General features: G+C 37.4%; 5 protein-coding genes across 6 annotated transcripts; all 5 read left to right on the forward strand.

Moving 5' to 3' along the window:
• The first annotated feature begins 11,402 nt into the window (after nt 1-11,402).
• Nucleotides 11,403-21,505, forward strand: LOC145777963 (sodium-dependent phosphate transporter 2-like). Its single transcript, XM_082589335.1, has 15 exons — nt 11,403-11,495; nt 12,030-12,184; nt 12,604-12,760; nt 13,384-13,524; nt 14,651-14,736; nt 15,209-15,305; nt 15,883-15,999; nt 16,191-16,285; nt 16,747-16,798; nt 17,804-17,865; nt 18,397-18,516; nt 18,870-19,042; nt 19,554-19,739; nt 20,002-20,086; nt 20,289-21,505. The coding sequence occupies exons 1-15, from the start codon at nt 11,456-11,458 to the stop codon at nt 20,439-20,441; spliced, it is 1,719 nt and encodes a 572-aa protein (XP_082445461.1). The 5' UTR covers nt 11,403-11,455; the 3' UTR covers nt 20,442-21,505.
• Nucleotides 21,506-36,279: 14,774 nt separating this feature from the next.
• Nucleotides 36,280-61,911, forward strand: LOC145778088 (serine/threonine-protein kinase 10-like). 2 transcript variants are annotated; one of them, XM_082589498.1, is made up of 18 exons: nt 36,280-36,427; nt 37,647-37,811; nt 40,928-40,976; nt 41,997-42,146; nt 43,390-43,499; nt 43,811-43,968; nt 44,129-44,321; nt 44,534-45,799; nt 49,396-49,529; nt 50,338-50,461; nt 50,798-50,937; nt 51,885-52,017; nt 52,355-52,484; nt 52,862-52,986; nt 53,244-53,426; nt 54,763-55,002; nt 56,849-57,181; nt 58,654-61,911. In XM_082589498.1, exons 1-18 carry the CDS (start codon nt 36,281-36,283, stop codon nt 58,825-58,827), a joined length of 3,954 nt encoding a protein of 1,317 aa, XP_082445624.1. In that variant the 5' UTR covers nt 36,280; the 3' UTR covers nt 58,828-61,911. The 2 variants fall into 2 exon arrangements, with proteins under 2 accessions (XP_082445624.1, XP_082445625.1); XM_082589499.1 differs by lacking the exon at nt 56,849-57,181.
• Nucleotides 61,912-62,394: 483 nt separating this feature from the next.
• Nucleotides 62,395-64,568, forward strand: LOC145778477 (uncharacterized). The gene is made up of 2 exons (XM_082589959.1): nt 62,395-62,468; nt 63,634-64,568. Exon 2 carries the CDS (start codon nt 63,716-63,718, stop codon nt 64,226-64,228), a length of 513 nt encoding a protein of 170 aa, XP_082446085.1. The 5' UTR covers nt 62,395-62,468; nt 63,634-63,715; the 3' UTR covers nt 64,229-64,568.
• Nucleotides 64,569-69,400: 4,832 nt separating this feature from the next.
• LOC145778444 (uncharacterized) lies at nt 69,401-105,017 on the forward strand. The gene is made up of 14 exons (XM_082589922.1): nt 69,401-69,444; nt 75,096-75,246; nt 75,520-75,690; nt 76,369-76,515; nt 77,409-78,032; nt 78,945-79,045; nt 87,967-88,114; nt 89,220-89,340; nt 99,212-99,376; nt 100,130-100,294; nt 100,771-100,908; nt 101,997-102,134; nt 103,155-103,257; nt 104,340-105,017. The coding sequence occupies exons 1-14, from the start codon at nt 69,401-69,403 to the stop codon at nt 104,380-104,382; spliced, it is 2,259 nt and encodes a 752-aa protein (XP_082446048.1). The 3' UTR covers nt 104,383-105,017.
• Nucleotides 90,694-98,575, forward strand: LOC145778357 (uncharacterized). The gene is made up of 2 exons (XM_082589828.1): nt 90,694-91,093; nt 98,476-98,575. Exons 1-2 carry the CDS (start codon nt 90,817-90,819, stop codon nt 98,505-98,507), a joined length of 309 nt encoding a protein of 102 aa, XP_082445954.1. The 5' UTR covers nt 90,694-90,816; the 3' UTR covers nt 98,508-98,575.
• Nucleotides 105,018-114,879: the final 9,862 nt, after the last annotated feature.

The following is a 114,879-nucleotide window of genomic DNA, read 5'->3' on the forward strand; positions in this document are numbered from 1 at the left end:
CAATGCAATGCAAGAAATGTGGAAAGTGGGTACATGCAAGATGTGCTAATGTCAAGAGAGCCGCAACAAGATTGGCGAAGTGTTTTGTTTGTGGGAAATGCAGTAAAGGAAGGAATGAAGTGGAAGGCCATGATGATGAGTTCTTCCATGGCATCGAAACAGTGACAGACTTCTGTTATCTGGGTGATCGGATAAATGGAAGTGGTGGATGTGAAGCAGCGGTGACAACAAGGGCGAGATTGGGCTGGGCAAAGTTCAGGGAATGTGGGGAAATGTTGCATGGCAGAAAATTTTCACTAAGGATGAAAGGAAAAGTATATCGGAGCTGTGTGCGGCCTGCAATGCTATATGGTAGCGAGACATGGGTATTGAGAGAGAGTGAACTGGCAATCCTGAGAAGAACGGAAAGGTCAATGGTGAGAGCAATGTGTGGGGTGAAAACGAGAAGGGAAAAAAGGACTGAAGAATTGTTGGATATGCTAGAGATGAGAGAGACCATAGACCAACTGGCAAGGGCAAATGGAGTAAGATGGTATGGACATGTGATAAGGAGGGAGGAAGGAAGTTTTCTTAGAAAGGCACTAGATCTAAAGGTGGATGGGAAGAGGAAACGCGGTCGTCCAAGAAGAACGTGGAAACAACAAGTGAAGGATGAGTTTAAAAAAGTCGGACTGAAGGAGGAAGATGCAAGGGACAGGGTGAAATGGAGAAAAGGGATTAAGACAATTGCTGCGCGGAAACAATCGGCCACCCCCACTAGTGGGGAACAAACCGACGATGGATTATGATGATGATGAATGTTGGTAACCCATCCGTAACGTCAGTGCAACCCATGGCGAGATTTATACAGACAGCAATGATACAACCATTGTTTGGGTCGCTACTTCCAGAAAGAATCTGAGGTTAAGAGAATGAACTTACTCTGAGAAATTGTGTAAGGAAAAACTTTGCAAGTAAGCCTAATGCCACAGCATGGGCTAGGAAACCATCTATTCAAGCATTATTATAACTTCTAAACGATAAATGAAGTTTTACAACGTAAACTAAATCACTCTTTGAAGTGCTGTATCAATACGTTTTGTCGCTAAAACTTGATGTCTAGAAGTGTCTCTGATGGCCAACCAGACAACAGACATGTACATTCACATCCATAAATCACTTTCACACGTTAGCTACAGCTGTTTCTTATCTACCTGTATTCAGCGAGAATTTATCCAACATCTCAACTTCAAAGGCAATGATCGCATAATCGTTGCTGCATTGTACCAAGACACAGTTTTCGGGCAACAATGAAGATGGTGAACACGTTGGATAAAAAATTTTGTTTGGAAGACTTGACGAGGCTTTACTTGGCCCAGTTGAAGTGATAGCCAAGCAAAATATGAATAATTGGATAAACATTATTGAAAAGTATTATTATCTGTTGTACAACTCAATAATTAAATCGTTCAGAAATGATACAGGTTATACTGATTTTTTTGCTTATTTTAATCTTTGATTTCTTACCTATTAACGTAAAATGTAAAAGTTACATCTTTTGCAATGTTGGAGTTAAGAAAACTTTTAAGGAGTGGATACGGTGGGAAGAAAACAAACACAAACCAATGCGTTGTGTAAAAAAAAGTCAAAAAACTCTTCACGCAACTGACAAATGTTTTAATTACTATTTTGATTCACTTGCATCATCTGTGAAAACGAAAATGTAAGTAGCCTGGATCATTTGCTAAACGTGCTCTTTTTCATCGGAGACCTGCTTTGCCGGTGATTTTGTCAAAAGAAATAAAAATAGAAAAACCGCTGTTTGTAAAAAAGCCATAGTCACGACTTCTAGGAAATTTCATCAGCTTTCCCGCTTTGTAATTTATTCCTGTCACACTCGCCAACTAAGCAAATGCTCACAAATTACTTTAACTATTTAGTAACAAATTAACTTTACGCAAAACTATTACAAAATAAACAGATGAGTCCAATACTTCATACATAAGACGAATGTACCGAAGATCACAACCGGGCAAGAGATAAAAATGTAAAAAAATATCTCAACCAAATCTTTCCAAATCATCAGTTATAGGTCATGTCGGTTATTGGCAAGCTAGGGCTAATTGTTAGCAGTAGCTTATATGTATATGCAACCTTCTGCAGCTGAGCGAGTTGATCTTAATAGATGGCGAGGAGATATAGGCACATGTGAAGCGTTCGAGACTCCCGCAATAAAACGTGAAAGCACTAAGAAGTATAGGTTGTGTGGTCTACTCTAAAAACTAAATTATAAAAAAATGTCACGATCGGTTCTTTAAAGTTAGCCAGACTAGTGTAACTGGCTTCATGGTGATATGTATCAGTGATTACCAAGTAGGCTACCCAAGTGGTAACTGTTTCCAAAATCTAAGCTTTGGAGTTTTGAAATAAAAACGACCTAAAAATTAAATGAATTGACATTTCGCTATGCACAACACAAAATCAAAGGATCCTGAATTCACTTTGTTTATTCTACGTCTGTTCCTGAAACCGCTTGGACTTTACCTTTGGTATGTTCACTCTGATGTCCAATGACTATTTTTAGAGTGATGTGAGTGCTTCACTACTTTTTTTTTTCAGCAAAACAGACCGACTAAAACCGCCAGTTCTCTAAGAGCGGGAGTCAGCTTTCAGCTACTCACTTTTTTGTAAAAAAAATAGCGTGAGTGTCATTGTTACCGAAAACAAGTAGCCTATCTGCCCCTGTTATTGGGAACATGCTAACAAAAGTTTCAAATTGCCCATTGCTTTTTAAGAAATTGAAAATAGTAGGCTACTTCATCTACAGCAGAAGATCCAGGCATCTCACCAAATTTATTCCTTGCTTGTAGTTCTCTATGAAACCATATTTACTCATGCTTTTGATTCTAGTCCACTGTGACGTACAAATCCTAGTGCTAGTTACTTTCTTGATATGATACAACTTCTCTGCTTTCAACAGTAGCCTATTAACTTTTAAGGGATTCCTCACATTCATTGAACTCTTTCAATTACTTTTAAATGCAATCGAAATACATTGCAAACAGCCACAAGAATTCTGGTAGACGACCACCGTACCCTGCTAACAAAACTTACAAGCCAAAAAATCACGCCACAGCTGAATATCAAAAATGGAGACTTCTGTTTTTGTATTGGTGCATTTTTCTCACAAGTTTAAGTTACGCTAAATATTTTGATTGTATTGAAACAAACTTTGCTGGAAGGATTGTGCCTTTATACACCTGATGCATTCCTAACTAGCAATTTCATTTTTACGTCGTTTCAACATCTAGAAATGTTAAAACAATGTAGAACTAGCACATTTTTTCTGACTAGGAATTCCTTCCTCATGTGAAATGAGACACAAAACCCGCATTGCTTGAAAGTTTACCAGATTGTTGGTAATAAGTGCCTTCACCTCTAGTTTTGGTAGACCAAATTCCATTCCAGCCACGGCCTCAATTTCCAAACTTTTGTGGAGTACGAACTGACGCAGTGTCAAGTGACCCTGGTATAGGCTACTCCTTTTTTTTTGTTAACTGCGATGCGACCGTGTTGGCAGGGACGTGACATTGTCGGGGTGATTGTCTGGAATCGAGATTGTCCAGTGAGATTATTGATAGTGCACCATGCTGTGCGTCTTGAATGCGATAAATCGATAGATTGGAAGATCTGTTCTAGAGTATTTTTTGTATTGACTCTCTTCGTCTTCGTTTGAACCTTCTTTGCCTCTCCAGGGGTCGAGGGACTCTGCCTTTTACCACCCTTGTTCAGCGACACCCTTGTCTAGATGTTTGGGCAGGTGTCGAGCAGCCATTGAATTGATTCGTTATCCAGTTCACGCAGACAACGCACACCATTTAGCGCATAGTAGATGGCGCAGTTACAGATGGTGTGGTCTGCGGTTGATTTTCTCTAGGAGTAGGCTACCATAAAAGCTGAAGAATGAAGATGTTATATTTGACCATCTGGAAAGCCAACAAAACTTTGATGAAACGCTCGCTTTCTGCATCCATTTTAACCACCTGGAGATGCCTTGATGTGTCCTTCAAGTTCTGTCTGTGAGTGAACTGAAGAGCAGACGACAGACGATGTAATCAACGCCTACCCTCTGCACAGACCAACTCCATTGCTTTGGAACGATGTCGAACCGACGTAGGCGCTCTCACACGCTTTGCTCAACCTGGAAATTTCAAGCATTTTGACACAATGTACCCGTTGAAGATACTATGGCTGCAGCAAGTGTGGAAAATATATTCGAAAAATCGTTGAAAGTACAATATTATTAAGACAATCAAACGAGACAAAACTTTTCCCTTATTCATAGGTTTGGCAGTTTTGCGGCAGAAGGGTTAAAGTTATTCTTCCTGGATAACTGGCACGTGTTTTCAGTCCAATATGAAGAATTGTGGAAAATCCCACCCCCGTCACAAGAAAGAAAATACAATCTTTTTTGAATCTTTTTTTTGGTTCAAGCGTTATTTGACATGATTATTTACACAACCCAGGCTAGATTAATTCAAGAAAGAAGAAAGAAAGTTCGTGGGAGATGAAAGGACGAAGTGCTTTATGTAAACTTGACGACCATGTTTTAACACCAAATATCAGTTTTATGTATTAATAAAGACATAAAATTGAAGAAAATCAACACAGGACACTGCAAACCTACTTTGCCTTGAATCAAAAAATTCTTGTAATTTTTCTGTTTGCGTTTTGTTGAACTCGTTTGCGCCATCTAACGTCGTGGGATTGTTAAGACTTTACGTTGTGTTCGTTGTTGGTCGTTACGTCGTTGCGAGTGACCATTTTGTAGAATTGCGTCATCATCCGTGTCACGTGTCTATAAGTGTTAAGGTGGTTACGGTGCTTAAACTTGATGTAAAAATATTTACCAGGAGTAAGTTGTCCTTCCTGAAGAAAAACATGAAACTATAACTGTTTTAAACGTGTGAGAAATGGCAAATGACACAAAGACACAAAACATAATTTGCATCCTACTATGAATCAATTGAAATTGCATTTTTTTCGTTTTTCTGAAAAGACATTTAATTTTTTTTTCTAAAACCAATTTTTTTATTTTTTATTTTTTTATTTTACAAGACTAAGCTTCATCTCCAACAAATAACTATTAACTTTGGATGTTTATTGGAGCTGAATGGCCTCATTAAATCAAATGCATATCATTGTGATGAGTATAAGGCAGAGAAAATCGAAATGGTTGTTATTGATGTGATCCTACATTTCGACTGTCAACTTTTTAAGGAATGGCGGAGACAACTAGTTCCCAAACTCCATGTTGTAATTACAAGCAACACTAATGTTTTCAATCCAAGATTTCCACGTCGTCGTCGTGTGAGCCTCTGGGGCCGAGGGTCTATCCTTTTACCATCCCAGCTTCACAAAATCTTGTCCATTGCTGCAAGGGGCAATGGACCAGATTTCCACAATGTTCATGAAAGAAAGTTTATTTAGACGTAATACTCTCTCATCGTCTCGCAAACAAGTTAGGAAGAGTTGATTCACAGTGATAAAAATAACAACTATACGAAAATATTTGTTGAGTTTCTTCTTAGACCAGTTTTGCCCCGTAAAATCTTCAGTGATGATGCTTTTTCTACTCGTGGATTGTTATTCATACACAGATTGCATAGCCTACGTGTAAGCATGCTCATAATTTTGTTTTTGCCATAGCTACGGCTGAAAATAAGCATACTTTCCTTGTCGTATTTTTGCGCTTATAGGAGAATGGAATACGCAAAGAACGTGTCTTATAAAAAAGATACCTAAGCAAAACGAACAAATATTTTTGGTTATTTTGTTTGAAAACAACATTATTTATTTCAAAGTTAGTTTCATGGCCAATATTTAATTTAGAATTGACGCTACTGTTTGAAGTTTCATAAAGTTTCAACTATTTTTGGGATGCTCAAACAATCGCTTGTACTCAAAGCAAACTAATAAAACCTTATTACGAGTAAACTTGCTTACAAAGGTGGAGCTCAACTGAAGACTTCTGTTTTTATTTTATTTTTGTATTGCGTGCAACATGCACAAAAATGTGTAGCCTCTGTTACCCAGACATCAAAATCCGTCGTTATTACGTTGATTCTACATCTGCAAACGTTGAGTCAATGTAAAAATGGCAGATTTTGCTGTCTAAGTAAGCTTTTCGGATTTTAGAATGATTAATCGCATTCTTTATCCGTTACCAATACCTCACAAGGTCAAGGATTGCTTTTTTTAACTGTCAAAACACCGAATACTGAAAAGTTTGGGTGTCAAAACACCGCAAAAGTAGAACACGGATTTTCTATTTTAATTTATTTCCTAAATAAAGTCTTTTTTTGCATTGATTCAACTTCTACAAACGATGAATCAATGTAAAAAGCACCAAGTTTACTAGCGTCGATGTAATCAGGGCCGTGTGAGCATAATTTGGATCCTGCACCAATGAGACCCCCAGGTTCTTAGATTAATAAATTTCCAAAAAAAGACCTTTTGAAGAAAAAATTGAAGAATGGAAACATTACGAAAATCATCGAGAGAAGAGGGAATGTGTGGGTAACAACTCTTATCTCTTGCCGAGCGGCTCTCACAAGCAATTATGTTTGATTTTGACCACAAAATGATGATGTTTGCACCAGTCTAATACGCTCAGAAGCTTTATCGCTCCTCGACCCAGACGTTAATGATTTGTTTTCAGTAAAAAATTATATTTAACACACAATATTATCATTTTCAAACTTTAATAGTCAATTAGGATATCAAAACTTGGAGAAGTTTTTTTGTTTTTTTATCTGCATGTGCGTCATAGCCACTTGAAAACTGTTTGCCAATTACAAGCTTGATGCTAAGTACACTGAGATTCCGTGACAACTGACACTGGTAATGAGAATGAACAATGATATTTATTTAACAAATCGCTTTCGAAATTTAATTTGTTAAGGTGCGCCTTTGAAGCGATGGAATGCTTCGAGCGTTTGCTCTGCAGATCGTAGATGTCGCAACCTTTAAAGCTGCAAAACTTTTACAAACAATTTCCAGCGTATCGACTCAGAAATAGCTGCGGACAACAAAATTCAAATGTCTCCCATTAATTTGTGTAATAATTGATTGATCCAGAAGGATTAACATTGAAATTAGGTCTATGTTAAAAGCTAGATTAAACATTTTCATCGACAACTAAAACTGTCTTAAGAAAACAGTTTTCGTGCTTCTTGCTGTTTGTCAGTTATTAGAGCATTTGGACATGAATTAATTTGACACATATGCAGGAAACCAAGTTTACTTCTTTAACCTCAAGTAACTAAGCATCTGTGCAGGACTTTACCGCGTGCCTGCTGAGCGGTGTCGAGGCGATGTCCATCTGAGATGTTCGTATGCGTCCATACGTTTTTGCCACTTGGCCACCCAGCCTATAATAAAGCATCTACATTCTACACTATAGGCTACTGCGGTAATAAAAAATTAAAAGCTGCAATTTAATTTAAAAGCATCATCAATTTAGGAAGTACTTGTCACATCTTTTAAAGAAAAATACACTTAGTTTTGACGTAGCTTCATTCAAATGTTTTCTAACTAACTTTTTATTTATTGAATAAATAAAGCAGTTGGATAGGTTTTCTAAAGTGGACATATTATAAGTTTGTTGTTTGTTAGATATTTGGAAGAGCTTAGAGTCCGCTTCGGGAGCCTAGCATCGTAAAGTGTTTAGAAGACACAGATGTGTTCATTAAACACAAAATGTTGGATCCCAGCTTTCTGAAATTTTCAAATTTGTTTCAAGCACATCATAAACTAATGTTGAGTTTTCTTTTTGTACCGATGATAAGTCAGCCTAATTCTTTGGCTATAAGACAATGACCTTAGCCTACATTGGGGTGTGTCAGGTGTTGTTCGTATAAAACTTTTTTAAAGTAATATGACAAACAAAATTTCTTAAAATAAATCCTGGTCATTAGTTTTTGATGATTCTTGTCCTACACTCCTTTCGTGAAGAACGTTCAATTAAAGTTTTGTCATCTTTTTTATGTAATCTATTTTTGGTGTGAAAATAAATCGAATCCTGATCATTGCGCTGTTTGGTCGATAAATATTCTGGAACATAACATATTATATAAGTTGAACAAAAAAACAAAAGCTTTTTGCGAAGGTCGTGCAAAGCAGAAATAGAAGTAACCAGAACTAATGTGTTTTGCGTTTTATTGCATCGTCTACGTGCTTCACTTCTTTCAAATTAGAACAAAATCATGTCTTGTTTTATCAATATCCAAACATTTGTGGATCCATCTTAGTTGAAATGTAGCACGTATGTTTATGGTCTGAAATGCAACTACAAGTGCTATTGAGTAACATTGCTTATAAATAGAAACGATCCTTGTTTAAAATTTATTGACGTACAATGTAAGCCCTTTCCATGCGCACGTTTGCGGCCAGGAAATGTGGCGATACGTGATGACTTCCAAAACATGAAAGTACGGCAATCAAGCCGCATGCCACCCCCTTTGCAGTCAAAACATCTAAAAGCTTTCAATGAAATAGTGAACCCCAACTTCATAAAAATGTTGTTAGTTTGCAAGTAATTTAGAATTCATGTAATTTGCCATTTTGGTTTGAGCAAAGAGAAAGCCAAAACTTTTGCTTAAGAGTTCATTTAGGTATTTAAATTGATTGATTGATTGAATGTTTATCCTAGGACTGAAAAAGCTTCTTTGAGAGCTTAATTCTGGCAGTTTTGCATACTTGTAGAGGCTTTGAATCACTGATGCAGGCTCAGTAACCGAGATTTGTCGAGAAGTTTCCGGTTGTTGAATGCTGTTGTCTGCAAATTAATCAATCCACTTGGTGTCGCTGAATGGAGAGCAGCCCTTGAAATGCGTTGCTCAAGCGCACACTCCGAGATGCGAACCAGCGCCGCTTAATTTTGCAGCTTCTTCGTTCGTAAAGTCAAGCCCTTAACTAACGTTATCTGGGCAACAGCACTGAGTTTTAAACACAGGTCGATTGAGTGAGATACCACTCCACTGAATCACATTTAACGAACGTAACTTCTTAAAAAAAATTCCAAAAAGCTTTAATTGTTTTAACGTAAAAAAGCAAAAAATCTGTTAGACCAAACAAAAGTGTTAGTTTAGTAATAACAATTGTGATAGGCTTTTTATATTGCTCACTTAAAAACTTGTGATTTAAACGCTTGACCACCTCAATCATGCTCACTCGATAATTTATAAAAATCGAATAATTTTTCAATAGTTTAGTTAATGAGAAGGGGTGGAAAAATTAAAAACGTAATTTTTCTCGTTTTGCAAAGTGTTGTTGCTTGCAAATTTTTTAACCTAAATTAGATTATGCTGATTTTTGTTACTGAGACAAAATATTTCTCCAAAAGAAAATCTTTGCAGAAAGTCACCAAGTGGTCTAACTGCATTGTTTTCACAATAACGACCGCAAATATTCAATTCATCAATATCATTCTAAAAACTTTAACAATAACAGTGTGAGAAGATGACGCCGCAAAACATTTCTTTCAGACCAAAAAACGCATTTAATCAATAAATTTTTGATAAACCGCACTTAAATTTTGCTTTTTTTAGCTCATAGTTTTTCCTTTATAAGAAGGTGACAAGTTCGTTTGAACATAAATTATATTAGCTTTGTTTAGGTAGCAGATGTCACTAAACCATAGCCGGTTACACTTAGTCACTTACACAAGATTCAGTATGTGCTGCAAAAAAACTTATACCACACTTAACTTGCGAATATGCATAAAAAAATAAATAATTCTTTTAAATTTTCTGTCTATTTATATACATTTTTCAACCAGTGGTGATCAACCACGTTAAAATCATTTCTTGAGTCTTGGTTTGGGTTTATGGATATTCTGGACATTAAAGTACCGGCAGCCTGTTTGTTTGTAACATAACCTTAGAATTTGACTAACCGAACTGATTTTTTGTTACTTTTCGATTATTGTTGACACATTTTTACTTTGAAAATCATTATTGAATACTTTGGCTCTTCCAACTGACGTACAGCACTGTCAACGCACTGTCAATGTTTAAAGATATCAAAGAAAAAGAAAGATTTTATTTTACAGCATTTTGCGAAGTGAAATAGAAATTTAATTTAAAACAGATTGATCGCATTTGTCCAAGTTTGTTATACCAGCCAACATACTGTGTGTCGGCCAAACAAAGCAACGAACGTTGTGGAGACTGACAACTTTACTCTTTATTTTATCCATGAAAGCGTCCACACGGAGATTGCTCAAGGACAGTTTATCAAAAACAAGTTTACCAAAGTGACTTTTATTGGCCTTACCTGGCAACCACAAAAAAAAACAGTTAAATGTTTAACTCATTGCTCACCGGGCGGTTGCAAAATTGACATTTAGAAGACCCAGTAACAGTACCAAAGCAAAGTGCAAAGATAAACCATAAGCAGCGGCTACATCAGATTTAGAATTTTCATTGAATGAAATACTTCATGAGCTGGAAGGTATTTTGTATGTTTGCATAATAATGCTACTATATAAACCACTTGGTGCAATTGCACGTGGTCTGTTCTGAAAAGTTAGTGCAGAACATGATAAAGGTATTTAGCTCTATCAACGTCTACTGCCGATTTGCAGTTTTGAAACATTTTGAAATGCATTTTTTGAAAGTAATTATTCAGTTGACGGCGTTGAAATAGCAACAAAAATAAAAACGTTATTGGCATAGAAAGCTACGTCGTTATTCCAATGCCAACTCACTCAAGACAAAGTCCATCAGCGGAGCTAGTAAACGGGCATTCATTCAGTTATCAATGGTGATAGTAAAGGCGTTGGTCACCGTAAAAAGCTTGAGTACATAGCTATGGTCAACATCTGGTGTTTCAAGCATTTGTAGTAAGTAAATGTTAACTTTTGATGAGAGCAAAATCAATTTTGATAAATGAAAGATTTTAATAAGTTTAATGAACATCTCAGCTGATAAAAAATTATATTTTGGTTGATTTTGATCTATAGTGTCTTAAGTTAATAAATCAACAAAAGCTGCAAAATGTAGGATACTTTATTCGAGTAGGATACAAAACATAATAATGAAGTAGACGCTAATTTACAGACGTAGAATATTGAATTCTTAAACGTTTGCAAACTTGCAATGCTTCTGAGAGCCGTAGTGATTGAGAAATTAGTGTCATTTTGCTTTCACAAATGAAAAAGTTCAACAATATTCAGAGTCATGCAGCCATCCCAGAAAGTTTTTATATCCCATGATGTGATGATATTTATGCTGATCGGCACTTGATTAAATGCTTACAATGTACAAGAAGGCGATGTATATGTTGTTAAGTTTTTTTGCTTATTTTTAGGTTAGAAAACTATTATATCAAGGTGTTATACCTTTGCATTGTATTTAAAGTAAACTCTGATAGGCTGATAAACATTGTTTGTGGTATTCTCAAAGATTCGAAAATGTCTACAAGCGTGGCAACAGCAATGGGTGTCTTGACAGGTAAAACTTAAAGTTGCATTATCATGACGTAGAAGAGCTAAGTTGGTCGGCTGACTGATGAATTCTATCGGCCAGATGATCCAAGTGTTACATTGCATGGTGCGCTTTCGTAACTTTCCAAGTTTGTTCTTTAGTTTCACGTTTCTATTAGTAGTTGGTCTCTCAGATCTATCTCCATTTTTGAGTTTCCTGAGCGACTTGGTTTACCTTCTAGTAGCATTCGTTTGCTTTGTCGTATCCCGGTTCTTTTTCTGTAGGCCTAGGGAATGATTTAATTAAAGTAGGCGGATTATCAAAAAAAGAAATCCTTGTGATTACCTTAGAGCATATTACCAAATATCTTTCCCATACGAAGCTGCGGCTCTTGGTGGATGAACTAATGTATCCGACCAGCGTTCTTATTTTTCAGTCTTACAATTGACTTAGTTTCTAATAAAGGCTGTGAGAATTTGTTCGAGAAATGTCAAGTACCTTTGACTTTAAACACTTAATTGTAGATAAACAGAAATCTAACATCTGGTTATTACGTTTCAGGAGCTACCACTACGTCATGGCTTCCAGAAGATGTGCTTTGGTTGCTGATTGTCGGCTTCATCGCTGCTTTTATTCTTTCGTTTTCTGTCGGCGCCAATGACGTTGCTAACAGCTTCGGTACAGCGATCGGTGCAAAAGTTCTCACTTTGAAGCAGGTAACAAATGTACATCTGGCAGTACTTCAAAACAAAGATTGTAAATTTATCGGAGCTACAGTACTGTAGCATGTGGTATATCATCAGACCCAGTACAAATAAAGTTTAAAAACTCATCTATTACCTTTTCAATAAACTTATTCTAGACAATTTCTCGGGGTTATTAGGTTATAAATGACTTAGGCATTGGGACTTATAAAAATGTAATTTACTTTTGATAACTTATTGACCTTTCTAAGGCATTTGAACAATGTTGCTTTTGAAACACTCCAAGACAGCTACTTTATCTAATCCAGATCTTTACCAGATCGGGTACGGACCTGACCAGATCTGGGTCAGATAAAGTGACTGTCGTGGACATGCAACAATGCAAAATCATAAAACAAGCAGTTTAATGGTTCTTTTGTTTACATTTTCAGGCTTGTATACTAGCTACGATATTTGAAATTGCGGGTGCCATTTTACTGGGAGCGAAAGTTGGAGAAATGATCAGAAAGGGCATTATCGATGTCGCTGTGTATCAAACAGAGGATGGAGTTGAATTGCTGATGAAGGGAGAAGTGGCAGCAATGATTGGTAAGCAGTCTAAAGCAGAGACATATTGAAAGTTACTTTGCCTTGTTGTATTAGCTTTATATGTCGACTAAAAAATTTTCTGATCCCACGATTATGTTCATGCGGTGACTAATGCAGCAGCGAAGCACCCCGATAGACAATATTTGGTCGAAAAATAGTTTTAAGAGTCGAAAAAAAAATCCAACAAAAGTTATATTAATGTTAAAATCCTTTGTTTGGGGGCAAAATATCACTTTTTGGGAACTGCAATTCTCTTCCTGCTTCCTGTAAGACGACGATGTGATTACTCTACTGTCACACATTGACACAAAGTGTTCACCAAGAGTATAAGGAGCTCCCACGGAAAGATTGAACATCTTTTTAAGTTAGAGAAGAATGTGCTCGATGCATCACTTTGTCTCTTTGATCCAGAATATGCAAAAATGAACCAAATAAATTTAATTTTTGAAAAATTCAGCAATTTCAATTTTAAAGACGGTAAGGTTTTCCAAATGAATTCATGTGCACAAAATACGTTAATAGTTCCACCCAACATGGCAACACTTAAATAGTACAACGTTAAAATTAATTACCTTACAAAACTCCTGCTTTATAAAACCTTTGCAACTATTGATTTATTGCAGGTTCCGGAGTGTGGCAGCTAATTGCAACGATATTTAAAGTACCTGTTTCTGGAACACACAGCATAGTTGGGGCGTGTATTGGCTTTTCATTGGTTGCCGTGGGAGCGCAGGGCGTTACCTGGTCCAATTTGGGACTTATTGGTACGATTAAATCAATATTTATACTCAAATATTGAGTTTAGATTGCAGTAGTCTAAAACTGTTTGAACACTGTGAGTGGTGAATGAATGCCGCTAAATTTCGGTATCAATCGGCATCAACAAGTCTGCTTAAAGTTAACGATGTTCTTTCTACATAAATTGGCATAATATATACATTGATTTTGGGCTGCAGCATGAATAACATGCCTGTTCTCATGTATGCTCCAGCTAGTTCTCGTTTTGATTATTGATGGCCCCAGATAGACATATTCTTCTTTTTTACAACGATTCAACGTCTGTAGACGTTGAAACAATGTTGAAAGGACGTTTTTTAGCTGGGCTTCTCTTCACACATAAGGAGTAATTCTTCCTAACATCAACAAACAAAATATTTCTTGGGAACAACGTTTGTCTGAAAGTCACAATCAACAGTGAAGAGCTCATATCAGAAAATCTTTTGTTTATTCGCCAAGCTTGCTTAACTCCTGCAAACATGTCGAGTGGCATCAAACACTTGACTTTAATTGTAGTCATCATTTTTTTAGTTTAATTTTTGGAAATTAAGTCAATACAAAAACATTGCTTTGTGTTGATCTTACCTGCAGATATTGAATCAATGTAAAAATGACGATTTTTTTTATCTGGATAATTGCCAATGCCTGTCACAAATAAAATTTTAATCAACACGCGTTATCAAACATAGTTATTCGTTTACTTGCTGTGCATGTTTGCAAAGCCACACCAACGTATTGCAATGATCTTATTGGCCGAAAAAATTGATTCAGCAAGGCAAATTTATAGCCCATGAGTTAAGAAAAGTTAAATGAACCTAACAGTTTTAATTTGGTCTATCAGAAAGAGAAATATCTATTTTTAAACCCTCAGATTGACATTTTATTGTTTGCAAGTGATTATGTTTTGTCTAACAACTTAACAAAGTGTTTTGATTCTTTTACAGTTTTTTTTTGCAATGTAGGCTATGTCTAAATACAATAACGTTAAGTCTAACTGGTTTATCCTGCTTAGCTTTGTATTTTTGTAATAAAGCAAAGTCAACTCTCAACTAAAGCTTTTTCAAATTATTTCGAAATAATTACTCAAGTGAGCCAACCTCCATTTTGTTTTAGTGGCCAGCTGGTTCATATCGCCTGTGCTGGCTGGGTTCATGGCGGTGGCATTGTTCTACTTTGTCCAACGGTTTATTCTTGATGCGGTAAGTAACGCCTTGCTTCACTGAAGATTAATTTGATTATTATTTTTTTAAATACATTCTACAATAAAACACCAACAACATCATTAAACACTTTAAAACATATCCATTTTATATCACTGACGATGAGAACAGTATAGTTTACGAAAAGTTTGCTGAACATGAGTTCAGTATCTACATTTTGCTGGGCTCTTCATTTTTTCAATAATTTATATCATGTTTTATCAAATAGGCCTAGAAGTAATTGACTTTTTAATTTTGAGTTTAACATTTTTGAAAGCAAAAACACTTATTTTTCTCAAAGGTTTCAAGCTGGTGTATTTAAGATCTATTATTGTGACAACTTTTTAACCTTAACAAAGCAGTTCATGCAGAAAATTAATTTTAACTCAATCTTTACTGTCGTGTTGCATAAGTCTTGGCTTAATGATTTTTAAAATTTTGAAAAATTGTTTTTACAACAACTTGTTTATAGAAAAACTCTCTCGAAGCTGGGTTGAAAATGCTCCCCCTGTTCTATGCGATCACCATTGGAGTGAACATATTCTCGATTTTACACTCTGGAGCTCCTCGTAAGTTGAACAACAATAAACCGTTTTTAAAATATTCATTATTCTTATTCCGTACAAACAAAATGCAAGTTCAAAGTCAAATTAGATGATACCTTTTAAGCATAAACAATAGTGTTTACTCAAAACGTATTTATTGTGGAGCCGACATACAGTTATTAGCATTTTAGTGGGATCTTAAAAAGTTCTTAAATACAAATCTTCTGGCAATTTCACAGAGTAAAACAGGCTGGTACGGTTACTTTAATAAAATTGATTTTGTTTATTAGGGTTTGTTCTACAGAGAACTGCGCTTGGCATTTAGATCCTTTTATATGGCAATTATTGCCATTGTATTCGCTTATCCCATGGAGATAAAATAGTTCAGAAAGTTTAATAACAGTGTTTATAGTAACACCTTTAAAAAATAATTAGATTTTAAAGGGTATATTTAAGCAGTAATATTATTAATAGAGTCTTCAAAGGCATGAGAAAATGATACAAGTATTAATACAGTAGTATTTCATTCTACTTTAGCAACATTGCTTCAGTCTTCAAAAGCATATAGCCTACGTAACTGATGAGATTCATTCGATTTCAGTTCTTGGATTTGACACATTGCCAGTCTGGGGGACGTTGTTGATTTCCGTTGGCGGAATGGTGATAGTGGCCATTGTAGTACAATGTTATGCTGTCCCTAGAGTGCGCGCCAAAGCAGGTGAGCAAGCTGTCATGATGAAGCATTGTATAAAAAATCGCAATCAATCAGCAAAAATTGAATGTTGAGAATGTTTTACAAAAAAATCATTTTAAGCGAATATAATTGAACGGTCTTTTCAGTAGGTCCTACTAAGAAGAAAAGTTCATTTTTTTCACTTTGTAAATACAGTTTATGTTTTCTATCTGCAGAAAAATCAGAACAAGATAAACGACAACCCGACGAAGATAAAGATATAGAAACCGCATCTGAATCAATCTGCAGAAAAAGTTCCATCACATCAGAGGTGCATACCAATTATGGCTTGTTGTTTTCTTGAATATAAAACTACTTCCAGCCACAATAAATTTGTTTAATTTTGATTAGAAAATTTGGTTTCCACTGAATTCTATTCAATCAATCGTGCTTATATGTTACAATAAGTAGTATTAAATAGTTAATGAATGCAATAAAAGAGTGCTCAATGCCAAGCGTAATGCTAAGCAGAGCCAAATAAAGCATCGCTTAACTTAAACTAGTATTGTACAGAACAAGAAAAGGTTAAAGTTTCAGAACAGGGTTTCTTGTATAAGTTGCGTTGCTCACATTTTTATAGGAACTAAAGTTACGTAGGCTACCTCTACACAAACCACAAATCACTTGTGTGAAATGCCGTAAAATCATTTAGCATTTTCTGGTTTAGGCTACTTATCTTTTTTGCAAATAAAGAGTTTTTGCTAACGTACTAAGAATTACTTTTCACTGCAGCTACTGCAATCTTCATCTCGCTGGGAAGGTTCTCTCAAGAAACAAGGATTTGGTCAGTTTATAAAATTAAAATTTCACATTTTTATTTATTTTAATTGAGTCTTATTTCCCGCTTGCACACGGTATTAGATAAGAGTTAGCCTGTTGTTATCAATATAATTCAAATGAGGAAAGCAAGAGCTGTACACAACCAATGTAGAGCTGTACACAACCAATGTTGAGCTGTACACAACCAATGTTGAGCTGTACACAACCAATGTTGAGCTGTACACAACCAATGTTGAGCTGTACACAACCAATGTTGAGCTGTACACAACCAATGTTGAGCTGTACACAACCAATGTTGAGCTGTACACAACCAATGTTGAGCTGTACACAACCAATGTTGAGCTGTACACAACCAATGTTGAGCTGTGCACAACCATTGTTGAGCTGTACACAACCAATGTTGAGCTGTGCACAACCAATGTTGAGCTGTGCACAACCAATGTTGAGCTGTACACAACCAATGTTGAGCTGTACACAACCAATGTTGAGCTGTACACAACCAATGTTGAGCTGTGCACACCAATGTTGAGCTGTGCACAACCAATGTTGAGCTGTACACAACCAATGTTGAGCTGTACACAACCAATGTTGAGCTGTACACAACCAATGTAGAGCTGTACACAGCCAATGTTGAGCTGTACACAACCAATGTTGAGCTGTACACAACCAATGTTGAGCTGTGCACAACCAAACTGAAAATGTTGGACAGGAATCTGCCAAGAAAACTATTTCTATAAACATTGTGTAATGTGTAGGCCTACAGTAAGGTTATGATTGATTTATTATTGCATTATTTTTGTAAACATAGATTACACGCAACCCATTAAAATATTCTGTATCAAAGAAAACACTTTTGTGAATATGACAATGGTTAAACTTCTAATAAATAGGGTTGTCAGATTTTTGGAATATTGGCAAAATCAAACAATGCCAGCAATCATCTTTGTATGTTGTAAAATGGAATGTTTAAAATAGATCACAAAATCATCATACGACATATTTTTCATAGGCAATTTGGAAAACGCTTCCCTTGTTACAGATCAACGAAAGTTTGTTCGGTTTAACGAAGAGGTATGTTGATAATCAGGGTTTCCCACTGTCTATTTGATTATTTATTTCGCCTTCTTGGCTTAATGTGCTGTATGTAAAGTTGGACCATTGTTTTTTAATTTTGGGAGTTAATACGTGTGCAGAACGCAGTAACCGATCTAAAATTTTTATTCTGGAAAATATGACCAAGTTTTCCCCCAGGATCCGCTACTGATAAAACCGCTTGTTCATCCACAAATCTAACAGAGGACAAAGGCGAAAGTTTACGTCATACAAATCATAAATAAATGCTGCATGCTCAACACAAGAACAATAGTATTGCGCAATATTTTTGCATCGTTGCATTTTTGGAGTTGGATGCCAAAGCAAAAAATAGCTCATAGCTCAGCTCTGAAATAGTCATACTACAAATCCTTTTCCTGTTGCAAACAGTGCACCATAAATTAAAAATATCTAATAACTAATTACTGTACAAAATCTGCAACATACAATTCCAACTTTATTTCATTATATTGAAAAAAAACTACCATTCTTGTCTATATTCCATTACAGACAAGCCAAGATGAATCCACGACCGAGCTGATGAGCGAGAGCTGCACAAGCTTCGCTGTTCAGCTGACGTCATCAGATAGTTCAAACTCGTTCAACCGGCTCGAAATGTATGACGTCACGGTAAGCTATCTAGGTCTGAAGAAGAGGAAAATTCGTCAGTGGAAAACAATAATAAAGCAACACAATATAATAATGTTATGGTTTATTCATTGTCGCTATACAACTGCTAAAGTCTTTTAGCGACAGGGCTCACTTTTAGTTTTGTATCATATTTGGGATGTCATCCCATTATAACCCGAATTATTCTCACTGCGTTATGTAAAAAACAACACAATCGGTAACGTTTCTAAAATCTTCGATTTGACCCGACTTGGAATCGATCTCAGATTTACCAGCATCAGAGCCTTAAGTGATAACAACTTGGCCACTGAGCTGATCGAAAAACAACGTGATTATCATGGTTCGCTTTTTAGGTTGGTGCTCCTGAGAAATCAATGGGCCTGCCAAATGAATGCAAGAAAGAAGATCCAAAAGTTTACCTCGACGACGAAGAAGAAGACCCCCCAGTAGCTCGCCACCTCTTTTCCACCATTCAAATTCTCACAGCTTGTTTAACAAGCTTCGCTCATGGCGGCAACGATGTTAGGTGAGAAAAAGCATAAAAAATGTAGGATGTGTGAAAATGTTTGTAATCAAATACCTTATTGGCTGATGCAACTGCATAAATCATTGTAAAACCAAAAAACACTCAGAAAATTTGTCAGCTTTCAGCGCAGTGGAAACTTTTGGTGGCTTCTACACAGTTTATTGAAGGCATCATTATCGCCAGTTTTTCATGAAAAATAAATAAATTGCAAGAAGCAAAAATAATTGAAGATTTTACATTAATGGATCATCACAACTATGTGTTTCGCTAATAAAAGTATCATCAAATGTTATCGTCAGATGTAATTGAAGTATCATCAGATACTGTTAGTGATAGTTTACAATTATCACTCATCTTACATCTTGTGCTAGTTTGGCAAAGTTTTAGAAGAAAAACGTATCGCGCCTTTAAATTAAATGCCTGGGAAACAGCTTGTTTACTCTTATTGTATTTTACGTTTACACGTGATAATTGATGGGATACAAACAATTCCAATCTCTATTTCTTACAGCAATGCCATCGGGCCACTTATTGCACTGTGGATTGTGTTTTGGTCGGGGAGTGTCGTTCAGAAAGCTTTTACACCATGGTATCTTCTGTTGTATGGAGGAATTGGTATCAGTGTTGGCTTGTGGCTATTAGGAAGACGAGTTATGGAAACCATTGGAAATGACTTAACGAAAATAACTCCTTCCAGGTTAAATTACTATTTTAAATAAACCAGAATAAACTTTTCTTCAAATATTTATTTTGCTCGACCAAATTGTTGTTACTTTAGCTTTCATTCAAGCTTACTCCTGTACAGTAGTTTTGTATAGCCTACATGTAATCTATAGGTTTTGAATGCTGTTGCTTGTAAATAATTACATTCACTATGAAGCACTTTGCTGGCACCGTATCTGAAAATCAATATTTGCATGTATGCATGTATGTGAACCTGAAATTTTTTCGATTTTCAGAGGTTTTTGTGTGGAGTTGATGACAGCAGTTACAGTTTTACTTGCTTCAAATCTCGGCATTCCAGTTTCGACAACACATTGCAAGGTAAGTTAGATTACAAATAGTCCATTTTGTTTACTGGCATACTTGCTGCTTAACATCACCTTATGGTAATAAGATAGAAGTGTTCATCAATACAAGCATGAAGAAGTCTTGCATCTTATCGCATCATTTAAAAACTGTTTTAAAACATTTAAAAAATCAACTGTGCATTTTCATGGATGTCACCATTTATGTTCGTCTTCAGGTCGGAGCCGTGGTTTCTATTGGGTGGTTCCGGTCACGTGCTGCTGTTCATTGGAGCGTGGTTCGCAATATTGCATTTGCCTGGTTTGTCACCCTCCCTGCATCCGGTCTGTTCAGTGCTGGCGCTATGTTTATCCTCATGCAAATTCAATAAGCGGAGTGATTGGCTTTGCTTCCATTGTTGCTGAGCATTTACAAGAAATTCCAACACCGCTACGAATATTAACCGATCACGCAACATCGAAATTAAAGTTCTGAAAAAAGAAGAAGTTTAAGTTGAAATCTAATTGGAAAACTTCCTAGTTTTCAAGACGGATTCGGAAGGCATTTCATTTTGTTGAATACAAAGTTTTAAAAAAATGGAGAATCACTGAACTTGGACTTAAATGACAATCGGTCAAGCTTGTGGCCTTGAATTCTCGTACATCAGCAGCAGACTGATGTACAACACATAAACATTGGCAATTTTGTGATGCAAATTGCTTGAAACTGACGCCATGTTTCCTCTAACTTATTATACTCTAGTTGCTGCCGTCCTTGTTGCATGCGCTTGCTCAAATATCTTGATGGCGAAATTGGTCAAACAGAGATTACGTTTCGTTTTTGAGCAGAAATGTAAAATTGATGTTTTACTTTTTTTTATTTTTTATTTTTACACGGCTCTTACTGCTTAGATACACTTACAAATTTTTGTGAAATATAGGCCTACTGTATTCTTATATTTCTGAAAAAGTAAATGCAAAAAAAGCGTAACAAATCTCTAGAACTATTGCTTTTACCTTAACGTTTGTCAAAAAGTTTCTGTTCAAATGTTTGTTTTGTAGCCTATTGAAAAGAAAAGTTTGTGCAGGTTATATTGTAAAAGGTGTGACTCAAGAATTCATTCTGCTGAACATTTGTCTAATGATCGGTGAGTGAACGATGCTTTGAAATGTGCTGTAGTACGCTACCTAAAAAAACAATTTGGTCACTTCTGCGTGGCTTGGCATAATTACAATGCCAGCAGCATTGCCACTGTTGGGTCTATTGGCAATTATTTTTTATGGAAAATCAATGCAATTCAGGACCGTAGCCAGACCGCAGAGCAAGGGGGGCCAACTTTTTGTTAGGGGGAGCCGAAAAAATTTAAATGATTTTGGCATTTTAGCCTCTTAAATACCGGTATCCACAAAAATTGCAATGTATCAGATTAGTGTTAAGACCAACACTTATTTTATCCGCTAGTTAAATTACGGCAACCATATTACAATGACCAACATAACACAGCAATTGTTGACTTGTTGTATAAATAGCGGTACTTGTTATGAGCAAAAACTTTAACTGCCTCGAAGAAGCTAGTGCCGAGGTTTTTGATATCTATGATTACATTCCGCCTATACGTGAGCTAGTCTATTGCAATTGCAGTCGCGGATGTTTGGATGCAAACCGTCTCACAAACAAGTCTAAATCGATAGAATTCGATACCGTACAGAATGTTCAAAGGCCATAAGCACCAAGTTTGCCTGTCTTGGTTGTAACATGCTCCGTCTAGTGGGAGCGTCAACCCTTGTTAACACTGAGAATCCACACTCACAAATGGCAGTGCTAGATCCAAATGTAGCAATATCTGCTGCAAGGTTGAACACTTCACAGATCAGAAAACTAGAAACAAAATTTATTTACACTGATTGGATTGAAGAGAAAAAATAAACACTGCTTAAAAGATTACGGGTTTATATTTTGTATGCGTTGTCTTCAAAAACCACTTGCTTTACCACTGCATATTTTGCGATTTATCACTGCACAAATTTGGTTTATCACTGCACAAATTGGTTATCACTGACCCTTAGAATTAGGTATGGTACCGAGAATCAACGCCTATAGGAGGGGGGTACGGAGGGTACGGCGTACCCTTGAGTGCCCAGGCCTGTGTTTGTTAGGGGGCCCAAAATTGTGGTTTTATAATTTACGTGCAAAAATGTTTGGTTAAAACCATCCTAAACGACTGATTTCAAGCATAAAAGTTGTTATTATTTAGTCCTGGGGGGCCCGTAATGTAGCAAAAGGGCCCAGAAAGGTAATCGAGTGCTTTGTGAGAAAATTAGGGGCCCAAAGTGGTAATTTAATGCTTTAAGTGTGGTCACAGCGGTAACCCATAATCTCTTCGTGGGAAAATTGTAACATAAGATTCCCGAATCCGTTCGTCTGCATGTAATGACCGAAAAAGAAACACTCCTTTGAAACGTCTATTCAAATTTGTATTTCTGTAAAATTAGCCACCTGGCTGTCGAAAATGGGATGCAACGCCGTACACCACTAAAACTTGTCACTACAGAACAGATTACTTGGATAAAAGACGGAAATTTTCGTCCAGCTGACAAGCACTAAGAAAACCAGTTAAACATGCGACCAACCTCTTCAAGCAACAATTTTAAAATGAATGACCAGAATAGATATCAATATCTCAAACTCACGTACGCAGTACTGTGACGTAATAGTGAAAGACATTGTCACGCAATTAAAACAGGTGTTCAAAGGTGGTGATGCCATGTTTCATGTTTAAACAGGTTTGATACAAGTCTTACGAACGATGGTGCAATTTTGGCTCATTTTTAGGAAAAATTTAATGACGTAATACGCTAAGATTCAGTAGACCTGAACGGTTTTTATATGACGTTTGATTTGTATAGAGATTGGCCGTAACAAAGTGCAAAAATGTTCTGTTTAAAGCACCCTAAATTAAATCATAAAAGTTAATTATTCTCCTGTCCGGGGAGGGGGGCATAGTGATTGATTGATTGATTGATTTTATTTCGTTGTAGGTAAATATAATACAATAAATACAGCAATAAAAAAGGAATTTCCAGCAACGGGAATCTGCGAAGAGACCATGGGTCTTCGAGTCAAGCAGATACCCCAGATTCTAATAGAAGTTCTAAAATTGCGATAAGTATAATTCAATAACGAAAATTGAGACAAGGTGTTAGAAGATGGTCACAGAGAAATATATTTAGTAGTCTATCGGTGGCATAAAGGTTATACAAAATTAATCGTGCTAATATTTGGCGATGAGTGAATATTTGTGTTGTTTTTTAAAAGAATAAAATGACAATTTACGCAAGCTCGTTGGTAAGGAGTTCCAGACTTTCACTCCGGCATATTTAATTCTGCGCTGGAGTCGGGATGAGGCGTAACGTTAGTAGCAAAAGCGTAGCAAAAGCAGGTTTGAAAAAAAAACCGGATAAAAAGCCCGGGTGTTATTTTTTGTGTGTTTTTTAAAAACTATTTGACAAAGGTAGTTTCACGATTATTTCACTTCAATACGAATTTCGAAGTCAGAGCAGGAGCCAGAGAATACTTTCGGAGCAGGACCGGAGCCGGAGTCAAAAAAGTGTCTTCTCTCGTTCACCTCTGCTAGTGCTGGGCATGTGGTGAATGCAAAAGTTAATGAAGAAAGGTTAGGATTGGTCAGATGATTAACTTGTTTATGTTTTAACAAGATGTTATGTTTGAGCCTTCGTAGAGAACTTGGCTTGTACCAGATACATATAAAACTCAGTAACGTTAACGGATTTAACACAGTTTAACATTATAAACACACAAAAAAAAAACATGAAAAAAATACTAAATCCAACGTTTTTAACACCACATAGGGAAGGTCTAGTTAGTTGAGCCAGAAATCGATTTTTCTGCAATAAAAATTTAACGACAAACTTTACCAAAAATCCGAATCCATCATGATAAATTTCAGTCTTATGCGGTTCTTGTGAACATGTTTGTGTTTGCGACTGACCCCGATTTATATCATTTATCGGCATTTTAAAATTGAAATTTAGCCGGCTCAAATGATACCCTAAATTTCACGGTTGAGCCACCCGTTGTTCACGGTTGATCCACCATTATTTCACTTCCAAAAGATATCCCAAAACAGAGCTCAATCTGCATCAAACACAATAAACTCTTCTCTTGAACATCTTGCAAATAAACAATAAAAAAAAAGTTTAAACTGTGTATTGTGTCTTAAAATGAAAGAACAGTGAACACTGAACGAACAGAAATTTATATTTCTGAAAACACTGAGAATCATTGAATAGGAAACTTTGCACGAAGGTGCTTTTATCTTTCTGAAACGATTTCGCGAGGTTTGTGAAGAAAACGAACATTAGCAACAAGTGGCGTTGCTATCGAGAAAAATATAAGGGGGGGAGTGCTAAAAAAATTAGGCTACCCTCAAACTGGCGCATTACAGAAAAAAATACTCTTATGGAAGTTTAAGGGGGGCAGTGGACCGCCCCCGGCTAGGACACCAGTTCTACGCATCAATTACAGTACGGTACAACAAAATTAGGGCAGTACGTAAGGACCATCGGCTCATAAACTACATTCCTTATGATAAAGGCATGGCTCAACCGTGAACATTGCAAGTGGCTCAACTGTTAACATCGCCGCCATTTTCAAAATTCATGAAAAATTGCCAAGAACCAACTGGCTAATCAAGCAACGAGAACTACTAAAACAAAGAGTAAGTTACCCTCACCTATCCCAGTATTTCCATTAAGACAACGATGAAACATCGTAGGAAAAAATAACACATTTCTTATTTTTCTCAAAACTACTTTTACCTACCATTTTACTTTTAACTGCTTCACAATTTTTCTGCTTGTAGAAAATCCCTAAAACTACATGTGCTGATGGACTTCAAGTTTTTCCATATTTTCGTTATGAAATGGTTGACTAATCATGCACGACGTTGCGATAAAACCGGATGGATCAACCGTTACCCGGCTCAACTAACCAAACCTTCCCCTAGTGTCCTCTTCAGAAATAATTATAAGCTAGGCTACATCTAAGAGATATAAAAAAATGAATTTAAAAATTTTACATTAAATATGCAGGCTACAAGCGACACCTCTCAACAGCACCATCAACAACTGACACACGAATTCAATGCAGGATACACAAATTGGCGAGGGACAGATCACATGATATGCACAACACAAAATAATAGTTTTATTGCAGCCTGATATGCTACTGTTATTGCGCACAGATGTCCAATTCTGCAGTAAAATGTTGCGTGGTGTGCAATAGCCTATGCCTAAGCAAACATCACACTTTTTGCCCAAAACAAAGGGGCCCGGAATGAGAGGGGGGCCTGGAAGGACTCTTCGTACCCTTAGTGAAAACTTTTCTCAGAGGCCCTGCCGAGAATAGCGACAGCTGATATCAAATAGCCTAATTTGTACCGGTTTGTAGGCCTGCTGGAGAACCATTCCCTCTTTGTTAGGTTATCATTCTTTCCCAAAAAATTTTCATTTTGCACAGTTTCTGACAATTTTTCTACCAACCTAACACGTGTTGGCCTTGGTTGAATTGAACATGTTGAGGTTGCCAAAGGAGGGGGTAGGGGGGGCGAAATTGTTTAATCATCTTAGTTGTTAACTAAACAAAAACAATTGTAGTTAATTGGGCCTAGGTTGGAGCTCTGCAACGGGAAAGATGGGTAAAATCATTATAATTGTAGCTGTTGCTCGAGAATGTTTGGATTTTGCCAGGGGGCAATATTTTTTTCAGGGGGGGCGAGGCCCCCCTAGCCTCCGGCTGGCTACGGGCTTGATGCAATTGTTTGTGTGCTTCCTTTTACGCTCATGCTTAATTATTTATAAAACACAGTGAAAAAATGGATGTATGAATACTAGCGGAGATAATTACAGCTTACAGGCAAAGAAAAATGAGCTAATTGTTAAAAATCAATGTCATATGATATAGGCTACACTGGTTCTTCTTCTCCCTACTTGCGTTAACATGGAGTTCAAGCAGTTTCATGTCAATATCGGTTTGGTGCTTTGCTAACGTCAATGTGAAATGGCAAGGAAAATGGACTACCGGTACCAACATTTCAAATAGGCTAAATGTTCGTGAAATTTGAAGCATTTAAAAAATTCATTCAACAAATCAAGATACTCTCTTTGTATGTAACCATTAACCAAAGTCATCAAATTAAAATTGGATCAGGGTAAAAGTTTTATTTAAAATTTAAGTTAGCCTACCATTTCAAATTTTTTTTATTCACAGCCACAGAAAAATTTTAACAATTTAATTTTTGAAAGTTTGTACAGCGTAGTGCAGGGTTTCCTAAACTTTTTTGGGCCACGAACCACTATTTGTGAAATTTTTTGGGCCACGGACCACTAATTTTTCATAAACAACTTTTTAACTACAACGAAGTTGTTTAAGATCTCACCGAACTCGGAATGAGATTTGCTGAAGTTGATGTCAAGTAGAAACAAAGGATTGAAATCGAATGTCATTTAAACGAAGGTGCTGAGTGGTTACATAATGATACATAAAAATTAGTGAAGTTTAATGGCAAAAATTTACAGCCTAAAGAAGATGAACAATAAACTAGATTTCGAAAAAGATAGGCTACTTAGTGATCTCTGCAAAGTTTAAAAAAGCACGAAATTTGAGTCCCCTTTCACTTACGAAAAACAATAAAACTATGATAGTATTTTTAGGTTCATTGTGCGAACTGCAAATCGTCATTTTGTGGATCAAATCAAAGGCGAATTGTCAATGCTTCAAGTTCAAGAGTTTTCATTGAGGGATTGAGGTTGTCAAGCTCTGAAGTACAAGAAAAATAACGTAAGATTTGAGTAACGTGAGTTGTGCATTGAAGAGAAAGTTTGGGTAAATTGAAGCATAGTCACATGAGCGCTTAGGTAAATGTGTGTAGGCTAGACCGCTTAAAAAAAACGACTTTTGAAATTTTTAAGTCTTACTCCCCCAAAAGTTTCTATTTGCTACAAAAACACCTTGTGTGAAATAATTTTTAAAAATATTAAAGTTTAGGGGTTCCCCTGCCCCCCCGAAATTTTGGCTTTTTTAACAAAAAATGTCAAATTTCAGATAGCTGTATCTCAAAAACTTTTCATGCAAACATATTGTTGGAGTCCATTTTCATCAGCATGGTGAGAACTGTTGGTTGGAACAGAGTAACAGTTCAAAATATCTACTTTTTCAATATTCGATTTTATAAATTTTATCACAATTTTTTAAGAAATGGTCAGCGCTTCCACTTTGGTGGTAATTACCACAATTGTGGAATTTTCATCATGCTTGTGGAAAAATGTGGTAATGAAAAATTTGTGGTAATTTAGTGGTAATATGGAAATTTTGTGTGGAAATGTTGCCAAAATGTGGAAATTATAAATTTTGAAAATTTAACATAAAATACTATCAATAAATAAGAGCATTTAAACTGTTGTCTTCCGAAATCGAACAGATATGCAAAAAAACTACGTATAATAGCATGTTCTGCTGTTTTCGGTTTGATTTTGGAATGCGTCCTAACTTTTAACTTTGAACGTAGGGTGACCATGTGATCATATTCATAGTCAAGATGTCTTTCAGATTCTAGCTGCGGTGTCAAGTACAGTACGGTACTTTGCTTACTTATTTCGGACGTTTTAATAACTGTTAATAACCGATTAACCGGTACTGTTAATAAATTGAGTAGTTGTTTTAGACCTTATTTTACACTGTATAGTGTAAATATAGCCAAATAATAGCGTTGCCAGATAAGGAATTCTGTCTTAATTTGAGAAAAGTTTAAAGCTGTTGAAAACAAAAACTTGCATTTTGGAATTTTTTTTAGTTCTGGGTAAAGATCAAAACCCTAACCTTATTCCTAAGTCTAACCCTTACCTTAACCCTTCCTAACTTTAATCCTAACTCTGGCAACACCTGATTGTAACCATGGTAACAAGTGGGTAAAAATAGCCACTTTGTTAATGTAAAAATAAGTCAAAATACGGTTAAAATCGGGAAGAAAATCACAGTAAAAAATGTGGCAATCTGAGGACAAATGTGGTAATACAAGTGGTAATCTAGTTTTGTAAAAGTGGAAGCACTGGAAATGGTTACGGTATTTTTGATAATTTCTTAATTATTATTAGTCTATATTTTGTGGCCACTGTCACTAACACAGAAATAGGCTATTAAATAACTCTATAAAAGTCCAATAGTCCATATGATGCAGCTAATTATGCATGATCATAGATAGAAGCTACAAAGCTAGAAAAACTGTTTCGCAGGTGGCAAGGTTTGCAGAAACACAAAAAGAGGGATGCAGTTACTCAAGTAAGACTTGAGGAAGAATTTAAAGAATCTTTCAAGGACTTTTTTGATAATGCTCATGCTAATGCTTTAAGCATGATGACAATTGAAGAAGATACAGCTTTTTTCTTGGCCCAGCGGTAAAAGGGACGTCGTGGATGTATGGGCAAACTTGATGCAACTATTCTGCAAAAGCAAAGAAGATGTTTCTCTGCGTTTCAAAATGAAAGCAAGCGGCGTCGAATAGCGCATGAAGTAGCTGATGAATCTCAGGCAGTGGCTATTCTAGAGGACGCTCAGTTCAACTGCTGAAGAATCAGCCTCCGATGATGAAGCTGGTCCATCTTCTTGGGTACCGGTACCCTATAAAAGAAGGAAGAAAGAAGAACAAACAAAAGAGATAATATCAGCGAATCTGAACGTAATCAGAACGTAATCAAATACCTAACCAGCTTGTTGCGTGTTCCTCAAAGAGAAAGGAATTGGAAAGATTTTTTATATCGACTGTGAGGTTTTGACTAAATGTTTAATGACTTTCAATTCCAATTTTATGAAATAATTTAAATTTAAAATAATTTAAATTAATTTAAACAAAAACCGGCAAATCCCCAACCAAGCGGATGAAAACGTTTGCAGAGTTTGTAAAGGACGTGAGGGAGGAGGCAAAGATTACATGCTACCTTATGTCATCGTAAAATTACAACAAACATAGCGCAGCATTTGACAAAATCACATAATATTGCTGACCCTCATAAGAGGAGGCGCCTGTGTCCGATATGTGGCAAACCGTTCGGGTGGGTTTCCCAACACCTGCAGCGGTATCACAAACTGGTTAACAAATCGGCCGAGTACAGACAAGTAACAGGGAAAGCTTCATTCGACCAAAATATCCTGAATGACTTTAAAATATTCATGGAGGGTTCAAGTTGTGGCAGCAATAAGGGCACCTCCATCATGAAGGTATTGCATGATGTCACCAATACCTTCAGGAGTGCCCATGGCATCACGTTTGATGTCGGCACCCTGGAACCTATCGTCACCCTGGAACTTATCGTCATAGACAAGGACATGTGGGAAAATACGATTTATAATCGCATTAATAGCATGAAACATTTCTTGAGATTTGCGGAGTAAAATGAAGAGCTCTTTCCACAAGAAGCCTCAAACTTAGCCTAATTGAAAATAGTCATACAAAATTGGGCTAAGACCTATAAAAAAGCAGAGGCACGTTCAATGCACATCAATTCCTCATCTCATGAAATCCTTTTAAAGTCAAAGTATCTCCGTTCACCCTTTGCAATGTCCTGCGAAAGAACTTTAACCCAGCAAAAAGAGTTCTATATTACGAAATAAATTTAATAATCGAAAATATTTTAATACAAATTTTGTCTTGTTTGACTTTCTCTACTTATAGTGCTCACCATTAGGGGTGTTCAATTTCGGTTAAGGTGATATTCGAAATTCGTTTTCGTATCAGACATATTCGAAATTATAGCCGCCCTTTCGGCTGAACGCAGTTGAAAGTAACGCGAGTGACATGAAATCTGTCTTGTCGCATTTTGCAAGCGAAAAAAAACTTCGATGCATGCGCATCGTCGATCACGTGACTATCACACGCTCTCGCGGGTCTAACGGCCAGTCATGCACGCGTACATTGAGGAAAGTCGTACGCAACGTCGTTGTCTTCCACGCGCGTGCAGCCAACGGGAGGTGTCAGTTCTTCCGATTCCGATAGCCCCGACATTGAGCCAACACAGGCGACACCATCAGGCGATGAGCGAAGACGCCAGACCACTTTGACGGAACTCTTTTCCATGGGCAGGGTCCAGACGAAAGACTCCAACAACAGTGATCACTGGCGTAGAGTAAGGGGGTGCAGGGGTGCGGCGCACCCCCTGCTGTTATCGGTATTGACATACGTTGAGGAAATTTTAAAGAAGAGCGTAGAGTAACTTAATCCAAACGCGCTATTTTCAACGAGGTCTTCCCGGTGTGAGATCAAGTATGATTTAACAGAACGCATTGTTTTGTTATCAGAGGCACAAAAATCGAAATCCTCTCATTAACACATGAACATTCAACACTGGCAGACATTAAATCAAAGTAAAAATGAGCTAATGTCCGCCAGCGCCAGCAATTATTCATCTCGGGCGAAAAAGACTCAATAGTCAAACTAGTGCAAAGGAAAAACTGTTACTTCTGACTAGAGATGTACCGATACATCGGTATCGGTGATATCGGCCATTTTTTGAGTATCGGCATCGATATCGGCAAAATTTGGCCGATACTGTGGCCGATACTAAACGTGTAAAAAAAGGCGTTTCTGCGGATTTTCTGCAAAAGCAAAGATATAGATTTTTTAAAGTAGTAACTAACGTCATCACATTGAAGTAGAAAAATAACAACCTGATCAAATTTTTGATACCTCACACTCCCATGACTTCATGGGCGCACCTTTTGGCATTGTTTGCTTACAGTGATTCTTTCACTCAAACAAAACGTTTTGTTTCAGCAGTTTTGCGTTGTTCGATTCTTAAGTTGTGAAGGAGACTCAATTTCTTCAATGTTTATCATTTGTGTTTCTTTTTTACTCTCAGCAGAGGATAAAACAGGCCAAGACTACCCAGTACCCAGGTGGCGGGAATGTGTAGTTTTGCATCGTTTTTGCATTGCTGAACGTTTGAGGGACCCGTGTGGCTTGGTTATTTTTGGTGGGCTGGTTCTGTCAGTTTGTGATTTGGTTTCCGCCTTTCGTTGTGGTGGACTCACCAGGCTTGAACAATGTCGTGGCGGATTGGGTGGGCTCGGGGTGGGGGCGGTGGGACTGCGAATCCTCACTGAACTAATCAATAAGTGGTCTTGTTGCGCTTGGGATGGCGGCCTCATTGTGGGGGGAAGTGTCCTTCCCTGCTGTCGGCACGGGGCTGGGTGCTTACTGGTGCGGCGGGCTGTTGCGATTCGCTGGCCATAATAGTGTGGCTTTCACACTAGCCATTTAGACCATCCAATCAACTATATGTTTCTCGGCAGCCGTTTTGTAGCAAGAATTGACATCGACAAGAATTGAAATGGCTAGTGTGGAAGCTGCACCGTTGTGGTTGGCGGGTCGCGGCAGCTCGCTGTGCTGGTGAGTGCTCAGCCTTGTGCTGGTGGCCGGGGGGGACGCTCCTTTCTTTGCAATGAGGTTGTCATCTTGGGCGCAACGGGACCATTTTGATTGGTTTGGTGAGGATTTGTGGCCCCATTGCTTTCTTTTTGGGCCTACTTATTCTGCTGTGACATTGTTTGGGCTTGGTGATTTTGTTGCGGCTAAGAATGCAAGTTGAAATGCCGACTGGTGGAGCCGGCTTGCTGGGGGCAGCCGAGTTGCACAGGTTTTTTGAGCGTTTGGCGGGGTGGGAGCGATGCAGAATTGTGCATTTTTGCTACCTGGGTAGTCTTGGCATGGCAAAAGCTTTTCAACCACACGACAAGCGCCCTTAGGTTGCACATTACTTGTCGAGTAGTTTTTGTACGACTACACAAATCACTTGGTTTACATTTTACATCTTATTATCAATTATGATAGCCTTATTTGGAGAGTTTGCGCAAACATTTTATTAATTTTTCAGAAACCCCAATTATGATGTAATGTTTCTTCTCTTATACCCCAATCCTCAATTACGGTGGCCTTTTATTACTAAAACCTACTATTATGACACAACAATGTGGTTGAGATTGGATTCTTGAATCTTTAATAAATTATGCCAATCCAAAGTTTTTTTTAATAGTTTTGTGCAAATAAGGTAAAACTTAGCATTTGATATATTTCCTTGCAAATACCAAAATTGCTTCTTTTTGTAACACCAAAGTATCGGCCAAAATATCGGTATCGGTATCGGCCTAAAAAAGTGATATCGGGATCGGTATCGGCCAAAATATTGGTATCGGTACATCTATACTTCTGACTTGAGTGGTTGCCCACTGCCCAGACAGCAAAATCCACCATTTTTACATTGATTCAACGGCTGCAGACGGATTTTGCTGTCAGGGTGAACTCAAACAAAACTAGGCCAGCAAAATGTGCTATTATGACTCCCCACGATGTTCTTGAAGCAAAGATAGTTTGCAATGTGTGAGAATTAAATCGAAAACCGATAAAAGAAAAGGTGTTTAATGGTCTTGGTCGCAGATATTGCTTGCATTAACGACGTCTCTTACCGCCATTATCACCTAGACAACCAAACGCCATTGTTTTATGCAGCCGCTAAGGTTTGACATCGACTTCAATGATCATGGAATGTTACCTAATAAGAACGATTATATCCTGCACGCAAAGATAAAAAATTGATCGGTTAACAAGTGTATAAAGTGTAACAGGTGTATAAAATTTAGAATTGACAAGAAATCATTAAGTTTGAATCACTGCAAATAAACGTATTCAAAACTTTTCTTTGGCCGACGCCATTTCACAGTCCGTAATCTACGTCGGCAAGGATTTTGCCGCAGCAAAAATGCGTTAATTTTGAAAGCTGCCGAGCTGGAGACAACAGCTTGTCTCGTGTATAAGTCGAACCTGTTTTTTAAGCTGAAAATCACTTGCGAAAATCTCGACCTATACTCGAGTATATACCGTATTTGATGTTTATGCATGTGATATTCTGACATAACTGCAGCCCTGGTAGTTTCTAAAACTCTACGCCTATGACAGTGATGATGATGAAATCAGCTCAATCTTAAACGAGATTTCCTATTTTATGAAGCAGAAGCTTGCTCCTGGGCAAGCTGATCCGCTTTCCTGGTGGAAAGCAAACGAAGGCGAGCTACCGCTGCTGAAAAAGCTAGCCTAGAAGGTGTTTGTGATCCCAGCGACCTCGGCTCCAGCGGAGCAATCATTTTCAAAAGCTGGCCTGACCGTCACGGAGCTGAGATCCCGTCTGACGGGTGACCATGTCGATCAGCTTGTGTTCTTAAACACCAACATGGGCCTGAAGCTGTAGACGTTATTTTGTGTTCTTTTTTCGCAAATTTTTATGGCGGTTTTTCGTGTTTTCTAGCGAATTTTCATGGCGTTTCTTTCAATAAAATCACATTTTGCAGTGTGGTGAATAGTTGTGATATTCGAAATCGGAAATCGAAAATAAATTGAATTTCGAATATTCAAATAATCGAAATTGAACACCCCTACTCACCATGCTGATGAAAATGAACTCCAACACTTATATGTTTGCATGAAAAGTTTATGAAATACAGCTATCTGAAATTTGATATTTTTCGTAAAAAACATCTAAATTTCGGGGGCAGGGGAACCCCTAAACATTAATATTTAAAAAAAATATTTCACACAAGGTGTTTTTATAGTAAATGGAAACTTTTGGGAGGTAAGACTGGAAAGTTTCTGAAAAAAAATTTTTTGGGCTGTTTTTGAAGCGGTCTAGTGTAGGCTTGACTAGGATAGTGCCCTGGGTAGGAATAGCTTACATACTTCATGAACTAAAAGCTTTTTAAAAAATATCTCGGCATATTTTATTTGTTATTTTTGTTTACATTATTATGAATTAAGTTTCTTACTGCTGTATTAAATTTTCGGTTTTGTAAAATGCTATGGTGAGGCTTAAAAGATAAATTCAGATATGTCCGCCTCGTTAGCTCAGTGGATAAGTGCTCGACTCAAGATCATGTGGTGCTGGTTCAGCTTTCGGGGTGTGCACTTGAGCAATGCATTTCAAGACCGGTTTCCATTCAGTAGCACCTAGTGAAAAGAATAATTTCTCAGCGACAACATTTCAACAATCTGAAACTTTAGGCCTACTCAATCAATCTCGGTTACCAGCCCTGCATCAAAACCTCTACAAGTAGCCTATGTGAAACTACCAAGAATAAGTTAATTACCAGAGGCCAGCCAAAAACCAACCAACTACATGCTATGTTAGCCTGATTGCATGTCAATTTCTTGGAATACCGTAAACTAAGGCTAGGTTATTGTAGCCTAGCCTACTGCATGTCTTTTCCATGTTATATTTCTTGAGTTATATTGGGTAAGAATTACTACCTTGATATTTGAAAACTTAAGGTACGGTAACATTTCAATCCAATCAGCTTTTTTGTACTTTGTCTACAAAGTCACTAAGACTCCTTGCCAATTGTTTTGCTGACCATCATCTAAATCTAACAAAGCAAAAATTGTAACTTTTTGTTTTTCTGCATTCTATAATGTACAAAAATTACACGTTTACAAACATGGCTATATAATTGCGACAATAAGAAACAAATTGCAGTAATACAGTACCGGTAGTAAGTATAATAGACTTCGTTTTAATAAGCTTGCTGTAATGCTGTATACATATATACAAGTACACATGGTTACAATTGTAATGCATATAGGCTTTTGTAAAAGGTTTCCCTTATTATGGCTGTTTAGGATATATATATATAAGTTTTTTTTAGCCTATTTTGATTAAGCTGTAACTACCACACTCTATTACAGTATCATAGCCGATGCGGCCTTTGATGAACTAGATCAGGGTTGAGAAAAACCCGGGTTTTTTTTAAAAAGCCCAATCCGCATGTTTTTTTTTAAAATACGTTTTTTTTGGGGTTTTATTCAAAAAAGATGCAAAAAAGGTAGATTCATGCTTATTTCACCTCACATACTACTTTTTACCAATGAAGTGCCTCTTACTCACAGTACATTCTGGCATAACTCAATAAAATAATACACTGGGGCTGTTTAACTGGGTCTGCTACTATTCGGTGAGTTCGATTCGGTGAGTCCGATTCGGTGAGTTCCTAACCTCTAACCCCTAACCCTAAAACGGCAATTATAATTAGGCTACGGTACCCGATAATTTAAAAAAAAAATTGAAAAAATCCCCCGTTAAGGGATCGGACTCATCGAAACGGGCCATTCCGTGTTTAACTATGAGGCCTTCTTGCATAAATGAGTTTTAGTGTAGTACAAAGTGGCATTACTTAATTTTTGTGTACAGAAATATCCACTGTGTTTTCAATTTATCCTTGGAAATTTACTTCACAATCACATGCTTAAGTCCTAATGTGAAGTTTGTTTTAAGTACGGTACCTTGTGGTACTTTGGTTCATTTTTTCAATTTACTGATAGAAATTGGACAAATATGATGCTCTGGGTTTTTTTATGGTTTTTTTTAAGTGGGTTTTTTGAAAAAAACCCACCTGTTTTTTTTGGGTTGGGTAAAATACCGACAACCCTGAACTAGATGCTCAGTTCGTAAATTCTTCCAATGTTCCCTTTGTCGTGCAGTGTCCCAAAGTGTTCTTGGTTGGTTGATTGATGTATTTCGTTGAAAATTAGATACAAATGTTGTTTGTTGCCTACCCACGAGCATGTCTCCCGAGAAGGCGACCGCTTAGACAAAGATTTTCGAATTTTTTTCTGATGATGAGACCGAGAAATTTGAGTTGCCTTTGAGTTATGTTGTTCAATAGTTCCTTATCTTGATGTACCTGGTTTAAAACTTCTGCATTTGTGATGTGATCAGTATATGAAATCCTGAGCATTCTTCTGTAAAACCATATTTCAGCTGTTTCAATGTTACGCCTAGTTTCTGTGTTGAAGGTCCATGTTTCACAACCATACTGGAGAACAGACCACAGCAACACTTTGAGAAGTCGCACCTTCAGAGGAATAGAGAGCTTAACTACCACAACACAAATAATTAATAATAAGAATCATGTTTTATTTTGCACCCATTGCGACAACATGCAGTACACTGCGATCACCGATGCGATACAAAGTTTTATGAGTCCCTTTGTTGTAAAAAAGAAAGTTGTTTTTACTAAGAATACTCCTGTATTACTTTTTGTAACGGTTTATTTCAGCATATGTTGTACATATGACTTTTGTTACAATATACTCAAATGACCTAATGTAAAGATATCACAATGTCATTTTTTAAGAAATTCTTAAAAATGGGCAATGACACCTCCAAGCCCAAGATTTATGAACATATCAAACGTGGAGAAAACCCTGAACAACACTGGGAAAAAATAGGAGAGCTAGGGGATGGAGCATTTGGAGTTGTTTACAAGGTAACCAATCTACCCTTCACTGTTTGTTTTCAATTACTGGATGGTGACTATGTTGTAATAAAATTGCTTTACCGTAAATAGAATCTTTAATGCAGGGGTGTCCAAAATCCAGCCCGTGATGTATTTTTTGTATGGCTGTGTCTGTTGTTGCACAATGTTATTATTGGCCCGCAGACACACAGAACTCATAGAAATTCATCTTGCATTTTAAAAACTAACATCAATGAAGACAGCATTTTCTCACAATACATAAGCCAGACGATAAACGTTAAAATCATTGTTGCATGATAATTGCGAATTTAACTATTATTGCCTGGACAGAATGATAATCAGTGACAATCAAGCATTCATTCATCTTCTTGCTCACAAATTATTCAACAACCGCTTTTGGAATTTTGCTGCAAATGTAAAAAAAACTTTTTGCTTTTCAATTCTTTCTGCTTGAACCCTGATGAGACTCCAGCTTACCTACAGCTAATTGAGCTTCTCTGTGAAGCCCACTGTAACCACTTTGCAAAGAAATTGTTAAACTTGTGCAGTTTAACATAACGTAATATTTTACACTTGTCTATCACTAACCTCGAACCAGACTTCATCTGGGTACAGAAATCAAGACGTCAATTTTATCCTTCGCATTAACACACAGTGTGCTTTACAAAGTTTCCGGCTGAGTTAATTTTTAATGGAAAAGCAAAACAGATAACTTATACAGCTTGACTTATCATTATGTAGGTTATACAACAAAATTGTTAAACCTGCATACTGCTTTGTTGTATGAAAATGCTGTTAAATAGTAGTACTAGTGTATCCGGTATACAATATCGCTAGGCGCAAAATAAGATTGTCAGAGGCTGTTGGCCGGTGGACACTTTTGCATTATCAAATCTGGCCTGTATAATAAAAAGTTTGGACACCCCTGCTTTAATGCAACCCACTAGGCTTATATATATTTATCGTTTTTATTTTAGTGTTTTTTAATTTGACTGACTTCTAAACTTACAAAATGATGTGTATGTTTTAATCACTATGCTGCAAATAAAAATTGTTAACCCTTTTTGAATTTTAAATATATATATATATTGTGATATGTCACCTATGCTACTGAACATGTGAGATATTTACGATAAATTAACAACAGCTTTATGTTTAGATATCAGAATAAAAAAGTACGGTACGGGCCTAATTGATTTAAATTTAATTAAGTGTTTGTTTGTTTCAGGCTAAACATAAAGTAACAGGACAACTCGCTGCAGCCAAAATAGTTGAATGCAAATCTGAAGAAGAGCTGGAAGATTTTGCTATTGAGATAAACATTTTGGCATCATGCGATCATTCCAATATAATCAAACTGTTAGATGCTTACTATTTTGAGTCCAATTTATGGGTGAGATAATTTGGATAATATTGATTTTCTAGCCAGTTTAGAATGAATCATGAAACAAACTTTAGCAAAAGCAAGCAGGCTGTTCTATTCTATTAAGTTGCGTCCAGCCGTCCACACAAACCAGTGTTCTTTCTTAGTTATTCTTTCTTAAGCTGGTTTTTAGCTCGTTTTGTCCACATGTACAATCTTAGAAGATTTTGTATGCTTTAACCACGGTCACATGCTTGAAGTTATAGATTGGAATCAACCAAGAAACAGCATAAAGTATGTAAATAGGATTCCATGTGATTCTTACCCTAACCTTCAGGGTCTAGGGCTATTAGGTTTTGCAGATGTGAATTGTAATTACACTTGGGTGGGTGGTGGTTTGACATCTATGGATAGCACATGGCTGTTTCTTACGCAAGACACATGATAATATGCCGTAAAACGCCTTAACTTTAGCCGTTTTTTTAACTGCTTTATCAATTATTTCAACAATAGTCCTTGAATAAACAAAAATTCTTTGCTAAAAATATGAGACTGGTTTATTCTTCACAATCATGGTATTTTAAGACTGATCACAGTTTTCCAGGTCCCTTTTTTTTTAAAAAGCCTTGGGTGGCTAAAGTTAGGAATGAAATCCTAACTTTAGCCGCATAAATTAAACTGCTTTCATTAGCCATTTATGGCTGCTATCTTTAACTTTAGCCATCAGCAAAGTTTTAAAAAACATGGAACATGATTTCTACTGACACTTTAGCTGTGTTTTGCATATAATTAAAGGGGGGGAAATTTTTTATTCAAAGTTTACAGCAGCAACACAGAAAATGAATCACAGTTTGTAAATGTACTGAAAACCAATGAACAACAGACAGAAAATCAGCCAACAGTTCGTGTATGTACTTAAAATCAATCAATGGGAAGACCTAATCACCACATCGACAGCATTTCAGATTTAATTTCAAACACTCCCCTATCATAGTACGGTATGGCACATTCGCTTGAGACCTTCCCCATCATCAAATGCTGCATATTTTCTTTTATTAGACATTTTAGTTATGGTACTTACAGGTAATATAGGCATCTGAAATGTCAAGAAAGTATAAATAAAACCTTGGTATACCATCACTGAACCATACGAATATGGATTAAGTGGCGGCTAAAGTTAGGGTATTTCGTCTGAAGTTGAGGTCCTTACTTTGGCCACCCATAATATTTTTAGTTGAAGTTGGAGTAAGCTCATCAAATTTTAACATGGGACTCTCTGCCATATTTCAAATCTTTCTAACTCACTGAATTTTTTCTGGATACTTAGAAAGTACATGAACCGGAGTCAGTTTTCCAGGGTACATTTTTTCCGGTTTTAGCAAGTTTTAAAAATTGTTGATTAGTAGTCCCCCATATAGCTGGAGATTTCACCAAACACCTTTAAACAATTCACATAGTCCCTACTGAAGTGTATATGCAATATGAATGTGATAAGCAAAGCAGTTCTGCTCCAGAACCCTTTGACATCACAAATCCGGTTTCGACTAAAGTTAGGGTCCCGTCTAAAGTTAGGGCGTTTTACGGTGCTTTGAGGTGAACCACTAATATTAGCTTACCAATCATCATCATCATTTTGTTCCTTCCTCGTATGGAGGGTTGGATACAATGCGCCATTGTTCTCGACCATGAGCTGTGCGTACTGCACATTCATAAGTTAATTTTGTCCATTTTGTGATGTTTGTTGTCCAAATCATTCTTGGTCTGCCTTTACTTCTTTTACCGTTTATCTTCCCTTCTATTAATGATCTTTGTAATGAATTTTGCCTTATTGTGTGTCCGAAATACTTCAATTTTCTTCTTTTGACTATTTGTAAGAGCATTTTGCTTGAATTGAATTTGGAGAGTACTTCATCGTTAGTGATCTTTTGTTTCCATGAAATTTTTAACATTTGCCTGTATGTCCAGAGCTTGAAGGCATCGATCCGTTTCTCCATTTTTTGTGACATTGTCCAAGTTTCGGAATTGTATAATAGGGTCGACCAGATATAGCATTTTAATATCCTGAGACGAGTTGATAAATTTAAACGTTGATTGGTTAAAATATTTTTCATTTTTCCAAATGTAGTTCTTGCAATTTCTATCCGTCTAAGAATTTCATGGTCACACCTCCCATCTTCAGTTATTAAATGACCAAGATATGAAAAAGATTTTACTTTTTGTATAATTTCGTTGTCAATTATAATTTGGAGTACTGAAGTGTCTGGTGATTTTGAGATTATCATTGATTTGGTCTTTTTAGCGTTAATTTTCATATTAAATTCTTTACCAATTGAGTTAACATTGTCCAATATTTCTTGAAGATCTTCTTGTGATTCAGCCAACAGAACAGTATCATCAGCATAGCGTAAATTTGTTATATTCAAGCCACCAACTTTTACTCCTCTCATATCATCAATGGATCGAAAAATCATTTCTGTATATAAATTAAAAAGACATGGAGAAAGTACACATCCTTGGCGTACTCCACGCTTGATATCAATTCCTTTAGACAAATCTTTTTCCATGCGAATAAATGCTTTTTGATTCCAGTACAAATTGATAATAAAACGTAAGTCTTTGCCATTCATACCAATATTGGACAAACAATGAATCAGTTTCTCATGGTTAATTCTATCAAATGCTTTCTCATAATCAATAAAACATGCATATACAGTACATCTTTATTTACTGCATTGTAACTCTCACAAATTGTTCTGAAGTTAAGTATACCCTCTCGTGTTCCTTTACCAGTTATAAATCCACTTTGAGTCATCCTAACCTCATTCTCAATAGATTTTCGATTTCTTAATAAAATTATTCTCAACAAAATTTTCAGTACATGACTGATCAAACTTAATGTTCTAAAGTCACTGCAGTTCTTTGCTTTGGATTTCTTTGGTAGTCTGACAAAAACAGTTTCATTCATTTCTTTAGGTATAAATCCAGTAGGACAAAGTTACCAATAGGACAAGGTATAAATCCAGTAGGACAAAGTTACCAATAGGACATCGACAAGGTTAATCTATTTGAAACTTTTATCATATATCACTTCTTACATTTTATTAGTGTGAAAAGAATGCCACGTCGCTCACAAATGTATTTTTCAGGTGCTAATAGAATTTTGTGATGGTGGTGCTTTAGATTCTATTATGCTAGGTAAGCAAAAATGGGTTTGATTTTTCTTTAATAAATGGTGTTATTATTTGTTATTGTGCAGTATGTAATCAGTTTGATTGCATTTTTAACCGCATATACAGTAGGTCTATATATATAGTTTTCATCACTTTGTTGCTTAGTTATAAAAAATCATAAATTTTGAAATACCCATTATAGTTTCTAAAGGTTTTATAAAATATTGCATGTATGTCAAGGGCCAAGGCGAGAAAATAGCTTCTGGAATGAACCCAAAGAGTTAAATTTGTTTGCTGGGCCAACCAATCAGCATTTTTGCATTGATTCAGTGTCTGCAGATATTGGGTAATAGACTTAATGTTTGCACGTAGTTTAGTTTTCCTGGAAATCCTTAAAATAACAATCCAGATCCAGACAACACTTGGCTTGCCGATCCATTTGTTAAATCCTTCATTTAATGTAGCTGATTTGTAAAGATGGATTTGAGCACTCAGTAATCATTTTGCGATATTTTCTTCATACAACAGTTAGTGATTTTGTATGACACATGTGAGGTGTGGCTACCTACTGGATTCCTAAAAAATGATGTTCTTTATGTGCAAATGGTGGTGCCGAGAAAGGTCAAGTTTTCTTACATCTTCATAGGCGTGCCTATTCATAAATTGATCGACTAGTTAAACATTTACTAAACCAATAGAAGTATATATTAGAAATTAACTAGTTTTTGCCCACCAGTTACCTAGATAATGATGTATTTTGTTAGTTTCTTCTTCATGTGTTCTCATTTCATTGCTACGGTGTAATTAAACATTATTTGTTTTTCAAAGTATTTGACATTTTATCATAACTCAAAAGTAGTGTGTAATATTTTCTTTATTGTTGTTGCTGTTCAACGTTATCAATGTTACTGTTCATTGTTCAACAACATGTTAAACATCTCTTTCTTGAACTGTTTAATTTAAGCTCTAACTTTAAAGTTGCATACACACTCAATGTCTGGTCTAATCAAACTATGAGTTTACATTTTCCTTACGAATATTTCAGAACTTGAAAGGGGTTTAAACGAGGAGCAAATCAAAGTTGTGTGCAAAGAGACAATATTAGGTTTGCAATATCTGCATCAAAATCGAATAATCCATCGAGATTTGAAGGCTGGAAATATTCTGTTAACGATGACTGGACAAGTTAAACTGGGTATCCGATAATATTATTATTCGTATGAGCACTAACTGTAAAGCAAGGGTCTCAAACTCAAAATGATCTGAGGGCCAAATGAATATAATACTTGTAAATGAGCCCGAGGGCCGCAATACTTTTTGCATTTCGGAAAGTTAAGCTTGTTTCTCTGGCCCGTTCCGATTTTTAAAATTTTGCTGATGGGTCCTACAGAGTTTTCGATCCACATTCTCCTTCCACAGATACCTCGACTCCCCATCCTGGCTCGCAACATAAGCTGGTGGACATCCCTCCGGGTGTATCGCCACTCCAAAAACACGCCGCTCCCCGCCACTGTGGGTGTGGCAAGCCGGTTCTTTGAAGTCTCTAACCTAGCTGTGTTTATTGTGCCTTTCTCGCCGTGTCAATTATTCGTACCTTTACACTGTCAATGCTGATAAAACAGTTCATCACCGTTCAATACACAAAATAACTCAGTAAAAAACGCAATAAAAGGGGTAGTAAGAACGCACCAAGAAGATAAGATCGCTAAAAATAGAAATAGTAGTAAAAACAAAGATAGAAAAACGGAACGACTTGGACCCAGAGAGCAAAAATATTTCAACTGACTTTTAAAAAGCGCGCAAAAAATTGAATCCTAGAACTGACTGCCTCAAGTAGGCCGCCAAGGTTGCTATTGCGTTAACCGCAGAAGAAGTGACTAGACAATTTCATTGTGATGTAACAATGTGACTTTCTCGCATGCAATAACATTGCGTACATTAGGCTAGGGCTTAAAAGTAGAGCGAAGCTTGATGGTCTTTTTCAGATTTTTTGAGCAATTTTAGAGTGAATTGTATCGTATTATTAAATGAATAAGAGTGAATTTTGATTGTTAGATATATATATTTGAAAGTTCAAAAACGCATCGCAGGCCACGTGTTTGAGACCCTTGCTGTAAAGCATGGTGGTCATAGAACATGATATTTGATATTTTTCGTTTTTCATTTTTGCCAAGTCTCTTTATGAAGTATAATTATATAATATTGTATATACATCATGTCCATAGATTTTGGAAAATTAATTTCATCATAGTTGTTTTGTCAAAAAATTTACTTTATAACATTTGCCTTATCAAGAAAATTAGAGTACAGAAATAAAACTTGGTTACGGTAGTTTACTTTTGCTTTATCTTACAAAGTAAAATAGCGTTTACAAGGCATGTTATTTTGATACGCCATATCTACTATTTCATGCTTTAACATGATTTCCTATCTACCAGCCGATTTTGGTGTGTCTGCAAAAAACGCCAGGACCATAGACAAGCGTGACACCTTCATTGGTACCCCTTATTGGATGGCTCCGGAAGTTATCATGTGTGAAACCTTCAAGGTGACCTTATGCATTTGGAGACTTTGGATAAAGTTAGACAGATGTCAGTTTACCATTCACCTACGGAGAACACATAACGTTTGAAGGAGAATAACTACGTTATTAAAGCGTTTTTGTGTTGCATTATTGATGGAATATTTTGAACGTTGTTTCATGTTTACATTACATCAGTGTTCTACAGTAGATTGTATGCTACTATGCTGGATCAGTTGACAGTTGTTTGCTTGAATGACGCTAATTTAAGCCATAGTGTTGCTTTCAATTGATTGTTTTAAACACTTTTCTCACTCTGTGGTATGCTGTGCATTCAGGATACCAAGTATTCTTATTCTGCGGACGTTTGGTCGCTTGGGATCACGTTGATAGAGCTGGCACAAACAGAGCCTCCTAATCACGATCTGAATCCGGTTCGGGTCCTGATCCGGCTGGCCCGGTCCGATCCACCTTCGCTTGATATTCCAAGTCAATGGTAAGCTTTCATATTCACCCTCTGATGTATTTCGTATAAGCTGAAAGACATTCTGCTTTAGATACTACTGTATCACAAAACAACCTTATGTTAGTGCATTATACTGACTAATTGTTGCTGCTTTCTGTGCACACAATGACATCTTTGCAACGTTATTCAGGTCCAAAGACTTCAACAATTTCATCGCCCGATGTCTAGTTAAAGACGTAGAAAAGAGGGCCACACTTTCAGAGCTTCTTGCCCATCCCTTCCTGTCCAAGCAGAGCTCAGACACATCTAACGCCCATCAACCACTGGTTCGATTAACTGCGGAAGCGAAAGCTGAAGTTGTTGAAGTGTTGGATGATCCTGAGGTACACTTTTGAATCGGCTGGTGTTGACTTCATGTTTCTGCTGGTGTGACATATCTCGTAAAATCATGATATGAAATGTTTTGCAGTAGGAGAATGTGTTTTGAACTTTCCATGTGTATACTGTTGTATACTTTTGTATGATTTGGATAGGGTTTTTCCAAAGCAGTTTTCTTTTGGCAGGTTTTTAATAAAGCGTTACTATTTTATCGCAGGAAAATTCAGAGACTTCCTCAATAAAAAATTCATTACTATCCCCGAATGACATCGGGGGAGAGTTGGCCCGCAGCAATTCCAATATTTCACAAATTTCTAGCATCGCTGAAACGGTATCGTTGGAAAGCACTGAAATTGCGGTGGACGTGCCGAAGGAAGAAGACAAAACTGAAGCACCGAGCAATGATGTCAAGATCGATCCTATGTCAAACGGTGTTTCCAAAATGAACACTTCGCCACTGCCAAGTGATGCAAATGACTCGATCAAAAGTAAACCGCTGGTCAAAGACTTGTCTCCTGATGAGGACTTACAGTCTTTGCCAAGCACTAAAAACAATGCTTCCACTGATATTGCAGACGAGCCTGAAACACCAACTGTAGATGTGAAACCTCAAACGAACGAAGAACAATCCACTGTAAATAACCATGGTGCCAAGACTGCCACTGATCGAACTGCATCCGTTACCAGTGACGTAGATACTGCGCTTGTCGACGTAACGGGTTCAGCCGAGCATGACCAAGAAGAGAACGACCAAGTTGCAGCTCTTCCTACTTTCTCGTCTCCCTCGCATGTTAGTGCCACTACATCAGCTAACACTCAGCCAATTAATACTAGTAATGGTTCTTTTTCTTTACCCTGTGTTTCAACATCATCTGTTAGCACGAAATCGATTGAGAATAGTCCAGAGAAAGCCGCAGAGAGCATAGATAGCACTTCATCAGATCCAGATAAAGCAGCTGACCGAAAAGGCAGTTTGAAAGAGGAAAACGCCTCAGACAAGAGCAGAAGTTCATCAGAAAGCTCCAGCTTGCGCAAGGGTACCTCTTTTCATTCTCTTAATAAAATACCTGCCGAGCTAGCTAAGGCTAACCAAACTGAATTAGAAACAAGCGGCCAGTTAAACCCTAATTTGTCGTCAACATCAATACCCGAACAATTAACTTCAGATGAAGTTTTTGCCCTTGACATGCTTGACGACGTATTAAGTTCTGATGTAGCTGTTGAAGGCACGGTTGCTCTTGTCTCTCAGCATTCCAGAGAGCCTAGTGTTAGTGGAGGAAAGTCAGATATGGCTCCTCCCACCATTTTAGAGGAGAAAAACATCCGAGATGAAAACGATGTCCAAAAACCATCGGACATTGAGCCCCAACCCTTCGACCCAACCAATATCGTCAGAGCCAGGACTGATGAAGCGGGCGTTGTGAACGCCCCACTTGCAAGCAATGGAAGCGCCACACAAATGCAGCCTATGAATGGTACCCAGGTATTTGATGCATGGGCAGGTAGTTCTAACAAACATGTAATGTGCACCAAGGTAGTTGCCACGTTCGTTCATGTAGTTCGTATTGTTGTATTGTACGGTCCAGTTGTCGTAGTTGTAATCAACAGCCATCAATCGTTTGTGTAATCATTTCACCTGTCGTTAAAAGAAGTTCACTACTAATTTTGAACAGTGACGTCACTTCTATATTTGATAAACGCAATTGTGCTACTGCGCAATCGAAGCACTTGCTTTGGCATGCAACTTACAGCTAATTATTTTGCAATTTTACTCTCAAGCAAATTGCACTGGATGCACTGTAGCTGCTTTAATTACGGCTGATTTGCAAGTCTCATTGTGCAAAAATTGAGCCAATTTATTTGGTGAGTTGAACAACTGATGCGAGCAAGATTGGGTGATGGGCTTCAGGTGTTTTATGAATTTTAACTTAGCATATCACATCAAGAAACTATGTGTACCAACCCGAGTTAGATTGCGCGCAAATTATTAAGCATTTGAATGTTATTATTTTCATTGACAAAAAGAAAACAAATTTGTACGTTTTCACAATTTTGTAAATTTAATCTAGCGTGGAGTCTGCCACTGACAGCACATGACACGGTTCTTAATAATAACTTTTACGTCATGGTTTTTGTTTAGGTAGGAAGCATATGTTATTAAAGCATCTATTGTCTGAGTCGGTATAGGAAGCGTTAATGTTGCTGAAGTATCTATTGCCTCGGCATGTTTGTGTTGCGTGTGTTTATGTGGTGAAGTTAGGTAATAAAATTGTTTGCCGCATTCTGGTGGGTGTTCGTTCGGTCTGTTTATTCATTACACAACCGACTTACCGGACTCGCAAAATCTTCTTTTCACATTGATTTAACTTCTTCGGACGTTGAATCAACGTAAAAAGAATGTTTTGCTGCGGATAAAATGGTAAATTTGCCGCTTCACCTCCACAACAGTCATTCCCAGAGCGCATAACTCAGTTCTCCCGACCTTATAATCCCTGCTACATCATTGAATTCCTTGTTTTGTGCTTGAGCAAAAAAAGCATAATATCCCAGACAGCTAATCAGTCGCCTTTTACATTGATTCAACGTCTAGACATTAAATCAATGTAAACGTTTGTAGACGTTGAATCAATCTAAAAGACGACTGATTAGTTGACTAGGAATGTCGACTGTCGAGTTATGCCAATGGTTATGCTGCCACCATTGCAACCAGCAAATCGGTCGTTTTTTTACATGTGTTCAACGTTTGCAGACGACGCACGATCAAAGTGAAAGTGACTAATTTGCTAACTGTGTCAAGTCGCCGAAACGTTGTGAACAGTATTCTGCACTTTCTGTCTGATATTTTGATTGCAAGTTGATACATTGGATAAGCCTACTCGCTTACCGGTATGTGGTGTTGGATATGGGATGGTAGCCTATGTTTGTAAGATTGTTTTATCACAATGAACAACCCATTTCGATTCATTTACAATATGTGACGATTTGTTGGTGAAATCCGACAGCTTTCAGCTTTTTGTCAAATCTACACGAAATCCCAGCTAACAAAACTTGTTATTTACGTAGTTTCATCATTTAGCAACATTGAAACGACGCAAAAGTGACAAAGGCTGGGACAGAGTAAGCTTTCCGTGTTTCATAAAATTGATTTCAAGCTTCACTGTTGGTAAATTGTATGCAAACATTTTCTGTGTTGTGATGTAAATGGTGTCAGCTGTTGACCAGGATAAGTATAAAATTGGTGATGTCTTGGTGATAAGGTCTTGGTAAGGATAAGTCTTGGTGATGTGCAAAATTTCCCATAAAATTAATGTCGTTCTTGATTGACTTGGTCGGTATGCACTATGCATGTTCCATTGTTCGTTGTGAGACGCAAAGTGTGATTCTAGGTGATTCTGTAAATTTGAGATGAATGCGGTGGATATTTTGGGCTTCAGTCTATCAATGCTACAAAACAGAACTTCTGATAATATAATTAAAAGGGTGTTCTGGCATGGTTATAATGCCTTTCAAAGAATGCTTGCGTACTACTTGACCGCCCAATACCGGTTTGTTATTCTTGCAACTGTAGTGTATTGCTTATTACTGTAATTGCAATATTGGTGGTTAAGACTCACAGCAACCGGGCTCTTTAGTTGACACAATAATTGGTTAAAAGTGCAGCCATTTCCTTGAAGGTATCCCTGTCTACACAACTTTTCAAGTACTCTATGCGGAGGGTTATGTACAATAATAGGCTTGTGTTAGAACAAAGCTTGTAAGTAAACAAACCTATTTAGTAGAAAGAGCGTAAGGCCAGGTTTTGAGTGAAGGAGTTGCAGGTCTCGATACCAGACAAAAAGGTTTGCTTGCGTTTTTGTTAATTTTCACAGATTGCGATTTGCTTTGTGGTCTTTTGTTTTGTTGCTATTTCTCCACACAAAGTTTCTTTTACATTTTGTTGAATGTTTTTCGTTTCAAGGTCTTGGTTTTGTCTTGAAATCAACTGCACCCTACACTTACAACATGTCTCAAAAGATATCCAACAGCTGAAATGTTGAACCATGTCGTACAGCGTGTATTGAATCCAGCTATGCGAAACTGTTGACAATAATGTGCCGATGGAATCTAGGCCTGTTTGGCTTGGTACCCAATGCAATGCGTAGTCACATAGTTAGCAAAATTGATTCTTTTACAATGATTCAACATCTGCAGACGTTGATTCAACTTAAAAATGACCAATCTTACTAACATGGAACTGGCTCACCTTTGCTTCCTGATCTTATCTCATTATTCTGACTCATTTTCGCATCCTCACTATACCCACTCATACAACTCATAACCGGCTAACAAGCATGCGACGCTTGGCTGAGTTATGATACAGCTGCATAACATAGCCACTGACTCCTTCACATTATCGCACAGTTGCAATAATAATGTGCAGATTTAAAAGTGAAGTTTTCAAAGACTTGCATGTACCAGATTCACAATTTGCAACCCTTAATTACATATTGTTGAGCACTGCGAATGGTCTGTCCGGCATGGTGTTTAATTTAAGCGACTTGTAGCTCTGATCAAACTAATCATTTTGTTACTGTGCGTGATTTATTTTATGTTCGCACTTGTAAAGGCGAAACCATGCTATCAGTTCGCTCGATTTGCATGAATTTCAAAAGATGCAAGCTTACTAATGCCTCATTCAATTGTTACCAACTGTAGAATTCGATTTTTGCCGTCTCGGCTTAGTAACCTACAGCTTACTCCTTATCATAGATTGTTGTTGGGAATTGGTTTCTGCAACTGTCGTATTTTGAACGTCAAAGAAATCATTTTTGAAATTGATAAATTCGATGCACGTCTTGTGCATGGCAATGCGGACGAACCGCAAGTTGGCTTGTCTGTTGCTACCCTTTCCATATGACTTATGCATTCTTTCGTTTGTTGATAAAATCCAAAAAGTAGTTTAAAATGATAATTTAGAAATCTTTGAATAGTTGACCACAGCATGAACAATGCGTGTTGTTTGACATTTTAGCTTTACTTTTCGACTTGCTCAAATTTGCCTATCAATAGCAAGGCATTAACAAACCTTCTATGATTCAGCGCTCCAATCCCAAGCACAAAACTTTGAAAAAGACGCGGAAGTATATGATCGATGGGGTTCAAGTCACATCAACTTCAACAAAAGTTGTTGACGATTTCGATTTTGATAACCAAAAAGAGAAGAGAGTATTTCGGTGAGTGGTATCTACATTCATATAGGGATTAGGATAGCTAGTCTTGCAAAGAAGTGAATCATCGTTGACATACCGAAAGCAGTCACTTTTCGTGCATGTAATACTCTTTTGCGTAGCCTATATAGTAGCCTATATACCTCTTAATGACTAGTAGCCTATATACCTCTTAATGATTCTCAATAGTCAACCACACTGCTGAGGTTTGGATTTTTGTCGTTTGGTTGAGGTTATGAGATGCTAACTCTATGACTTGTTATCCGTTCCAACAAAAACTTTGTCATCTTTTGTAGAGCAAATCAGTCGAGTTTATTTAAGTGCTCATTTTTACGACTTTGATGTGAGTGACAACTCACTTCATCATTTACTGCGTTGTCTGTTCTGCATTGTCCAATGTTGCATGCAGATTCGGCATTACCTGCAAAACCGGTTGTATATGGTTTTGAGTGTCACCAGGCAAAATTCTCTAACTCTTAGTTTAGAATGGGAGCATCAGTAATAAAAGTTTAATGTTCATTATTTAAACATATCAAAGAACTTAGATGAAGCTGATCGCAAATTAATGCCTTTTGATGCCACAGGCACTACAATACCAGGGTTCTGAAACTTTGCATTAGTTTTTGGATCGTTTGTTTAAATTTTTAATCCTTAAAAAAATACAAGCAAGTTTGTCGTCATGATTGTTTTGCTTATCTTGTTTTTCTCTGATGTTATCACAGAATTTGCTTCTTTAGTCTTACTTCGGTGACACATTCCTGCTATTAAGCTTCTTGATTCTTTGTGATGTATCTCAATTGTTTACCCTTGCCAGACGACAAGAATTGCAAGAACTCCGCAAACTCCAGCGAGATGAACAACGCCAGTATGCCGCTCTCAATGTTAAGCTGTCTACAAACCTTGAACAGATGGTCAGCCGGTTTGAAACTGAAATGTTGGTAAGTGGGTTGATTTTATTTGGAGATTTTGTTACCGATTTGTCTTAAAATCATTTTTTGTTGGGAATGCCATCAGCAAGTCAGTCTTTTGTTACATGCTTTGACGTTGGCCGTTGAATTTATGTAAAAAAGACTGATTTTTGTGACTGAGTTGGCGACTGCAATGAAGTCACGCTGGGAGAGTTGACAATGAGTAGTATTTTAAAGCAATGGATGAATTTTTTTCGTTTGACTGCGACTATGTTTCGACATAGAAAATAAACTTGTTGCCAAGGTCGCCTTTAAACACCAAACTATTAATATTGGATCAGAATGAAGTTGATTGTTGCATCACAGAACCTGAAGCGCCAGTACGCATCTGACATTGAACAAATGGAGAAGGTCCAGAAGGCGGACATTGAAAAGCTAGAACATGCTCAGGAACAGAAGCGGAAGGAATTGATTGTTTCCACGAAGAAGGAACAAGAGCGAGAGAGGTGAGTTGAGCGAGTTTGTGTACGGAGTGTTGTGGTATGGGACCGATGAGCAAAACATGTCGTTTTTACATTGTTTCAATGTCGCTAGCTAGACAATGAAACGGTATAAAAACTTGACAACTTTTTATATTTCTCCAGTATTTTTTAACCTAGCGCTTGAAAGTGGTATGGTGGTCCAGGGTCTGCTACTATTCGGTGAGTCCGATTCGGTTGAGAGCCTTTTCGGTGAGAGCCTTTTTCGGTGAGAGCCCTATTCGGTGATTTTTTTGAATTTTTTTTTTGAAAATTGTCGGGTACCGTAGCCTAATTATCATTGCCGCTTTTACATCGTTTTAACGTCGCTAAACGTTGAAATAAATCAAAAGACCCTAATCCGTAACCCCTCACCCGTAACCTCTTAACCCCTAACCCTTACCCCCTATCCCTAACTCTTAACCCCTAACCCTATAACGGCAATGATAATTAGGCTACGGTACCCAATAATTAAAAAAAAAATCACCGAATAGGGCTCTTACCGAAAAAGGCTCTCACCGAATAGGAAACTCACTGAATCGGACTCACCGAAACAGGCCATTCCGGGTGGTCCATGCAGCCATGCATGCATAAGCTGTGTGAGTTTGACTCACAGACTTGCGAAACACCACACTTTCTGGTTAAAATGTTAACAATGATAAAAGTAGGTTAAAATGTTAACAATGATCAACGGGACAATGATAAAAGTATTATCAAGACATTTTGTCGCGGCCGACCTGTCGCGACAGAATTATATTTAATTATGGTTAAGGGTTGATTTGCTGGCTGGGAAGACAGAATTCGATATGAAGCTGCCATACCCAGCCAGGAAATAACTTACTTTTACGTTGTACTTCCATTTATTTTTGACAATGCAAAGAGCGCTTGATGTTTTGGCTGAGCAAAAATGTGACCCTGACTGAATTGTACATCAGGCGACTCTTCCTGGACAACATGAAGCAACAGCAGAAGTTGCTCAAAGTTGAACTTGAGCATCTTCCGAAGCAAAAGAGGAAGGAGATGTCCAAGACGAGGAAGGAGGAACTGGAGAGGAAGCAACGGAATGAAGTGAGTTGTTTCCGCTTAGCAAATCACTCCTTTCACGTTGGTTGGATAAATCAATGAAAAGCAAAGGAGTGATTTGTTGACTGGGTGTTTGTATCTGGTCGTTGTTTTAATTTTCACTTACATTGTTATAACATCAGCTATGTCGGAAGAAAGTTTTCACTTCATTCTCAAGCAACATTTTTGTCTGCTCTCTCTCAATTTCATTTCTAGATGACGAGCCCTATTTTACATTGATTCAACATATGCAGGTGTTGTAGCAACGTAAACGTTTTTTTTTCACCTTGGTGTGTAAATTATGTTTCTGCACTGCTAGATATGCATATCTTACGCTTCACAGGAAAAAGTCTTCAACGAACAGCAAGCCGAACATCTTCGGGTTTCTCTTCGGGATCTTTCGGATACGCAACGGCGTGACATCACTGCCACGGAGAAGATGTTCTTGCTTAAAAAACAGGATCTGCAGAGATGTGAGTATCTGGCAAAGACCCCTACAAAATATTCATAGTACAATTGAAACACAGCATTAGATTTGCCAATGCTGCGTTGCTTTGAGTGTGCAAATGTAATTCGAAGCAAAAGTAACAAAGTCGGTTTTGTGTGAAATTTTTTTTATTTTGAGACATTTTGCTGAACACTTGTTGGAATGTGCCATTTGCAAATCGTGTCATTTTGAATTCACAACGAAAAAAATCGATTTTTCTTTGTGATAAAACTAAGACCAACAATTTTGTCCCGAAACGATATGTTTTTCTTTAGCGCAGCCCCATCAGTAGCTATGTTTGTTGTACTGTAACGGCGTTATACCCATAGTGAGTTAGAGTTTTCACTTTGGTAATTTCCCTAGCGCGAGAATGCGACATTTGGAAGCTGGAAGAGCGGCATCTTCACGAAAGGAACCAGACTACTAAGCAACAAATTAAAGATCAGTATCATCTGCAGCGCCATCAACTGGTGATTAGGCACCAAAAGGTACCAACCAGACTCAAATGAAAGTGAAGCGTCGTGTATGATTTTTGTACTTAACAAGCAAAATTTGTCCTTTTTACATGAATTTGCTTGTGCGAATGAGCAGTTAGTCTTCGTACTGGCATTGGTAGATAATGACATTATGGAAACACATTTGATTGATTTTTTGAATCTTTGTCTTGGAACTGACAAAGCTACTGATAGATTTGAGAACTGACTGGATACCGCATTGTTTCCACCTTCATCTTTTTCATCAATAGGAGCAGGAGCAAATGATCCGGCAAAACAAAAGAGTAGAGGATGAACTTTTATCTCGTCATCGCCAGGAGAAGATCCGGCTCCCTAAGATCCAGAGAACGGAGGGAAAGGCTCGGATGAGCATGTTTAAGAAGAGCCTAAAGATTCAAGCCCAAGCCGTCAATGAAAGGGACCAAATCAAACAGGTCTTCGAAGGAGATTATTTTAATCATAGCACAATGCTTTCTTTGAGGCTCAAGGCCCAAGTATAAAACGAATTATGTTTTTTTATTCTAGTTTTCCAAGTTTTCAAAGCAAATTTTAATCTTCCACTTCGCTGCGTTAATTAAACCAGTTAGGAAATCCGGCTTAAACTGGTTTTATGGTGTGGTTGAAGTATAGACAAAGAATTTACCTCGAAATTCGACGTTTTTTTGTTGGGTTTGACACATTTCAGAACGTAGAATTGCCATAACGTCCCAGCCGGCAAATAGTCTTTTTCTATGTTGATTCACTGTCAGCAGACTGTTTTGCTGGGAGTGTCTTTCGAATTTGGTCATGCGTGAGTTCAATTGGGGAAGTGCGTGAGATGACAATAAATGTGACAAAGCTTTGAGCAATAATACTGACGTAGCACTTGATCTCCGAAATGAGTCTCCTGTTTAAAGACTTAATGCATTCCTAATCGTGGATTTAGATGGGAAGTGTTATCTTATCATTTTTATAACGTGGCCAAGCGTTGATGCGACATAGATAAGACAGCTTTTGTTACCCCGGATGCCCTGTTGTGCCTTTGATGCAGAAAGTCTGCTGAAAATCTTTTGCTATTGAAACATTTGTCATTTCAAACGAAACGATTTTCATTCTTAGTGGTAGTTTTTCATCACTTGTAGCAATAACCGATTGGTTCGACGCCTGATTGAGTTTTGAAAATAAAGCCGTCATCATTATTAAGTTCCTTTCTCTCGTCGAGGGTTGGAGGCAATGAAGCGCCAAGTTTCTCTGTTGTGAGATTTTTCTGTTGAAGTTTTGTAATCAAGACCTGACCAGTGACCAGTCTTTAGTATCATTAGTCCAAATTCTTGGTTGGCCGTCTGCGCCTATGTCGTTTACCGTTCATTTCTCCTTCTAATTCCTTTCTCTTTATTCTCCTTTCTCCTTCTGTTTTTGAATAGAATTATTGCGAATCATATTTCCAAAACATTGCAATTTTCTTTGTTTGTATAAGTTTAATTTGAATAGATGTTTTGAAAAGATGTTTTCGTTTTGGAAACTTCCCAACTGGTAAAATCTTAAATATTTGCAAAGTGCAGTGGTCTGACTTTGTACGATTTGAATATTTTAGTAGTTGAGGTATTTGTACTTCTCAGAAACTATGCAGCTACTTCATTTGATTATTTGTTCGATGTGTTACTGCTTCTATCAATGCTATGCTTTTGCGTAGCTGTGTGAAGTAATGAAACTTTATGCAGTATATGTGTTTGTACTTATTTATAACTGACGTAAACTGATGCAATTTAAACGAAATGATGTTTGTTGCAGTTCACAGTTGCAGAGACGAGGCGACAGAAGGCTGAGAGGTTGAAGCAGCAACTGAAGCATGAGGCTCAGCTGAAGGAGCTGGAGGCGAGAGCTACAGCCAATCTCAAGGAGCTCCAGCAGATGCAGAACGAGAAGAGGAGGCTCGTCGTGGAGCACGAGTCCGAGAAGCTCAAGAAATTGGATCAGAACTTCGCGGATGAGCTCGCTCTGTGGAAGGACCAACTCAGGCCAAGAAAGAAGGTCATTGTCTTTTTAAATGCAAATAAAACTTTGTCACTGAACTTTTCATTACAAATCTTTCTTTGGATTTATCGATGATCCAACAGGATGGATAGTGCGACAAAAATACTGCAAAAAAGAGGAGAGATTACCACACTAGATTGATGGAACCTTTCAGTAAATTAGCAAAACTAAGTAATGGAATATTCTTATAAGATGATCCTTTTGTTTGTGTTGTTCAACATGATTTCAAAACGGGTTTTTGTCTTTTAAAAAGTGTTTAAAACGTAAATGAAATTGTGTGGTATGTCTTTATCTACCATCACCTGACAAAATATCTTTAGGTGAAGGTGGGGATACCGCAGATGAAAGGCTAAACCACACTATTCTATACAAATATTTCTTTTAGGTCTAGTTTTTAATGTTTCCATTAAGCTGGCCTCTCGCCAAAGAGGCAGAAATGTTGCTTTCGGATAACCCTTTTTTTGAGGATTCTAATTGGATTTGTTCTGTATCTGTGACTGTGACTCTAGTGGCTGGGTCTCTGTTTAAGTCGTTTTTAAGCTTTTTTGCATTGAGTTTACTTCTGGGTGTACAAGTGTACAGTCTACAAGGTGCATCAGATACACGAATGAAATATTCTTAAGAATTTAATGTACGCGTAAATTCAGCAGAAAACTTTTCTTTGGTCCGTTATTTACAGAAGAAATGGCCCTTGAAGTCACACCCAATAACCAAATTCTTATTTTTATTTTTTGTACAGTCATGTACGTTTTATCTCGTTCACAAATGTGTGTAGATATAGAAACTACAAAAAAAGTTTGAGAAAATATAAGTCTATCCGTTCTCAGACACCCAAACCCGTCATTTTTACATTGTAGATTTGTAGAATCAATGTAGATTTTGCGCTCTGGATTGGTCTTGTCATGACAATAAATAAAATTTTATGGAAAAATTATCAAATTCTTTTCCCAGCCTAACGTATTGATTTCCTTGCAACGTAAGCCGAAATTTAGACAAGGTGATTGGAGTTTGTTGTGAGGTCATTGGCTTTTAAATTTTTTTTGAAGTATTTCAACGTTCAGCAACGTTTGAACAACCAATCAAAGCACAGATTTTCCTGTCCAGTGGTTTGGTAAAAAGCAAATGACATAATGTTTTGTTTTGAAGAGTTGAATTAGTTCGATTTTATTTCGCAGAGTTTATCCTCACAGCCGGCAAATCACATCACTCGACACAGCAAACTAGTTCTTCTCACATCGATTCAACGTTTGCAAACGTTGAATCAATATAACATTGAACTGGTTTCTTGGTTGGAAGCGAGTCATTAAATCATGACAAGGCGTGCCCTGTCATCCCTTTTTCATCATATGACGTTGTTTTGCAGTCAGCGTAACAGCTAAAAATATTTTACAACCATAACAAGCTTTTCGCTCGAAAAAATCTGCTTTTCTTCCATGCTTTTGTTGTTCGTCGTGGTCGTGTGAGCCTCTGGTGCCAAGGGTATATTCTTTTACAACCTCAGATTAACTATGTTATTTGTCGCCCTTTTCGAAAGTCCGTTGCATATAAAGCTGCTTCAACGTATCTTGTTTCCTGTGTTGGGAGGCCGTCTCACCTAACATTACCCAGACACCAAAATCCGTCAATTTTACATTGCATCAACGTCTGCAGACGTTGAATCAATGTAAAATTGACGGATTTTGCTGTCTGGATAGTTTTTACGCAAAACGGCGTGTATGCGTAAAAGCTGCGTAAACGCTGTTGAGTTCAGAAGGAGATTCCTTCTAACACACTGTATTTTGTTTGGTGATGTGGCCGGTGATAAACTTAAGATCACATGACCTTATGCTCTTGGCATCTGCAGCTGCTCAATGACAACCTTAAGAAGGACAGCGAGCGTCGTACATCTGCCACCAAGAAGCGTCTCCATGAACGCTTCAGTGTCTTCCTCCCTGAGATTGAGGAGAATGAGTCTGATGGTGGAGAGGAATTCACTCTCAGTGACATATCTGATGATGAGACCGCATCAACATCCAGCAGCAGTGTCCGCAAAGATCGTGCATCCGTCTCCAGCGTTCCATCTCAAAAATCTCCAAAGATGTTGAGAGTGAAGAGCTCCCAGTCGATGAAGTCTCTAGTGAAAGCCTCCCACAGACGACAAGCATCGGAGCCAGTGGAGCTGCTCTCCGCCCATGAGGTTGCCCCACAAAAACTTTAATTTGTCAACAACCTGCCTGTCTATTTACGTTCATCACCAATCATCAAATTGTTTTCCGGTTTGGACAAACCACAATTTTTACTGAAGGTCTTTGTCGTTGATCATGGCAAAGATTGTGGTTTGGCGGAAAGACCGTGATTTGAAACCAAGTACCCAGCGTTCAAATTTATGTAACGTTGTTTAAATCTTAGTTCTGATTTGATTTACTGCTTGCGTAGATTTCACGCATGGAACGCATAATTTAATTTTGCACTTATTGATCACACTGGACAGACGACGAAATAACGTTGACCTTTGACCTTAAGGTCATCAGAAGTAAACTCCACTCGTAATGTGCCGAATTTTAATTCAGTTGTATATTTTTTGTTGACGCAATGCAACCACGACACAGAAGCAATCAACAGAACAAAAGTATGGCCACAAGTTGGGCTCGTTATATCTGGTTTAATGCGGTCACAATGTACGAACTGTTTAAAAAGGTTGGTTTGCCAACAATTTTTACGTTTCATTCGTTTATGTTTTCATCTGGCCCGCAATTGTGGCATGTTGCCCTGAATGAAGGAATGATCAGGATCAGGTTCTATGCTGCAGTTTTTGATGCGCTGCTTGAATGTGATATTAGCTCCTTCTGCAAAGATAACATCACTTCAAACAACAATTGCAATTTAAACTTATTTAGGTTACTTCTGCAAAAACTTGAAATGTTTTTGCGTAAACTTTTTAGCTGTGTTAATCCAAGGTTTCATCTTTCATCCGAGGAGATTGTTACACGAATCTAAAACTTTTTCGACCAGCAAATCGTTTTTTCTTTACATTAATTCAAGGACTGATTTTCTGACTGGGTTGCTTGCATATGGCCACGTCACACTCATGCAGCAATGCATGGCAGTAAATGTAATGGTACAATTTTGTTCGATCTTTCATTTTAAATAATACTTAGACATCTTGTAACTTGAAGTTATCTCTTAGAATATCGTGAGGAACAAATACTGTCGTAAAAAGAACATCACTATGTATCCGTAGTTGCCAGCACTCTTGTGCGAGATGCAAACAATCATTATTATGCAACAAATCATTATGCAAACAATTTTCATTCTTTATTGTGCTCGAAATATATCTTGCATCTGTTTGTCTACAATGGCAAGTTAAAAGAGAATTATTGTACCGCTTATGTAACTATCAATGTACCTTTCCAGACAGCAAAATCCCTCGTTTTTACATTGATTTAACGTCTGCAGACGTTGAATCAACGATGATTATATCGATGCCATCTTGGAAAACTGGCAGCTTTTTCACGCAAAGTGAACATGATTTTCATGAAAATCAACATCAATTGTTTTCAATTCGTGATTAATTCTCGCGCAATCAAAAAATTATTCACATGACTTCATGTGTTACCAACTAGAAACATGCGCAGCAACGTTAACTTTGCATTGTTTTACATTTTTCAGCGTTTGGAAGATTCCTTTGTCGTTCAGCTCGATGAGCAGAAACGTTTTTTCAATGCTGGCACCCCATTGGCTTATCCAGATACGAAAGAGGGCGGAGCGTCATTGGAGCAACCAATCGAAGTGGAGGATGGCATCCAACCGCCGCCTAACGTCTCACAATTTTACAAATTGTAGTGAAATTTCGACCGTTCTCTCAGTTATTTAGGTTCGGGGTACGCACCCATGTGGGTGAACGGACGCCTGCAACCCCGCACTTTGATGACGTCATTCAATTTGTCATCAGTTACAGTGCAAATGCATAGAGACTCAAGAAAATTGTTCAATGAGTTCAAACACAAAATCAGCTTTTGCTTTTCCCCTCTACTGTAAATCATTTCATCTTTCATCACAAAGCCACCACTGATTCACTGCTTCCAGTGCTGTTTCGCTTTTGACTGCATTAATTATTATTATCAATTTACATGTTGGTTGATTTGCAGTCTCCTTTCACTGTATCGGGTTGTAAACACAGCTACCCAGTTAACAAAATCAGTCATTTTTATGTCGGTTCTACGTTTGTAGGCGTCATTTCGTCGCTGATGGATTCACAACAATCTAAACCGCTGTTGTCATTGTTCGGTCACAGGCAGGACATCCCAGTTGTAACGTCAAAACAGTGTTTTTGTTGTTTCAACGTTACCAGGACGAAAAATAGCAACTTTTACCACCCAGCTCTTATATACGTTGGTTCAAAGGCTGGGAATGTTGAATCAACGTAAAAAACGACTGATTTGTTGACTTGTTTGTGGAAATTAACTGCTGCTTCATTTGAAGTAACTTGTCCGCTTCACGATCATGAACATCTCACAGTGCAATACCGTCCACTGCTACGTCTTGTTTGCCACTGCACCAACATGTAGTCAATAGTTTTCAAGCCAGCGTTTACAAACGGTTTAACAAACAAACATGGAGGGATGAAAACCTGCTTCTTTATCAGGTCTCCAAATGGTTAAGACCATTTTTATCTTTTCTCGAATAGAATTGAGTTGTGGAACGTTTACTAACGCTAATACAACGTAACGTTCTGCCGGCTGTAGAAAAAGTATTTTTGTTTTAATAGCGTTGGATGTTGTTTGTTTTTGCTTTGTCATTTGTGTTATGGGCTACTTTTGCTTAACGACGTAGAAAAATTGTAAAAACGCCCGTCTACATTTTAAACGGCGAGTTTGTATCTTCGAAGATTGAATGTGTCATCAAGTGCAGAAACAATGATTTCACCCTTGTGTGTTTCAACAGCCTACCTCTCTGTTGTCCATATCATGTAGAATTTTAGGTCTAACAGCCAGAAAAATTCGTCTGCAGATGTTGAATCAATGTAAAAAAAAAAACGGATATTGCTGGTTCGAAAATGACGGCTGTTGGCCAACAACCTTTTAATTTCACTGCAAATCATTTTTGTTTCCTTTGTTTCGTGAAACACTTTATGTCATAATAATGGAATACAAGTCAAAGCTGGAACGTGGGCTTAAATCGTGTTAGTGTTGTGCTTTTTTTATTTTGTTTATAATGAGCTCTGCATTTATCCTTGCATCAGTATTTGCTGAAAATCAATATCATTGAAACATTTCGTTCTCATCATCCATCACACATTGAATCAATGTGTTTTTACGGTGTTAAAGCGTTGTTACACAAACGATAGTTTGGCAACGTTGCTTTTTTGTCAAGTGATGTTGATATTCTGAAGTACTTCTTTGTTTAACAAAAATGAAAACAGAACCCACCTGGTTTCACTGCAAGCAGGCTCAGCAAACAAAATTTGTTCTTTTATATTGTTTCGGCGTCGCTAAACGAAGTAAAAAGGCGACTTCTGCTTGCTATGTGTATTGTGTTTGGACTGTCACAGCTTACAAAATCCATTCTTTGTACATTACATTAACGTATTCAAAGAGTAGTAGTAGTTGTCCAGTTTTAGCCCGGTAATGTTCCCGTTACCGACGGTGGCAGATCCACCTCTACGTGCTGCAATCGTGATCGATGATATGGTGCAACGTAAAAACTGAAAAATGTGAGAAAAATATATTTTGTTTCTTGGGGTGCGATTTACTACTGACTTCAATGAAAATATATTAGTTAATTATACATGACGCAAACTGCTGTTAATTACGCAAATTTGATGTCAAGTTGCTTGTCAAGTCTAGAGCGCTTGTCCCACGAAATCTAACAACAGGATAAAGTGTTCTGGCAGCATCAGCTGGGCCACCAGCATCCTACTGGTGAATTTTTAGTTTTTTACTTTTAGTGATCTGGTGTGTGTGATAGCCATCAACTGCACGGACAGAAAATCTGTCATGTTTCACATTGACTCACGTCTCTACAGACTGCATGACTGATTTGCTGTCTGTGTATGTCTGCAACTTAGATGCGCTTTCTGTTATGTTCTTTTTTCCTGTTTTTAATTAGGAAAACTTTTGCAGCTTGCTTCCCATGTCAAACTAGTTTCTCTATTCCCAGCAAGCAAATCTGTCATGTTTTTACGTTCAACGTCTGCAGACGTTGAATTAATGTACTGCACGCGTGAACCCTGCTTCACGCGTGACGTCATTCATAAGCACCGCCTTTATAATAAAAGCGATAATGTGATTTATATAGCGCTGTATCCATCGCACGTATGCGTATCCCTGAGCGTTTTACAGAGCAGACAGTGTCAGCGAAATGTGATTATCAAAATAGACACAATTTTGCATTTTTTGTGTAAGCCAAGCTGTGTCAGCTTGCATCACTATGTCCACATTCGCTGTTTAATCCATCTTAGTTTAGCTTATACTGTCGTTTTTATTCAAGCGAGTGTTGCGTTGTATCGACAAGCATTAATCATGGTTTAGTGTAATTCCTAAAAATTAAGCCACGAGTTATTAATTACGTCCTTCTGTACCACAATACCCTAATTTGAGGTAATTATATTATTTCTTTGATTCTAAGTTGTGTTGATGTATTGGCGTGGTAATATCTATCTTTCTAACCAAAGATTTATTTCAGTAGAATCTTTGTTTTTCCCTTTTACGTCGCCTCACTGAATCGTGATAGTCTTGAATTTTGTGATAATTATTTTGATTTCTTCTATTGAACGTCGAAAAACGTTTTCTTAACGTGTACTTTTTGTTGTATATTGACTCTGTAGTCACATTAGACTAACATTCTAACTTCACTCTCTTGTCTCGGGAAAAACTTTTGAATAGTGTTTCCATTGTTAAAATCAATAAATAAGCGCTTAAAAGGAAGGCTCCCAATTATGTTTTTTAGTGTACAAGCAATGCTAAAACCATGTGCAATTGTGCATTGATTTAACGTCGGCAGACCTTCAATCAATGTAAAATACAAGTTCGGAGCTGGAAACCATATCGGAATAACGAAGCATGGAGCGACACGATGTGGTAGTCGTTTAGGTTGGCAGCTTTCATATTATCAGTCTGTGGGAGCATGTGCCACGTCCAGGGCTGTTAAGAGAATAATTAGGGCCCAGTAGCAATGAGATCCATTTTGCATACGCAACACCAAGTCATAGTAACCTAACTCTTAGGGTGTTTCATTTTTTCACCATTTTTGAAATTCAAAATGCCTGGGGTCCCATCTGGTGGTATTTGGGGAAAAAAGTTTACACCCCAAATTTTTTTCAATTATGACGTCATATTGAGGTGGTCCACGAGGTTTGAAATTTTTGGGCCTCAAAATCTCGAAATTTGGGCGTATCTCCGGAACCACACATCATAGATCGACAAAATTAGTATCAAAATGCGCAGAAGGGTCGGTTTCCTATACCTGATGTAGAGAATATTAAGGTCTATCTGCTTGAGAAAAAAAGTTATTTCAAAAAATTTGATTTTCGGTCTATTTTCTCCTGATGAACAGAGATCAGGTGATCAAGATAATAAGTTTTTCTGTATTTTTCCACTCTTGGAAGCTGCTATTGCGTAATAATAGTCCTTGTTCGTTTTGCAAGAGACGAAAGGGTAATAATTGAAGGTAATGCTATTATAATGATGATGATGGCTATTCCTCGTCGAGGATATTATAATGTAACCGTTGAGGAAGAGGTATGTATGCTCACCTGCTTTAGATTTTGATTAAGTGTCATTATGGCATTAAGGCCAAGTATTAGTAAGTCGATGCAAAACTTCAAGGAATCGGAGAAAAATGTGCTTCCCCTTAATTCAGATATAATCATCACTATTTTTACTTGAGGAAGAGAGTACGGTAGCCGAAACTAATCCCAAGTTTTTGAAGAAAATACGGTACTCTATTTCAAAGATTTGAAAGATGAACTGCTGAAAGATGTAGTTGGCATATGGAACAAAACTGGTCTTCCAGTGCTTAGCAAACAGAGAATTGAAGCCAAGTTAAAAGACGTGATAGAGAAGTACAATGCAGCAAGAAAAAAAGAAATGAAACGCAGAGGTAATGAGGTTAATCAAGAATGGTTACAGAACTTGTTCGATGTATGTGCATGTAAGTGAAGTGTTCGATCTCCGAAAATCTGGTTGTTTTTCAAAAGAAACTCTCTTGCACCTGTGAACTCGAAAACCGAGTCCAGGAGAAAGAAATCGCTTTCTTGAAAGATCAGCAAAAAGATTGAAAAATGCTTATCAGTGGCGTAGATGTCAACCATGTAGAAAAGGCTTTAGAACGGGAAAATCATAAAAGGAGGTGGGAAACGAGCAGTGAAGTTGAACAACCGAGCACTTCTGGCATACAATCTGCCAAAGCATCGGCATTACTATGTTCGAAACAAAGAAAAAGAAATGAAGCAGTTAGATGTCTACACAGTAGCGAAAGCGACTCTGATGGGGATATGAATTAGGAAGATGATAGGGAATACGAGCCTCTGAAACCAGCTATTGGGGGAAAAGTGTACAAGAAAGTACATTCTTTTTCAATAAATGATAGAAGTTGTTTACTTGCTGATCGTAGGATGACTTCGGTACGCCAACAGTCAGATCTTATGAGGTCGGTTCTTGGAAAAGATCAAATAGCTGCAGCACCTTCGACAGTATACCGCCAACGACAAAAAACAAGAGAAAAATCTCTGATGGAAAGTGAGAACCTTCTCAACTCAGCTTCTGCCATGCAGTTATGTTATGATGGGCGCGTTGTCGATAAAATAGATCGATACGTTTTCTTGGGTCAACTTGTTGATGATAATGGCATGAAGCACGAAAGTGTGCTTGCTGTTAAATATTTTCCCAAAATTGTGTCGGTCACTGCAGCACTGATTTTTGACACCATCATCCAGGAGGCTTGCAGAGTTCACCTATCCCAAGTATATTCAGTCATGGCTGATACGACTGCTCTCAATACAGGAAAAAAGTCCGGAGTCAATACTCGACTGGTCAATTATTATAATGATGAAGTTGGTCATGATATTCATACCCTTAAATGTATGTCCCACATAAACGAAATATATCTTTCCCACGTCATTTCTTTTGTGGACGGCGCCAAGAAGGGACCCGGAGCAATGCAAGATGGGGCTTTGCTTAACCAGATAGCAAGACTAGACAAGCCCAGTACTGAAACCTTAACACCAACTATTACTACGCAATAACAGCTTCCAAGAGTGGAAAAATACAGAAAAACTTATTATCTTGATCACCTGATCTCTGTTCATCAGGAGAAAATAGACCGAAAATCAGATTTTTTGAAATAACTTTTTTTCTCAAGCAGATAGACCTTAATATTCTCTACATCAGGTATAGGAAACCGACCCTTCTGCGCATTTTGATACTAATTTTGTCGATCTATGATGTGTGGTTCCGGAGATACGCCCAAATTTCGAGATTTTGAGGCCCAAAAATTTCAAACCTCGTGGACCACCTCAATATGACGTCATAATTGAAAAAAAATTGGGGTGTAAACTTTTTTCCCCAAATACCACCAGATGGGACCCCAGGCATTTTGAATTTCAAAAGTGGTGAAAAAATGAAACACCCTACTAACTCTGTTGATACGTTCTTGGTTTCCAAATCGAGGGTATTGTAATTTAGTGTCGTGAAAATGCTTTCCAGACATAATTCCTCACTGAAAAATCAAACTTCCTTCTATGACAGGGGTTCCCAACCTTTTTTACACCGTGGCCCCATTTGAAAATTTTGAAAAATCAATGGCCCCCCAATTTTTTCAAACATTTAAAAAAATTAAGAAACGTCACTTTAATTAAAAAAAATTTTTATACAGTAACCGGTAGTTAGAATGATAAAATGATATAAATACAACACACAATAAACATGATACAGTAGTAAATTAATTAGCTTTACATAATACGCAGTTGACTTATAGTATGCTATATTTATTAAATTTTAATTTATTTCTTTTATTAGCCTATACAGTGTTGGAGTGGACTTGGAGATGATAAATTAAAACAATTATTATTTTTCAAATTTTTTCATGGCCCCCTTGAAAAAGGCTCGTGGCCCACTAGGGGGCCATGGCCCCCAGTTTGGGAAGCCCTGTTCTATGAGAAGACAACATCCGTGGACTTATTTAGTACTGTATTTGTTGATTAAAGATTAGCCTACATTGAAAATGACAGCAACAAGATGAGATGATAGCTTCTAAGATGATCTGTACTTCCATCATTCAGTGCTTCTGCCAACCGCCTGATATCAAGCGTAGTTTAACTTTAAGTCGTGGAATCTTGAGAAATTATTGTAGTTGACCCCAAGTAAGTTGTTTACAGATGTGAAGGCGGGGCAAAGCGGACATCAGCTTTTTTTATAAAAACTACAAATAAAAGTAACACTTTTTTCTCCACTAAAACTACTCGAATGAGTATTCCACACAGAAAAATTGAAACTTTCGTACCACTTGCGGCAGCAAAGAGGTAAAATAGCTTTCTCAGTACTTTGTTATGAAAACTTGTCTGCTGAAATGTGATGATATTTAGGTGTTTTTGAAAATTTCATTTAGTTTTTAACATTGATGGACAATGGATCACTATCTTTCTAAAAATAAGCTTTCTCTATAGGCTATTTCAGTTTTGCTTATAGGCTAATTAGCCTACGGACTTTCTTAGGTAGGCCTAGGCCACCTTGTTTGGGGTAAAACGGACATACGGTAGGCCTACCAATTGTAACACAGCCTAAAAGAAGGCTTTTTGGCATGGAAATTGTTTTCAAACGGCTAGCTAGTTTGTTTTGGAGAACCAAAACAGTAAAGAATAAAGATGCATTTGTCAAACACTGTTAGACAAGCAGTCACTCTGATTTTATTTGAATAAGACTACTGAAGAAACCGACTTTATGGCGGCGAAAGCTTTATTTGAAATAACTTTACCGGATACTAAACCTGACTGTTTAAGTTCATGGGTGTTCTTTCTAACAAATTCACATACTTTTGCTTGAGGCACAGTGATTTTATTCTATGTCCGTTTTGAATCATGCTCTGGGCAAAACGAACACCAAAAAAAAAATCATTTTTGCAAATAAACAAAAAATTAAAAACACATTAAGTTTCATTCTCTGAGCAGGGCCGGATTTAGCTGATGGGGGTCCAGGGCACTTTTAGATCGGGGGGCCTCGGGAAAAAAAAAATTTTTGCGCCGATGGCGCAAAATCCACCTGTACGTCTACAGTAGCATTAATCCAGCACTGCACTGCACAGTATTTTGCAGAAACTTCAAAGGCTGAAAGAAAAAAAAACACAAAATCACATTTTTTCCACGTCGGAGGGCCCTTTAAAAAGGGGGCCGGGGCACCTGCACCCTCTGCCCCCCCTAAATCCGGGCCTGACTCTGAGCAGACTCTGAGTGACGTGTCACTGACTGACTCTGAGTGACTGACCTGTCATTGACTGTCAGTGTCACTGACTGACCTGACTCTGAGTGACGTGTCACTTAATTCAAAAAACGCAATAGGTCCATGATATCTAATTTGTTTGCTTAACTTGAGCACTTTGAAGTTAGCATGTCCATGTTGCATCGCCTTCCCCTAAATGTCCAGGTGTCGAAAGTAGGGATAAAAAGCATTTGTTTTTAATCTCACTTTTGAATATCAGAACATTGCAAAAGCACTTTTTGTAGTTATAGGCTACAGCGGGCTGCATTGTTTTAAATTTTTTTACACAAATACAAACCATCTGAAAGCAACATACCAGTCTTCACAGTAGCGTGGCTCAATCCTGGTCAACCTTTGAAAGGTCGACCGGCTCGAATCTCACCCACAGCACGGAGTAGCGTCATAGATAAATGCTGAATGATTTGCTTTAAGGTGGTCACTAAAATTAGTTTCCTTATCTTCCCAGTAATTTTACCCCTTCCGGCGAGACAGCAACAGTCACCTAAATCTTAACTACCATACATGAACTTGAACTTGAAAACATCCTGTAAATCACAAGTCGTATGAGCTTCTTGGGTCGAGGGCCTTTTACCACCCCAGATTCAAGATATCTCCGGACTACACTGGTCGGCTACTAGAGAGCAGCCAGTTTTGATTTCATTATCCAAGGCACATAGACCTCCACTCCGTTAGGTGGCTTGAAGATGGTACAATCGTTGATGATGCGGTCGGTTCTTCAGCCCACATTTACAAGAAGAGGAAAATGGCATTTCTCATTGATGCAATCGCAAGTGTACTTCGATGACAGTTGCATGATAAACCTTTAGTAAAAATAACTTTTTCATTTTATTCTTTGCAATGTTGCCAACCGAACGTAACCTGCGACTTCTCTGCTATCGCATATGATCCCAACTCTTGCAGACGATGAATCAATATAAAAAAAGAAACAGTTCTGTTGGTTGGATTATTTTCAGCCAACTTCAAGACAGTAGTTTAAGCCCCTATGGGACATCTTTCAAAATGAATTGTCACAACAACCTCTGATAGAACAGTTTCTTTAGATAACAAAGTTTACTACAGATGAAGTGACAGAATGTAGAAATATACGATGGCAGGCTTCTGGCACGCATTTCCGCTACTGCCCGCATAGCAACTCTCTTAATGCCGGGCTTTCACAACGTTCAAGTAGTCAGTTGGCTGGTAGGGGAGACTCAGGTAAGTTGGCCCAGTGGGCAAGTTGGCCAACTCTAAATATTTTTTTAAGTACAATAGTTATTGTGACGTATCATACACATACCGAGAAAATGCTGTTTAAACTACCTTATCACCAGGTTGGGAGGCTCTAGCAAGCAGTATAAACTTGTGAGGTCGATTTTTATATGAAAAATTGTGATTTTTAAAATTTTTGGATTTTAGAATTTTTTACATGTCGTGTGAGTTTTTTCTTACTATATAAGAAAGGTTATTATTTAGTGAGAGCAACGCTAGAGTAGTTATTAAGGCTCACTTTGACGGTAAAGCCGTTGTTAGAAGCTCGATAGTTTGACAAACATTTTAGTTTTTACAATATGGCTGCCATGCAGGGAAGTTGGCCCATTTCGTGGGTGGGTACGTTGGCCAACTTGCCTTCATGAGGTATTATATAGAATGATAATGGACTAATTAATACGATGACTTATTTTTTCAAGATTGAAGCATCAAGTATCCAAAGTAAATAAATCGCGGCTTTACATCAGCAATCAATAACAATAATTCACTTCTTAACATCATTTTTATGCCACAGATTGCGACAACTTATTCCTAACCCAGATATTGTAATAATAGAATAATGGTAAGCAATTAGATCAAGAAAGCCAATCGCGAAAATATGTCTCAGCAGGTGTATGAAGAGGGCTAAAGATGTTGAGGAATAGTGTGAGTCAAAGAAAAATATGCAACCACTTCTCAAGCGACGGTCTAAAACGTACCCCGCTTCGGAGATACATTAAAAAATGTTCCGATATTGGTACCCATGCAAAATGGGGTTTGTACTGCAAACAAGGTCCTACGCCTACCTATCAGTATCGTTAGGAATATAAAAGCATGCCGTTTCAGCTAAATGATATTTGATACAGCCTTCATTATTTTCGAAAGTTTATTTGGTGTACTCATGCAAAAAACGTTTACTGAGGTAAAGTACTGCATTATAATAGTAGATTATATTATAAACCATACCGGTGCATGAATGCATACAATGTAAGTTACTGTATGTATGCCTGTAGGCTATAACACCAAGCAATAATTAGAAAGAAAGTAAAATTGAGGAGAAAGAGAGCTTTCCACTGTAGTATACCGAAAAATGGACACGTTAGCCACGTGGCCAACTTACCTTCCATGGTGGGCCAACTTACCTGCACAGGCGGCAAGATGGTCCATTTTATTTTTTTCGGAAAACTTGAAAAATTGCATACCTAAGAATGTTCGTTTGATGCAAGAATATGTCCACTTCTAGAGTGATAAATTCTCTACTCTTCAATAGCATTCGCTTTAACATATGTTTTGTTGTTAGCTCACAAATTCAATTTTATATTTTGCTGGGCCAACTTACCCGAGTCTCCCCTAGGAGTTATTTCGCGTAGGGACAGCGAGGTTTGGTTTAGATTAGCCGACTTTCTGTTTGAAAGTGTAATTGCAATAATAATCAACGCAATGCAGAAGGCTTAAAACATTGAAGAAGATCAAAATTGATCTCGAGAACTGGTGATTGACTTGAAGCTCTACGTTCGATAGACAAGCCGAGAACAACTCTGTGCAGTCTTGGAATGGCCTCCAATATTACGCCTTCGCATTTTATCACTTATCCAAGTGGAATGGGGCAACAACATGTGGAACCACTCCCTCAATTCACTTACGGAAATCTTCCGATACTATCACCCAGTGGACTAAAAAATCAAGGAACCGCAATCATGCAAGTTCCTGTGGTGCCCGTTGGTGGAGGCTATTACAACGAGTGAGTTGTTTTTTGTTATGTTTAGAAGTTAGATTGGTCGCTTGTTCATTTGACTCAAATTAAATCAAAAGATAAGAGCCTAAAATGTAGATATGCTGGCGAGAGTGACTACAATAGTCCACACACCCGTTCGACGTTGGCTTACATGCAAGAGTGGGAGTAGTTGGGTTGCGAAAGTAAGTCGACCCTTGTGTTCTGTCAGAAACAACTTAGGTTTGTGGTACCAAAGTAGAGCAAAATCCCAAAAGCGGAGTTTGCTGCTTCGTGCCACATATACAATGAATTCAGTACAGTATCCATACTTTAGGCTCTTCATTTTTTCATTAGTTTGACCGGACGTTCCACCCATTTTTTTCCTAATTTATTACTCTTTGAATTTTTATGAATGAAATCAGAAATCTGTGAAATTGCCGTTTTTTGGCAGTTGTGTATAAAATTAATATTTTCGTTTGTAGTCTGTAGCTTACTCAAACGAGCTTTGTGGCATATGTTACTCATCTTCAATGAAGTTGTTTACATAAAAATTTTGCAACATGTTTGAATTTCCTATAGTTTTCACTAAACGTGTTCTTTCTCACAATAGCAGCAAAAAGATCATGCTTTTACAACATGTAGTTGCAGCTTGCAGGATTGCTGCTTTTATATGGCAACGTTAGTTTAGTGTACGCTAACGCTAGAATAACTATTAAAAAGTGTTTGTTTGGTTTTGCGCCAGCAACAAACATATAAGAAAATGTGGTCTTTCTTTTACATTGATTCAACGTCTGCAAACGTGGTAGCAGAGAAAGTAGCAAATTGCCAAACATTGTGCAGACCGTGTTAAAATATCATAAAATTATTGACTAGGCCTACTACTACTCATTCTGACAAAACACAGCAACCAATTCCGCTTGTCCAAGGCTCGATCTAACAAGCAGTTTTATGAATATACTAGCTATTGATCGGATTGACACAATAAAACGGTCGATCATAATAAAAAACCGTACGCTTATAATACTATGACTCTTGAAATAGTACTTTCATTGCTTTTTAAGGCACGTTTAAGTTGATATAAATTCACTGACATTTATAATATGATGTCAATGAACTTAAAAGGAATTGTTTCACTGGTAAATGTATAGTGTTAACATTAATTAAAATCGTATTATTTTGACTGCATGATTACTTTCAGTCACTTTTGTTTTAAAGTCGTAGCAAAGATTAAAGAATTTGCTAAATAACCTTTTCCTGCAAACAATTTTAGTGACTTCAAAATATTGGACATCATTAAATTTCGTTGCATTTCTTAACATTTGTTTTAAGAACTCCCACAGACCAGTCTTTTTGTAGACTGACGTTGAATCAATGTAACAAAAAACTGTTTTGTGATGCTGAAACGCCATTTTTAGAAGTAGCTTCATTGAAAGAAAACTAGCAGCAGGAGCCTTCTCCTATTATGGCACATGAACATTTGAATAAACGCTCTGTAGCAGAAGGCCATGTGCAAGTAGTATTGACTGTAATCATTAGGGCCATTTAAAGTCATTAAAGTCATATTTTTTTCTATGCATTAGTAAGTCGTGAAATCAATTTTAACGCAAAAACCGCATCCCTATGAGGTATATTAAGAAAGTTATGAAGTCATATAAAGTCATATTTTCCTGGTTAGGTCATAAATCAGCTTTTTCAGTTATATAGTCATATTTTTGAGTTATAAAGTCATACCGTTGTATTCAACTGTATTCAACTGCCACAGCATTCAATGGGGTTATAACATCACTAACTCTGATGGGACAGCTTTGGAAGATTGGGCATCCCTCGTAGAGGCTCAACTTCTGCACGACCCAAAACAACCTGATAGTTTCCGCTCTGCCAGATGGGGTACCACATCTAACCCCGATTTGGCCTTTGTGAAGCTTGGCGGAATCCTCCCGCATCGCGCCGTACTGGAGAAATTCCCTCGGTCCCAACACCGACCCTCACTGATTGTCCCTTCTAACCCAATTCGACCAGTACCAACCAAATACATCCCAAGATGGAACTTTCGGAAAGCGGACTGGGAAAAGTACACCGACCTTGTAGAGCAGCAATGTAACCAGATTCCTGAAGCAAACACCGTAGGAGTGGACGCAGCATACAAAAAATTCTGTCAACACCTCATCAAGGCAGCCAAGCTATCCATCCCAAGGAGCTGCAGGAGAAATTTTATCCCAACCTGGGATAACGAATGTCAGCAAAAATATGATATTTTTATGTCATCCGAACCTGGCTTGGCAGCTGCGGCAGCCGCTACTGACTTAACAGACTGCATCAACAGGAAAAAAAGAGATAGATGGGAGGAATCCGTCGCTGGAATAGACTTCACCCACTCAAGTCGGAAAGCCTGGTCAACGCTCAACCGCCTCACAGGCAGGACCACGAAACCAAAGCCATGCCCTATAACGGCCAACTCCATAGCGAAACAACTTCTCGCAAATGGCCAATATCAAGGAGCTAATAAAGCGCATGCCAGAGCAGTGAAAAATGAAATCAACCAACTATGGAAGGTACCCAGCTCAAGCTGTTTCCTATCTACCTCTTTTAACATCTCTGAGTTAGACGCAGCCATCAAACACCTAAAAACTGGCAAATCACAAGGCCCAGACAAAATCCCACCAGAGCTAATTAAACATATTGGACCACTCGCAAGAGAGTGGCTGCGACAGTTCATGTCATTCTGCCTAAAGAAGTTGCTCCTCCCAAAGATCTGGAGGAAAGCTAACATCATAGCCATTAGAAAGCCCAACAAGCCAGCTGATAATCCTAAAAGTTACAGGCCCATTTCCCTGCTCTGTGTGCCATACAAGTTACTTGAGCGTCTCTTACTGAGCAGACTCGAACCAATCGTTGACCCAAAACTGCCAGAAGAACAAGCTGGATTCCGACGCGGCCGATGCACAACTGACCAGGTTGTCAAGCTTACTGATGACATCGAAAGTGGCTTTGAAGCCCGTGAGAAGGTGGGTGTTGTCCTAGTGGATCTTACAGCAGCCTATGACACTGTGTGGCACCGTGGTCTTACTATGAAACTATTACAACTCATTCCTGACCGACACATGGTTAAGTTTCTGGTAGAGACCATCTCGAACCGTACCTTCATACTGCATACCAACGAGGGAAAACCCAGCAGACCACGCCGCCTGAAAAATGGCGTCCCCCAAGGGTCAACACTATCGCCACTCCTATTTAATATCTATATAAGTGACCTCCCATGCACTACATCGCAACAGTATGGCTATGCGGATGATCTAGCTCTTCTATATGCTCACAGGAACTGGCATGAGGTGGAAAGAAAACTTGAAACTGACCTGAAACTGGTGGCTGACTATCTGGACAAGTGGAGGCTCAAACTGAATGCGTCGAAAACAACAATCTCTGCTTTCCATCTAAATAATCGGGAATCTCAGCGCCAACTGTCTGTCTCGCTAAAAGGAAATCCTTTACCATACACTGCAAACCCAACTTACCTTGGAGTAAAACTTGACCGGCAGTTGACCTACAGACCCCACATCGAGTCACTCCGTGCCAAGGTTACCTCGCGAAATAACCTCTTGAGAAGCCTAGCAGGAACAGGATGGGGAGCCCGAGCATCAACCTTGCGTACAAGTGCACTAGCCTTGGTCTACAGCTCAGCCGAATATGCCTCAGCTGTATGGAACCGCAGCAGACACACAAAAAAGATGGATGTGTGCATTAACGACACCTTGCGCATCATCACTGGCTGTCTCCGCCCCACACCTACTGCTTATCTGCCAACTTTGGCTGGCATTGCTCCTGCTCATGTCCGTAGGGAAGAAGCCTCTCACAAACTGGCTCTACATGCGAGACTCGATCCTCAACACCTTCTCTACAGTCACTCCCAAACAAATGGACCAGTCAGACCTCAACGCCTATCATCAAGGCGCCCATTCCATCGATATGCTACACAACTTGTGGATAAGAACTTCAGCTGCATGGAAACATGGACCCAAGAATGGAACGAGCTGCCACATATCCCTCCCCAGTTTTCAGTTATGCCAGCACTCTCCATCCCTCCTGGAGCAGACCTCTCAAGAAAGGCATGGGTCACATTGAACAGGATCAGATGTGACGTTGGCTGTACTGGAGCTAATTTGTTTAGGTGGGGGTTGCATAATTCGCCGATATGTGTCTGCGGAGCGGTAGAACAAACAATGCAACACATACTCCACGAATGTCCCATCTTACGACCCCCAAGTGGAATCACTGGTATTCGACAACTGGACCCAACTACCGTATCTTGGCTGCACGAGGAGGCATTGCCAATCTAAGCTACTGCAAGTCAAACGAGAGAAGAACCGTTGTATACTTTAAATAAAAAATACCAATTTAAGCGGTGAAGCAATTAAGCACTAAGAAAGTAAGGCAATTTCTGATTGAACGAAGGCAAACTGTAAGATTAGCCTACATAACACTTAGCCTACAGTCACAAACCTATATTTTATGAGGTCACACATTGAGGTCAACTTAATACTCAAAATGGAAAGTTGTACGTACACCATCAAAGAGGCCCATGCTGATCTAAATGCCCTTGATTTCGGAAAAGATCCGCTTGAGCTCAAAAATTACATTAAGAAGCGATTGGACAAAAACAATGTGAAACAAGTTATGGAGCTACAAAGACAAAACATTTCACCAGCGCTTTATGCAAAACTGCAGAAGTGTCAACCCACATCAGCGTCTGTGGAGCGCTCATTTTCCTTACTAAAGTCATTTTTACGTCCAAATCGTAACTTCAAAGACTCTAACATTCCACACTACATGAAACTGTACTACAACAGTGGTTTAAAATAAAAATGGATGTGTATTACTGTTATGTTGCGTATGTTTTACTCTTTAGTTCCGTGAGTGACGTTGTTCGCATGTAAAAATAAACGATTTTCACATAAACTCATATAAAGTCATATTTTCCAAAAAATAAAGTCATATTATTGATTTTTTAAGGTCATATAAAAATGGCCCTAGTAATCATCAGATATCACCACAACTTCATGGATTAATGTTGCTACAGCATGTATGTTACGCATACCGTAACAAAAACGGAAAGATTTCGCAACCCAGTACTCAATGCACTGACTAAAGATTTACATACCAGCAGGTTCCGATGGAATTGTTATTTCCTAGTTTATTTTAGTTAATTTAAAGTTGTTTATTTCCTAAAAGAATATAAAAACCTTACATTGAAATGGAAACTACGCTACCAAAGTTCATAGCTTAGCTTCGTGAAATGTGTGACGAGTGACGATGAATATCACTATTCAGGCCCACAGTTTCAGTTTCATTCAGTGATAATACATTTGGTTAAAGTTAAACAAACAAAGTTTCTTTCAAATCTGACCAGGAACGCCCAATACAGGAAATTGGTTTTGCTACCTGCCGAAGAGTAAATTAAACACAAGTTGCTTTTGGTTTGGCAAAACAAACGTATCCAACAAAGTTTTAACTATCAAAAAAGTTTCAACTTTGGGAACAATGTAGTGCATGTCTATTGCATAATTAAGTTATGTATTGCTAGCCTAACTGGTGCAACAAATAATTAATCGCAGCCAAATCTAGTCAGGCATCGTACCTTGTAAGGAAATGGCCTTTCCAAACTAAAGAAAATACATTTGCAGTGGTATGGAGGTCGTCTGGCACGGAGAATTCAGTCGTCTCTTCTGCACCTTTTACCCGCTACACGTTTGGTACATGTCCATCACTGATCAAGCACCTGGACATAAATGGAAATTCCACAGGGACAGTGCCAAAGTCCGTTTCTGTTGTCAGGTTTGTGAGAATAGTAGCATTGTGGATTTGTGGTCTTTCTTTTTGCAAGCCTCCATCTTTTCTTTCCATAAATAAAATTATCAGAACAATATGTCTGTTTCTTTAATTGCTAAATGGTAAGCTAAATGTGTTGTACTGTTATGTATTTTAAGTTTCCATACTCCTATTGAAGGTCATTTGAATGGAATTTTGAATGTTGGTTAGGTTAACTGGTTGAGTAGCCTACCCAAATGGGCAAAACGTATTAAACTGACTACTCGTTATAATACGCAGGATTGTGGCAATGGGTGGACCTCTATGAAAGGACGAGTGACTTTCTGGTTTTACTTAGACCATCAATACAATTCAGGCTTCGTACAATTCAAGCTTTACGGCCAGCAATGCAGGAAATGTAACTCAGGAAAGTTTGAATACGTCATGTGGTACCCGGAAGAGATATCGAAGGTAAATGTAAGATCTAGTCTGACTGATTGACGAAAGATACTTTGTAAAATGTAGCCTATAAGCAGAGGTGGGAAAAAAGTAGCGCCTCTCCCGCTACCGCTACTTTGGAAAAAGGTAGCGCCGCTACCGCTACTTTCACCAAAAAAGTAGCGGCGCTACAAAAGTAGCGCGCTATTGCCCACCTCTGCCTACAAGCTAACGGCCCAAGTTGTCTGTCCTTTAAGAGTGTAGCCTACTCGTTGTACCACCATTACCGGGCAACATGGTAAAACTTGGTTGGGAATCATTCGAGCTGGATGATGAAGCAAGTCACTGATAAGACCCTGCTTGACTAAACTAGCATGGGACAGCCTACTTCTATAACAATATTGGGCTGATACAATTGGGCTCTTAATTCCAACACATCATTGCAAATATGGTATTATAATATTGTAAAAATTTTTTTAGGGCTTTATTGCCTTGAGTTTATAAGCAAAATGTTTTTACCTGCCCATGTGGTACGGACTAAGAGCGAAAAACCTTGCAATTTTTGTATAGTTTATGCAAGGAGTGCTGGGCCTAACCAACTTCTGGCAAGTCTGTTGACTACTTTTCTATAACTTGCTTTTGTTGTTCTTTACGTTAGAGTTATGATCAACCTATTGAAGTTCTTGCTCTAACACATTTATGCTCATGCAGGTCATGTGCAATGTATACAACAAGATTGGGCAGACATTTTACGGTTTTCAACAGCCCAGAATTCGAATTGACAGACGCCCAGGGCGCCCAAGGAATCAGCACAATGCTGACCTATGCCAGGCATGCAAAGACGGCGAGTGTGATCGGGTATGGTTGGTGTTATGAGATATATTATAAGCATATATTAATTGTTTCATGTTTTTTTTCTAATAACTCTCTGAGCAACAGGGGTTGAATCTTTGAAATAACTGAAGTGATTATGCAATTGATTGAGTTTCGCTTTTAGCAGCATGATCGTTGCTTACTTCACAATGTAGATCTGTTTTAGCCTGATGCTGCGAGTTCGCTGTGGCAATATCGACTTGCACTAGCTTTCGCATCACAGTTCCCTAGTCGTGTGCTATGACGAATAGCACACGACTAGAGAACTGTGTTCCATAGCACACGACCAGGAAACTGTGTTCCGAAAGCTAGTGCAATTCGATATTACCACAGCGAACTCGCAGCATCAGGCTAAAACAGATCGTTAAAATCTACAGTACACTGTGAATCAAGTGGTTATGTTTTTCACATTTTACACTCATGTGTCTACCTACTGGGCTGTGCTTTTAGGCTATATCGCTGTGGCCTACTAGCCTCAATTGCACGCTTTAACGTTCGTTTTGTCGCTTTTACCTTTTCCCAGACCCTTGCTATGATATGGCAAGTTCTCTTTTAGAATTGAAGGTAGGAAATAGAAATAAAACATGAAACTAAAACTGACGTTTTCTGTTACAACAATAGCGCTGAAGAGCAATGTATATCTGCGATGGATAGGCCTACATGGCTATATAAAAACACAATATTGTTAGCCTATTTTACATGACATGTGTTTACATTTGCTGAAAGTTTAAACAATCAATATGTTTCAAGTAGTTTGAATAGATCAAACAAAAAGCATTTTTAGGAAAATCAAAGGACCTCGTGTTTGAATTTGAACCTATCATTCTTGATTGTCTAGTGGACGGAGTGACGTAGTTTTTTTTATTTTTTCGTTTCAGATACGATCAAACAAAACTTCGACCAGCTCTGCCATCCATGGCCAGTCACTTGCATCAGTGTCAAACAACACAACCTCTTGTCAAAATTCCACAACTCCGATAATCCCAGTTTCTTCAGTTCAAGATCGAACAGCTTCTGTAGACGAAACAAAAGATAACGTAAGAAGCACAAGTTTGCCTGAATCTAATATAAATTGCCTTCCGCTCTCTGAAGCTAAACCACCAGTTTATGATACTCCTATCAACACCATTCATATACCAACTCCAAGCACACGATCTAGTATGCAACAAATCATCACGTATTCTTTGATTGGTGGTCCCCCAATGACAGCACCTCTTGGAGGATCTTCCACACAGTTTGTAAGTGAAAGCTCTTTAGAACCTCCAGTTGCGCCTCAATATGTTTACCATCCCAACCCCATCATACACCAAACTGTTCCACTTCACCAACCTTCGATGCATCTATTACCGCGACATAAGCTAGTTTCACAAACAGAAGCAAAGCCTTTGCCACGAGATACCAGCATAGAAGGTTTGGCAAAAGCCATGGAAACCATTCAAGTTTTGGACAAGTCTAATTCGTGCCGAACAAACCAAGCGAACGTTACAGAGGAAAGTGAAGTTGTCAGTTCTTCTAATGATTAAGCAAAAGAAATAATTTCCACAGACAATTCACTCCGGTCTTGTTTTTAAATGAAATACCAGTGCAAACTGGTTTAAACTTGCCTGTTTTATGAAGAGACTGACTTTCATTTACCACCAAGCCAAGCAATCTCTTACTGCATTTGCAAGCAGCCTATTTTTGAAGCCATAGCCTGCCCAAGTGCCTTGGTGAGAAAGCGTTGGACAAAAACTTGTTAAATTAAGTATTGCTCATTATGGCAACATTGCCACTGTTTGATTTAACTAAACTTGGAAATTGGAATATGTAAAAGCATTGCCATGTGACCGTATAACTTCCATTTATCAATCTAACTGCACATAACGTTTCTCTTTCTGTAGGCTACAGTTGTATCATGTGAGGCCTTATTATCTGTTAGTTGTCGAATCAATCCTGTTTTAGTTCCAAAGAAAATGCTCAAATTGTGGTGTAGCGTGTGATGAACTGCGGATCTCACAAAGAGTTGGACTGGTTCGTTTTCAACTGGCCGTTGCCCTTTTGCAGTGATCAAAAGTAACGTTTGGCTGGTTAGTACAATGTTTGCGGCAGGCAATATCGGCAGCTCACTGTACAAACGATGGCTATTGGAGAAGGCTGTTGTCATACAACAGCGCTCGCCGACAGAAAAAAGCAAGTTCATCTTCTGGTCTTTTCAGCACCGCTTTGTGATTTTCATTTAACTTTTTTACCTCTAGTAAAACTGGTAGGCTATATAAAAAACGGTGTGGAAATCAAAACTTGTTAAAAAATGTTGTTCAAATGTGTAAACTGGTTGTTTTGTTTTGAAGCAGCGTTAGCTTCTGCTTTTGGTGTAGTTAACATAGCGTTGCTGCAACGTAAAAAGATTGTCGTTTGTTCAATCACAATATGCATAGGAAGCAACAAAGATTGAGTGGATTCAAATAGCATCGAAAACTACTCATCTTGGAATTCCCTTTGAGGTTTCTACCAACCTTGCTGTCAGTGTCATGGCATTGTGTGTTTGTGATTCATAACCGCTTTCTATTTCTTTTCGCGTTGCTTTAAAAGCATTAACATTGCAATCGAAACTGAAAATGAAATATGCAAGTCAATATGTGATGTACAATTTTCTTGATGCGATACCGCAGACAATCTTTTTCTGATGTATTTTCACAAAGCTGTATACATCGAAAACCATTCCGGTAATGACCCGTGAAGAATTTTGTAACCTCTGGCATGCCTATAACGACAACTCCTGACACACTCAGGTCGGTAGATTGGTGTCGAACTCTCTCAAGCTGCTGTGCACGCTGCTCTGCTTACAACTACAATCGACAAACTTAGAAATTTTAGACAACTTCTGTGGCATCGATGGACTTTTGTAGAATATTTAGCTTATTATTTATTTACTTTCTGTTTTTGTTGTTATATAACAAAGATTGTTTGCAAACCTTTTCTTTTTACTGTTTCCGAATACTTCAATAGTGTCATGCTGTTATACTTTACTTGATATGTACATACATGATTGCAATATGCTCTTTGTGTAGTTATAGAATATAGATATTGCATACGATTTGAAAGAATACTTTTCCGCTACAGATTTTTTTGCTGTGAGGTCATTCTTTATCAAATTACCTAGAATTTTATATTTTGTGTCACCGTTGTTTACAGCTTTTGATAATGATTGTCAAAAAAGCAGCAATACCCCACGATTCACAGTGTAGGTTAAAATCTCAGCAACCAAGTCACAGATTCTAACCCCATTCATAACATAAATGTGATGATTCAGCACCGAGCAAGTACCTTAAGAAATTAAGAACACGTCTCTCACCCTTAATGGTACGAGCACACCTGCGTAAAAACCCTTAAGTTATGCCATCAAGGTAACTCTTTAACTATATGTGGGTTTTTTTTATGGGTTGCTTGCTTGCAACCTATCTTTGTTCAGTTTATGACAAACATCGGAGTCTGCTTGTGTTGTTTACTGTCTAAATAAATTTGTAAATAATAACATTGCCTTTTGTGCATAACGAAATTTTGTGCTTTAAGTGGCCAATTTTTAAAAATTGACATGAAATTTATGGCCTTTAAAAGTAGATCTGTTTCAATGGAATTAAGGTACTGATAGCCTACATGAGTAAAATTCTGGCTGATTAAATCACCACATAGTGAAAATCCAAATATAAAACAATAAATGAGAAGAAACAAGCTGAACGCTTTTGCTTCTATTGAGTTTTTATGAAGAAACATGGAAGAAATATAAATACATAATAATAAAAGTAACTGCTAAAAAAATAATTCTGTTATTTTCAAAATACTACCGGTACTACAATAGTATAACAGTATAGGAACAGTATTGTTAAACCATAAACAGACATAAACAGACAACGGTTTAAAAGAGTTACCTCTCTACCCAAATTGTAGTATTGTTAAAGGTGCTGCATTAGTAGAATCGCCATTCTCAGCCAGCAAATTAATCCGTTTTACCTTTACTACTGCAAACGTTTGGGATGGTGCTGCCGTGAGATGGCGCGACGGATAAGGCGTTCGCTTTCTAATCTAGTTCGACTCCTAGCTTCAGCTAGTTGTTGAAAAACACCACCCACCTCTACCCAGTATATAATAAATTGGTTGGGCATAGTTGCAGAAGGAAAGGCGGCTGAGACAAGCGAACTGGCCACCCTACTCTTGTTAGTGCCAACGGCTTGATATAATGAGAACCTTATTTTCTCATCCCACGATGCTTGGATCAATTATGGGACTCACCATTACCTTATTGCAAACGTTAGCTAATCAATGTAAAGTAGAACAGATTTTCTCAGTAGATTAATACTTTTTGTTTTTCAAGTTCTGAGTTCAGTTTGAGTTTAAGAGCGTTTCTTTTTGAACCTACGTTCGCGTTCGGCAACTAAGATCGAGTTCTTTAAATTTAAGTTTGCAGTTCTCACGTTACAGCATAGTTCCAACATGAACTAGCTGGCGGTATCCAACTAGTTGGCGGTATCCAAACTAGTGTTTAAACTTTTCATGCTTCAAAAATTCTTGTGTAGTTTCAAAGGTTAATATAAATTCAGCCTCTTTGTTTTTGGACAATCAAACTTTACAATGATATCTTTCAGTAGCAGTTGGAAGATTCTGCCTGAATTGCTGCCTCACAAGCATGAAGAGCTAGATACAACTATTCGTTGGGGACAATTTCATTTTGACTCCAACAGTCATAAACCGAATTCTTATTTTAACAATTTTTTATTGTTTACACTACATTGCATACCATTATGGCTTATCAACAAATAGAAGCTTTTTGTTGTTGCAGCAAGCAGGGGCGCCGGAAGCGGGGGGCGGCCGCCCCCCTGCCCTCAATGTTTTTGCAGATGGAGGGGCAGTGGGGGAAAAGGTGCCCTTTTAAATTCATGTAAGCTACTGCACATTTTGCAATATAACAGTTTCTGATATTCGCTTTTAGCCTAATTATAATCATTTATTTTTGCCTCAAAATAATACATGCGGCACAAAATTTTGCAACACAGTACAGGCCTTAAAACTCGTTCTTTTTTAGGCAGCCATCGTGGCCTACCGGGAGCTCCTTCTCGGCGGCCAAATCTGCATGCTTGGAGGCCAAAATACTAAATAAAAATAACGATAGCTCAAGTAAATAAAATTAAACTTGAAACAATGCTAAAATGATCACTTAGCGTTGTTGAAGTCTGGGCCTGGGCGACGTCCTACAATAGAATCGTTGCACCACGCAATAACTGCTTTATCGGAATTGTAATCCAATACAGCGGGACCATCTAACGACACTCGCATATGAGTGTCTCCAATGTGGCTAATTTTAAAGAAGTTCGCCACTCCCCTAGAATTCTCTTTAGCAACGAAAAATAACGTTCGACATGTGTTGACGAAGACGGCTAGGTAATAAAATAAGTATTTCAATGATGTGAAGGACATTCCTAAAAGAAGCATAATTTTTGCAAAATATGATCAAAAAATGTTTTCCCCTTGGATGTCAACTAACCTAGCTCTAACTAACCTAGTTCTTCTTTTTAATGTCCAACAACATCAAATCGACATAAAAACGACAATATTGCCAGCCGATGTAAATTAGCACTTCGGATTAAGACTTTGTTAAAATAAGCGTCGGGAATTACAAACAAGACTTACAGCGCTGGTGATCGCAGATGGATATGTTCCATCAATAACAAATATTCCTGCACAATGCAACAGTGGCGATTATGACGCGCTGACCTAATATTGCGTCACTCTTTGATACTACAAATTTTCGACAGTTAATCCACAATCATTCTATTGCGAAATTAAAGAATTGGCTAGAAGAGACCGGAGGCCAAACTTGGCCGGCTGAGGAGGTAGCACCGGCGGTCATTCAAGCACTACTTAGCGGCCATGGCCGCAGGCTGCTTTAAGGCTTGACAGTAGGTGACATCATTATAACATAGCATGATGCCCTTCTTTGTATACCGGACACTTGTAGGCTATCATTACTCAATACATAGTGAGCTGATAGATTAGCATTGTCGCTATATCTTATCTTACAACTTGAAAAAAAACTTGGCCTTTTAGTAAACAAAAGTGCTCTTTTTTCGTAATCTTGCCCCCCCAGTCAAAAATCGTTCCGGCGCCCCTGGCAGCAAGCAGTTTAATGCTGTATATGTTTAAAACATGAATTGCTCCCCGACCAAGTGTTGCGTCATTAAAATACGCTATCAGCCAAAATCGTTTTATCGAAAGCTCTCTAACGCCCACTAATAGATGCAAGTTTAACTTCGATAAACGGCCACGAAGTTGGAACAATTGATAACTTGTCTTCCCTTCCACTCAACCTAAATTTCCAAGCAGCAGAAGTAAGATACAATGCGACAAAAATAAAACTTATATAAAAAAAAAATAAAGTACAATTTTTTTTTATCGACTTTTGCAAATAATTTTTATGTTTTAAAACTTTCGATATTCTTCGATTTAATTTTTTCGAACTACTTAACAAAGAAAGGTGATGTATGTGTAATAAAAAAAACTTTGTTAAATTGAAAGCGAACCTACTAGTGCAACGCTATTGTAAATTACTGTTCCATTGTAGAACAAAAAAATAACACGCAAGCAATTTTTCTTTGTTTCGATTGACATCAGTAGGTCACAATGAACATTGGAGATGATATTCAACTTCCTACTAACCTAGATGTCTGAACACGTGAAAACCTTATCTCTCTTCAACTAACAAGTGAATAGGACGAAGACCTACAAACACTTTTTCACTACATATCACAACACAACGCGACCTTCACCCTAATTTCTTAGTAAGCAAAGGTTGTTATCTCCCTTGTGGACATAATTTGAATGATAAGCCACTCGTAATCCTAATGCCTTCTAGTTATTTTATGTTAATTCTTATTTAACGAACTGCGTTTTCAGAAGGTTATCTTGCATCAATATTGGCGTACCTAGTTGGCACTGGTGGTTGTGAATAATTTTATTCTTAGACCAAATTTTATATTCCGAAATAGAATACTGCAGCAGCTGGCCTGTGCTTGAAAGAAACACGCAAGACAACTTTGTGGGAAAAAAAAAGTAGCCTAAACTAAGTTAAATTTTTGAAAGGTCTTTTAGCATTATGAGAAATTATTAAATTTAAGAAACTCCAAGAAGTTCTGATTGGAGGTTATGACTTATGACAAAAGTTGTCCGAGATGTAGGCGACTGAGAAAAAATGATAAAAAAATGTTCTAATAGGCTAAAGCGAGTGAAGGTTTTTCCAAGCTATCTTTCTTATTGTCAAATGCTTCTGTTACGCTGTGGTGAAAGGATAAATACATTTTCATAAAATTAAAATTTTATCCCATGAAGCACGCCTGATTATTTGGAATAAAAAGAACATTAGTACTTTTGCCAGGTTAAAATACAGCCTAAACTTTGACCAAAATTTAATGACATGTGATAGAGTTAGCCTCACTTACAGAGTAGGCTAAGTATTGAAATTCGGTAACGGTGCTGGAAGTATATCACGTCTTTTCACTCTTTCGGTTATCGTTTATCAATATGTTCCTGTCAAAGCATCAGGTTATCTTCTATTTCAACAACAAGCTGCACAACTGGCGTGGTTAGCAAATGCAAATTTGAAGGCCAGATTGTGATGATTGAGAAAAGTGGAAAATGACCAGTAGGCTAAATCGTGCGAACAGTGTTAAGCCTGACGATAGTAGCCTAAGTATCTAGATCAGTGCTCTTCAACCTTTTTGTCCGTGGTACACCTTTTTTCAATTTTTAATAACTTCGTATACCTCACAAATAGCGATGTTTAATTGTGCACAGAAAGCAAAAAAAAACTAATAATTAATTAATTGTTTGTTAAAGTGATTATAGTAGTCTTGAACTGGGCACAAGAAACTACGCATGCAAAAGTGCAAAAAACGTCAAAATTGAAGTTGATTTATTGGCTAGCTTGTTGTTGCATTGTTTCGGCAAGTTGGACATAACGTGGTGTTAGCTCTTTCTCTATTCCTCCCCGCAGAATCAATGTCAAATATCGAGTTTCGTTTGTTTGACTTGATCTCAGCAAGACTGGAAAATCCTTCTTCACACAAATAAGTGGTAGGCATCTGCACCAAGACATCAATGGCTTTTTGCGCGAGATTTTTGTATTCGGGAAATTCAAGAAGAGAAACCCAACATTCTGCTTCCAGACATTGGTCGTTATCTTCAGGAAAATACGTAGTCAAATTGTCGGCAAGTAATTTCAGGTGACCAACAATAAGGGCAGACAAGTTATCTTCAGTAGAAACGTCCTCAAACTCCTAGCTAGACTCTTTCATGTATTGACTTACCGGTAATACAGGAAAGTCATTGAAGTTCCTCGACAAAGCATTCTATTTCCAGAGTGCAATTTTCATCTTCAGCGCATTGATCTTGCTAGTTGACCAAAATATATCACCCCCTCTTCCTTGAAGTCTGATGTTCACTTGGTTCAAACGATCAAAAATCTAAGCCAAGTATGCCAATTTTGCAATCCAGAATATTTCACGAAACTTGGAAGCCCTTGGGTCTCCGTGTTCAGTGTAAAATGCCCTTAATTGTTCGCGAAGTTCAAACACACGAGAAAGAACTTTCCCTTGCGATAGCCACCGTACCTCTGTTGTGACTTCCACTATCACAGATCTAAGCTGTATACCCTTCGTATACCCTTCTCCAGCTGTATACCCTAGTTTTGATCTGGTATACACTTGGGTATACAGTATACCCGGTTGAAGAGCACTGATCTAGATAATGGAGGCGTAGTTTAGACAGCTTTTGTATTTTGATTACATTTATTTTTTTTCTGCTTTATAGGCTAGGGACCACGATTAAAACTAACAAGAATCGCGAATAGGCCACTTGTTGTTTGGTAAACCGCATTTGGAAACCAAACAATTCGATCACGTCTTTGGTTTAAAACTGTTATATTTGCGCCAAAGACATGGCCCATGGAATTCTTTTGACAAGTTTGCTTCCTTGGCGCATACGTTTTAGTTCCTCCATTAATCACCACTAGTTCTTCTTTGCTAAGCTGGTAGTATCAAGTTAACCTTTCCGAGGAGAATTATGAAAATCAAGGGATGTTAGATCTTGAGAATGGGAAACTAGATCCGTTGTTGATTTATCCGCCACTCTAAAAGAGCTAAGTTTTTTAACGTTTTGTTTACAAAACATTGTAGGCTACTTTTTATGGCTTATACTGTACAAGAGGAGTGAAGTTGGTTTTTAAGTAATTTAATTTTTTTTTTTTTTTTTGAAAAGAAACTTGTAACGAGGTGCAGGAAATGTCAAATTGGCAAATGACTGTTCTGATGTTGCAGGAAACGCGACGCTGCGGCTGTAATGTAATGCCCCTATCAAAATCTTAGACTTGTACAATGTACAGGTATATGATAAACATGAATTGCGTTACTTTATTCTGGTGGAGTCCACAAGATGATAGCTTTCCCGTTGGGGTAGAACACCATTTTTAGGAATTTCAATGTTCCTGAGTGTTTGTCTAAGCCGACACTTTATGATATCTATTTTTAAGCTTATGATACCAGAACGGTACAAGGTCTACATTTTTGTCGACGCATAAAATGAAGCAATTGCAAATGTGTAAATACATTACAGCATTGAAAAGAGGGTGCAGTTTGCTGCATTTCATATAACTTTATGATTTTGTCAATAGCAACCAACATAACTGAGCAAGTATTGTTAGAAACTGTCACCCAAGAAATGCAACATTACTGAACAGTGAACACAAACAACACACCGCGTATTAGTTCAGAGTCAGCGGATTTACAGAGCAAACCAGTGGTCAGTTAAAGAATCAAAAATCCCAGACGGCAAATCAGCTGTTATTTACAATGATTTAACGTCTGCAGAAGTTGAAAGCTAATTTGTCAATCTAGCAACTAACAAGGGTGAAGTAAATTACATGCAACACAAGCAAGAAATTCAAACTTTACGCTTACCACGAAAAATAGTAATTTAAAACCGTTTTGCGTTTTTGTTATGGAAGTCATAGATCAGTTTTAAGTTGTGAATACTAGTTAAGTGTTTTTTCACTAAAGCCATTTTAGGGGTGAAAAACTCTTTCTTCAGTTTTTTGTTTCTAGTTTGAGGCTCACAATGTCCACTATTTTGCAAAAGCCGTGGCCTCATAATCAACCCGAGGCTGGAGAAACTTACATTTAACGATTTGGTTGTTGGAAGCACATCGTAAAGTGTTTCGAAATGCGATGATTAGCAGCAAACAACACCATGAGAATGGCGTTCCAGAGATGATTCACCATGCTTGTACTGTAATATATTAACATGAGCAGTGTACATATGCATCATGTTTGTCATTTCTAGAATAAGCGGATGAATTTTAGTTGAGGAAATTTTTTGCCTCGCTTGTCAATCGATTCAGCATACCAGGGGTAAGCATCAATTATAAAAATTAGAAAAAATATTTTTTATTTGGTGTTCGGTTGGTGATACAATGGTTATACATGGGTTATAATATTTTCATATTAAGTGTTTTAACATATATTCGTGATGGTAATTATACAAAACTATTCAACAGCGGAAATAAAATGGAAGAGTTGTGTATATTATAAAAAAAAAGGTAAAGGTGGGTCCCATACTTGATCCAAGCATCGGGGAACGAGAAGATAAGGTTCTCATTAGACTAAGCCTTCGGCACTAACGAGAGTAGGGTGGCCAGTTCCTTTCTCTCGGCCGCCTTTCCTTCAGCAACTACGCCCACCCAATTTGTTACACCCTGGGTAGAGGTGAGCGGTGTTTGTCAACAACCAGTTTAAGCCGGGAGTCGAACCAGGATTGCGTGACTGGAAAGCGAGCGCCTTATCTGCTGCGCCATCCCACCGCTGTATATTATACATCTTCCCAAAACACAAAAGAAATTGTATTGTATGTTTATCGATTATACTGTGTAACACTTCGATTCCAAAGCGGGTCATACTACTGATCTTAAAAACAAAAGCAATTCCATTTTTTCTTACTCAAGACAGTGAGAATAAATCGGGGTAAAAACGTGGTTACTTTGTAAATGTGATGCAAATTGACTTAAATCCAATATGATTACAGTGGGTAATTAGTCGGCTGCATAGCCGAGTGGTGAGAGTCCTCGAACGGCAATCGAAAGGGCGCCGGTTCAACACCGTTCAAGAGCATGCGGCTGTGTCTTTGGCAGGACACTTAAAGGCATGCCTGAAGGTGGACGCGAAGATTGGTTTCCTTGCGCTCCCGTCAACCTAATGTAAATCTTCAATCACCGGGTGTAAGCCTGGATACGACGAAAAAAGGAAGGGTAGTTCAATTTTACTACATTTTCTTGCTTCTTGTATACGTACGGTCGTGTGAACCGAACGCGATAACGTCACAACTTTAAAGTTACTTTTTAGATACCATTTGACTTGCTAGGACGTCTGCTTGTTGTAGTGACACTTTCTCCAACGCCATGGCATCATTTACAACTATGAAAACTGTGTCGTTTGTGTGTGGATTTATAGCTCACTACGGCATATTGGTAACCTGTGGAGTGCCGTATTGGAAAACCAGCAATTGGCAGGTAAAATTACTTTCAACATTTATTGTTACATGTCATAAGTTCTTCTTCTAATAAAAGGTTTGTTAAATAATGTTTTTTTTAAAGAATATGTTTTCAATCAAAGAGTATTTTCAATAGAAAAAAAAAACGTTGCGTGTTAAGTAGAAACTGTTGTACTTAAGTCTCGGAATAAAAATTTGCTTATAAAAGATTAGCACTTGAAAAAGCTTGCTTGGCCTTAATGCTGGACCAACAAGATTGCATTTGGGACAATCCGATGACGTTAGCAATGCATAAGTTCGTGCAAAATGTAGCTAAGTTATTGATTGGTTGGTTTTGAATCTTTATCCTCGGACTGACAAAGCCTTGATAGGTTATTCCTGGTAGTTTCGCATACTTGTAGAAGCTTTTGACGCAGGACCGGTTACAGAGATTGACAGAGTGAACTTTCGATTGTTGAAGTGTTGTTGCCGGAGAATTATTCCATCCACTAGGTGCCGCTAAATGGATAGCAGTCCTCCTTAACGTGCGTTGCTCAAGCGCACACCCCGAGAGTCGAACCAGCGGCGCTTGATCTTTAAGCTTCTTTGTTCAAGAAGTCACGCGCTAACCTACTGAGCTATCGGGGTTGAAGGAGATTGCGAGGAATTGGGAGTTGTGAAGAATAATTTACGGAATGACCAAGAGCTAAAATTGACTGAACATTGAAACTGATTTTTCAATGAGACATGTCGTTACTTTTTCTATGATGGAACAACTAGTTTATAGCCTCAAACGAAAAAGGCTTTTTTAAGAACTTTGTAGTGGAATTTTTGCATACTTGTAGAGACTTTGAACAATTGACGCAGATCTTGTTACCGAATGTGAAGTTTTCACTGTCTTGTTGTTTTATGTAAACTGTTCTGTTCACTAAATACCGCTTATTGGAGATCCGTTCTTAAAATGCGTTGCTTATGCGCACACCCCGAGAGCCGAACCATCGCCCCTTGACCTTGCGGTTTCGTTGTGCATAGAGCCGGGCGCTCAAGCAGCTGAGCTTTTGGGGACGAACTGTCCTTTTATCGGATTATGTTTTGTTCTTCTTTAAATTGATATTGTTTTCATCATCGTGTTTTCTCTTCTACAGTCTTCTGATGGTCTGTACGGACGGATTCCTACATTTGACGGCATTTGGTGGCACTGCATGTCGCTCAAAACTGGAGGATTTTCCTGCAACAATTACGGAAAGCCTTCAATTTACACCAGTTGTAAGATGAAGTTAAGTTTTTTACATTGCTAACAGGAACAATGACTCATTTGAAAAATACAAATGACAACTCACAAACCAATATAAATTGAAATATTTTGCACACATTTTTCTACAGTATTTCACGTTAAATTATTTGTCCATAATTTTATGCAATAACTTAATAGCATGCTAAATACCGAGTTACTTGGTAAGACTAAAGCCCAATAGAGGTTGTTTGTGACATCTTGCATTAGCAAGATTATGCTTATCGTAGGATGTCTAACTTGCTTATTATTGGCTTTTTAATTATATTGATGTTGGTTGAGAGCAAAGATAGGAATGAGAAAAGAAACATCTCGCGTTTAATATTATGGTAGCCACTTTAACAAGTCGAAATTCTGCCACTGAAATTGACTAGAATGAAACCGCCAACCAATCATAAGCTACGGTTTAAGTGACGTAAAAAATGGCGAAAAGAACATCATAAAAAGCAAATTAAGTGATGGATTTTTTGTCAGCTGGTTGGCTTAGGGGTTAGGGTTAGGGCTAGAAAGTATTCATTTCATTGACGCGTGTTCGATTCTCACCACTGCTATTGCTCTTTTTCTTCTGTAATTACCAAATAAAGTTCAAAACAAGTATTAACTCTCTGGATGAGTGCTAGAAGGGTCACAATTGGACGGTAGCCTCTTATAACACGTTCTGATTGGTTGGCGGTTGCATTGTAGTCAATTTCAGTGGCAGAATTTCGACTTGTTAAAGTGGCTACCTAATATTATAGCAAGGATCTTTGAATATGAAAAAACAACCTTTCAAAACCATCTTTGTATCTAAGATACGGAAAATATTTCTGTTTCCGCGCAATGGTGCTAGTAACTGTGTTGTCATTTCAACGCCATCAATTCCAGATGGAACAGCAAAAGTCAGTTCATAAAGTTTTGAACTTTGAAATGAAATATATTGCTAAGATTTCAATGTTTATAGCCAGTTATTATCAAAAAGTCAAAAACAGCAATGTCAAATTTTTAAAACTGTATTTAATGGATTTATTTCTAATAAATGCATCAATACCCTTTTTCAAATAGCCATGACGACCAGGCGAATTAAAAACTCTGAAAAGTTTTTGAAATAAAAAACAAAATAGATAAAGTACCTAAACTTGTACTTATGGTATCAGAAATGAAGCATAGCTGAACGTTTTTTAGCTTTCATTTTGAAATAGATTATTTCAAACGAAATTACTTTTACAAAGGGTTTGAAAGCTGTTTGGAAATATTTCTTGAAATAAATTAATTTTTACGATGATAATAAGAAATTAGTTCAACCAAGAATCATATTTTTAAGCAAATTTATTGCAGAAACATTTCTGTAAATTAATAAACAAAAAATAGCTTGAGACAAATAAGTTGAGTTGAGTTGACTTAAGACCATTTTTTATCCTTTAACTCAGTAAAGTACTTTTATAGCATTAAATAACAGTATTACAAAAAAAAGAATGATACGACAAGGATTTCAACCTCTTGAAGAAGAAGATAAAGGGAGACACGGGGGAAGAGGTGGAGCTCTTTGCAGCATTGGACTCATGTGGATGCTCTTTTATCTTTTATTCTTTATCACTTTCTTCCCGGACTGGAGTCATTCCACCTGGCAGGCTGAAGAAAATTTGGTGGGAAGAGTAAAAAGGTTTAATGGCGTTTTCCTTCGCTGCATCAGTCCAAAACAAGGCTCTTTCAAGTGCGATAACTACGGAAAGGCTAGCATTAACCTTGGAGGTAAGTCCTTTACAAGAGTAACAACTTTATCCTAGTAGAAACTCATGTTAAAATTCGTTAGCGAAGTGCTTTTGTTGGATAATAGGAAATATTATGTCACGTTTTGTTGGCAAAGTAGGCTATTTTCGAACTAGCCTACTCTCTTTCACCGTTGAAATGATTTCCGGATTGTTAGATCCAAACAAACGATGTCTTAAAACCGGCTCGTTTTAACATATTTGGGGAAATATTTCACAGAAATAAAAGTTAACAATTTAAAAAGGAAACGAATCTTTGGTTAAACATGGTCGAGCTCTGGTAAAATGCTGACATTGTTTCAATCAGGGATGCAAATGCGGTCACTTTTGTCCCAATTCAAGTTCGATTCCTTATAGAGCAGTGGTTCTTAACCAGGGTTCGACCGAACCCCTGGGGTTCGACGAAGCTATTTTAGGGGTTCGACCCGAACGTCCTCTGAAACATTAACACACGTCCTACTGAACGGTATATCAGCGAATATTTTTGGAAAATATTGTCCAGCCGAAACTTAATTGCGGCTTACGTGATGGTTAATAAACACCTATGTGTTTAACGCGTGATGTAATGGTGCCATCTGCATGTAACACAGAATGCAAATATTATTACGTAACATTGTAAAAACAATCGGTAAGAAAAACTTGATTTTCTCAAAACATGAATTTCCTCACGTTTGCTTTTTGCATGTTAGTTCTATTTTCAATTTTTAAGGAAATTCTTTTTTGTCAGGAAATCGAAGAACATTTTTTAGCCTACGCTTACTTTACTGTATTTGTACTTTTTTGTAGGCAGGTTTGCTTAAGGCTTTATATTGACTGGCGGTAGTGTTCAGTAGTCAGCCATCAGTCAGCATCGGACCGGTAGGCTTACATTTTTTTCTTCACTGTATTTAAGACACAGATATTTATGAGAGAAACACGAAAGGCTCATGATGGCCACACCTTTTTAGATGTAACTTTTTTTAATGTAACATATTTAACAACAAAGAATGATAAAAGTAAGCACGAAGACAGCACACTTCTAACAGTATTCATTTCATGCGCCAGGCATAATATGTTGTTTATTATGTTCATTCGTATTATGTTCATTCGTTTATTATGTTGTTTTTTATGTTAATCGTCAACCATTTGCTTATGATACTGCAACAGCAGATATAAACAGTCCATACTTGGTTGACATTATCGAGCTTCAAGAAAGCGAGGTGCAAAAAAGAAACTTCAATACAACAAATCTTCAAACGTTTTGATGCCAATAAATTGAAAGTTATCCTCTTATTACAAAAGTTGCCCTTGAAGTTCTCAAGCCATTCGTAACCATTTATTTATGTGAGCTTGCGTTTTCTGTTCTTGTAAATGTTAAAACAGAAAAACGAAACCGGCTTGCATACGAAAGTGACATGAGAATTGCTGTTTCCGAGACGAAGCCTCGAATCTCACTATTGGTCTCAGGAAAACAACAACAGAAGTCTTATTACTAAATGTGGTAGATTCTTGTTTTTGTGATTTGGGGTTCAACGAAGCCTTGCAGATTAGAGTAAGGGTTCGGCAGGTTGGTAAAGGAAGAACCACTGTTATAGAGTATTCGGCCTATATAATTTTATTTTAATTGGTTCTAGGTCGAGCATTTTTCTTTTTGTGTTTAAATGTAAGTCGTCGCTGGTTTAGACAAATGCTTGGTGTTAGATGATACTACACAGCAGTTAAGCTACGAAATGATCCTTCAATAGCTTAGGTGTTGTTGACATTTCAAAAAGCTACTGCAGAAAAAAAAAAAAACAATTTGCTCTAACCTTTATTATTGACGATACAAATTCATAGACTTCCACACTTCTACTACCAGCTCAAAGAGCAAATCTTAGAATCGACTCAGACAATTCTACAATTCCGATCTCTTTTAAATCTATTCTTAATATTTTTAAATTTAATAAAGGATTCATTAAAAATTGAATGAGGCTGTTCACCAGGCATTTAATTAAATAACATGATATACATTTTTCTGGTGCAAAGTAAGCTGAACTATCACAAGATGTATAAGGTGATAATCTGCTTTTATTTATTGCTTTTTATATAATTTATTTTATTGCTACTTCTAGTCGCCTTTCTGGCGTTCCACAACTTTCCATAACCATCACGTGTGTGTTTACAAATTTTTGATTTTGTTTTAGCTTTGTCTGCTGCTTTTCACAAGCAACATCACTTACCTAATGAATAATTTTGTAGGAGTAAATTCTTTCTATGTGCAGTTTATCTTTCTGACGCTTTCTCGAAAAGAAAAGAATTCCTGCATTGCTTTGGTTGATTTTTCTTTGATTCAAAGCAAACTACTTGGGTTCCCAATGTGGCAAATCTTTTGTCACCATTCAACTAACTTAGATCTTCTTCTTTCGTATGAGAAGTTTTTTTTATGAAGTTGTTGTTATTTTTTTGTGAGAACTAGTTGCTTGAGCTAGTTTAATTTTTTTTTCTTCGAATAAGTTTTTTGACATAATATTCTTCTTTCGTTTTTTTATTTTAGTGTACAGTATGTGATGATTGAAAGCTAGTTGAATATTTTGGTGCAGAGTTTCTTCTCCTTATGTGATCCATGCTTTGTTCTGAATTTGCAAGCTGGCACTTTTCGAAAAAAAAAACAAGAAAAAAAACACTAGACGAATATTCAAGTTGTGTGGGTTGTTGGAAAAAAAACATCGTTTTTGCGCTGCTCTTTATGTTGAGCATTTGCTACAATAGTAAGCGGTTGCAATTTAGATTAAAAAAGATCCAAATCATAAAATTCTTTTCATTTTCATAATGAAATAAACATTGGAAGAAGGCTACTGAGTATCATTTGAGAGAGAGCATAGTGGAATTGGAGAATATTGAACTACAAGGAGGAAGTGGTATATGATTAGATGCCAACAGGGTCACGTCATGTTTGCTCGGTTGTTAATGTTTAACTTTCGCAGTCTATTTTCAATCTATAACAAGCTCATATCTTGTAAACAGGGTTCGGTCTATTTTAGTGGTTTGAACTTCAAGAAGCTTAGAGCAGCTTTATCAAGAAAAAGTTTCTTATTAACAAACCTGCTTTAGATACAACACACAAACCGGATTGAATGGGTAGCTTGCATTACTATCATGACTTCACATAAAGAGTGAATAAGAATATAATATGAGCGATTAAAATTGACCAAACATTGTAAAGAACGTATTTTATTATGGAGCCAAGAAATGCTGCAGTATAGAGAATATTTTCTGCTTAATTTTAAAACTTCCCAAGATATAAATCTTGGAAACTTCTGATCGGTCATATTTTTTGTCGTGTTGCGTATGTGTGGATAGAGTCTTATGACAACAACATCTTTCACTATTTGCGATATTCCCATAAATACAAAATGTTGAAAAAACGTATTTATAAATTTCGAGAAAATTTCTGGTAACACTTCATTATCCCCCATGTGTTTCTTAGACGCTGCAGTGATCTACCTCTTCCTGATTCTAATCGCTGAGTTGTAAATGTATAGCGTATCTGGCGTACAAAATCTGCATATCTGTACCGCCGCTAGCTGGCGCTTACAATCAACGTTCAGCCTTAACAGCAAAACGGTTTGTCTTATTTGCTTGTCCTTGCAAATCAGCGGCAGTGGCGTGCGCATGGAGGGGCCATTGGACCACAGCCCTCCCTGCCTTTAAAACCTATGGATTTTTTAGCGTTGTTGTGGATGTGTGGTGCAAACGTTATTATTCAAGAGTGGTCTTGGGTAGCAGCGCCTGCGTTGACTACGTAGACTGCGTAGCAGCGTTGACCAAGATTATCCAGCGTATATTTTTGCAATCGTGATGATTTTTTTCATTAAAAAAACTTTTTAGGAGGGGAAGGAGCTTGCATTTAAATGGAATCTCTACGTCGCCAATTTTTTGTAACTACCTTGTTGAAGTAGGCTATTTGGCATTCAACCAAGTCTTTTTTTTAATCAAGACAAACACTGTGTCGTTTTTCTATCTTGTTTTTGTGGACTGTGGAACAATAAACTGGTAAACACACGAATGCCAAATTAACATGCACGTAATCATTCCCACCAACTATTTTCATCATTACCACCAACCATTTTTACCATTACTACCAACCATTTCCACCGTTACTAACCGTTTACAGCGTTAGGCTGCATTACCACCAACCACTTCTACCATTACCACCAACCACTTCTACCATTACCACCAACTACTTCTACCATTACTGACATTTCCACCATTACCAGCAACAATTTCCACCATTATCACCAACCATTTCCATCATTTTTATCACCCACCAGTTGAGTCGCATTCCCAGAGTGGATTCTTTCTTGAAGTGGAGCCCACTGTTACAAATGAGACCCTGGAGTCTTGTTGTTCCCTTTTAAATGGCCTTCCTTTAGTGGTCCATTCAGTTATCCGCAGTGATAATTTTTACAATCGCGTGAACAAACAAAATGAAAGAAAAGTCCAGATTGGGTAAACCTGCTGACGATGTCACTCGTTCTTTTCCATTTGGATAAATATTTGGGTAAATATTTGATAAAGAGATATGGTGCACAGTACAGTATACAGTATAGATTGCAAAGCGAAACTTTTTTTGCGTTATCTGGTTTTACTCACCGCTGAAAACATTATTATGATTCGAAAGATCGCTAGGAATCACCAAACTAAACAAACAACAAACTTGTAAATTGCTGTAGATGGCAAGGAATACATTCTTTATCTTTTAATCACATGTTTTCAGCTACTGGATTAAACAACTTTGAAACTCGTAAAAACACTTTGAACGTATTTCACAACGTTTCCAAAAATTTTTGTTTTTTGTATAGTTTTACAACTTACCTTTATTGAAAATGTTTTCATTTACTTTTTTAATTTTAAGATAAAATTTTCAGCATTTATTTACGTTTAAACATATTCTCCCGTCATCTCTGCCTTACAGATGCTGCACAAACGTAAAATAAGTTTATTCTTTATTCCAAAATGAAAAGGCTGTCCAATATGCTATAAACATATTTTCACTTTCGTGACCAATGCAGAGGGCGAAGACAAATCTTTCATTTTTCATGTCAGGCTGTCGGACTAACTCATGTTAACACCAAGTAATATTAACGAGAACCTCATCACAAAGTAAACGATGGTTGTAGGGTGCTTGTAGTATTGTTGGCGCAACAGGTTTTTGTTTATTCACGTAGTTTTAACGTTTTTCTTTCTTGAAATGCATTAGTGAATGTTCCTGAATGAAAAACAGTTTCAATCGGAAATTTGAAATAAAATTATTTTGCGCACAGAGCATTAAAATGACGCATAGAGTTGTAAATAGATATCACTGGTCCGAAGATGTTGACGTGAATTGTTTGTAGCACTGTACATGGACTTATAAACACCTGGTTCTTTGCTTTCCATGTTCATTTGATAACAACAAGGCAGGATGAAGTCAAGAATGTTTTGAAAGTTTGTTCTGCAAAACCAAGAAATGTTGTTTATTTGAAAATGGTGATCTAGCTGCATATAGCCTACACCTATTGTTAAACCACGTAAAGAAAAGTACTGCTATAGCGTAATGGGTGTTAGAAGGAGGTTGATTTACTATCAGAATTTCATAAAAAATCGGCCGAATATTACCAAGGCCAGCAAATCAGTCCTATTTTTGCATTTGAAGACTGGAAAGGAAATTATGACACTCAACCCTTCCCCTTTAGTTACGCTAAATTAATTCAGAGTTAAACATAAATCGTACTCACATAAAAACGGCCAGACATGTTCTAAGTGATTTGTGGAGGAGTAGCAAAGATCTTTGCAAGACTTCCCCTTAACGTTATTTTAACTTTAAAGTTTTTCAACAAATCATGGTTTATGAAGTGATTTATGAAGTTTACAATTAAAACATTTTACAATCTGATGTTATAACTCACAAAATTTAATATTGAATTTTTAATAAAACGGGCCCAAATCATTTGATAGTTTTTATGTAAACGCTGTTTTAAAAACTACTTTAATCTCACGAGTAGATCTACACTTTGATTTGATGTAAACACTGTAAACAATAGAGTTCAAAATTGAATTGAAATTGTTTAAACAAGTCTCACTGTACCTCATATACTACGATTTGAAAGAACTCGTTATTAATAAAATATTAACTAAACAGAAGCACCTACAGAAGATTTATGCCTAACCTAAACCAAAGCAATATTAAACTGTTTGTTGAAGTATTCCAGTGCGGTTGTAAAAGCATAAATTGAAAAACTCTTTGAGACTAGGCTATGTTTCAGGCTGAATTAAACATCGAGAAGTAGCAATAAAAGGGTGTCACGTGTTTTAAAATATGCATTTGTGAAGTTAAGTAACTTAAAATTGTAAGATTAGATACAAAACGTGTCTTTGACAGTTTTGCATCCAAAAGTTTAGGAAGAAACTACATATTAATTTCAGTTGGTGACGTGAGTTTATAGGAGGTATCCGATTCAGCAAAAAATTAAAAGCAAATTAATGAAAGCAAAATAATTAAAGGTTGGACAGCTTGAGATTAAAGCCCACAGCAAAACTTTAGAAAGAACTTTTTTTTCAATGACGTTTTGTGACAATTCAATGTTTAGTAGTTCATGGAACAGCAGCTCTCCGTCGTGTGACTGAGGCCAGAAAAAAAGCAAAATAACATTAGGCTTAATTTATTTATTTATTTTGCAATCAGACTCAAAGTCCATAGAATTTAAATTTTTAACAGTCATCACACAAAATATCAGACTAACACAACATCAAGCAGGCTACATCAAACAACGTACAAAATACTGTTGTAGTGAATATAAAATGTAGAATTAAAGTAATAATCAGAAGACATAACATTGCGCAAAAGTGGATTAATTGATCTTTTGCAACGTTCTACAAATGCATAGCAATTTTTTCTTAATAGAGCATCAAATGTTAACACGTCGTTCTGTACCTGATACACTCTAGCACTGTCGCATCTCGACAAATTGTGGATAATTCTGTACGAGTCGTTGTAAGCAACTCGTATGCGATTTAAAGTAGAAGTTTTATAGTTACACCATAGTTGCGAACCATACATTGGCATACAATATGATTGGTACATTACATTTTTAACTTCGGTAGAGCAATTTCCAAACTTGGACCTAAGCTGATTGGCAGCGACATAAAGAGATCGCACTTGCCTTTTAATATCTGCGTCATCACTGATGGTATCATCAATCAGTATACCTAAATATTTCACTTGTCCAACAAATTTAATTTAAATTGTCCAACAAAATTAATAAAAATTACTTTCAGATTATCTGCAATGTTTTATGACAATGACTTGGGTGCTGTGAATTAACCAATGCTTTAATATAAACATTATTTGGACTATTTACTTTGCAGATATTTTTCAACAAAATAGTGCCAGTACGTAAATAACCTTGTTTCCATTATAAGCTTCTCAAATCCACCAAGAATACCGATTTTAAACGAAATTACATTCGCTTGCAAACAATCATTCAAACAAACGCATCTATGGCGGGAGAAATTAAATTCCTAGCTTTCTTTGCTGGAGGATTTGCTTTTGTTGGTTGTCTGTTGGTTAACGTCTATCCTGAGTGGCTTCGTAATTCACAAGTTTCTTCGGAACCGTTTGTCAGTAACCTGCATCTTTATCACGGAATTTGGTGGCGGTGTAACACGCCTAGACCTGGAACATTTACTTGCGATAGTTATGATACAAGTATCTTGGGAATTCGTAGTGAGTCCTACGTTGTTTAAATCATCACTTTTGCCTGTGTTTTATTTAAAATGTAGCTATAATTTTGCGTGCTTTTTGTGTGCAAAACTAGGCAAAAATTGGTAAACGCATTTTTCAATTCTGTTGACGATAACCTGCCAAAGTGTGTTAGCACAGAAGTAAATTTTTTTGAAAATCTTTACGACGCTATACTGTATGTAAAAAAGCATCTAATAAACGTTTTTTAACGGAAACAATGAGTTTGCAGTTAGTCCGATGCAATACAAAAACATAAAAAGTTATTTCTCATTCCTTCTTGTTTCAACAACATCAAGCTAACTCTTCTTACCATAAGAACAATTTTCTTGGAATAACGTATTGAACATTTGCCTTCTTCAGCTGATATCCAGGCTTGCCGTGCCATGATGTGCATAGCATGCATTTTCTCCTTTCTCGGTCTTGTGTTGTCTCTGCTCAGTTTGGACTGCACTACCATGGTAGCAGCAGATACGAAGTCCAAGCACGTAACAGCTTTTGTATCAGGAGCTTGTTTCTTAATAGCTGGTTAGTTTTTAAGACATCATTATGATGTTAGCCTACTAAAAGTATAAAACTATCAATATTATCTTACGTTCAAAGGTTGCGTTGTTTTGGTGGATAAGTTTCGTGCTGAATCTGGAAACATTTTTGCTATTTATTTTGTTGAATAAAAAGTTCAAAGTTTTTCAGCTCAAAAGCTGATCTCATCCCATGAGTTCAGCATGCAAATTCCCGCAATTTTTTGCATGGGGCAGTAGCCTACACACATTGTGAGGCAATTGTGAGCCATAAACATGTTTACAATACTTCATTGTTGATAATGTCAACAGCACGAACCTTCGATATAAACTTTACAACTCAACCTTGCTGTTCATCGCTGAAAACCTTCTTACATAAGTCCAATTGTTGCACCACCTCCTGGATACGTGCTGTACATGCACAGAATGTACAAACTATTATTGGAAAAATTATTGTTCAGAATTTTCTTCTGCTTCAAGTTTTACTAAGAAGTATTTAAATATTTGCACCATTTCAACGGTTTTCAGCGATGAAAAGAATAAACAAATTGTGTCGTCTAGGGGCATAAATGCGAACAATTTCCATATGCTAACTTAGTGCACAAATATCTTATGCATACTATACTTATGTTAATTATATCAAAACAATTTTACAACCGCGATTAATATCAACTTACATTTACTGTATGCCCTATGCGTGACACAACAATTTTCTATTATGTTATTTTGTTGCATTATATTTTTTCATCATCAACTGTAGCTGATCTCCAAGTCCAAAGAGCTTTAATAATAGTGGCACTTTTGCTGTCGTTGTTTGGGGTGATCATTGGAATGGCAACCCTGAGATGCACAACGCTCATCGACAATGAATCGAAATTCAAATCTTATTTTGGGATTGTCTCTGGAGCTTGTTTCTTTGTCTCTGGTTAGATGCTTGCCAAAACAGGAATGTTTGCGTTGTTTGCCATTGCAAGATATGTGGAATGTGAACATCAAATTTCATTTTGTGATGCATTCATAAAGTGTTTAGCAACGTTGTATGGACGTACAGTCGTACGTACAGACGATGTTTAAAGCCATCAGTTAATGGCATCGAAAAGTTGGCACAATGTCGTTGCTAATGGTGCACAACACAAACCTCTATCCTTCCGTGTCGACCACTAGAGTGCTTATTGGGTTTGTGTGATATCCATGCCACTGATTTTTTAATTATTATGCACAGCTTGTTTATTTCAAAGAATCATATTGCAAAATATCTCAAACGGAAATTTGATGCTTAAAAAGCACAAAATGTACCAACATTTACCTTTCTTGTTTTTGTTTTTGCAATCCGGTTCTTATGGTTTTCACTTTGTTTGCTGTGCTGGTTTTCACTCGTAAATGTTTGCAAACTCACCACAGGCGTAACTTGCGGTGCTGCGGTGTCGTGGTTTGCATGGAGAGTGACTTACGAATATTTTAATCCACTTTATCAAAACCGGGAGTTCAAATATGAATACGGTGCATGCTTGTACATTGGCTGGGTGGCAATGCTTTTTGGTAAGTGTTGAAATATTTTTTTTACATTCACTTTTAATTTTTTTAAATTAAGACTACAGCAATGGTTCTTAATCTGGGCTCTACCGCTCCCTGGAAGACGCTTTTAACTTTTGCAAGGGTGGAAATATTCAAGGGCACAATAGAGGGCGCTATGTTCATAAAAAGTAACGATGTTTGCCCTAGAGAAAATTTTCTTGGAGCACATGTAAGTTGTAGTTGAAAGTGAAATACTACCCTTATTTTCTTGAAGTAACAATAAATGTAAAATGGTAGTAAAATTTACTTTTATTAATAAATGTAAATGTATTTTTTTAAATTTACCATATTCTCAAAATTTAAGTTTTAATGTCCCAATTGCACAACGCTACAATGCAGAATCCGATAGGCCTTCAACTTCACTGCATCACTCATCACCTGCAGTACAGCCCTTATATCATGGTAGGCGATAGACAATGGAAATTTTTGAAAAGGGGCGCTGAGAAAAAAGATTAAGAACCACTGGCATACAGTATTATCTTTATATAATCTTTACATCTCTCTAGCTTATACATTTACTCAACCATTTGCCACTGAAGTGATAATAATTTAAAACTAACTCCGACAGCAAATCAGCCGTTTTTACATTGATTTAACTTCTGAAGACGTTGCATCAATGTAAAATCGGCTGGTTTGTTGTCTGAGAAGTGCACACTCTAGCTTGCAGTCCACACTCCACACATCCCACATTTTTGTTTTTGCACTTTTTTGGAGTATTTGATTTGAACTAAACCGATCACTTTCAGCGTTTGTTGCTACTGTTCTTGAAAGCCATGCGAATAATTTTTGCGTAGGCACATTAGCACAGGCAAAATATTTAAATCGGATTGTTTGGGTTTTCCTGCGGTTAATTACAATTTGTATGTGACACTGCAATGATTTTAAATTATTTTTAAATTAATATTAAATTTTAAACAATGATTTGCACACTTAAACAGTACAACAATGCGGCTAACTAAATTCGCTTCTTTTGAAAATGAATCATTGCTTTTCGTAATCACGTCAACTGTAAGTAGCCTACTTCGCCTTGGTAGAAAAATGATTCTATGTAGGTGTTTGTGCCATGATTGCTACGGTCTGGTTCGGTGTGCAAGTGCGAAATCAATTCAACGATCCAAATTACGAACATAACTCCTTCAAGTATGAATACGGATCATGTCTTTACATCGGTTGGATCACTGCCGCTTTATGTAAGGAGCATTGAAGATTTAGCGCCCTCGAGTGGTTGTTGCAGCTCATAGGAATATTGTTTGAATTTTTTTAGCAGCCCACTTTGACGGTTGCTTTATTTCTTCAAAAACAAAAATGTATTTTTCAAAATGACAGATAAAGCCCTCAAGTTCAAGTTGTCATCATTGTAAATAGCTATAAGTCTAGGCTACATCTTGTGCGGGTAAGCGACCGGTAGTTTTTGACAATAAATGATGCTTCTCAAATGATATCAGCAACTTGTGATTGCGTAGATGTAGGTAACTAACAATTACATTTTTCACTTTAAAAAGACAAAAATTTGACATACATTTAATAATGAAGTGCTACACATAACCAAACACCTCCAAATAAACGTGTTGGCTTAATACAATGATCTCTTGTGCAGCATCATCTGTATAAGCTATGATGTAATATAAAATTTATTACTTTTAATTGAAAATTATTTATCTTGTTTTTTCTTTATGGAACCTCTTTGTCAATGTGTGGAACCAATGAGCTAAGATGGGTATACTATAGTTGACAGTTGAATTCTTATTGTCAGCAAAGTCTCATCAACACCTCCACAACGAATAAAAGGTGTTCTTGAAGTGCCGTACTTTGCTCAACGACACATATCGAGACAGAAAATAATTCTACATTGTGGTTTCTTTCACAATGAATCATGTGGGAACAAATTTTGCTTAAAGTGTAGGCAAAGCTTAAATCATGTGAATTTAAGAACTTTCTGTAACCTAAGAGGCATTCTTGAAATAATGCTGCTATCTAGCGTGATATTAAAGCAATGCAAACATATAATATTTTATACTTCGCCTTTTTGTTAAACACATCTTAATCGCAAGTAAAACCTTCATCTGTACTTTATTACCTTGGTTAATGTTCCCTTTCACAGATTAAAAAAAGTGAAGTTAGTTGGAGCTTTTTTAATTTAAATATTGTGATTTTTTTCTTTGCATTGCCGCTAACATCTTCTAATTGATCATCATCTTGTTCATCTTCAGCGTTGATATCCGGTCTTGTTTTGGTGGTGGGATCTTGTATGAACATGAAGAAAGAGAATCGTGATGCGTACTACCCCACAACAACAGCTTACCACCCACCCAGGTGAGTGCTTGAAGGCTCAATAATAAAAGTTTGCTATTCCATAGATCGTTTGCTTTGAGGAACTGATTATGACATCCTTGCCTTGCAATCAGATCAATCATACAAACTATGTTAGTGTTTTAAAACGCATGTACTGTGTGTCACGCTTTCTTTCTATCTCTTACCAGGAAAAAGACTTGGAAAGATTCAATGACGTAGTTTAATGGGTTATAACCGAAAAGCAGTCAATTAAATGTCGAATAATTCTACTAGCGAAATGATAATCTGACTTCTTGAAGAACTTTAACGAACGGCTTCTCAAATAACTCTAATTTCTGCATCTACTACCAATCCACAACTCATAGCACAACTCTCATAACCAACCCAATAATAATCATCATAATAATCACATTACACAAACTACACCACTATTTATAGTTGGTTGTTCAGTCCAGTAACTTCGAGAAGGTTACGTAATGTTGCATCACACGAACTCATCGTTCGGTCACGTAGCATTTAAATGTAAACAACAGAAGTCTCTAGAAGGTCACGTAGGGAAAATGATTCCAGAAAACACATTTTACATAATACAGATTTCGTAATCAGAGGTTACTTCAGGTCATAACCGATAATAACACATCGCACCAGAATTCTACAACCAAAACAACACGCTCGTTGAAGATACAAAGCAAGCCATCGCGAGGCATTGCACCTTGATTGTGACACTGTGCAATAGCCTAAATTCAATGAAACCGTATTGATATAGTCAACATAAGCTGCAATTGGTCACCTGGCTTTTCAAGTAGGCTCCTATTCTACTCGTAACATGCCATCACGACTTCTTTGAAAACATTGAGTTACAACAAATTATTTCTTGGAGCTAATGATTGAAAAAACAGTTCATTTCTAATACGTAGTCTACTGCTGCTCTCTAGCTGTGTAGCGAAACCTTCTGCTTGTGGTACTTCAAAGAACGCCATGTGGCCTCTTACTAGGCTCTTAGTGGGGGTCTAGGCCCCGGTTGAAACACCATGCCATATAAATTGTGTCAGTAGTGTAGTAGTAGTACTTAGTAGTATAAAGCAGCGATATTGTTTTTACAGTGCAACAACAAAGCTTGGAAACGAAAAATCAGAATATGTATGAAGACGACAGGAACAAAGCGAAGTTACCCTATTACTGAACCAAATGTCAAACTCTCAAAACCATGTGGATTTTGGACAACTACCGTATCAGAGTCGATATGCTCCGCCAATATACTTTCTTGAGTTTGCTTTCGTATTTTTTTATGGTTTGCTGAACTTTAACGTGTCGTAATATTATCATTCATGATTTTATTTTCTATGTTGTGATAAATGTAATATGTGTGTGGTCAACAGGGTTGCCATTGCCCGCTTATTTCTCAGAAACGTTCCGCTTTCGAAATTCTGTCTCAGAAGGCAATGTAGGCCTAGTATACTAATGCTTCTTCCCAAAAGAATCTATTGTTATTTGTGAAGTTTTGCTTTGCGTAACTTTGATGTCTTAAACCATTGCAAAGATAGTAAATATGAGATAAACGATTATGCACAACCGATAAAGATGATTGCTTTTTCCTACAAAACTTTGATGGATGTAACCTTGTTTTGGTCGCTTTTGTACATTTTGGCGCCATCAAGTCAAATGTTGGGTTCCTCAAGACACACACTTTGCATTTGACGAAGTTTATCAAATCAAACACTCGATTTCCGTGAACGTTTAAAGTACAAATGTTGGTTTAAAATTAAACTTTAATAATGTGATGAAGTTTAGAAAGAGTTTAATAATTTAGTTATTGAAGCCTTGTAGCCTATATGGTGTAGTGTAGACTTTTAGAACAATTTCGGAAATTCGTCCAAGGTGTCCCCATCCTCCTTTATAATATACAAGGCACAATTGACTTCTTTCCACTATCAACACTGACATAAGTCATTTCAGTTATTAGCTGGTAGAGTAGGCAATGTGTTAACTTTGGAATTTTGTAATAATTGCTTAGTTTTTTTAGAGGCAGATAAAAAGTTTCGACTTCCTAAATCCACTGCGGGATCCCTGTGGGAACAATGCCGCTGGTTAGGTTAATAAGATATGATTAAGCGAGCAAAGCAAGCAAGACAAAATTTGTAACAACGCAAAAAATATAAGTCTTTGTTTTTTCTCGATTTTGGAAGAGACCGAGTGTCCCCGGATTCGCTACAAGGCGCAAGACCAAGTGCCCTTCTCCGAGTCCGATAGTGCTTTGATTATATCGACAAATGTTCGTGCAGTGCATTTGCAGAACTGCCATGCGCGGCTTCTGTGCTGTTTTGTTTTCCCAAATAAGATCTATCTGAAGCTAGATCTCAACTCGGCAGACTGTTGGGATAGAACCTTATACCATAGAGCAAGTGTTCTTGTTGTACCGTTTTTAGCTTATTTGATATGACGTATGTATGCTCTCTGCTGTCAACAAACGGGAACTACTCAAGACCTGAGTCTTCAACAAAAACTCAAGCCAACCATCCTTCCCGTGTCTATCCTGTAGAATTTTCACTACACAGATAGGCCTCGTCAGTCATCTCCGAACCCACGTACGTCAACCACATTGCCTACTGGATAGACTCGTTAGCCATCTGCGGAAATGAAGGACAAACATTATTTGATATGAATGGTGCGGTTACCACCTTGCGATTTCAGACTGAAGTACAAGGCTTCATCATGCTCCTTATTTCTTTCATTCCTTTTCAGCAAAATGACAATGAATATTTTTATTTGCCTCTAGTTTGACATTTTTAATCAGTCCTTTTCCTTCAAAAATGACAATCAGGCCTAATATTTTTAGTTGCGGTTGCAGTAGCGTAAGAGAAATGTCTCTTCCAACCCCTGTTCCAGTTTCGCGGTGTTGCGAAGTAGTACACTACGCTGTAATTGTTTTTTTTTACGAATATCGTATCCTGTGGTTGAAGATTTAAAATATTTGGCAACACTTTTACACTCCACTTGTTAGATATCCAGTAGGCTGGCGCAAAATCTCGGAAAAAATTTTTTTTTCTTTTAAATTTTTCGTCAGTTTGGAATATTGTTCCTTTTGGTAAATGTATCTCCTACACCAAATTTCACAAAAAAATATTAACGTTTGACCCTGGTTCACCTGGTTTGAATTTTTTCAAAATATCGAATTTTCGCTTATCCCTGAAACTGCTCACCCGCTATCTTCTAATGCATTCTAGCATCTTAATGGACACAATAAGAGGTAGTAACACAAACTTGTATCAAGCAAAGTGGTTTAATTAGCAACTCCATGAACACTGACACGTGTATTACTCTCAAACTGTCGAATTCTACCACATTTCAGACATGATTTTCTTTGTGCACCCTTCACGTAGTAAATATCTACTGCTTTCAGTTTCTTGAATCATTTGACGATGTTTATCGATTTTCACAGGCCAACAAAACTTTTTTTTTATATAAAGGCAGGACATGTGAGAGTCATTTTAAGGTATTTCGAGGCCCCTGATTCTGAAAATGCAATAAGTTTTTTCGCATTGGCTCTAGTTTTTGAGTTACCGGTACAGCAAAAATATTTTTTTCGCAATTTTGAGCCCCTATAAATTTAACGTCGTGTTGATTGAGTTGAGTTGTATTTTTGAGTTGTATAAACGCTATTTGGAACCAATCACGTTGATTACAACCCAAACAAACAGCTATTTAACGTTTACTGGCCTAGTAACAATCAAAATATGATGTGAAGTAAGCCTGAGGATACAAGATGTAGAATATTAACTTGCGTTTTGCATTAATATATTTGTTGACTTCAACAGTATCAGACTTACTAACTAAGCTACTAAGTACAAACAAAATGCATACATTGTTTTGCTTAACAAACTAGACAAATAAGCAAAACAAAGCTATCGATGAACAAACGCAACTCTTTATTATGATTGGCCTACTGAGCAACACCCATCAAGGTACGAAGGCCATTTATATAATTACAGAATACAAAGTTATGTTCTTCAGTAAAGTAGCTGCTTAGAATTTTATCCTTGCTGCGGAAGAACGTAATCTTGGCCTTGGTTGTAGTCAAGACTGCCACGTTGATCAAGATGACGAGCCAAGATTCCAGCTGCTACTTTTGATAACTAAATCTTTAACTACAGTAAGTGATACAAATGGTTTGGAGAAAAAAACTTGACCTTGCTCCAAAACATTACTGAAGGTATTGAGGTTACTCTCAGTCATGCTCGTTTTCCTATTGTTTCAAGCAAATCACCACTTGAAACTAGAGAGGGCAAACAAAAAACAGAAATAGCAACGTCCATGCAATGACTGCCTTGCACACTCCATGTAAACACTAGCGTACGCAGGGGGGGGCCATTGGGCCATGGCCCCCCCCTTAAAAATGTTTTAGTAGTTAACGACGTAGATTAAGGCATTTAATATGTTTTGCATTGCTCTGTCAAAGCAATTAACAATATAGACTAAGCCAATACGAAATACAAGGCCCAATCCACCTATCCCACCCCATGCAGGTACATGCCAATGTAGCATAGTGTTCTGAAAGCCTAGTATAGTGAGACAGAAATGGATAAAGTCTAAATTAAAACCACACTGGGATATCATGAAGACGTCTGGGATATCAATGGCCAGTGGCGTAGCCAAAGGGGGGGGGGTGGGGGTTACAACCCCCTTTGGCACGCGTGTGACGTCACGACATTGAGAGTGATGCTTTCAGTCTAAAAAAAACTTGCCTAATTTTAAACAAAACTGCATTAACAGAGCGAGTTTTGCCAATACCAAACATTCAAACATCTCAGCCAGGAATTAACAACAAGAAAACATAGATACTTAGCTTTATTTCCGAAAAATGTCGAAGAAAACATGATCTTATCCTTTTGCTATGCCACCTGACAGCACCATTTTACAGGAATATTCATACCCACATTTTTGTTGAAAATGCTTTCAGAATGCACCAAATTCAAAGTAATTTTTCAAAATTTTCTGGAGGAGGCCCCCCAGACCCCCGCCGCTGGGTGTCGACTTACGCAAAAACACCGTCGGGCTTCGCCTGCCGGTCGTCAAACCCCCTTTCAAAATTCCTGGCTACGCTACTTTCAATGCCCCCCCCCTTGAGAAAATCCTGCGTACGCCACTGCATGTAAACATGATGTTCCAACTTCCTTCGAACATCTTCACCGTGCAGAATTGTCAATTTTCATGGTGATTCCACGGCTCTCTTTATGCCATGGCACTCTGAACTTCTTAGCTTTGAGCCCAGAAACGGGTTTGAGTGCAATGTTTGCATACTTTAGGAGGAACCCAGGACTTATCTTGATCACCCAGCTTCATGTCAAAGTAATAATAATAATGCTTGTTTTTATATAGCGCTGTATCTATCGCAGAATGCGTTGGTCCTCTGCGTTGCCTCATGCAGCAAAATATATCGGGGTTGTTTGTACAGCATCCTACTTGTCAAAGGCATATTTTATTAGCCTATATGCCATTTATTTAGCCTATAGACCAGAAAAAAACTTCTTGCAGCAAAAACTTAGTCTTAGACTTTTAGCAAAGGCTTAGAATAAAACTTCATTTGTACAAGTACCCATTTCAGTAGGCCTACCTTTTCAATATAAAGCTGCATTCATAAACACATGACTTTCGGGATATTTTTCTTGTGATGTAGGCCTACTGATTCACAACTGTTTTCATTGAGTATTTATGTCTCCCTTAAATTAACACAGTTCATTTCAACCTTTGCTTGCGTTTTGAACTTTCGTGCAATATCAACCAATTGAACTAGACAAGTGCAATTATGACTTCATAACGGTAAACAGGGCTAAAAATCAGTAATTTGATAATTGAAAGCTTTTGAGAAACGATTTCAAAAATATTTTCATTGTCGAATATCTCGAAAACTAGAGCCAATTCGAAAAAACTAAGTGCATTTTCGGAATCAGGGGCCCGGAAATACTCTAAAATGACTCTCATCTTTTGTGCCAAAATTTTGTTGTTGGTCTATAGCAGTGGTTCTTAACCTTTTTTTCCCCAGCGCCCCTTTTCAGAGATTTCCATAGTCTGGCGCCCACCATAATATAAGGGCTGTAGCCTACTAATGACATTTTCTTCCAAGACTATAAGGCTAGCCTACAGCCAGTAGTAATTAGTTATTAGTTAGTAAGAAAAAACTAGTTTAAGCCGATGTTAGTTTTAATACTAAAAAATCAGCACAGATGTGCCTTAAGGCTCTTAACTTAAAAGTCTTAAGGCACATCTCTGCTGATTTTTTAGTAGTTAGTAAGAGTTACACTAATAACCATTATTGACTGACTATTATTATGACCAGTCCTTATGGTTTGCTTGCACTGCCTGCCCGCTGTCCCTGCCAAAAGCTGACCACAAAATGCCATTTACTTACTACAAGGAAAGGGAAACAATGCCCATTATCAACAACAAAGGCCATGCACAACACCATCCGACGTCCACGCTTGTCGGATGGTGTTGTGCATTGTGCTGTATAGGCCAACATAGAATGCTCTGAGAGAGAATCACTACTTCCCTTGTTAAACACAATCTCTACACTGTATATAGCTCCTCATCCTCGGTGGATTCTCGTACCCTCAGCAGAACTACTAAAGCAAATTTGCAGTGAGAAAAATATCGTTACACCTTCTGAATGTAGCGCCCCCTATAACGCCCCCTGAATATTTCCGCCCCTCTAAAAGTTAACAGCGCCCACTAGGGGGCGGTAGCGCCCAGGTTAAGAACCACTGGTCTATAGTTATAGATTCACTGACTGCAAAAAGGCTGTAAAAACAACTAAAATGACACTAAAAGCATGCACTATTAGTGACTCTCAGACTTGGAGTAGGGTGAAGAAGTTCCACGTGGAAGTTAACAGAAGAAGTGACGTCAAAATCACGTGGTCAAATTTTGTGAAATCCTCTCTTCAGATGCTGCTAAACCACTTCGAAATTTACTAATTTTTCAGAAAAATTCAGAATTTCTCCTTGGGTGAACCAGGGTCAACGGTCAAAACCCAACAAAAATTTTTGGTTTACAAATATCAGTGAGCAAAATGTAACATTTTTCCAAACTGACAAAAATTTTAAAGAACATCAAGGAAAATGAGCCACCCTAATATCCAGCCGAGTTGGCGATTCCTATCCTATGAATCCCTGGTTGAAGATTTAGATTAAAGTAGACGGGAAGGAAAGAAAGCCAATCTTCGTGATCACCTTCAGGCATGCCTTTAAGTGTCCTGCCAAAGATTCAGCCGCATGTTCTTGAGCGGTGTCGAACGGCCGCCCTTTCGAGTGCGGTACCAGAGCTGCAACTGAACAATCGAGGACGAACAGATCCAGTAAAGCATTATTAGAAACACACCGTTTTGGTAACTTGTATAATTTATTGAAAAATATTTTACAACCGCAAAGGCAGTTTCTTTAGAATCTTATTTCCCTTCATTAAATCGATTTTAAAGCCTAGGAATTTTAGGCCTAGGTATTCTTTAATGAAAGAACATTTTGACACTTTTAGTTTAGTTTTAGGTCCTTTGCAGTAAAATAATTAATTTTAATAGGTGCTTTTTATTGCAACGCGTTCTAGTTGTCCTTTTCAGTAAAGGACAATTGATATTTTTAGTTTATTAGTTTTATTAACACCATACCATTGAATAGAATTTTTATATTTTTATTTAGTCCTTTTTCAGTAAAAGAACAAAAAATATTTTCAGTTTATTGGTTTGATTTCGGCCTACTCTTTTTTGATGAAAGCATTTTTTATACTTTTAGTTTGCCCGGTTCAGTTTGCTTGATTTTAGTTGGCGAAATACATACAATATACATCATAAACACAAACGACAAAAACTATAACATACACAACACGAATGGCAGCAAAACACAAAAAAATCACTTAAGTCAGCCACCACCCAAGCATTTGAATAACAGAAGTAAAAATAACATTCGCAAGCGTCTGGCTGCTGGCATGCTAAAAATTACAAACAGGGCATAAAATATACCAAAACACACAACATCCAATAAAAAACAAATATGCGAATGAATCAAAGAAATCAGAAATTGAAATATCATTTCACCTTAAGCAAAGGTTTTGATACCATGCAATAACGATGCACAAACAAAAGCATCTTAAACCACATCCATGGATCGTCCTTTAGTCAAAATTCTTTTTGGGAGGGTCTCAAAAATATCAATACCTTAGGCTATATATTTTTAGACAACCCTGTTTTGTTGTCTGCATTACAAGGACAATTAATAATTTCAGTTAGTCCTTTCAAAGGATTTTAATATTGTGTGGTTCTTTTTAACAAAAAGACATACGAGTTCATATTTTTAGTTTGTCTTTGTATTCAAAATGCACTATATATATTTTTTTTGTTTTTTTTTAATGTTGTTTGTTGATTTGCATAAGTCAATTTGTATCCTTCGCCGGTGGTCCTCTTGCCTCATGGGCCAATCCGAAAGATCTTTGCGCGCACATCCCCTCTTATCCTTACAATTAATAGTTTGAGTTGGCTTTTTTCAGCAAGCACAATGTTAGCATTTTTTTTAATGAGGTAATTTTTAGTTGGTTCTTTTTATTATTGTTATAAGATTATTCATACTTTAGTTAGTCCTCTGAAGATACTTTTGTTTTGTCTGTCTTTTCAATTTGTCCTTTTAATACCACATCACGTGCACTTGGTGTAGACACTAGGTGACGTTTTCTATCATTCTTCGCCATTTGTTCTTTCCTTCTTCTTTCTATTCTAATCCTTTTCATAAATAAATAATTTATTTAGTTCTTTTTTTGTAAAACAATAGTGGTACCGATACCGGCTTTAACAACCATTTATTTTCTTCTTTAGTTAGTCCTGCAAGAGAAAAGTTATGTTCACGAATGTGTGCTTGTGAGGTAGAAAAGAACTGGACATCCTTGAACATCACAACAGAAAAACTTGGTCCCTTGTAACCGTGTGTGGTAACCTTGTGTGGTAACCTTGTGTCTTATTGTACTGTAAGCCATTGGCACTAAGAAGAGTAGGGTTACCAGTTCCTTTCTCTCGGCCACCTTTCCTTAAGCAATTATGTCCACCCAATTCATTGCACCCCAGGTAGAGGTAAGCGGTGTTTTCAACAGTGTGCTGTGTGGGTAATCTGTGTCAAATCCATTTGAGGAGCATTATCAAATCATACTGTAGATTGTCGAAAAATACTATAAAGTTACATTCCACCTGAGTAAGAAATGTAATTGAAAGTTATTTGGATTATATAGACGACACAAACAAGACATTAATTTAAGCATGATAAACAAGCTGAGAAAGCTATGAATATGCACATATAAAAATTTATCAAACACACAAATGAGGTGAGACAAAAGTGACATATAGTAATATTTTGCTGACTGAACTGAATGAAATCTAGTTCTTGGGGAGTAAAAATATTAAGTTATCCTCAATACATTGACATAGCACATTGTATGACTGTTGCGCATGTTCGATTGCTATTGTTATCGGTTGGTTTATATTTGCGTACTGTGGAGACAATTTTTGCGGTAAACAGTTGGAAATATGAACACTTTTGTACCGTTATCCACAGTTTTTTAAAAGTACAACATCGAACCAGATCGAAACACTTTATGCGCTCACATCTAAGCGCGTAAAAATTGGGGGTTATTTTGAGGTACCAGCTAAACACGCAGCCTTGATTCCCGCATTAACAAGACCAGGGCAACCATGGACGACATTACCGGAAGGATCGGCACATGACAGCGCGTCACCCCCTGACTGCAAGTCACTAGGAAGCCAAGGACTCGCACAATCTGGCACAGCCACAAAGTAATCAGCAATTGATATACAGGGTAATCGATAATTTTGAATATCAAATTTGTTTTCGGACGGAGACAATGAGATACGATGTTTCTTTATTGGGTCAAATTTCCACATATTTAGTAATAATCAAGATGAGGTAAAATACAACGCCATGTCTTGGACGTCTGTCTACAACAGCTTCAGACGCCTGTCTATGAAAGTCTCAGATGTCTTTAACAATCTCAGAAATCATGCAACAATTTCAGACGTATGAAGCAATCTCAGAAATCTGTCTGTGACAGTCTTGGGCGTCTGTCTTAGAAAATCTCAGACGTCTTCAACAATCTCAGACGTCTTTCAACGATCTCGGACATTGCGCAACAATCTCAGATATCTTGCAACAATCTCCAACGTTTGTCAGCAACAGTCTTGGACCTCTGTCTACAACAATCGCGAACGAATGTCCACGAAAGTCTCGGACGTCTTACAACAACCTCGAACGTCTTACGAAAGTCTCCGAAGTCTTACGAAAGTGGTTGAAGTAAGGAAAGTTTCGGACGTCTTGTGAAAGTCTTTAACGTCTTACGAAATTCTCGGACGCCGTACAACAATCTCGGACCTCTTACGAAAGCCTCCGACATCTTACAAAAGTCTCTGAAGTCTTAAGAAAGTCTCCGACATCTTGCAACAATGTCGGGTGTCTTGACAGTCTGGGACGTCTTACAACAATGGCGTTGCGATCGATCATATTTGCTACGTAATTACTTATGGCTGAAAACCAGACGCAACTCCAGGACGCATCCAGAAGTTTGTAGATCCGGGTTAGTCGCTTGCAGTAAAGCTAAGAACCAAAACGTAGTTGCGGTATTACACACGGTTTTGATTTTCGTTTAGTCATTGCGCAGCCGTAGCCTGTATGTGGTTTGAAGTGAATATTGAGGCTAAAAAGTGCAATAGTTCAGGTGGTTTGTTTCGATGCGCTGAGCTTTACATACGTTTATATTTTAAAGTGATTGGAAAGGACTAGAAACTCACCAAAATATTAAGTTACAGTCAGCAACTCTCAATCAAACTGACTCGTGCAAGTGAAGCCAAAGGAAGTGATCACTAACTTACCATCTTTCTTAGATTTTATGCGGATCTATGAGGGTTTGAGGCTTACCAATTCTTTCACCTTTACAAAAGCTCCAGCACGGCAATTTTTAAGTGAGAGCATTTTTTTTACCTTGTCACTTCGCACAATAAATCAACACTCCAATTGCTTTCAGTAAATCCAAAGTCAGAGTGCAAAGATCCAATTTCTGCAATTAAAAACAGACCACTTTTAACTCCCTTGAAGGAGCTATATGACACCAATTGTGAGAAGAAATAAACTAACAAAAAAAAACACCGTAAACCAGCGGTACCTAAACATTGTTTGTTTTTCTATTCACGATACAAACAGCAATGGGAATGCCTTTTGACCGAAAACCGGTCTCGAACTGAAAGTCGGGACCAGAAAGTAACACAAAAGTTAATTAACTCATCTTGTAGTTGAAACAAACATTATAAGAAATTAAAAAAACTTATTTGTTGGCGATAAAAAAAATATCAAATTCACCAAAAAGACATTTTACCAAAATATCTAAACGAATTCAATTCATATCTAATTTGTTATGAAATTAAAAAAAAATTAAACAGTTAAACTTTTCGCAGCTACTGAACTTTTAAACTTTTTTTCGGTTGAAACGAAATAAAAGTTATTTCGAGAAACAAAGTAGAAAATTAAAGAAAACGTAATTTTTAATGAATGTGCTGATTATTTTTAAACGTTTGTTTCTTTGTATTGACTTCAATTCAAACTAAGT

The sequence above is a fragment of the Aplidium turbinatum genome, chromosome 10 (assembly GCF_918807975.1).
Source record: "Aplidium turbinatum chromosome 10, kaAplTurb1.1, whole genome shotgun sequence".
Lineage (NCBI taxonomy): Eukaryota > Metazoa > Chordata > Ascidiacea > Aplousobranchia > Polyclinidae > Aplidium > Aplidium turbinatum.

Coding starts and splice junctions, on each gene's coding strand:
- LOC145777963 (XM_082589335.1), top strand. CDS start 11,456: ATGTCTACAAGCGTGGCAACAGCAATGGGTGTCTTGACAG. Junction 12,185..12,603: donor AAGTTCTCACTTTGAAGCAG/GTAACAAATGTA, acceptor TTACATTTTCAG/GCTTGTATACTAGCTACGAT. Junction 17,866..18,396: donor TTGTTCGGTTTAACGAAGAG/GTATGTTGATAA, acceptor ATTCCATTACAG/ACAAGCCAAGATGAATCCAC.
- LOC145778088 (XM_082589498.1), top strand. CDS start 36,281: ATGTCATTTTTTAAGAAATTCTTAAAAATGGGCAATGACACCTCCAAG. Junction 50,462..50,797: donor GGTTTGAAACTGAAATGTTG/GTAAGTGGGTTG, acceptor GTTGCATCACAG/AACCTGAAGCGCCAGTACGC. Junction 52,987..53,243: donor TGGTGATTAGGCACCAAAAG/GTACCAACCAGA, acceptor TTTCATCAATAG/GAGCAGGAGCAAATGATCCG.
- LOC145778477 (XM_082589959.1), top strand. CDS start 63,716: ATGGAAAGTGAGAACCTTCTCAACTCAGCTTCTGCCATGCAGTTATGT.
- LOC145778444 (XM_082589922.1), top strand. CDS start 69,401: ATGCAAGTTCCTGTGGTGCCCGTTGGTGGAGGCTATTACAACGA. Junction 76,516..77,408: donor AAGACGGCGAGTGTGATCGG/GTATGGTTGGTG, acceptor TTTTCGTTTCAG/ATACGATCAAACAAAACTTC. Junction 100,909..101,996: donor CTGGGTGGCAATGCTTTTTG/GTAAGTGTTGAA, acceptor GATTCTATGTAG/GTGTTTGTGCCATGATTGCT.
- LOC145778357 (XM_082589828.1), top strand. CDS start 90,817: ATGATACGACAAGGATTTCAACCTCTTGAAGAAGAAGATAAAGGGAGA. Junction 91,094..98,475: donor GGCTAGCATTAACCTTGGAG/GTAAGTCCTTTA, acceptor TTTACTTTGCAG/ATATTTTTCAACAAAATAGT.